This window comes from Canis lupus, chromosome 7, assembly GCF_003254725.2.
Source record: "Canis lupus dingo isolate Sandy chromosome 7, ASM325472v2, whole genome shotgun sequence".
Lineage (NCBI taxonomy): Eukaryota > Metazoa > Chordata > Mammalia > Carnivora > Canidae > Canis > Canis lupus.
Genome location: NC_064249.1, coordinates 59,590,693 through 59,734,871, shown reverse-complemented (window position 1 = coordinate 59,734,871; position 144,179 = coordinate 59,590,693). Strand labels below are relative to the sequence as shown.

The following is a 144,179-nucleotide window of genomic DNA, read 5'->3' as shown; positions in this document are numbered from 1 at the left end:
TCACTCACTTACAAAACAACTTCTGTTTTGGTGGGATTTTTTGTTTTTGTTTCTTTTTAAATTGGGCTTGGCAAGGCAAAATGATTCTCCATGAATCGATTTTCCCTAAGTAAAGTACTAATGTTATCTATTTTTCTTCACATTTTCTGTCTTCCTCCTTGCTTTTCAACTATCACTTGCAGGCAACTAATTTCCTCAGGCTCATCAGGTCACTGTCTAAAAAATTTGTCAATAGAGGTCCTCTCTGTCCTATTTCCATGCTCTGTATCAGATATTAACCTCTCCTCTTTATGTGTTACTACATTTTTCCTCTGGTGGCTACCCTTCCCCCTTCGGATTTAGCTTTGATATACTGAAACTTTCACAAAACTGCATTGTAATAGCTAGCCTGAGAAATATTACTCATTCATCCTCACTCGTGGTATTCTTACTTTTGTGTAATTTCCTTCTAGATTGTACCAGAGTTTATGTGATCAATAGAATATGGCAGAAGAAATGGGTATATCATTGCCAAGTTTTAGTTCTAAAGACTACTTCTTCTATCTTAATTCTGTGCATGTGTGTGTGTGTGTGTGGTTATTTGTTCTCAGGGAGGCAAGCTGTCATGTCATAAGAACATTCACACAGCCTGTGGAAAGGACCATGTGATGAAGGATGGTGGCCTTTGGTCAATAACCAGCAATTAATGGAAGCTTACCAACAGGAACTTGAGTGAACCTCAAAGCTGATTCTTCAGGCTTGGTTGAATCTTGAAATGACGGAAGTCTTGGTCTACAGTTCAACATAATCTTGTGAGAAGTCTTGAGTCAGAACTATCCACCTAGGCTGTTCCAGAATTCCTGACACAGAAATTATATGAGATAATAAATATTTGTTATAAGTTGCTATGTTTGGGGATAATTTGTTACATAATAATAGATAACCAATACAAGACTAATGTATACAGAGTCTCATCACTTTGCCTTCCCTTCTTTTGAGAAATGGAAGTTAACACATCTTGAATTCAATACTCTAGAGTTGACATTTAGGTTTTTGTAAAACTACTGAGTTATAACATTTTCTACCTTTCATGTTGGTCCAGAATTTAGGGCTAAACTTTAGCTTTCATCTTTACCTCAGAGGAAAGAAAGCTGAATTATCTGGTACTAGACTATCCTTAAAAACTGAGTCTTATATTTAACCACCACCTTGATAGAGAGTTGGGTATTTGTGGAGAGGAGTGTACAGATGTATAACCAATTTTTAGACTGCTTCGTTTGGGTCAGAATCTATTTTTCTTGTCCTTCTTTTTTTTTTTTAAGACTTTATTTATTTATTTGAGAGTGAGAGAGAGTGAGCACAAGCAGGAGAAGGGACAGAGGGAGATGGAGAAGCAGACTCCCCACTGAGCTGGAACTTAATGCAGGACTCAATCACATGACCTGAGCCAAAGGCAGGTACTTAACTGACTGAGCCACCCAGGGACCCCTTGCCCCCTCTTATCATAGCAAACACTAACACTCCCCAGATAGAGTCAATTCTCATTTATGTTATAAAAGTCAACACAAACGCTGAGTTAGCAAATACTGAACCATTGCTCCTAGGGGAGATAAAGTGTAAGGTTCCTGCAAGATTCCAGTCACATTTTCTCAACTGATCAATATATAACCTTGTTTTATGTGTATTTCTGAGTATAGGAGCTTTATTCAATATATAAAGGCATATCTTATTTTATTGTGTTTCCCTTTATTGTGCTTCACAATATTACACTTTTTTATAAATTGAAGGTTGGTGGCAACTCTAGGTCAAGCAAGTCTATTGGCACCATTTTCCAGCAGCATTTACTCTCTTCATGTCTCTCTGTCACATTTTGATAATGCTTGTGTATTTCAAACTTCTTTCATTATTATTATATTTGTTATGGTGATCTGTGATCAGTGATCAGTGATTTGGACTCAGTAAATGCTCAAATGATGGTTAGAATAGTGTAGCTAAAAGGTGTTTTTTAATTAAAAGTATGTATATTGTTTTTAAGGCATAATACTATTGTACACTAGACTATGATATGATATAGTGCACTTTTATATGCCCTGGGCAGACAATAAAAATTTAGCGTGGCTTTATTATGATATTTGCTTTATTGCAGTGGTCTGGATATTTGCAATATCTCCAAGGTATGCCTATACTGTTGATTAATTTTGAACTCACAACTAACATCACTGTAATTCATGCCTGGACAAAACTTCTCTAATATATATTTTCTTTGCAGGGCACATCACAGCTTTCTTGCTCTCATCAACACTATATAACACTTGAGCATTACACTCAAGGGCTATTTTGAACAGTAAAATGACCAAGTAAAAAAGCACAAATATGCCAAAAAAATGGCACTAAATAAATTATGAAAAGGGCACTGTTTATAATATGAGAGCTGAAACCAGAGAGCAGAGTACCACCTTGTCAGCCTCAGCTGGGAATGGGCATGCTGGACAGCCCACAGTTTCACCGTTCTGGACGTGTCCAGAATGACTGCAAAAGTTCCTTAATACTGGTTTTAAGGTTGTAAATAAACTTTACCATTTAGGGAAATTTGCAAATATGATATCCACAAATAATTAGGGTCAACTGTATTTTGTTCCTCAGATACTCTTAGTGGTAAATGTGACAGTCTTTGTCATAAAAGTACTTGCTATTTGTGGATATGAAAAATTATAAGAAGAAATGTATGCTTTATTGCACTGGTCCCCGAAAACTTTATATAACATGATAACATGAATACCTACTGTTATTCAGTATCAAACTAATTTGGATGGTAGGGAATCAACCATTTTGAAGCTAGAACAGATGGATCCCTTTACCTAGTGAGACTGGACAGTCTGGTTGTACTATTAGACTTTGCACCTGGATCAGATTACTGATAACTATCTTTATCTGTTCAGGAGTTTGTATAATTTTCACACGTTCCCAAAACTCTATATCCATTGTCAATTATCTTGGGGGACATACAACAAAATATATCTTTACCAAACAGATTTGTTCTTTCCTTACTCCTTCAAAACCTTCTCTGCCACCCATCTCCACATCACCTTGGAAAGTTATAAACAAATCTAATCAGAGTTGCCTAATTATAAAATCACCTAAAGATCATATTGAAAAAACCCAACATTTTCTTCCAAAATATATATCAGAGTTTCCAGTGAAAAGTCTTGAAATTCTATATTTTTTATCAAGTGTCCTAAAATATATTTATGATTAGGTAAGTTCTCACCCTTAATATTTTTCCAAAAACTTTGAAAACTCAGGAAACAATAAATAGATGAAAATAAGATACCTGACTCAAAATTTCTTTTAGGTCCACTTGAACCCAGGTTTTTAAAAAAATGAGCTATCAGAAAGGCTCAGACTTAAATAATTTTCACATAAGTAATAGTTAAAAGCATACTAATGGAATTGCAATGGATAAATTAGTTAGAAGCATATTTTATGGTCTTGGCTTGCCTATAAAGAGGTGGCAATAGTTAAGATATTTAATGTATTAAGATATTTAATGTATTTGATTTGAAACTCACTGTTCCTAGTGCTTTCTTGATTCTACCAGAAGGCATCAACAGAAAATCTTAGCAAGTACATCAAAACTCCTACCTGCCTGATAGCAATTGTAAGACTCAGGACACAATTAGTGTTAGATGAATTTCCATTGTAGATATACTAACATGTAAAACAAACAAAATAACAAAGACATCAAAAATGTGGCAAATAATTGATGAATTTGGATTATGTTATTATATTGTTATGTTACACTAAATTTATTTCATAATAATTATAATGGCATGAATCATGTTAAAGACTATTTTCCCAACTAGAAAGAATATTCTATGGCACTTCTTAAAAACAGCTGCTACCACAGTATCTTAGCTTCTGAGTGAGATCCTGAATGCAGGGAGTGCAGGGTATGTCATGAGAGTCTAGAGTGACTTCTGGCACTCTTAGACTTATTCACATTCATAAAAAAGGCATCTTCACACTTTCTGCTGTCCCTGGCTGCACTGACTTTAATTTTAGCTTCTTAATAGACTCAACACTGCCAGTCCAAATTTCTACTCCTAATAGCTAAAGGTTTACATTGCCATTAATTCATAGAGTTTATTTGCTTCATATTGATAACCATTAAGTCAAACTGAATTTTCAGCTAAGAAACTTAACTTATATAATCTAGTAAAAGAATATGTGTGAATTAGTTAATATGATATCACTTATAGGTTGGAAAGATGTATTTTATTTTTTTTCTGAGAAAATACCTTAAAGAAAATATTACATTAATAAAATTAATTTCATGTTGTGAGCTAGAGTGTTGAAGTGATTCTTTTATCTTGATTAGAGTCTTTGGAGCCTTCTAATCAGATCCAGAAATTGGTCTCCAATTTGCCTCTGTGCATTATCTATTAACGCTTTTAAATCTCTAATCTATTTTCACTTTTAGAAACCACATCCTTTAAGAAGCCTACTTCAATTGTTTGGTATTTTATCATAATCCTCCTTCTCTCAGGGTAATTTAATCTTTTCCTTTTTTTAATAATACCAAACACTGCAATAATCAAAATGTTATGTATGAATGAAAGTGGTTTGTAGCCTTTTGTTCCATTATAAGAATAGTTAAAGAAAACTGAATGCAAGAAATATATTTACATGTTCTAAAAAATTGCATAGTATAGATTGAGTGCCGAATATGATTTGCCATTAAAACAGATCAATAATGAAACCCTTTAAACATTGAAGCAATCAAACAGTTGAATAACATTAATTGGAAATCATGATACATTTTATAAATAAAAGATGGCAAATCAATAACAAGGTTGAAGGTGCACCTGTGGTGATCATTCTTGGTTGCATTCTCCTGGCAAGTGACCACATAATATTGATTGGGAAGAAGCTTATTATTGAATAGATGGCATAAACTGCTGTCTGGGCCATTTACTGCTTACAGCCACAAAGAAGAATGGGACTTAATGAATTGGTCCCCTTATGTGTACATAATTACATAAGCAAACAAAAATTACTCATGTAAGAGTAGTGGTATTGTTAATTAAATGGTTAGTATATGTGGATTATATGAAGTTGAAAATAGGAACCTGGGATCCCTGGGTGGCGCAGCCATTTAGCACCTGCCTTTGGCCCAGGGCGCGATCCTGGAGACCCGGGATCGAATCCCATGTCGGGCTCCCGGTGCATGGAGCCTGTTTCTCCCTCTGCCTGTGTCTCTGCCTCTCTCTCTCTCTGTCTCTGTGTGACTATCATAAATAAATAAAAATTAAAAAAAATAGGAACCTGTATCATTAATCATAGAATCTTGGAAAGGTACTCTAGAGACCCTAATTCAACACTACCATGTAATAGTGCAGGGAAAAAAAAAAAAACAGACAAAGCAGATAAAATGATTTGATTAAGCCAAAATAAAAATATCTAGATCTAGAACCCAAGACAATGTTCTTTCTGTTTCTGATGTATGTTTGCAATATCTAAAAACTAAACACATCTAATTAAGTAATATTTCTATTGCAAAATATATTTTATGAGTTGGTTTACTGAAATTTGGATTCTGTTTTACCAGAAATAGAATTTTACATAACAAAAACTAGATCTCCAGAAAAATCCACAAAAGTTTTCAAGCTAAAACCTGTCTTTCCTTCTGCAATTGGATAGAGAATCAGCAACAATTTTTTATTTATGTAACTTTAAGAATAAAACATTAAAATCTAAAAAAAAAACATTAAAATCTAAAATGCCTTATTATACATTTAAATAGTCACAGTGAATAGCATTTCTAGTATTTTCTAGGTTGACATTCTACAGTGTGTGTCTACACTTTTTACTACTGCAAAATTTCAAATTTAGTAAGTGTAAGATAGAGATTGGAATTATGCTTTAAGGAACTCCAGTTAACCTAACTCTGTATTGCTTTTATGAACCACTGGCCCCCAAAATATATATTTTAAGATCCTTTGCATAGTGCATAGATTCTTCATTTTCTTAAAAAGGGATAGCCTTTATCTGTTATAATGCCAATTAAGTATTTCCCTTGACTTTCAAAACAAATATAATGATTCACTGTCATCTTCCAATGCATATTATAAGTTATTATGGAGGATTTTATGCTTCCAGTGTTTCCATTCACAAACTGTAATTAGATTTTGATCACCCAACCCTAATTCTCACTAACTCTATTTATCAGTTACCTATTGCTTTATAATAAACCATCTCAAAACCCAGCAGCTTGAAACAACCATTTATTTAGCTCATGTTCTTTGTGTTAACAATTTGGGGTGGACTCAGGTGGGTTATTCTGTTGGTCTCAACCAAGATCACTTATGTAAATACAGTCACCTGCCAGTAGTTGGAAGGCTCTGCTGCTTGGATTGGCTGGTTATAGTTGGTGGTGATAGAAATAACTGGACCACATGTTGCCTGTCAAACAGGAGGCAGCAAGGACTTTGTCACATGGTGATGTGGCAAGGATTCAAAGAGCATAAGTAGAGGGAAAACATCACTGTCCAACAAATTTTTATTTTTTAAAGATTTATTCATTTATTCATGAGACTCAAAGAGAGAGAGGCAGAGACATATGCAGAGGGAGAATCAGGCTCCCTGTGAGGAGCCCTATGTGGGACTTGATCCCAGGACTCCAGGATCAGGACACAAACCAAAGGCAGACGTCAACCTCCCAGGTGCTCCGTGCAACAATTTTTTAGTCTTTGATTGCATCATACTGCTAATTTTCTGTTGGCCAATAAAAATTGGCATAGCCAACCGAGAATCAAAGAATGAGTTAACAAGCTCCATTTCTTAAAAGGAAGATCCACAAAATCAACACTGGAGCACAGATGCAGGGATGAAAAGAATTTGTTATCATTTTTGCAATCTATCATACATTGATCCTGCTTATGACTATTAGGTTGCCTGAATAGAATATCAGAAAAATTGACTAGATCAAAGTGCCACACCTACTCAGTTTTAGAGAAATATTCAAGCAAGATATATTTGTCTCCAAAGGTATCAAACTCATCTTATGAGAGATCTTAAACATATCTCCTACCTCTTCTTTCTTTCATTTTCACTGTAGGTCAAGCCTTCATCTCTGACCTTTTTATAATCTCCTTCCAACCAATCTTCCTGTTTCCAACTCCTCTATCTGCAATACATTTTCCATAAAGTAATCTGAATTATGTTTTTAAATGTAATTGAACTTATGCAATTCACCTAATTTAAACATTCCAGTAGTTGTCATCCTCCTACTTAGAAAATAAAAATCCAAAGTTCATATCTTGTTTATAAAAACCTACAAGATCCTCACTCGTGCTTTGTTCTCCATACATACATTACTATGTCCTGCTCAGGGTTCATTATGCTTGAGCCACACTGGCCTATTTATTGTTTCTCTAATACACTGAGTACATTCCCCTTAAAAGCATTTGTTTTTGCTGTCCCTGGAGACATAGCTTTTGAAAGGAAAACTCTTCTCTCTTGGACTACTTGGCTGGCTTTCTCTCATTATGCAGGCTCATTGACAATGCCAACTTCACAGAAAGGACTTTTTCTTAACTGTTTTCTGTAAAGTAAATCATGCTTTTCCCTGGGTCCTTCATAAAGGCATTTATTACATTATAGTAGGATGGAGCACCAGGAAATAATGTCAATATAATATTCATTAGTAATTATCTTGCACATTTGTTTATTTTTATAACATCTATTTTCTTGCTACAAAATAATAGTAGAGACCTTGTCTATCATAATCACTGATGCATTCTAAATGAAGGACTAGTGCTTAACACGATATTTGTTGAATTAAGAAATGACATGCTTCAGATCTTGGAAAAAGCCATGAACAATAACAGGACTCTTCCCACTACTTTGGCAGCTTTCAGTAATGAGCTGAAGGCCAACTGTTCTAAAGCTCATTCTCTTAAGTTTTTTCTTTAATAAGAGTCTTTACACTATTTTGGAACATGATTCCAAAAGGATTAAAGCTGTCACCTATAGGGCATTTAGGCTGGGTATGACTTCAGGTATGTTTACATAACCAAATGGGGAAACAATGGTCTTTGAAATTAATTTTCTCTAACATTTAAATGATATTATATCCCTACCAGGTATAACAAAGGAGGAATGATAAAAGTTGAAGAATATTGAAGCGTGAATAATAGAAGGAAGTAAATACTGAGAGGAGAAACATGAAAGAATTGTAGATTTAGTGACACAGAAGACAAACTACATTGACTTGCTTTGATTAACCCTATTTTCCTTTAACTTGGTAAAGATAAAAATATAAGCTACATCTGGAGTATTTTTGTCATTCCTGACTGAAAATACAGACAGCTGTGTTTTAGATGATTTATGAATATTTTTAACACAGATTGTGTAAAGGATTTCAGTCTCAGTGGAATAAAGTATGCTTGACAGCAGAGTTATAACTAGAAGGGCTGTTAAGAATAGAGTTATGGAGATTAAGGAATGTGTCCTAGATTTATAAGAGTATACACCAAATAGTTCAGTTTTATAATTACCTTAGAAAATTGGTAAAGAGAAGAAAATAAATTTTTAAACTGCAAAGTATACTATTTTCTATCTTAATGTAGCATTTTGGGGTATTTTTAAAAAATGTTGTGTGAGCCTGGTAACAAAATGGCATTCTTAAGATTGTTTATGTTGGAATATTGACATTTCCAGGAGATTTGTGATATATCAAAATGTCTAAAACAGTCTATTTTAGACACTGACTAGAAGGAGTATATATCTTGCTTAGTTGAATTCTCAGTTGGGTAATGCAATGCACTTTATGTATTTACTATGTACTATACATAGATGAGTGTATATTATATATGTGTACGTATTTATTTTTGAACATTTTGCTTTTATCAGAATGGAAATATCCTGCTACTAGACCTGCTACTAGATGAGTGAAAATACAAGATAAGAAGACAAATTTCTCTTTAAAAAGTAAATTATTTTTTAGTAAAAATAACACACATTCACAAATCAGTAAGGCATAAGATAGAAAGTGGTATGTGCAATTAAATTGCACCATTTTGGTAAATTTTATAGTATATAGATTTATATCTCAAGAAAGCTTTTACAAACACTACACACAAAATGATATTTACAGAAACATGACTTATCAAGGTCGATTCTTCGAAAGCTGATATCAGCTGGTAGGTATGGGCACACTGGGTGTTTTTTACTGCTGACAATTATTCTTTTGGGGTGTCCTTTGTTCTGATTGATTATTATAGAGGCTTCATTAGTTATTAAGGATTTGATCATCACCATTCTAGATAGAGGGTTTGAAGTTTAAAAATTAATATGTTAAATATTCTAACAAAAAAAAGAGAACAGCATGAAATAATAGCCTCCTTAAGTGGAAAAAAGGAACCTATAAAAAAAGAATCATATAGAAGAGTGAGAAATAACACAATAACAAATGTCAAGACTATCATTGATGGGCTCATCAGTAGACTCATCACAGATAAATACACAATTAGTGAACTTGAAGATAGAAACATGAAATAGAAACCATGAAGAGAAATAAACGCACACACATACACACACACACCACAGAGAATCCAAGAGCTGTGGATTAATAATAAATGGTCTAATATATACAGTTGGCAACCCAGAAAGAGGAATTAAAGAGAGTACAAAGCAGAAGAAATATTTGAAGAAAATATTAGACAAGAATTTTCTATACTTGATGAAATATATCAAACCTTTGTACAAGAAGCTAAGGAAGCATCAAACAAGATAAACACCAAAAAATACAAACAAACAAACAAAAAAGACTGAACAAATCTTGAAAGTAGCCAGAGGAAAAAAGAAAAATTACATACAGATGAATAAACATAAGAGTTACTACAGATGTGTGACTAACTGATGTCTTTAAAGCCAAAAAAAGTCAACTCATTTTTATACCCAGTGAAAGAACCTTAGAGAGCAAAGCAAAATAAAGTATCCACAGAGAAAAACCTAGGGAACTTGTTGTGAGTAAATCAATTTTATGAGAGATGTTTAAAGTCCTTCAACAGAAAGAATATGATATCATACAAAAACTTTAATATTCACAAGCAAATGTAGTACATTGGAACTATAATAAATGATAAAATAAACTTTTTTCATATTTTTAATTGCTTTGAAATATAACTGACTATATAAAGCATAAATAATAGTAATATATCATATGCTTACAACATATTAAAAGTACATCTTATAACAACATTAACACAAAAGATACAATAAGAATTTTAGAATATATATTCAATTCTATAGCCATATATTAAACACTTAGATAAAAGGGACCAAGGCCTTGAAAGGCAAAAAACTACCAAAATTCCCAGAAAAAATAAATAGTGTAGATGATACTATGTATAGTAAAGAAATTGTAATCACAGTAAAATATCTTTTAAAGAATATTAGTTTAACTGGAACATTTTATTAAACATGTAAAAAAAGAAAACATTCCAATGAAAAAGAACTCTTTCAACTCATATCAGGATGGATTTATCATAATATCAAAGTCAGATAATAATAATACAAGAAAACTACAGATCCATATCCCTCATAAACACAGATAGTAAAATCATCAAAAATTAGCATATTGTATTCGATAATATATCACAATCAAGTAGGTTTATCCCAGAAATTTAAAACTGGTTTAATATTTAAAATCAATTAATATAATTCACTAAATAGTCTAGAACAGAAAAAAATATGATCATCTTAGATGAAGAAAATGCTATAATAAATTTAAACGGCCCTTTATGATTTTTTAAAATACTATATTTTAGTAATATAATATTCATAGGACACAGCCATTTTACACCTGAACTGAATCAGGGCTCTCCTGAGGCCAAGATTTACTGTACAAATTTTGATTAATCTGGAGACAAGGGTGTCTTATATGAGTAAGAAGGACACATTGGAACTGCATTTTGATGTCTCTCAAGCCCCTGACATTTGTCTGCACTATCACTTACTGTAACAGATACTTTGATTTTACCAAAAGCTACATGAGTATAGGTATAGTGTAGTCAGAGTATAGCATAGCCTCGGTCTAGTATGGTATAGTTAAGAACAGGTAAAATATACCTGTTCTATAACATCTTGTGAGTTATCTAAAATACTATGTAAAGGTAACAAACTGAATTCCCTTCAGATTCAGAGCAACATATGAATGTGCTCTCATCAATACCATCCAACATTCTACTGGAAGTCTCAGTGCAAGGAGGCAAGGAATAAATAAACACATACACAGTGGAAAGTAAGAAATACAACCATCTCTTTTGGCACACAACATGATGGACTGACTATGTCAAAAATCCCAAAGTACAAAAAGGCCCAAGAAATAATTTTTTTTTGAGTTTAGCAAGGTCATGAGACATGAGGTTATAGGATACAAAATCAACATACTGAAATCAATTTTGAAAAATAGCATTTTGGTTAGATATGGTATGGATAAAAACATAAAGAGCTATCATATGTAAATACCATGTTTCCTAGTTAGTAAACTTTGTTAGCAATTCTGAAATTACTTTACATATGTATATGAGGATTGAAGAAATAGGTAAATATATTGTTGGTATTGAGAACCAAGTTTTTCATTGCCAGAGAAAGAAGTTGCAAATAAGGAAAATTTGAAGACTAGAACAAAAAAATCACCAAGTTTAAACTAGTTGCATTGGAATGAATTCACTTTTAAGACATACACATATAGAATACATCTATATACAGTTAAATATAAATGTGTGTATGTGTGCAGTTGCATACATACATATATTTTGTAGCCCTGTATAGTAAGAAAACTAATTAGCCATGACATATTAGTAGCAATGAAATAGTTCCCAAGTCTTAATTTCTAAATATTATTTTCCAACAGGTCTCCTTAGAGAAGTCATTATTTCTAGAGGTCAGGTAGGGAAAATAAAAGAGGATCCTGGAGCACCTCATATTCCAAGAAAGTAAGGAGTGCTCTTAAAAGATGAGGCTATAGTAGAAGGCATATGGACAAGCTTGAAAGTCACTGACAATGGCCAAATCTCTGAATATATGAACACCAAACAAAATAACAATATTATTGATTTTAACCTGCAGAATAAAATTAATATCAATGAGTAAATATTAATATAAATAAATAAATAATTTATTTATTTATTTTTAAAAATTTTTACTTATTTATGATAGTCACACACAGAGAGAGAGAGAGAGAGAGAGAGGCAGAGACTTAGGCAGAGGGAGAAGCAGGCTCCATGCACTGGGAGCCTGACGTGGGATTCAATCCCGGGTCTCCAGGATCGCGCCCTGGGCCAAAGGCAGGCGCCAAACCGCTGCGCCACCCAGGGATCCCCAAATAAATAATTTAATAAATTAATTGAGAGGAGAGATTTTTTTTCTTTAAAAAAAGATTTTATTTATATATTTGGGAGAGACAGAGTACACACAAACAGGGGGAGGGGCAGGGAGAGAGGGAGGGAGAAACAGACTCCCTGCTGACCAGGGAGACTGATGCAAGGCTCTATCTCAGGACCCTGAGACCATTACCTGAGCCAAATGAAGATGCTTAACTGACTAAGCCACCTACACACCCCAAGATAGCTCTTTCTTACAAAAGGGCACTAATTGAAAAATTTTAAAGGAATGAGAAAAATGGAAAATCACCATCAGAGCATCATAGTAATAATTGCTGCAGACCCAATATTTTGATGGTTGCTAAAATTTATGGATGAAGATTTCATTAGAAATGAGATATTTGCATAGTTTGAAATTACTTTCTTCCAAATAATTATTCATTTTAAAGGTAAAAATATTAACTTTATAGTGGAGAAACCTGGCATACATCATCTTAATCAAGTGATCAAGGTTAACCTCAACATTGATAATACATAACTACATCATGTAGCCCTTGATATGATGCATTGGGAAGGGGATATCACTTCTTTGGCAGTCTTGTCTATGTACAGTCTCAACATAATCATAACAAGATGTTAAACAAACCCTAAGTGAGGGACATTCTATTTAAAAAATTGACTAAAGGGGATCCCTGGGTGGCTCAGCGGTTTAGCACCTGCCTTTGGTCCAGGGCATGATCCTGGAGTTCCGGGATTGAGTCCGGCATCAGGCTCCCAGCATGGAGCCTGCTTCTCCCTCTGCCTGTGTCTCTGGCTCATTCTCTATCTATCTATCTATTATCTATCTATCTATCTATCTATCTATCTATCTATCTATCTATCTCTATATATCTATAGATATATCTATAGATATATAGAGAAATAATGAATAAATAAATAAAATCTTTAAAAAAATTGACTATTAATCTTCAAAAGTGTCAAAGTCATGAAAGTCAAGGGAAGTCTGAGAAACTGTCACAGATTGGAGGAAACTAAGGAGATCTGAAACCAAATGCAATGCAAACTAAATGGATAGGAAACTGGGGGAAAAGATACTACTGGAAAAATTGGCAAAATGAAAATAAGTCTGTAGTCTTGTTAATAGTATTGTACCAAAGTTATTTCCTTGGTTTGGTCCTCTAATTATGCAGTGAAGCTATGTGAAACATATGTAAAAATTCTCTGTAACATTTTTCAGCTTTTCTTTAAGTTTAAAATTATTTCAAAATAAAATGTAAAGAAAGAAATTGAACATCCCTGAAAGCAGATATTATATATAAAAGTGGCAATTAAGTGGTAATTATTATTTTGCACATAAAAGCATAAAACAATGTAATAAAAAATATTTAAAAAGCCACAGGTTGAGAAGGTTGTTTCTGCTTCTACACGTTCTTACCAGTGTGAGAGTGTGTATATATGTGTGTACGACAGTCTAGCTGGTGTATGTTTTCTGTATATTGACTCTTTTGTGGTTGCTAAGGACTCAGTTTAGAACTGAAACAAACAGGAAGTCAGTTTTTGCAAGTGGAATAAGAGATTTGCACACGAATGGGTTGTGCTTCTCTCTCTTATCTCTGATTCTCCTTGGAAAATGTCAAGATTTTCACAAATCAGTCAACATCACATCTCTCAGCAAAGATGGCCTCTGATAGAATTTGACTCACACCACCTTAGAATCATGTGATTAAAGTGAGACAGAAGAAATTCCCAAAAGAAAATTGCATTTTCCAAAAAAAAAAAAAAAAAATTGCATTTTCCAGAAGGATAGCATATGATGTAGAGAAAATTATTAATTGTTCATACTTAAATGAAATATATTTTAATAGAATACTCAACAAAAGGAAAAGGGAAAAATAGCAACAGGGAAACAGCACATTGAAATTTGAAATATTTTTTGTGACAGTTTAATAATGGCATTTTCTAAGTAATAAAACAAAAAGAAATATTAATGAATCACACCAAGTACTATCTGAAAGGGATAGTCTTTTTTTCTTTCAAGATTATGTTAACTAACTTGAATTTCAAAGAGATATTCTTTGAAAAAAATTAAAATAATGCTTCAAAACTTTCATGGATGATTTATAGTTGTACTATTTATTTAAGTAACTATTTGTCTATGATAACAGACTCTTTGCTCCACTGCAAAGATAAAGTACTCTGGAACTAACAAGTTAACATAGCAATGTTGCAAGATATGAGGTTAATATATAATAATCAATTATTTTTTATTTATCTGCAATGAAGAAACAGAATCTGAGATTAAAAACATAATACACTTGATGTTACCACTCCAAAAAATGAAATGAACAGTTGTAAATCTAACAAAATATGAGTAAGATCTATACAAGAGAAACTACAAAACTCTGATAAAATCAAAGCAGAACTAAACAAGTAGAAGGGCATTCCATGTTCACAGATAGAAAGACACAATATTATCAAGATACAGTTCTTCCCAACTTTATCGGTAGATTTAATACAAGTCCAATAAAAACCTCAGCAAGTTAATTATGAATATTGATAAACAGTGTAAAATTTATGTGGAGAAGCAAAAGATCCAGAATCACCAATACAGTGTTGAAGGAGAAGAACAAAAGTTGGAGGACTGACACTACCTAACTTTAAGTTGGAGGACTGACACTACCTAACTATAATACCTCACTAATCAGAACAATGTGGGACTGTGAAAGAATAGACAACTAGATCAATGAAACAGAATGGATTTCCCCTCAAAATAGACTCACATAAATATAGTCAACTGATCTTTGACAAGGAGTAAAGACAATACAATGGAACAAAACCAGTCTTTTCAGCAAATGGTTCTGGAAAAACTAAACATGCACATGCAAAGAAAAAAAATCAGACACAAACCTTACATGCTTCACAAAAACTAACTTAAAATGTATCATAGATCTAAATGTAAAGTGCAAAACTATAAAACTCCTAGAAGATAACATAAGAGAAAATCTAGACAACATTGAGTACAGCCATAACTTTTAAGATAAAACACCAAAATATGATCCATGAAAAAAATAGCAGATAAGCTAGATATTAAAATTAAAAATTTCTCTAGGAAAGGCAATGCCGAAAGAATGAGAAGACAAGCCTTAGACTGGGAGGAAATACTTGTAAAAGGCACATCTGGTAAAAGACCAGTATCTAAAAGAGATAAAGAATTCTTAAAACTTCACAAAAAGAAAAAAAAACTTAAGAAAAAGAAAACAAACATAATTAACAAATGAGTCAAAGACCTTAATAGATGTCTCACCAAAGAAGATATACTGAATGCAAATAACATATAAAAATATGGTCCACATCGGACAAATGAAAAATAAAACAACAATAAGATGTCATTACATACCTATTAGATTGGTCAAATACAAAGCAATGACAAAACCAAATGCTCACGAGGATGCTGAGCAATAGGAACCCTGATTCATTCATGGTGGAAATGTAAAATGCACTTTGGGGGACAGTTTGGCAGCTTTTTTTTTTTTTTTTTTTTTTTTACAAAACTAAACAGAGTCTTACTGTAAAATCCAGCAATTTCACTCCTTGGTATTTACCCAAAGGAGTTGAAAACATGTCCACACAAAGACCTGCACATGGATGTCTATAACAACTTTATTCATAATTGTCAAACCTTGTAAGCAATGAAGCTGTTCTTCAGTAGGTGAACGGATGCACTATGATACATCCAGGCAATGAGATAATATTCAGAAAAAAAAAAGAATTATCAAGCCATGAATATATGTGGAAGATTCTTAAATATATATTTACTTAATGGAAGAAGCCAATCTGAAAAGGTTACATAATGTATGATTCCAATTGATTCCATAATGTATAATTCCAATTATAAGACATTTTGAAAGGACAACTATGGACACAATAAGATCAGTGTCTGAGTGGAAGGAGAAATAGGCAGAGTATAGATTTATAAGGAAATGAAAATATGCTAGTATAATGATGGATACGTGTCTTTATACATTTGTCCTAGCTCACGGAATGTACAACACCAAGAGTGAACCTGAAAGGCAAACTATGGACTGTGAATTATGATGATGTGTCAATGTATGTTTGTCCGTTGTAACAAATATACCACTCTGGTGGAGGGAGTTGACAAACAGGGCAGCTTTGAATGCATAGGGGCAGGGGGAAATCTCTGTACCTTCCTCTTAATTTTCTGTTAATCTAAGTCTGTTAAAAACAATAGTCTTTTAACAAGTTAAAGCAACAACAAAACACCTACTTGCTAAAATGCCACACAAACATAATATATTTCTTTATTTGAAAGCAATAATTTGTCCCTGAAGTTATTTATTCTTAGCCCAAGAATGTAATACTGTATCTTATGTTATTTTCAGCTCTTAGATTGATTTGAACAAGGACGTGCTTCTATTTTTATATCAGAAATTATTGTTAACCTCTCCCTCATTTTTTTCTACTTTCAGAAACTCTGGATTTCTCTTTTGAACTTATTTTCTAAATTGTTAAAGGCTTGTTGTGATACCTAAACATTACCCTGATGTGAATGAAGCAAAATATGACAACCATGAGAAAGGAAAAAGAAAAGAAATAATTTGTGCTTCTACCAATTATAAGTGTGATCCTGAACACATTGATAGTTGACCTTCAATTTTCTCATATTTTAATTGGTAATTAGAAGGCCTGCTCTACTAATTTATTTTCATTCTTGTTAGTATCAAATGAGGCGAAAAATATGAAAAGGGCAAATACAGCATAAAGAAAGAAAAAACAGATTAATGCCCTGAGCCAGGCAGTAAGCAAAACCCTTTTAACCTCTTCAGCTGCAGCGAGAGGCATTTGGAGGTAAAAGAGGAAAACTATCCCTGAAGAAAAGGATTTCTGAGTAGAACCAGACAATCTTCCATGTGAACTTTGTCCTGGAAAACCACCTCTACCTTCACTTCCCATATATGGGAAGTTACATGTTTCAGCTAGTGCAATCCATCAGGATAGCTGCAGAAAGTAATTTACAGAAATGTTGCAGCAGTCATTTATCTACTGGTTTTTTGGAAAGCATTAGCAGAGACCATTCAAATATTTAGTAACTCAAATATATCGGCTGTAGCCCAGGCCTCCTATACCAACTCTGTTTAACCTTGCGCCAACTTGTGTGGAGACCTGGTCTCTCCTGCCTTTCGGTGGTATTTGTGGATCGAGGTGAATATTTGTAGGGGAAACTGTTGTTGGGGAGGTTACTATGTGGATGGAGATAGTATTGGTGGTAATATTGTACATCTGCCACAAGATAATACCTCATGTTACATGTACACACATGCACTTGCTCACACATGCACACATTTTTCTATCTCTCTTTAGAGTTCTCCTTAGGCCATCCATCTAGCCAAAACATGGTGCTTTCTTCTATTATTCTTCTCTCTATTAACTGTTTAACCATGCTCCCATATTCTGTAGCCACTTCGCATTTTCCCTCTTGAAATATCAAATTTCTGTCCCATATAACATGAAGATTAGCTTAGCTTTTCCTTGGGAAAATGTGGTACCCATTTCAATGCTTGCCCCTTGATTCTCAAATTTATCTTGCAGAAGTATCATTCCCCCAAACAGAGGTTTTCTCCTGTTAAGAGAATTATTTTACCAGGTGCTAAGGATATAATTTTCCCCCAAAATGATTACACTAACTATTAAATATTGGATTTCAACTGTCCCTACCATCCCCAGCCTTCTCTTGGATGTTTCTATGGATTGTCTGTACTTCTGAATAGCTAATGAAATCTATTAGAACACGGTATCTGTAGCTTTCTTTCTAGTTAAAATGGGGTTTAGTTTTTATTGTATATGGGTAACTGTCTGCTTTGGAATTTCAGCAATATTTTAGAAAGCAACTCCATAAACGCATGCCATAGAACAGGCAATGTGTGGGGCATACTTCTTTCTGATTGGAGCTGTTGATTAAATGGGTTTTCTACTTTGGCATAGTTGGTAACCAGCAGAGCATTTTATTTCTACATGCGTATCACTAATAGGATAAGCTGTGTTTCTCTAGATTCAGACTCATTTTGGTTAGATCTGCCCAAACATGATCTTATTGATATGTGACATTTCTATCTCCCCTTATCTCTTTTGAAACCTATGACCCATTCTCACTTTATTTCATCTTGATAGGATTTGTTATTGTCTGGCTGTTTCCCCAAAATTTATCTGCAGTACAATTCACTTTTTTTCAGGCATACAGTTCTGTGAGGTTTCACATGTAAACAGATTCTTGTTAACAACCCACACAAACAGAATACAGACTAACTCCATCATCCCAAGGCTTCATGTTGCCCCTTTATATATAGAGTCTGTCCCACACCATGCCCTGGTAACCATGGATCTGTTTTCTGCTCCTGTACGTTGGCATTTTCCAGAATTAATGGAATCATACTGTGTGGAACCTTTTAAAACTGGATTCTTCCACTTAGTAAAACGTGTTCGAGATTCACTCATAAGTGAGTGGGGTGAATCAATAGTCCTTTTATTTTTATTGCCAAATAATATTCCATTTTGTGGATGTGCTAAGGTATACCTAGACACACATTGAAGGACATTTGGATTGCTTCCAGATTTTGTAAGAGTAAAGCTTCTATAAACTTTTGCACACAAGTCTTTCTGTAATATATTTTTCTTTCTCTTGGATAAATATCTAACAGTGAAATTGATCATATAGAAAGTTTACCCTTAATTTTAATTAAAAAAAACAGCCAAACTGTTTTCCAAAGTAGTTGTACAGCTGCTCTTTCTTCTAAAATTTATTTTTCTTATTTAATAATCACATGATTTTCTTCTATCTTAGTGGGAAAAGAGCATTGCTCTATCTTCTAAATTTGTCTTTAGGTGATTAGTATAGTCTAACGGAAGACTTCACTTGAGGTCTAACATGGCTGGATTTACTTACTATACGTTGCAGAATTCTGGAAAAATGATGCAGATATCCTTTCTTAGCTAACTCTTCTTTTTTTTAAACATTTTATGTATTTATTTTCATTTATGAGAGAGAGAGAGAGAGGGAGAGAGAGAGAGAGAGGCAGAGACACAGGCAGAGGGAGAAGCAGGAAACCTGGCATGGGACTAGATCCTGGGTCTTCAGGATCACACCCTGGACTGAAGGCGGCACTAAACCGCTGAGCCACCTGGGCTGCCATTAGTTAACTCTTAAGATTTCTTATCTACTTTTCACTAATGTGTAGAAATAACATAAACTTGATTTTCACAACCTATCATCAACATTGCAGGTAACCTAGTCAGATTTATTTGACTCTGATGCTGTACAGCAAGATCTTGAAATTGTGTCACTTTTGCATTCTGGTCATGGACTTGTAGTATAGATTATAAATTAGAAGCTTATTTAGGAATAAAGCTAGAAAAATTTGAAGGCCACAGTTCTGACAGAACAGATATCATTCTTTTTCTCTAGAACATTCCTGAGTTTCAGTGGTCACTGCACTTGGCACTTTGCTCTGGTGATGTATAATTGAATCAGGTCATGGAAAAAGAAAGAGTATCCAGGAATATGTATTTTTTACCTTACAGATAGTGTATACTGCCAATCAATGATGCAGCTAGTATATGAAGAACAGGTCACAGCTAGAGTTGGAAATAATTTAAGAACTATGTTGGTTTGAAAACAGCTATGCTTGTGTTTAGCAACTTAATTCAATTATCTCTAATCTTTAGATAGGTTCTGCAATCATTTTTTGTTAACTTTTTCTCGCAGACTCCAAGACCTTATATTGCACACAGCAGTAGCAGATTTCTCATTGCTGAGAAGGTTCTTTTTACTGGCGTATTAATGAAACCAGCAGGAATAAGTTTCCTAATATTTTCCCCTACAAATAGCTCAAAAATAATCCTGGTAAAGGCAATCTCCTAATAGGCACCTCCTATCTGGTTTGTCTATCCTAGACATTAAGATACTCACCCCCAACTCTCAGGCAGGATCCACCCTGTTTGGGTATTAGCCTGTAACAATGTCTGAAAGATCAATCATCCGGGGCTATGGAAAGATACAGAAAGATTTTGGGGTGACCAACTGAACTGACACTGTGAAAATGAAGAGTGTGAACTAATTATGAGCAATCCATCTGATTACAATCATACTTGCAGACCCATGTTTTATCCTCACTAGAAATACAGTAAATGGTTACGATATGGAGTCAGGAAATGCTTTTTTCTTGTTCTTAAATCTACCCTTAAATTTATCTTGTTCTTGAATCTAGTTCTTTGCCCCACATTATTCTTGTCCCTGCCAGTATACTCTGAATAGCCAGTTATCTAATCTGGGGATTCTTAATACTAACTGTTCTTGTGTCTATTCTATAATTGCTCAGAGTTTTACTATAGAGAGTTTTCATAGTTCTTCATCATTGCAGTTTTGCTTTCTTTAATGTAATCACTGAATATGATGCACTAATTATTTAATTTTTAAAGTTTTATAATATTATTAAACTAACAGAGGCATGTGGCTAAACCAATAGTATTGTTCCAAATTTCCCAGCTCCAATCCTGTCCCCAGAAGTAAGATTGTTAGCTTCTTAATTTTTTTCCTTCTGATACCTCAATATCCCTAAGTATTGTTTCCATAATATTTCTGAGTGTATTGCCTTAGATATTACATCCTAATTTCTTGCCTTAATAGGCAAGGATTTAGCTACTTTCCACCAGCCTTCAACCTTCCTCTCTCATTTGATGATAGAAGATTTGATATAAAACTACATAATGCCCAATTCAATTGGAATTTCCTATAAGCAAAAAAATGTCTTCAAAAAAGCGTGTCCCAAATATTACATGAGCTATAGACTGAAGGAGCTTTCCCAAATTTGTATATTGAACCTAATTCCCAATGTAAGACTATTTGGAGGTGGGGTCTGTGGGAGGTGATAGTGCCATAAAGGTGGACTGAGCCCTCAAAAAAGGAATTAGAGCCTTTATAAAGGAGGTGTGAGATTGCTCTACCTCTTCTGCCATGTGAGAACATGGTGAGAAAGCAGGCTTTCTCCAGTCTGTCAGCACCTGGTCTTCAGAATTTCTAGCCTCCAGAAGTGTGAGAAACAAATTTCTGTTGCTTATAACCCACCCAGTCTGTTCCAACAGCCTGGACAGACTAAGGCAACGGGGGGCATGCTTATACTAATACAATTTTTTGCTTATCTAAAAACCCAATTTAATTGAGCATCTATATTTCATTTGGCAACCAGATCACAACAGTCATCTTGCTTTCTTTTTTTCTTCACTGGTTATCTTGTATAAAAATCTATTTTTTAATTCTTGTTTCATCAAAAGTATTTTTTATCCCCCACTTTATAAGATGCATACATTTGTACTGCTTCCCCTTTTCCTTAATTATATTCCTGGACTTATTTTAATATAAGTTCTTCATAGGCAACATTCATAACAATAGTATTTGTATAATTTGAATTACATAAAAATATTAACTGCAGAGCTAAGTCATTAATGATGACTACATTGGTGTTCACAACATTTTTGTGGTTCCTCACTCTGAATATTTTCTAATGCCATTTTTTCCTCTTGTTCCACTCTCCTGTTTTCATATATTCTCAAACTTCACAAAAACTGACTTCTTGGGACCCCTCTGAACTGCAGTCTGACTGCGAATTGATTCCATTTAATGCTTTCCTGGATTCAATCCATTTTTTTTGGTCTGGATCTTCATTCTTAGTTTGTTTTGCTAGAGCGAAAGAGCTGCATTTCAAGTAACTATCTAGAGTTTGTTGAAGGTGGTTTTTTTTTTTTTTTTTTTTTTTTGAGATCTTGCATGTTTGAAAGTAGCTGAATCCTTTCTTCATACATGATTGATAGTTTGGGTATGAACAGAATTCTAAGGTAAAAATAATTTCCCTGGGGATGTTGGAGGGGATTGCTCTCCTGGCTTCTGGCATTCAGTGTCGCCATTGAGAATCATGCTGTTCTGAGCTCATTCCTGTCTCTGCATTTCCCCACCCATTTTTCCCTTCCCGTTGTTGTATGCAATCTCTCTGCACTTACAATTCTGAGACCGTACTATGTTTTCCCCACTCATTGTCTTGGATGAACTCTTTCATTCAAGGGACACATAACTTAATTTGAAGAAAAATCTTTATGTGTATCTTTGATTCTTTGCTTGAGTTTCTCTGGATTTTCTGGAACAGCTTTTAGTTGTATATTTGGGCTTCTGAATTGTTTTGTTATATTTTTTCTTTTTTTTCACCTCATTTTAGTTTCTTTTCCTTTTTTTCAACTTTTGGGGAGATTATAAAAACTTTATTCTCTAATATTTCTATTGATTTTTCTCAATATTTTATTACAAATATTTCCCAACATCAAGCAGATGAAAGAATTCATAGTAAAATCTTAATATCTACTACCTAGATTCTATTTATTGAACTTTAAAATTTTTGTGTTTATTATATATATTTAAGTTTCAAAAAAGCCCAAGTCTTTGCTTTTTCTTTTTCAGTGTCTCTTATTTTAAGGATGCACCTTTTTTACACATGTTTCTTTCTTCTGGAGTAATTTTATGTTCATCTCTGTCACTTTTACTTGGAAGAATTCTCCAAATATCTCATGTGTCTTATCTTATTAATTCATATTTATAATTAAGTAAATACATATTAGTTTAGCAACTGCTTACATAGTGGACCTTATGAACAGGCGGGCTTTGTTTTTGAAGTTTTGAGTAGGAGTGATCTTCACTTGGGAAGACCTAAATACCAGATTGAGTGACCTGATAACATTCCAGATGGGAGGACTATTTTGTTTCTTTCCTGGTTTAACAGGAGAGACTTCTGCAGTGTTCTATGTAAGAGTGCATATAAGTGTGTGAATGTGTCTGTGGAAGAGTGAGTGTATATGGTTCTGGGTGGACTAATGATCTATCACAGTGTAATCTGACCCTTCTTTTTTCCTACCCACTGGATTTATAAAACTAGAGACTTTAGGGTTCTACCAAGGAGAGCTGCATCCTTATCACTCTTGGCTAGGTCTTATTAGATTCTTTTTTTAAGACTTCATTTATTTGACAGAGAGAGAGAGAGCACAAGTAGGCAGTGGCAGGCAGAAGGAGAGGGAGAAGTAAGCTCTAAGCAAAGGGCCTAATGCTGGGCTCGATCCCAGGACTCTGGGCTCATGACCTGAGCTGAATGAAGGTGGATGCTTCACTGACTGAGCCACCCAGGCAACCCAGTTTTATTAGATTTTATATTTCTTCAGCAGACTTCTTCAGTTTTGCCTTCTTTTGTTCCCTCTGTTTCTCTCCCCTGGCCTATCAAGTTTAGTGGGATTTTACTAGGGAAAGCAGGTACGTGTAGGTGAATAATTATTATTTCCAGAAACAATTTTCCTCTCCCAATCTTCTTAGTAAGTCAGGTGTGGCCTATCTGTCTCTGAGCATTCAGGTCTGCTCTTGATCCTTGCAGTGAGCTGTATTTTAGTATCTGTTTAGGATTTCTGTAATAAATAAATGCATAAAAATAAGGTAAAAGTGAGCAAAAAAAAAATTTACAAGTTAAATTTGTTTTGACAAAATATTTCTAGAGGGGCAAAGTACCTGTGTTGCAAAGCCAAGCTTTTTGCCTGGGACTAGTCACCTTGAACATCAGACCTATTGTCATACCCTTGCAGAAGTCTTAAATATTCATTTCCAGAAGACATGTCAGGGACATGAAGGCCAGAATTTTCTGGGTTCATATCTTGACAGTGCTATCAGTTGCCTGAGTGACTTGGAGAATTTATTTAATTTCTATGAAGACCAGTTCCTACCCTTAATATTTGGAGAGTTACTTAAAATAGGAATTTGTACCTCACAGGTGATATAAATAACTGTGAGAACTTTCCCAAACACATGATCCTATACATGAAATTTTGTAGACTAACTACTCACTTTGAATCTAAACACTTCAGAATTGCTACATACCAAATCATACTAATTATAGTATAACTAAGCCCAGCCAATGTATTGTTGATATGACCAAGTGTAGAAACCGGTACTCCTACGTGAAGATAATAGTCTCTGTTTCATAGGGTTGTTGTTGGAATTAAATATGTTAATACATATAAAGTGCTTAGAAATGTGTCTAACATAGGGACTCCCTCATTGTTTCATATTATTATTATTTGATTTCTGTATGCCACGAACTTTTCTAAGACTTTTGCATGTATCATCTCTTACCTCATCTTATCCCTGCATCTCTTTGAAAGGGTACTATTGTCATTCTCATCTTATAAATGAAGATAAGAGGCAAAGGAAGTTATGTAGTTTGCTCAAGGTGGTGCAGTTAAGAGGTGGAGTAGCAAGATTTGAGTCTAGGCCGTCTTTTCACATAACTAATCAATCATCAAACCAAACCATCCATTTAAACAATCAGAGTATGAAAATGAGATATCAAAAATTGTTGTAGGTTGAGTTAGTATGGAAAAAGCCTTTTTAATATTTTTCAGGCATCTTCCCTGTAGCCCCTACATAGGATTCAGATTGACATAGAAAGGACAGAAAAGAGGGCTTTCAGGCAGGGTGAGTGCACAAAACTGGCTGTGTTGTGTTATAGGAGTGATAAATGCACCTGCTTAGAGATACCAGCTTGAATTTTTTTTTTTTTTAGAGTTAGAGTTAAGTGTTAATTTTTGCCAAAAAGGACTTTAAATATTAGTAACATGAATACCTTGAAAGTGAATTAAAGCTAAATGATGCATGTTAAATGTTATTTTCCTTCTTTTAGAGTTTTTAGGAATTGTGAAAAAAGAACTACAAATACGCTTAAAACCTAAATTTTGTGAAAATAGCAATCTCTCAAAGTGTTGCATATATATTTGTGTATATACATACATAGATATACTGCAATCATTCCATAATAGCCTTCATTTCCTGTCTTATGAGTGTTTTAGTTTTGTTTGCAAAGCACTCATTTTCCCTCTTTCCCCCTCCATATTGATTGGCTTATTTAGATATTTAATCTTAAAATCCATATGTTGTCCATTTTCTGGGTATATTTTAAATTCATCACAATCCTCTGGTTTGATTTAAGAGAGCAAATTTAATTCTGCACTGTAAACAAAGATACTTTGAATATGTAATAGGAATGCCACTTCACTTTCCCCAATCCTCATTCTAGACATTTAAGTTATTCACAGCCGCTATTCCCATAACACTTAAAGTGATTATATCTATTGCCAACTTCTATAAATTATTAACGTCAAAGCTAGCAATTCCTTGGAACACAATTTCAGCCTTTCACAGAAAGAGGAAAATTTAGGGAGATTTAAGTAGATTAAGGAAATTCAATTGGTAACATGGTCACTAGAAATTTAATCTTTGTTTACAAATGCTTTCCCTTCCTTTTCTTACTGATTCTTGTGAGTAAGACTGTTAGAGAAAGCAAAGAGTCTATGGAGATTCTGAAAGTTCAGAGAACTGGGTAGAGTTTATTCCACCCCATCTTCTTCCTACAGTTTTAGGTAATGAGCCCGCACAGCCAGTCATTTCTCACTAACAATATCTTGCAGTTATTAGAGTTTATTCAGCAAGGGCTTACACACTGGATTCATAAAACAAGAATTTATTGAGTTCAAGGAAAGGAATGATGAAGATAAATTGAGAAATGTCTAAATGAAATTTAAAAAAATTACTACTTCTCAGAATTCAAAGAGTGGCTGGCTATAAGATGAAATATCCAGTTAACAACGTTGAGAATTAAAGATATGTAACTGATAAAGATGGATGTCTTACTTTTATGGATACAACTTGGGCAGTTTAAAATAAATACTGTAATAATTGATTTTTCTGAATGATGTGCAAGTGCTAAATAATGCTTGATATACGGTATCAACTTCCTGTCTTTGGCATTGATAGATGGTCCTTACATTTCTCCTAATAAAAAGATGGGCAAGCCTTCAATTATACATATTGCAATGCTGTGGATGAAGCTCAGTGGAAGTGGGTGGGAGACACTCTTACCACCATTTTAATATTATCCTAAACGGAAACCATTTCTTCCATGCAGACTGACAATAGGAAGATGTCACTGCAGATTAATGAGGCTCAAATTACACTGCCAGAGTAGAGGAAAGGGGAAAGGGAGATCTTGCTGCTGCTGCTTCTTCTTCTTCTTCTTCTTCTTCTTCTTCTTCTTCTTTAACAGCAGCTGCCTCGTTACCTCACTAAGTAAGAAGCTGCTTTGGAAAGATTATTAACAGCTTTATTGACATTCTGATTGAAAGTAATTTTTCAGCAGGCTTGGGTATAATTCAGTAGAGATTTTATTGGCTCTCGACCAGCAATTTCAAAGAAATACTTCAATTAGTAATGTAATAGTATGTCTGCAGTCAAGGTATGTTTATGAAAATTATGCCTCAGCTCAGCTTTAAATTGTCTCCCAGATAGGAGTTTGCCTGTTTGCTTGGAACAAGGTCATTACAACTCTTTAGACTCCAAGGGTAAAAAACAACATTAGTTGCTTAAATAAATCAGAGTATATTGGCAGAAAATTCTCTTATTGGTGCCCAGAGCTGCTACAAACTTTTAATATTCTAGATCATCTTTAAAACACAGCATCATAGTGGGTTTTTATCTTCTGTTCGAAATTCAAAAAATACATTACTTTGACGCTCTGCCCTTTTAAAATTTTGCATTAATAAATATTTATTTGTTCCTATGATGAAAGAGTGAGTGATAGATTGATAAATCTCACAGATAGGTATTTCATTAGGAAAACAATCCAAAGTCTTGGATACAGAAAGTCAAACTGAGATCCTAGAGGAGATACAATCCTTCATTTCATTGTTTACTTCAAACCAAAGCTGCCATCTGATAATTAATTTAAACTGCTGCTTATTAATGTGACTTTTGTATCCTCTGCACTCCACCTTATAAATAACAGTTTCCCTAATGTGAGAAAGTGTTACATGAATTTTTAAGTTCAACACACTTTGGGATAAAGGGACATGGGTTGAATGGAGACGGGTAAGCAGGAAGGGAAGCTCTTTCTTTTCTGTAGCACATACATGTGCATGTTTTGCCATGTATGTGTGTCGATGTTTTTAACAACTTTACATTGAAATGTAATAGATACGTTTTAGATGCACACACACACACACACATACACACAAACACCATTATAAATATGGCATAGATATTTATAAAGGAAACACACCTAATGTAAACATTACCCAGATTAAGAAACTGAATGTTACCCAAGCCCCCAAACTCCCTGTGTTCCCTCTTAGTTACTACTCTTCTATTATTCTGATTTCATATGATAAACGTGAGTTTTGCCTTTTTTTGTTTTAACAAATATAAGTAGAATCATATAGTAAGTACTCTACTGTGGCTGCTTCTGTTTAACATTGTGAGAATCATTCATATTGTTGCACATGGTTGTACATCACTCAGCTCTTGCTATGGAGGAATAATTTTATTTATTTATTTATTTATTTATTTATTTATTTAGTGTTTGGTAGGGCATTTGGAAAATTTCAAGCTTGGGGTTGTTATTGATTGTGCTGCTTTGAACATTCTAGCATATGCTTTTATGGTAAACATATGCACATGTTTCTGATGGGCATATTATCAGATGTAGAGGTTGTGTGGTTCCTATGTACTCAGCTTTAGCAAATGCTATCAAAAAGTTCCCCAAAGTGGCTGTGCTAGTATAAGCACATACTAGCAATGTCCGAGAACTCTGGTCATTCTATACTTTCACCAACAACTGATATTTCTTATCTTTTTAGTTTTAGCCATCCTAGTAAATGTATAATCATATTTCTATTGTTTTAGTTTGTATTTCTCTGTGACTTATTACCTTTCATAGATTTATTGGCCATTGGATATATTTTTTGGTAGTGTCTTCTTTTTCCTATTGTGTTGTCTTTTTTTTATTGCTTCATACTTCTTCAAGATATTCTGAATATATAGTTTTAATGGATATATATTTTTTGCATATTTACTTTCTGTTGGTGGTTTGCCTAGTTTCTGTCTTATGTCTTTTGATGTACAAAAGTCCTCAAATTTAATATAGAGCAAATGGATAGGAAATAATTAATAGCAGATCTATAACTCATTCCCTTCTACTGCAGCAGACTAGAAGAACAATGGTTGCAATCAGATTTCCTTGAGAACAACTTAATGGCCATATACCAGAACCTCTATGCTAGTGACAATCACTAGCATAAAGATAAGGGATAGAGAGCCCTATCCACAAAATGACATTTTGATAGAACACACCTGGTTTCTTTGCATATTGAAAATAAAACTAGAAATTATGAACTTACGGAGAACTGCTGGATGGATATTGGGGACAGCTGTACACTGTGTAGCTAACACTAGATAACATGAAGATAATCTAAAACCAACATGAATCTCATTGTGTTAGTAAAGTTTTCATGTATGTTGCAGAAGGATAAGGATGTTTTGGGAACTGTCTTAGACATCTCTAAGAAAGTAAATTAATTTAAAAATATTGATTTTTCTTTCAAAATTTTATACCAATGATTGCTTTCTATATATTTTAGAATGTCCTTACTTTTTATGAATCTCATGTTACTGTAGGGACCCTGGGTCAATGTTTAATTGAGATACTATGACATGGAATTCTTGCTCCCTGTAACAGACTTACTGAATAAACAGCAAAGGTTTTAAAAACATAATTTGAGAATATCAGTTTAATCTAATGTATTAAGGACTTTAAATGCAATAAGCATCTAGGAAACACAGTGAGCAATGGGATTAAAAAACTGGAAAAAGTTGAAAGAAAAGAATGGATTTTATTCATTGTTTATTTTGGGACCTGAAGCTGATTAGGTGGTGGTATGGGTAGAATATGAAGGATTTAAAAATGAGGCAGGGAATTGACCTTTGTGAAACATAATCCACTTCGGTTATGAATTACCCAAAATCATAACAGAAAGACATTAACTGTGTTTTCTTTCTTCTTTCTGTGTTTCTTTTTTTTTTTTTAAAGAAGATAAAAGATTTGGAAATCCTATTTACTATTAATAAAACAACATATACTAACTCTTACATTGTCTGAAACATGACTTAAATTTTTTTTAAAATATATATTTGTTTATTCATGAGAGACAGAGAGAGAGAGAGACAGAGACAGAGACACAAGAAGAGGGGGGATGCAGGCTCCATGCAGGAAGCCTGATGTGGAGCTAGATCCCGGATCCCGGGATCACGCTCTGGGCTGAAGGCAGACGCTCAACCACTGAACCCCCCAGAGGCCCCATTAAAATTTTAAACCTTTAATATTAGCTTTCTTCCTAATGTTTGTCTTAATTTAGGACAATTACCCTTGAAAATAGTACACTATGTAGGTACTATTTGAGCCTCAATTCTTCGCTTACCAGTACCATCAACCACAAAGCATGATTCTATGATTCTAGGAAGTTCTTTTTATCACAAGACACATGCAAAAATACTACCCATGCATTTTGTCAGAAATCTGGTATAATAAGAACTTATTGTAGAGAAAATTCAGAAATAAATGTTTACTTTGTCATATTTTATACTACCTTCTACCTTCAATATTATTAAACACACTAGAATTTTTGGATGAGAAATAGACTACTGCTAGATGTCTAAGCTAGAGAACTTCTGTGTAATTTTTAAAAAAGGAAAGCATGCTTTACATAAAAACCATGCAGTTATCAAATTTATCATTTCATTATATAATTAAAAAAACAAAAACAAAAACAAAAAACTACTTTCAAGTCCAGATAGACCACCCCATTTCATACGGAGGTTAAAGGGAAGAATACCTACAGGCATAGTCAGTAGCTTTGCAAAATGTACTCTGTGATACATATTTATTTTTCAGAAAAGTACTTTGATGAAGGCCTAGAATTCTGTATCACAAACATAGAAGACATTACTTTAACCTGGGAGATATTTTAGGTGGAAGTAGCTAACTGCCTGCCTCTATCATAAAGAAACCTTAATATGGTTCCTGAAGAACACTTTGGTGTAAAACTGCAACTCAATGAGTCCACCAGGATGAGTTAGCCACAAAAGGCACCCTTGGATAATTAAATCTTTGAGTAGAATTGCTTACTATCGTCATCTGGATGCAAGAAAATGTATACCAAAGGTGCTGATTTTTCATTTCAGTTTACTGATTATGAGTTATGCTTTCTGGTATTAAATAAAAAGTTTAGCTGAGTCTTTAAAACTATTTGCCAAATTATAAAATATTATTAGTTATATATAAATCATATTAATACTGGATAAGGAAAAATATTGAAGCAAATGCAGATATAATTCTCTCTTTTTTCTCCAAATTTGGACTTAATTCACAAGATAGTGACCTCTAAATATTTTACTGTTTTGGGATTTCTTTATTTAGTGGACCCCATTGCAATGGCAAAAATAACATATCCTTATATTTATCTGCTGAGGAATTCACTCGACATATATTATCTTCCTGCTTCCTTTGCTACCACCACCTGATTTTGAGAGTACATAATTTTAACCCCATTCTTTGTTACTTTTATAACTTTAGATGATATGCTTGAATCTGTATTTCTCAACTCATTGCTATGAGTCTGTATTATGCATCATGAGTAAATCAGCAGGCACACACTCACCTTGACCTCTTATATCTCCTTTTTTGTCAGTCCTGCAATTGCATTTATAAGATTGCCATATTAAACATTAGCAGTCTAATCCTTAAATCAGGCATTCTATGTTTTGTCAATGGGATGAATCCAAGAAGTAAAAACCAATAAGAAACACTTTAAAATTTATGGTTATACTATCACCATTCACCACAGATTTATTTTATCATTAGAATATACTATTGCTTTCAGTATCTTTTAATTTACATTCACAATGTCAATCCCTTACCTTACTCTATGGGGACTTCTTATAACAGTAGGAATAAAATAAACCCCTTAATGTTCAAGGGCTAAAATTCAGTTAAGACATAGTTTTGTTCATACTGAACTTAAATGAAATTTACTGTGGAGATTGAATTCTAAATTTATATAATGAAGGAAAGCTGGAACAGTGTCTTTCAAAAGATGTGTTAGCTGTTAGCAAGGAACAACGTGTTGGGTTAAGGTTTGTATTTACCCTTCCTGGAAATGATAGAACAGATGGTTTCACAATGCTGTCATCTGCAGAGATGGTAACCTGAATAGGGTACAGAAAGGGCTGGTGTCTGTGTGTGTCTCTGTCTGTGTGTGGAGGGGAGTGGTGTTTGTGTGCATATTTAAAGACGAGGTGGCCAGGGATTAACCTCTTTGTCAATGAGTAGAAGGTAGGGACATAAGAGTTATTGAGCGATGAGAAGTGTATCTATTGTTATCTAAGAGATACTCTGTCTGTGAAAATAAGATTGGGTTCCACACACTGCATGTGGGGAATTAGGTACACTGGAGAGTGGGAATGAAGATGGTGATGGAAACAAGTTTACAGCAACTGTATTTTCATTGTGAGGCAGAAATATAGACTCACATTATTGAAAGTTTCAGCATTATGCAGCTTGAATGTGTACTCAGTTATTGCTTACTTGCCATGTAAACTTGGACAGTTTACCTATATCTCTGGGCCTCCACAGCTTCTGTCTAGAAAATGGGGAGGGTACTGACCACATCTGTGAAAAAATTAGATTAGAACATTAAGTGGCACGTTGTAAATGTACAATAATTGTAAATTAGTTGCGTTTTTATTTTTATCTGAAAAAAATGTTCACTGGTAAGAATGACTCTGACTTCATACTGTCAGAGATTAACTAAACTCTTATAATCATGACTTTGTGGCAATTTAACATTCCCTCAAGAATTCTGATCTAGGGGCGTCTGGGTGGCTCAGCAGTTGAGCCTCTGCCTTTGGCTCAGGGTGTGATCCTCGAGTCCCGGGATCGAATCCCAGGATGGAGTCCCACATTCGGCTCCCTGCTTGGAGCCTGCTTCTCCCTCTGCCTATGTTTCTGCCTCTCTCTGTGTGTCTCTCATGAATAAATAAATAAAATCTTTTTTTTTAAAGAATTCTGATCTAGAAATCTCGATCAATTTATTGGAATTAAACTTTGGATACTGTGTTGTATTTTCTTATTATTAAAGAGAATTACAATTTTTTTCCCCTAACAAGCTCTATTTTTTTCTCCCTCTTTTCAATGTTCATGTTCTTCTCCTGACAGGGTATTTGTGTCAAAACCATTCAGGAATAGTAAAGCTGGTAATCAATAGTTTAGGCTTTGGGGCACCTGGGTGGCTCAGTGGTTGAGGTCTGCCTTTGGCTCAGGTCATGATCCCGGGGTCCTGGGATGGAGTCCTGCATCAGACTCCCCACAGGGAGCCTGCTTCTTCCTTTGCCTATGTCTCTACCTTTCTCTGTGAGTCTTTCGTGAATAATAATAAAAAAATCTTTAAAAATAGTTTAGGCTTTAAGGGAGTACTGATTTTGATTAGAATGTTGTACTCTGCTTACTAGCCAGGCAACCTAAGTTATTAACTTTTCTGTAACTCAAATTCTTCATATATAGGTTAGAATAGTATGTAACTACATTATAGATTAGTTATGAGGAATAAATGAAATAATGTATATAAATAAACATGAAACTTAACATTTTTACCTTATACATATTAAACAATAATAAATTATGGTTTTAAAATTGTTCACAAGAACCAGATCCACTATAACATCTAAATTACTATAAAATAACTTGAGCAGATTAGAAGTTTTTTTGGGGGGGTGTTCCAATCAGATGGGGAGGACACCAAATGTCAAGTGTTCTGCTAGGGTGGAGGCTGGCAGTACAGGTGGTGAAAGAATTCACCCTAAGCAGAACAAGAGATAGAAGTTTGCTGAATATACTGCTATGGAGCAGGGGGCAGGAAGCAGCAAGGGAAGACTACCTGGGATAAGGCAGTGGTGAGGAGCCACAGTTATAGAGCAGAGTGAGGGAGTATGGGGAATGTATGGAATTTCCTTCCTCCCCTTTTTTTAAATTTAGGAACTGTACCTGGTTGTAATTGGCCAATGATGGCTTATGGTTATTTCAAGGTGGATTGTTTAATGAGCCTGTTTGCATTCAGCTCGGTGGTCCCTATGGACCCTTTTGACTTGATGGAGTTTCCATTGCTGAAGCCTGTTGCCTAAAAGCAGCTTCTACAAAATGTAAATACGCATGAACTGCTTTAGGGTGCTATGAGAGTTTTAGTCGAACAGGAGGATATGACTCTTGCCTGGATGATAAAGGTATTAAAAGTTTATGGGTTTATAGTATGTAACTCTCTCCACTGAAATGACTCGTATTCTCCAGGCCAACATATGCCATCTCTAATAACTCATATAAAGATTCCATTGAATAAATCAAAGGGAAGACTGTATGGAGTAGATTTCAGACTTTGATCCACTTGTGATGTTTGCAGTAGTGATATTCTAACATGTCACATAAATTGAAGGAGATGTGAAAGCGTAGGCACTGAACAAATACGTTATCAGAGCTTTATCAATTCACATCTAAACTAAGTAAACTAAACAAGTAAAATAAAGCATTCCTATGTGGTTTGCCTGTCAGTACTTTGACATTATAGTACTTATTTGGTTTTATGTGTGCTTAGGATGTGTGTGTGTGAGAGAGAATGTGTGTGTGTACTTTTAAAAAAGAATGATATTATTCTTTTTTTTATTTTATTCTATTAAACATAAAAGACAGGATTGCTAAATATAGGAACAAATGGTATTAAAATATTTATATATTTAGAAGATATACCGTAGATACAGTATAGATACAAACATGCAAGGTGAATATTTGCTTTGTATTCACCTACAATTAGATATCTTATAATGAATTATATGCCTCAATGAGAGTTTGTATTATATTAAAGAAAACCAATCTAATTAATAAGTTGAGTTTATCTAAAATGTGCAAATAGATAATAGAAATCACATTTGTTTATTTACTTAGTTATTTTCTTTTTTATGTCCAAATCCCTCTGGAAGGAATTAAGCTGTTTAAAGGTATATTTAATTGAAATATATATTAGAAATAAATTTCACACATTCATCAGGGAATATTTGCAATAATATCAATTGAAAATTTTCTTATGCTTCATATTGTAAAATTCAAAGTAAGGATTTTATAACCCACTGTTGGACATGAAGTTTTTAGAGGTAAAACCCAGGCAATCACAGTCAAAACGACTGTTAAGTAGAATCATATTGGAATGTAGTAGAATCTAGTTGTAAATATCCTGGATTCAATGCATATTGCTTACTCCCAGAAGAATGAGTTCCATGACCCCAGAGGATGTTCAGAATATGGGACATCAGACAGCGACCTAACACTAAGAGTTGACAAGTCTGCAGTCAGTTGTATCTCTGACTCCACTTCCTGACTTTACTTTTGCACCTCAATCCAGTTTGTTCTGGATTTCATCACCAAGACTACAATAAAATATCTGTTAGGGATCTCTATTTTGCCAAAGTCAGTGATGAGTCATCTATTGACCTCAGCCGCCACCTTGAACCCCTACTTCTCTAGGCTAGCGTGACATCACCGTCATCGGCTTTTCAACACCAATGAGTCACTAACACTGGTTCCTGGTCGACTGGTCCTCTAACTGCTGCACTGTCCCAGCCACCTTCCCATCTTCTGCTCTCTTTCTACTTTCTCTTTAGATTATCTCATTTAAATACTGTGGTTTTAGATAACATTCTCTATGCTAACGAATCATGCAAATCTTTGCCCATTGTCTGTCATCTACGTAGAAACTATGATCATCTCTAAACTGAAACTTGTCAAAGTGTCTCCTAACTGGTCTCCTGTCTCTTCTTTTTTCCCTCTATACTCTATTCTCCACAAGCCAACCAGATTTATATTTGTAAAGTTTAAAATAAATTATTGCTTCCCTTATTAAAACTCTTGTTATTCCTATGAGAGTAACAATGAGAAGAGAATTTGTCTCTTTCATATCAAACATCTCCTTCAGAAAGACATACACCATTCCCCCACCTGTATATACACATACCCACATAGAGGGATAAATTAGTAGGTGCAAACACTTTCTAAACTGTTAATAAACTTTATGAGATTGGCAATGGTGATGATACTAATGATAATAAAAATAATGATGAACCAATGTTTTGATTGACCTTTTGACCTGGGGACACTACCTAGTCAACCAAACTAAAAAATGTCATGCAAGAATTGCTGCTTCTTCTTCTTTTAATTTTTAAAAATATTTTATTTATTTATGCATAAGAGACACAAGGAGAGAGGCAGAGACATAGCAGAGAAAGAAACATGTTCCCACAGGAAGATCGATGCAGGACTCGATCCCTGAACCCTAGGATTATGACCTGAGCTGAAGGCAGACACTCAACCACTGAGCCACCAGGCATCTCATGCAAAAGCTTCTTTACCAGAAGTAAATGACACCCTATTCTTCCCACACTGGGCGTATGCCTATCACAGATGATGCACTTAAAAATTTGAGCTTATTAAACACTGCATAGCAGATTTATAAATGTCAAACGTAAATGGATTTCTCACCAATATATCAGGTGATTTTGGAAACATGTCTTAAATTTGCAAAAAAAAGAAAAGATATTCATTTCTTCTTTTTTTTATTTTTATTTATTTTTATTTTATTTATTTATTTATTTATTTATTTATTTATTTATTTATTTATTTATTTATTTATTTTTTTGATATTCATTTCTTCTTTGCCTTCTACCAGTCACCTTTGTCTGGCATCAGATTCAGGCTCATTGCCAGAGGGAAACTCCCCCTGTCCAGGGGAGTTCCCATCTTCCTTGCCATTCAGAGTCCTTTCCCTTAGATATTTTTTTTCTTCAGATGATAGCAAAATAATCTAAAAAGTTAATTGCTGTAGATTTAATAGAAGTTAAGACTAAAATCAAATTAAAATTTAAGCTCCATCCACCTACATGTTATGCACCTCATCTAACTCACTGTAATGTTTCAAGTAATAAGACATGGCTTTGGTCTCTTCCTACTGTATCTGGTAACATAGCTCCTAGGATAGCCCACATTGACTGCAATAACCCCATTTAACATGGAAACATAATATAGACAGATACAACTGGCAACATAACATATAGAATCAGATATAACATAACATAGAATCAAGTACAACTGGTTTTGAGTTCTGGCTCTGACATTTCACTGTTGGAAAAAAAAGCTTAATGTGATATATTTAATTTGATATCACAGTTTCCTTCCATTCAACTGTATTCCATTCTGTTTTTCTATCACTAGAATAGTTAATTTTGCTGTTTTCCTAAATTTTACTTGTCATCATAATTCTGCATCCTCATACATTCTTAGAAATGCATCATGAATATACATATATACATGTGGAATACCTATACACACATACAGACATACATATACATGTAGCTATAGATGCAGATATAGATACTAATAATTTTCCCTTTGGAACTTATGTGAAAAAAATAATTAAGAAAAACAGAAGAAAAAAAAACAAAAAATCTATAGCATATTGTATCAAAGCTTGAATTTGGATAACACAGATTTTTTTTAAAATGCTGAAGTAAATGAAATTGATGTTGAGCTTTCCTTATCTCTACCTTGTTTCACTTATCCACCTAAAGATCTCAATAGCTTTAGTCACAATAGATCTTAAATTTTGGCAAAGGCCAACCTCTATTGCAATTCTGGATTGCACACTCAGGCTCCAGGAGAAAGAAGCCCTCAAAAGGATACTTGCCATATTCATAGACATTTAACATCAATATTTTCCTGATTAGAAGATTACCATCTTTTCTCATTTTTACTGAATAGACTTCTGTGTACATAGTTTGGCAGAATTTGATGATCATATAAGTTTATTTCTGTGAAAAAAATTTAGACCCATAAAGTTTGAATGAATAATCCCTGTACACTTGCCTATCACCTATTTAAGGAAAAAAAAATTCAATTCCATTACTACATACTCACCAGGCTTGATTTCGTGTGCTGATATTTTGGCAAGTATTACATTTTATATTCTATATATTTTATCTATATATGTATTATATTTTTATGTTATTAATGTCTCTTCAAATGATACATTGTCTATATTGTTTTTGCAAACTGCTTATTTTTGTTCAATGTATTTTTTAGAATAATTCACCTTGGAACATATAACTAATGTACATCCATCTCAAAGCTAAAAGTAAATACAATGTATGTATCTGAATTTCACTTTATGGAAATTTAGGGTGTTGCTAACCTTTCTTTGTAAACATTTCTCTGTACATATCTCCTTGGGTACTTGTATGTGATTGCATCCCTAGAGAAAAACTGCTGAGTCTTAAGAGTATGTACATCTTCAATTTTTCTATATCTTGTCAAATTACCCTTCAAATTGGTTGTACCCATTTAAATTCCCACTAGTGGGTTATAAAAAAATATATTTGCTCCACATCCTTGTCAAAACATGTTATTTTCAGACTAAATGTTGCCAATCCTGAGTGTGAAACTGCTTTTTATTGTAGTTTTAACTTGCATTTCTCTTATTATTACTGAGGTTAAACATCTTTAAATACCAATAGCATGTACCCTCCTTTGATTTGGGGAGGGGATCCATTTTATTGGATCCATTTTATAGTATTTCTTTGTTTTATGCCTTGTCAGCATTTCTCTCAGTGTCTGGACAGCCTTTTTCTGTGAGGGTGTGCATGTGTAACTGGATACAAATAGGTACTCTTACAATACATATTTTATAGTTTGTACTTTTGTACCTTTTTAAAGAACTCCGCTGTAATCATGAGGTCATAAATATGCTCTATATTTATATCAAAATGTAAAACTTTTGATTTTAATGTTAAAGCCTTTGTCGTAAGACTTGATTTTTTTCCTGTATGAGTGACAATTTTTTCAGTACCTTTAATTAAATATGCCATTGTTCATCCCTCATCAGCAATGCCACATATTTAAAATAATAAGTTTCCATACATTGGTGGATGCTTTACTAAATCCTATCTTATCCTACCCTATCCTATCCTTTCTTATCCTCATCTAGCCTAACATGTTTCTGGATTCTATCTACATCCTAGTCTGCTATAGACTATCCCATGCATCCTACCTAGTTCATCTCTTTGTGACTGGCCAATATAGTAGTACTATCTGAATTATTTCTCAATTATTATATCTTTATAATTATTAAAATCTTGCCTGTTATTTTCATCTATCAAAATCATCTTTGCTATTCTTTTTTTTAAATTATTTTATTTTATTTTATTTATTTATGATAAGCACACAGTGAGACAGAGAGAGGCAGAGACATAGGTAGAGGGAGAAGCAGGCTCCATGCACCGGGAGCCCGACGTGGGATTCGATCCCGGGTCTCCAGGATCGCGCCCTGGGCCAAAGGCAGGCGCCAAACCGCTGCGCCACCCAGGGATCCCCCATCTTTGCTATTCTTGATGTCTTTTTTCCATATGTCCATTTTTAACCATCTTACTTACAACATTGTGTTCCTTAAAACACTATTATTTTGCAATTAATTTAAGCATTAATTTGGAGAAAAATGAGATATTTTGAGCCTTAACTGTCCATAAACTCTTCATTCATATCTTTTCAGTTAATCAAATCTTGATTAAAGTCTTTCAATACAAACTTTATATATTTTTTATAGTTTTACCTACATTTGTTAGGTATAATTCTATGTATCTTTTATATTGGGCTACAATTAAAATTATCTTTAAAAATTACATTTCTAACAAAAGACTTATAAAAACATTCAGAAACCTTATTGTAAATCTCAATCTTATTAATTCCCATAATTTGTTTTTAGAGTCTTAGAGATGTTCTATATAATTTTACTATTGAACATTCTTTATTTTCAATTTTTTATTTTGTTTTGTTTTGTTTTTTTAGTTAGTTGGATTTTCCTTCCAGTGTACACATTGGATGTAAGCCACGATAATTATCATTTTTGCTTACTTTCAGATTTTAAAGTATGGATTATAATTTTTATCATGAAGTGGTAAATACCATATTTGGTTCCTCTGTGTTTTTTGCTGTTTTGTTTTATTTAGGAATCCTATATAGATTACCTATATGTTAAGGAAAGTCCCTGGTTTTCTTATTTCTTTTTCCTCATTGTTTCTTATGCAGTGGTGTTGAGTTTTGTAAAATTCCTGGTTATAAACCTGAGTTTGGCTTTTTTGTTTTAGTTCCCTATTACGTTTAGTTTGAAAATATTTTGGTTTGGACACTCACCTCAACATTTAAAACTGTGGTCTAATGTTTTTCTTTCTATCTTTGTCCTGTTTTGGTTTTTAGATTAGTGCTACTCGAAGTATGAGGTTTGAGCTGGTGCTAGTTTTATGGTGCTAGTTTTTTCTTTTTTTAAAAGACTTTATTTATTCATGAGAGATGTAGAGAGAGAGGCAGAGATAGAGGGAGAGCAGGCTCCCTGCAGGGAGTCCAGTATGGGACTCTATCCCAGAACCATAGGATCACAACCTGGGCCAAAAGCAGACACTCAACCACTGAGCCACCCAGGTGCCCCTGTGGTGCTAGTTTTGAATGGTTTACTATTGGCTCACAATGAAATATGGACTTTGAGCTAGAATATAAATCAACTACATCACTAAGCATGACCATTTTAGTTTAGCTGACGAGTTTTGAACCAAGATCTTCTCAGTGAAGGAAGGAGCACACCGATTTACATTTAGTTTAAATTCCTTCCTCACTACTAGTCAGTAACAAAGAGCTGACTGGCTACTTTTGTAGCACAAGTCTAGTGTGTACTAGCTATGAAGTGTGGTGGGTAACAACTTGCTTCTAGTTCTTGTAAGAGATTTTTTTAGGAGTCCCTGACTGGCTCAGTTGGTGGAGTGTCCAGTATTTGATCTTGAGCTTGTGTATTCAAGCCCCATGTTGGGTGTAGAGATTACTTTTAAAAAAATGAAAAATGATTATTTTTTTAGAGTAATTATCAGTTTCTTGAATGTTTTAACACCTAACCCTTAAAATCTTTTTTTTTTTTTTTTTTCTGGTTGTTTTATAAGTGTGTGCATTTGTTGGGGATAGACTTTAAACTTCTGATAAAATATCTTAATAGTCATTACTAAATTAAAAACTTCTTCTTATGAGTTAATGTTGTTAAATTACCCTTTCTTGGAAATTTTCCAAGTCATTTAAATTTTATATCCATTTGCATAAAGATATGCAAACTATCTACTTTCAAATAATTTTAATTTCTTCTGAAACTATAGAAGTGCCTCCTCTTTCTGACCAAATAATGTTCAATATCAACATTTTTTTTCTTTTATTCATCAATCTAGATAGAGGTATACCTGTATTATTAGGTTTTATCCAGAATCTATTTTGAGTTTATTTTTTTTTCTATTTAATTATCTTCTGTGCTTATCTTCATTTTCTGATTTATTTCAGCTTATCCTGTTTTTTCATTTCTTACATAGGTTGCTCAAGTATTTAATTTTAAAAGATTTTCTTTCAATGTCTATTAAAATATAACTTTTGGATCTCTTTTATGTTTACTTCTAAAGTAACTATTATTGTTATTTTTAAGTCAATATGTTTATTTAGAAGTTTATTAATTTCCTTGATGATTATTCTTCCTTGTATCTCTTTTTTTATCCTGAATTCAATTTCCTTTCCATTGAAGGATATCATTGAGATTTATCTGAGATTTGAATTTTATCTCTTTGAAAAGGCCTCTATTCTCCTTTTTTTCTATAATAACATCTTAGCTATGTATAAAATTATAGGTTGTCATTTGTTACAATTATAGGTTGTCATTTATTATTTTCTTCTAGTTTGAAAGGTACTATTTCACTCTCTTCTGAAAAATGCCTGTTCAGAAGCCTGTTATTAGTCCTGGTAATCTTTCTTTCCTCTCTGATTATGTTTAAGATGTCCTTGTTATCTTTTGTGTTTTAGAGCTTTAGTACCATGTATTGAGCAGTAGGCAGGTTTTTCTCTTTATTTGTCATCCTTTGGCATCTTTGTGGTTCCTCCCCAAATAGAACTACTTAAAGTACTTACAATCTCAGTTTTATGTTTAAAATATGTTTATTCTATGCTTTTAACTTATTTTGGCTTTTATTGAGAACGTTTTCAGGATACCTAATCTGTCTTATTGCCAGAAACTAAAGTTCCAACCGAAATTTCTTAAATGTAAGGATTTTTTAAAAAATGTATTAAAGTCTTCTTTAAAGAAAAAAAGGACATTAAAGTCTTCTTAAATCCTAAATCTAAATTTAATGGGAAAATTTTTTCTGTTTAAAAAACATATACAAAACTATAATGTCACAATAGCAAGTACAGTCATGCTCTAAAAGCTAATGGGAAAATTTTTTCTGTTTAAAAAACATATACAAAACTATAATGTCACAATAGCAAGTACAGTCATGCTCTAAAAGCTAAAACTGAAAGGAAACAATGAATATGACCAGAACCATCTACCTTCTTTAAGAAGGTAGTACCTGCAGTTAGATATTAAACACTTCAGAATGAGAATTTAGTAATGCCATTACATCTTCATTTTGTGAGGAATAAAGAGAAACATATTTGTCTCTATCTTTTACAGCAAAAGGAAAATGAGTGAATGAAATAAGGATATATAGCATAATACTTGTTACTTAAAGGTCTGCCCTTAAACCAAAAGAGAAAACAGAATACCTCTGTACAAATAAGGTTCTGTGAAGCTTCTCCAAGGCAGCAAACAAGGAAATTGGACTAGGAAACAAAACCCCTCCCTGTGGCATGCCTGCACTATCTCCAAAGATATTTTGAAGCCTTTTATCTATTATTAATTACTTTAAAAGTCGGAGGATAAATATTTAAGCACATTTCAAACATTTCTCTTCCTAACAAAAACATTTTTTTTTTCTTCCTTAACTCAACAATTACCTCTCTGACACTTAGTGAATATTATGTAACTATGGATTCTGTATTAGGGAGTCCTTGCTATTTGTGGAGCTGGAGAAAAGGTATCATACCAGGATATGTCTGGGATTTGAGGAGATGATATTCCTAACAAAGTATACCAAGGAATTTTTTTCAGTATAATATCACTTTTATTGTTTTTTTGTTTTTTTTCCTGTATGACTCTTCTGAAAAATATATGTGAAACACCTTTACTGAAGAGCTGAAGCCTGTGGCTGAAAGGGAACAGTTTGGATTGAATAGATACATTTCATCAGTACATTTTGAAAAATCGTTTAGAATAATTTTAAGGATATATGAAAACTCTGAAGTTTAAACTGTCATAGCCACAAAAATAATTTACTAGCATGTTGAATTGTCAAAAGGGAGTTTGGAAAAGAGTTTTATCAGTTGAGGATTTCTATCTTGGAGCTCCACTCAATGCATAAGACTAAGCTTTTGTAAAGGTGGGGCTTTCGATAAAGAATTAGGCAGGAATTTGTTTGTCAAGCTATCCTTTTCCTTTTTTTCAATTTTAACCTGAATAAAGATTTGTGGTTCTCCTCCACCCTGTTGGGTAAGAAAGGAAAGCAATTATTTCTGTGTATATGATATATAAACAGCTATGAGTCATTTTCAGAAGGGTTCCTATAGGGACATACCTTACCCAGTTTTATCTATTCTGGATATCAGAAACTTTACCGAAATAAATTGGTAAGTTTCATTCAATCTAGCTAACTATATAGAAAAAAAAAAACTTTTAAACTTAGAACCTCTCCATATAAATATGCATTATATATATTTACATAGATGTAATTTATTGTAAAATTATACTTACATATATTATGTATTTAAGTATATGTAGGTATAAACTTATACAAATATATGTATATCTATTTATTTATTTTTTTAGATTTTATTTATTTATTCATTAGAGACAGAGAGAAACAGAGAGAGAAAGAGAGGCAGAGACACAAGCAGAGAGAGAAGCAGACTCCATGCAGGGAGCCCGATGTGGGACTCAATCCTGAGATTCCAGGATCATACCCTGGGCTGAAGGCAAGCACTCAACGACTGAGCTATTCAAGCATCCCTTGTATATCTATTTATTTTTATATTTTACTTCATAGTGAGTTAAGCAGAAATGTAGAATTTCTATAAGTCAACACAATATGCTTCCAAATTGAAAATCCATTTTATTTCTTTTTCTTTATGATTTTTCTCTGGGTGTTCCAGTGATATTCTTGTCCCATATAGTTTGGGGCCTAAATTATCACTTTTAGATAATGTTGCAAACTATTTTTTATACCTTGAGACTATATGCATTTTTTTGGACTTTAAACTAAGTTTAAAGGTTAAAACTAGGTGAGTATGATGATTTTCCAGTTAATAATTGTTGTATATCACACTACCCCCAAATTAATTGACTTAAAACAACAATAGTTTTACTATATAGTTCATCATCAAGAATTAGAGTAGAGGTCAGCTGGGTAATTGTTCTGTTTCTCTTGGTAGCAGGTCCAACATGTCTAGTCACTGGTAGAGATAGCTAGAAGGGTGAACTCTGCTCACACTGTAGACCTACATGTGGCCTTTCTATCATGGTGGTATCAGAGTAATTAGACTTTTTCATGGTTATTGGTTTCACCCACAGCATGCATTATAGGAGGTCTAGTTGGAAGCTAAAAGGCTTCTTGCCTTTGGAAGTTATACAACATCACTTTTGCCACGTTCCATTTGCCAAGCAAGTTAATAAGTCCAGTCTTAATTCAAAGGGAGGGGAATTTCCCTCTGCCTCTCAGAGAAGTAGCAAAGAATTTGCAGACATCTTTAAGCTCCTAAAATAATACTGTAAAATTGTTTTTCATGTAACTATTTTACAGAGGGATCCTATTCAGTGTGCATCTAAAAAGTCATAAAAGCCATGGGAATAACCAGTGCTTCCAACCTTTTGAATCTTAAAATATAAAAATCAAACAGACCAGCTACTCTTTCCTACCTCCCCATCTCTTTAAAGCTTTTCAATTTGTATCCCTGTTAAACTCATGTGCTTATTAAACTTGAAAATGTAAGGCTGTGAATGTGTATCTCACACTCTATTTTTATTCTGACATTCTAAACATTTTCTTACAGAAAGTTTAAGAATTGATCTTAAAAAAACATTTTAAAAATAAGAAATCTGAAAGAAGCATCTATGAAAGATGTTAAATAACTAAAATGTTTCCACTGATCCTCGTAAGACTTTTGTCCCAAGCTGATCCACTACTCCATCTGGTAAGCCCAGAATGACCAAGAAACAGCTCTACCGGAGACCCAGGCTTGCCTCCCTGCATGCCACCCTATGGCAAACATCTTCTTTCTCATGCTTTCTGAGCATTTTCATGGTGAATAGATAGATACTTTTCCATACATAATATAATATAATCTTTACAATTCTTATTTTCTCTTCTGACATCAAAACAAGATGTGAATTTAGTAATAGAATAATGTGAAAAAGACAAAATTTAGATCTGGAAACAATAGTAGAGAAATTCTTTTTAGTGTTCTCATTAGTTCTCATTAGTGCCCTAGAAATGAAGGAATATGGAATAAGGAACATAGGATCATAATAGCACTTAACCATTTTATATAATGGTTTTATATTATTATTATTGCCCTAAAGCAAAAATTATTTATAGTAATCATTAGGCTAGTTATCTATTGCTACACAAGGAATCATTCACGATTCACTTATTTTTATTTTTTAAAGATTTAATTTATTTATTCATGAGAGACACAGAGAGAGAGGCAGAGACATTGGAAGAGGGAAAAGCAGGCTCCCTGCAGGGAGCCCAATGCAAGACTCAATCCCAGGATCCTGGGAACACCACCTGAGCCAAAGGCAGATGCTCAATCACTGAGCCACCAGATGTCCCTAAATCATCCACAATTTAGCAGCTTACAGCATCACACATGCAGTATTTTCATAGGTTCTGTGGGTAATAAATCTGGGTGAGTTTCTATGGGTTCTTGGGTTCAGGGTCTCCTACAAAGCTGCAAATCAGGATTTCAGCCTGCCAGGGTCATTCAAGCTTCAACATGGGTAGGATTCACTTTCAGGCTCTCCAAGTGCTTGTTGATAGGATTTGTATCTCACAGGTTATGGGGCTTTAGTTTGTTGCTGGCTGTTGCTCAGTTCCTTAGGAAGGGAGGTGGTCTCCCTTCCTTATCATTGGGCCTTTCCCTAGGACAGCCCAGAATGCTGCAGCGGCTTCGTTGGAATGGGCAAGAGAGTCCTCCCAAAGACAGAAGTCATTCTTTCATAATCTAGTATCAAAAGTGGCATCACACCACTGTTGTAGTACTTCATTCATTGAAGCAAATCTCTAGGTTCAGCCCACACACAAGGAGAAATGACCCAAGGTATGAACATCCTGGGGTGGGGATCATGGGAGTAATTTTAAAAGTTGTCTACCATATTTTGTATATATTAACATTTTTAAATTTATTTATATTTCTCTATGGAAAATATATTGTCAATTTTTGCAGGCTTTGGCTCATTTCTTGTTAGCCGTTTGACATATTTGAATTATAATCTACCTTAAATATTTTAATGGGTAAATATAAGAGGGTGTGTGTGTATGTGTATTTGGTGTTATTGTCATTCTTTAAGGGCACCAAAGCTAACTGAAAAGAATAAAGCTTCTGCATTATGATCAGCTTATAAAAATTGCAAAACCACCTCGAAAATATTTTTAAATTCATTTGAAATCAGATACAAGGGAAGTCTTACGTTGCATTCTAAATTTGCTTGCATACATGTCTCAGAATACACAGCAGCTCTTTAGATTTATCAAGTGTTATTTAGAGCGTGAACGAAAAATGTACAAATACGTTTCCAGAGCAGGATACAAATATAAAGACTTAACTAAGTTGAAGCATATGAAAGCAAATCCTATAATATGATTGTTCCATTTAATAAAATTAGCATTAGCAAGTGTTAAAATATAATTTGAAATTTTTAGCTATTATACAAAACAAAGAAATTTCTGCTTCTGTTAATATCATTTTATTAATTCGATAAGATACACTGACAATAATAGGATATTGCACAAATTGAAAATTCTTTGGTTCAAATAAGTATAGGTAATGGTTTTTGCAAAACAGAATTGACATGGTTGGCTGTCTTAGTGGTATTTTAAATGATGTTTCATTTATTATGTTTCTATCACTCTCCTTTTACTTTTCAAGAAGAAATTCTATCGTCTTCTTTAATGACCATGTTGAAGATATTAGAGTGTATTAAACCTGATAGAAAATTTTAAAATTTAAATATTATGCAATATATTTGTGTATATTTAATACTTTAAATATTTATGTAAATTTACATATATAGATTTCATGTAGTCTATAAAAAAGCTGAGGATTTTATAAAGAGTATGACATTCTTTTTCACTGTCTTGGTTATTTCATTCTTGGCTTTCAAAGGATTTGCCACCTTTTCTGAAAGGTAATCCTCCTACATTTCCATATATTCCAACAAAAGAGAACTGCTCTTCAGAGGATACAATTGCTGATGAAATTGTTTGTGGTGATTGGGAATGGAAAGATTATGTGAAGGAAAAGAAAAATGACAAGTCTGCATATAAATTCATTAGCAAATAAGAACATTAGCATAAATCTTCTAAACATTACATTCTTTATTGGATCAATCTATTTTATTTCATACCGCATTGAAAAGATAAACACTGGGGAAAAGTTGTCTGTGTTAAATAATAAGCAGGGTCTTTCCTTGTTTTGAAGCCTTTTTTTTTTTTATTATACTTTTGTTAAGATGAATGCTGATATGTTTTATTCATTGACTGCCCCATACCTAGTTAGAACCTGTTTCTAGCTTTGATTTAAAAAGAACTCAATGCCAGTCAAAATATTTGATTATTGCTCAAAGGATTTTATGTGTATCTACGTATGCCAAATGAACTTATTTGTATCAATATTAGTCTAATTTCACTCTTATAAATTTGTAGTATTTTAGTTTTTGTTTTCTTTTCACCAATATGTTGATACTGTGACCTGTACCACGAGTCTGCCATACAAATATGGTATTGCAACTTTGATTTCTCCAATTAATTGATGTTGGCACTACCTCTCTGAATGACCAGGAAATCCTCTTTGATACATTAACTTTGCCCCCATTGTGTACTGAATGGTTATGTGTACCCCCCCCTTCTTCAGTTGAAGCCCCAACATACAGTATATTTGGAAATAGGACATTTACAGAGGTAATTAAGGTTAAATGAAGCCATAAAGGTAGGGCTTTGATCCAAAAGAATTAGTGTTTATGTAAGATGGGGGTCTAGGGAATTTGCTGTGTCTCTCTGCCATGTGAGGACACAGCAAGAAGATGACCATCCACAAGCCAGAAAGAGAGACTTTTCTGTTGATTAAGGCACCTGGTCTATGGTATGTTGTTATGGCAGCTCAAGCGAACTAAAATAGCAACTATCATCTCACTTAGTCCACAGGGATGCCCTCAAATTCCATCACAGGGAGCAGGAAGTAGACAGATCAGTTATGTCTGCCTTTATTTCTTTGTTGCCATCTGAATTCCCTAGTGGAGCTTGTCCTTCAGAGTAGGATAATTGCTTGTTCACACTTGTTAGGATGACTTGTTTGGCACTGTCCCAAATATTGCAGTAGTGCTGACCCATATTTGAATCCTAAGAAATAGCTCTTAAATTTTAGAGCCACGTATCTTATGTTTCTTAATCTATAAGTGCCATCCTAGGTATCAGAGACTAGAGAGAGAAAGAGAGAGAGAAGTTAGAATATATACAAATTTTTAGAACACCTACTCATCATAGAATGGCTGGATAGTTTTGCAGGCATGAGAAAATATTATGACACTGATTTAAATGTATCTATTTCATAAGCAGACTTTTTATTGCAGTGGAGGGATTTTAAAGATGCAGGTCTACCAAATTACTTAGGGGGATGTACTTCAGAGAAGCATCAGTGAAACTCTCAGGATGCTGAAATATACTAAAAGAAATGCCACAATAATTATTTCTTGAATAAAGTTTAATTTGACTTGTACTATTCTGGGAATATCATCACTACCAACTGGAATAATACTTAGTGTGTTTGAAGAACTAGGATTTCTTAATTTCTAATTCTGGTCTCTCTGGCCTAGACTAAAACATAAATGTCAATCACAAAATGAAGTGAGGAAATGATGTGGAAATACATATGTCAAATGACATCAGTGAGCACAGAACTACCACTGTGAGGAATTTGAATAACTGAGCCAGACATCTGAAGATTGAGTGACCCTAGAAATTATATTCATACAAAAAGGAAATATTTCATTGCATTAACGTTTGATTTTAGAGGTTGAGTGAATTTTTACATAGACTGTCTGCAACACAGCTCTGCTTGCAGACTTTGGAGTCTTACAGACCTTTATAAAGATCCAGCTTCTACCATTGTTAATTGTATAATTTGGGCCAAAATTTAGACTTTTCTGATTATATCTCAGAATTATGTTGAGAGTGGTATGAGATAACATATGTAAAATATACACACCTTAGCAGATTCCTGAAAAATAACAGAAACCCACTCCTCGATTGTCCAAAGCACTAATTCATTGCTTGTGGTATTTGTTTCTGAAAGGAATGGCATACTAATATTACATATCAGCATGTGTCTATACTCTCAACCCTGAAGCATCCCTTAGGTCTGAACTTTCATGTTACAAGTTTTACAGAGCCAGGCTGCCACTTGAGCTATGTTGCCTGGTTGAGTTGCTAAGTGTAATTTGGGGGTTTACTATTAGAGAGTTTATTTTTGCATTACATTAAGCATTCTCCTTCAGTTAAGAGTGCCAAAAATTAAGCCGATGCTTTAATTTTCATCTGCTTATTGTCTTCGTTTATCTTTTAATCACTTCCATACTGAATTTCTTAGAAATACGTTATTATTAGGCCTTTCAAACACCAATGTTAATATTACTACTCAATGGTATTCTCTCCTCTTGTGTAGATTAAAAAGCAGAGGCTTATAATGAATACCTATACACACACATATATATGTTTCTGTATATGCGTATGTGTGGGGTGTGTGTGCATATTTATATTAGTATTATATACTAATATCAGAGTACAGTGAGAATCAACTATATTTTTACATACTTGATATATATAGTGTGTTAATATGTATATGTACATACGTACAAGTTTGGTGAGTTGCTCTGAGAACCTTTTTCTACAATCATCAGGCCTGGGTTTTCCTTTCATTCACAAATGAAGTTCAGTAAAGGTATGAAAATTGTCATAACTCTTGACAGTGAGAAAATGTGCCTGACAATGGTTTTAGCAGAATGACTCTAAAATGGATTTTATACAGCCATGTGTTTAGAGTTCATGATCACTTATCAACTTGGACAGAAATAAATTCTTTATTTGGTAGAATAAGAATTCTTTATTTGAGATGTTTTATAATTTATAAAGGAGAGCCCTTTATTGGTCAAATCTGATAATTTGTAAAACATCCCAGGGGTCTCTGGGTGGCTCAGTCAGTTAAGCATCTGCCTTCGACTTAGATCATGATGTCAGAGTCCTGGGATCCAGCCCCATGTCCGGCTCCCAGCTCAGCGGGGAGTCTGCTTCTCCCTCTCCCTCTGCCTGCCACTCCACCTTCTTGTGCTCTCTCTCTTTCTCTCTCTCAAATAAAGAAATAAAATATTTTTAAAATTTTAAAAAGAAATAAAACATACCAGATGGGGAAAAAAAGATCTTTAGAAATTAATAGAGATTTTTCTATTGGTTGTACAAAATTGCTAAGTGAACAAACTAGAATGGCTAGTTAGACAAGGAAGATGCTAAGAGTTTACTTAACATGCCAAAAGACAGAAGAAAACATCTTAGGAAGAACGTTGAGCCTTTGTCTTCCATTGAAGAGCTAGCTTCCTCTGTCTGGTGAACTAAAACTGGCTTCCATGACTAAATGAAACTTTCATGAAATACATTTACATAAAAAGAAAATGATATATTTTTTCTTAACTAATGCACAAATACATTTTATTTGAGCCATGAAAACCCTGATTTTGTTTTGTTATTATTTAAAAACAAACACATGGAATTTCAGTTTAAATAGTGAAATTAAGCACCCATGCATTGCTAATGGGAATGAAATAATCTAAAACAATATTATACTTGCACTTGTCTTTTGGTCTAGTGTTCCTATTTCTGGAAGCTTATCCTATAGGTATATCTGGCCAAATAAGTCCTTTTATCATCACTCAAATATATGTTGTAATATTGTTTGTTACAGAGAACAATTTAAAAACAAAAACCTCTTAGTGCCCACTATAAAGAATTGGTTAAATAAACATCTTGAAATATTATGCAGCTGTAAAAAGGAATACTAAAGCATTATTTTTATAGGATTTATTTGTATTAAAAAATTCAAGGGTAAATATAGCATATTTGCATTTGAAATCAGTCTATGCTGCCTTTTGTTTTAGAAAATAGGAGGAATATGCATTCATCATTGTTTTATATAAAGAATTACATGAAAATATATCTAAGAAATTAATAAATGGCTTATTTACACACATATATATTTTTTAAGATTTTATTTATTTATTCATGAGAGACACAGAGAGAGAGAGAGATGCAGAAACACAGGCAGAGGAAGAAGCAGGCTCCATGCAGGGAGCCCAACATGAGACTCAATCCTGGAACTCCAGAATCATGCCCTGGGCCAAAGGCACAGGCTCAACCGCTGAGCCACCCAGGTGTCCCTACAAAGATATATTTTAAGGAACTTCCCAATGTCTTATAGCTGTGTTTTTGTTGTCAAACATGTAAATTCAAAAATGAAATTTAAAAAAGCTCCCCAGAGGGAGCTTATAAATTAACTAGACCTAGTTTGGTCACTTATAAATAAAGAAAAACAGAACCAAAATAGATAACCTACCAAGTGTGCATATCCTATGCCCCAATTTGAATGCTGGGCCCTTCAGAGCAAGAATTATATCACTGCATCATTATAGTGGTTCTTAGTGCTTTTACTCAATAAACAGTCATTGATTGGTTGTCATTCAAACATATGCTGACAACTTATTTCAGTTGTTCATATCTTAAAATACTCTAACACATTAAACATCCCTTGTGATGATTGGCAAGCTTTCTTAATCAATACAGTTTATAATGGACTTATTAAGATCAGGCATGGTTGGGTTCCATTTTGACACATTTGAGTAATACCTTTTTTATCCACTCTACTGATTTTTAAGCCTTGGCATCCTTAATGGCTTGTCTGATTCACCTTTTCTGTAGCTTAATGCAATATCAAATAGAAGACATAATGAGTGAAATGTATTTGAGGGTAAAAATTAGTCCCTAAATTATTATTCCATTCTATGCATTGGTTAGTTAAAATCCATTTCAATTAAGCTCTTTTCAGATAGTAATTTGTGTTGAAAAGGTGGTGAATATTCAAAAATAGTTATATGTTCAGAGGCTGTATTCTAATAAAAATGTGTGTGTTTTAAAATCTAAAACAGATTTTAGAATATATCTGCTGGAAGCATAAGATGTATTGTAAGATTTGTTAGTAACATTAAATATAAAATAAAGTATTTGCACTTTAAAAACTGTTGCTAAATTATACACTAAACAAGATCCTCAACTTTTGACAGACAGGTAATACTTTCATAGACATAAACATGGGTATGATTAAGAGATTTAGGAGAACTTCAAATATTTTCAAAGCTTAAAATTTTTTAAGATTTATTTATTTATGGGGGAGGGTAGAGGAAGAGGGAAAGAGAAACTCAAACAGACTCCATGCTAAGCATGGAGCCCCATAAAGGACTTGATCTCAAGACCCTGAGATCATGACCTAAGCTGAAACCAAGAGTCAGACACTTAACCAAACTGTTCCACCCAGGTGCCCCTCAAAATTGAAAATTTTTAAATATACATTTAATTTCTTGCTTTAAAATTTGTTGCATATGTATTAGGTGTAGCTATTTAGTCAGAATGGGGAGTTTTACTTAGTGGAAATATTACTAAATAAGATAAAATTAAGATTGTTTTGTTTTAGAAAACTGCTTAGAGCTACAGTTCCCAAAGCAAGTTCCATGAAGTATTGAGTTCATGAAATTTCTAATATATTCAATCAATATATATTCTCAATGTCTATAATGTGCCTGACAGGCAACAAAACAAAGCACTTGCCCTTGTGGAGCTGATGTTCTATCAAGGGACTCAGGATCTCACAGAAGGAACACTCATATATGCTATATGTCAAATTCTGATCAGTTCTAAGATCTAGGCAGCCTAAGAGGGTGGAGTACACGGTGTGAGAGCCTGCCATTTTTATGGGATATTCAGGGAAGGCCTCTCAGATAAAAGGCTATTTGAGAAGAGACATAATGTAGAGTGAGAAAGGCATAAGATATGAAGGATGCAGTGTTGGGGAGGGAAAACAAAAAAGAACACTCAAAACCCAGGACGTATTTAATGTCCTTGGAAAAATGTAGGACAGTCAAGGGGGCTGATGTGGCTAGAGAGGAAAATAAGGGAATGGAAGATGAAGCCAAAGGCATTTGGAATGTGAAGGCTTGGAGATATGGTAGGGACTTGAGATTTTATTCCGAATGAGGAAGGTTGACACTGAGGATTGTAAACTCAGCAAGAAAAGACCATTCAATAATCACCAATCAAAATTATGTCTGTATTAAAAATGTTACTTTTACATTAAATATGTTTTAAAATATATTATTGGATGTATTTAATATTTATTGTAGTTAAATATATACCAAATTTTAAATATTTCTCTTACTGATTAATTCCTTTGCTCTAATTTTGTTAATTTAAATACCCCTTATGTTCCTTACTAACATTTTGTAAATACTTTGTACATTTTAAGGTATTTCAAGGTAAATATTTATGAAACTCAAGTCTAAAGAAATACATTGTTTCTATGCTTTCATTAAGCTAGCTAGCTTACAATGTGCTAAGTAGAAGCTTGCTCCTAAAAGAGTAAAAGCACACAGTCTTTATGTTCAATTTGCTTAGTTTAATTGATACAGATAGGTTTTTTGAATTGTGAAAATTTGTGACACAATTTTGAAGAAAAAGAAATTAAGCACACGCAAGTTATAAAGACAGCTATGAATGGATTCACAAAGTATTGGGATAGAGAATATTTCATGGCTACATTCCTAGAAATTCAATACCTGGATTAAGTTTTGAAAAGTAAATGAGAACTTTAGGGGTAGATAAATTGGGTGAGTGCCCTAAAGTAGTAGGTCTAGCCTCTACAGTGACATTGGCTTATAAGTCTGGAAACTTCTAAGTAGTTATATTCGAACACTCGATTGTCTTTTTCACCTATTAAGTATAGATTGGCTGGTAAGAAGACAATAGGGAGGGCAGCCCAGGTGGCTCAGCAGTTTATCGTTGACTTCAGCCCAGGGCCTGATCCTGGAGACCCAGGATTGAGTCCCATATCGGGCTCCCTGCATGGTGCCTGCTTCTCCCTCTGCCTGTGTGTCTCTGCCGCTCTCATTCTCTCTCTCTCTGTGTCTCTCTCTCTCTCTCTCTTTCTCTCTCTCTTTCTCTCCCTGTGTCGCTCATGAATAAATAAAATCTTAAAAAAGAAAAAAGAAGAAGACAATAGGGAGTGGTGGGGTCTATGGTGAACTAGAAAATTCATATCCATTGTAAGTATAAATATATATGTTTGAATCTGTATACAAACACGTTTACATATATACTTTGCAATAATAAAAAAATACATTTTTAGGTCAGATTTATTAGATTTGCTTATTTGTATCATCAGCTCTGGTGTAAAGTTTGAGGAAAGTGTGGCTAATGATAGATCGGTAAGCAATGATTATGTAAGATTTAGAACTTAGGAAATCATCAACAAGAAGCTAATTTAGAGGACAACATTTTAATGATTAAGTAAAGGATAAACTAGAAGGAAGAATAAAGAGAGCTGTTAGGTTGCTCTATTGGGATTACCCAGTGAAAGATGACAAATTTGCAAATGTGGTAATCAAAGAATATTAAATAACTTGTGTCACACTGTGGAGGTCTAATTGGCAGGATTTAATGACTGATTACATGTAGGAGATGATGAATACAAACAAATACATGATTGGTGAATTTTCTGATCTGGGAGCTTAGGTAGGTGGTAACAATGGGAACAAAAGAGTCATAAAAGGAAAATCAAGAGTTAGGGAGAATGAATGTGACTCTGGCTGTCTTCTGCCTGCTTTTACAATGCACAACTCTTTTTCTGGATCTTCAAATATTAAATTTGGTTTTATGAAATAAAACTGTATTTATATAATATCACATATAAAGTGATATTATAAATCTCACTATTCAATATTTAGAGTATCATGGTGGTATTGATTATAAAAAGGATTACAACTAGATTATAGATCACGACTTTCCAAATTCTATAATTGAATAAGTTTCAACTTATGATTTTATACAATGTTACTTAAGAAAGTTTTATGATAGTTGAGATAATCAAAAGCTTTTAGTATAAGAAATCTAGACATGTCCTTGGAAATCATCTCAGCCCATAAACTTGTTTTACAGCTGAGAAAGCAAAAGCACAAAGAAATTCAGTTGACTTGACCAATATCGGACAATTAATTAGTAGCAGAATTATGTCATTTAACCTCTGAGGAAAAATTCTAAGCTAACAAAAGAAATTTATTAATATTTTATTAATATGGATTTAATAAGAAAGTAGAGGCTTATGAGACAAAAAAAATGGGCAGAAATTTTCCTTGGGGCATAGTTTTTGATAAAATTGTCACTTTGCTTGTTCATTCACATCTTTGGTGTTATCTGATTAATTAATTAATTAGAGAACACAGCACTGCATGCCCAAGACTAAATTATAGAGGACTTGATGTTGACAACAATGAAAACTTCCTTTCTGGTGGATATTACAGAGATAAGATATAAATTGGCTAGACAATTTTTTTAAGTTGTGAAACAAAATGTTTATTACAAACATCCTGTGTTAGTATTTATTGTTAGTGCATTCTGCTTGACATTTGCTGAAATGAAATGACTTTGCATCTGATCATAGTAGAATACACTCTTCTATTTCTGTTGTCCGTATGATGAATCTACTTCTACAATAGTCTTTTTTTTTTTATGATGGACAGTTAATTCACATTCTGTAAGTTTATGAAGACTATTCCACAGGCAGTCATCTGGATTAACTTCTGTTAATTACCACTGAAATGTTGGGTTTTCTGCATAAACTGTGAAATGATTCTTTAGAGAATAGACTGAAAATGACTTTGGAGCCTTTGCTGCTGCCAAACCCTTTGGTTCTGTGGTGCAACATTTAGCCTCTTTGTAATTTAATTTCCTACTTTGAAATGTCACTTGCCAAATACCAATTCAGCTCCCCTTACTCTACATCCAAAAATCCTATCATAAATGTCACATCTGATAAGAAATGGATTACTTGGATTTGCAAGTGGGACTGGTGAAATTCTCAGAGACACAATATTATTTTCACTTCATGAAAATGTTCACATGATTTGCACTATGATTCTATTTCCATAATGTGCATCTAAACTCAGGGATCTCCATATTATTTCAATGTAGTTATACGTGATTAGCTAGCACATAAGCTGAGAATCCTATACTAAAGTCCGTTTCAGTTGAAATTTGATTTAAATCATGTACCATTTTTTACTATGGGCACAAACTATTGGACAAATTAATGTGGGTTTTTTTTTTCTATAAAATTTGATTGACTTTCTAAATCCTTCCAGTGCTCTGATTTCTTTTGGAAATAAAGAACACTGTAAAATAAGACCTATTCGGGGTCAATTGCTATTCCTCAAAGAGTGACTTTAAGTTATCTAAACCTCCAGGGATTCTGAAATAGATTGTGGTATAAAATATTTCAGGGGTGTGATTTTCCATCAATAAAAGGATATACTCATACTAAGTCAAACAAGCCAAAAGAAAAAAAAAAGAAAGAAAGAAAAAGAAAGAAAAAATGGAGGGGAGAAGCTTAGCAGATTGCTGAGTTTGTAAAGTATTTCAGTCATATTGCTGAATACACGTCATTCCAAAAAAAGACTCCCTGATCTAGTTTTCTACAGTTTTCATATGGTTTGATTTGATCTCCTCTTTTAAAGATTAGGTAGCAGTATAAAGAATGATTTGTATGTATGAAACATTTTGGGAATCTCAACTTGCTACTACTGCACTTGAATTATAATTCTAAGTCTTGCTTTTAAAAAGTAAATATTTAGTTAGATAAAATATCTTTAATTTATAGCAATCTCTTTACTTTTTTCCTGATTAGTCCTTAAAGTCTGTATATTGGTAAGTTTTTATACCTACAATATCTTACATTGTTCTTTTGGTTATGTGTGTGTGTCTGTGTGTGTGTGTGTGTGTGTGTGTGTGTGTGTGTGATCATCTTTTGAGCTCAAATGTTACTCAAAAAAAGTTACCTTTTTTTGGTTGGTTCTACATCTCCAATAAATACCAAGTATGCACATGTCAGGATATAAATCTATCCAGTGGATTTTCTGTTTCAAAGAGACCTCAAGGGTAAAGATATTTATCTCACTCATTGAGCCTTACCTGGGACTTCAGGACTAGCATATCCCTGGAAAAAGTTTTTATATCTGCTTTTCAAAGTCAATGAACAATGAATCCAGTTGATACAATATGACATCAGAAAGAGTGAGTAGAATGGGTTTGCCAAAAATCTCATTTCCTCTCACCTTTTGTTATCTTGACTACTACCTCTGTCTTAAGAGTCATCACTTAAAATACAAATTCCAAGGAAAGTTTCTGGATTAGGAATCTGATTTTGAATAAGGAATAATTGCTCCTGCGAGCCATTGTAAGCGAAGAGAAATATTTTGTTCATTTTCCTTACTTGTGAAATGGTAATAACACATGCTTTGATTCCTTCACTTTGTTCTATTTTGGATCAAATAAATGAGTATATTTGAGAGTATTTTCAAAACTGTCAAATACTATATAAATACAAGCCCTTGTTATCATTATTTTTTTAAAAAAGCTTTCACCACCAAAATACTGAGCAAATCATGAAAAAACATTATGATATTTGCTTCTTTTTAGGATATTATGAGGCTTTACTGGATGTTGACTTATTTGGCTTAGGATGAATATTCTTTTCTAACTTCCCCTAATGGAAAATCTGTGGCTTAGTACCTCTTGTGTATGCATCAAAGGCTTTGGATCAGGATGCAAAGCTTAACAGGTGAATTTGAGTAATAGGACTCAAGGAAATCACTGCCAGAGGAGGAAAAATGATGGTGTGGGGATGGTAATGGACTGCTGCATGAGTGGAAGGAGAGGGGTCTGACATTGTGTGCATAAGGTCCTAGAGGACATAAATAAAAAGGGCTTCCAAGACTCTAAGGGTTTTTGGTCCTTTTCAGCATTTTTGATTTGGGCTGGTGCTTGCTTTCAGTGAAGAGATATGATGAGTCCCATCTAATTTCTGTTGTTTACTTTTAAGTAGAAGGATGGAGTGGGTGTTAATACTGGAGTTTGGGTGTTAACACTGGAATTGATGGGGATGAGGAAGCTGAACTCCAGAAAGAAACATTTGGTTTTATTACCATATATGTTGAGGGGAATATGTGAGTATGTCTTATATAATTCATATATTATCTCATTTATCCTTTTTGCAGTCTAGTAGCCTAGAGAAAGATACATTTTCTGGGGTGCTGCAGTTGGTTAAGGGTCTGCCTTCAGCTCAAGTCATGATCCAAGGGTCCTGGGATCAAGTCCCACCTGGGGCTCACTGCTCTGTGGGGAGCTTACATCTCCCTCTCCCTCTACATGCCACTCCCCTTCCTCATGCTCTCTGTCTCTCTGTCTCTCTCTCTGTCAAATAAACAAAATCTTTTAAAAAATATATCTTTCTGTATTATTACTTCATAATTTATTCTTGTAATTTTATCAGTTTAAATTTTACATATATATTTGAATATATATTGAATTTTACATATATATTTGAATATATATATATATATTCCCTCCTCTATCCCATGTGCCTTCTCCTTCTTTTTTCTCCCCTCCTTTCCTCTATACTGATACTGCCTGTGGAGAAAATAAAATGTCAATGTGCAAGCATATGGGGCAAGAATGCAATTTCAACCATTAGGATTTTATCCAACCTTCTAACTGACCCTAAACCATGAATAAGAATAATGTTTTTTTGTTTTGTTTTGTTTTGTTTTTAATATTTCCTGGGTCAATCTAGTCTTTATTCCAGTGTCTCCTCAGTTTTTAGATGCCTAAAATTTACCTGCAATGTTTTAAAATCAATGCTTTCCTAGATTCAACTATTTAAGATTCTTACTCAGTAGGTCTGAGACTGGACCTAAAAACCTGCATTTCTAATAAACACCCAGAATGATTTGATGCAAAAATCCCATGGACTACATTTTTTTAAAAATATGAACTTCAACTCCAAAGACTTTTATAATTTTTATTCATTCAGTAAAAAACAAATATTGAAAAGAGGGAAAAGAGTCTACAAGATAGCTTACTGATGTGCACAGAACTCTTTATGACCCCTTCTAATATATGCACTTCCTTTAATTTGCCCATACATTCTTTTTAATTATAAAAATAACTTTTTTCAGGCATTTTGTCCCATCAGATATTATTAGTTTTGTTTTGTTTTGTTTTGTTTTGTTTTCTCTCAGTACTGAAAGTACTAAGATTTGCTTACAATGTCCCTTTGCATCTCTGGCCACTTGCAACTATGGGTGGCTATGAGATCTCTACCTGGAACTCCCATCGCAGGTTCCCAGGCCTCCTACCTAGAACAGAATCACTGCATGCCATTTGAGTAATTTTTACAAAATACAGTTAAAATGGTTTGTATTGCTGTATTTCTATCATTTCACTCTCTTAGGATTGCAGGGTTTCACACAGTTTTTAAATACCAAATTTTTTAGGTTCAAATGTGGAAAGGAGTTTGTTCTTTACAGGATTGTGGCTTATATTTTACTGAAGTATAAGAGCCTGCACAATAGTAAATATTAAATCCAAGGGTGAGAATGACCTAATTAAGAGAACTAAAAAATCAAAGGTAGCATGGTTTTTGGATGAAAATGGAGGTAATTTGTTCTACTACACATACAGTCAGGTAGGAAATATTATTTTTAATTCATTTATTTTTTTGGAGGGAGAGATAGGGTAGGGGGAGGGCCGAGAGAGACAGTGAGAGAATCTTAGGCAGGCTCCACAGCCAGTGTGGAGACCAACATGGGGCTCAATCTCAGGATCCTGAGATCATGTCTGAGCTGAAGTTGGACACTTAACTGACTGAGCCACTCAGGTGACCCAAGAAATGTTGTTTTTAATATACTATGTATGTAGCATTTTAATCTCCAAAGTGTGAGTTTTATCAAACACTGTAAGTTAACATGTAGAATTTGAAAACATTCAAGAATTAATCAGTTAATGTTTGTTTTTACAGCATGTTTTTGTTAGGAATTTTTACTAGCCATTTAAAATATTGTTTTCCACGTATATGTCAGATGTTAATATTCCACATTCTCAAATTATACATCATGCTTTTCAATATTGTGAATCAAAAGTCATGAACAATGAAACTAAAACCTGAAATATCTCTTAGTAACTAAGTTATTCTCTGCTGTAATTGCATGTTTGTTGTTTATATGACTTGTTGTTACATTCAGTAGCTAAATAACCTTAGACAAGTTATTTGAACTCTCTGCCTCAGTTTCCTAACCTTTAAAATATGATATTAGATATTAGATATGATATTAGAACTTAATTCATAGGGCATTTTAAGGATGATAATACATTTGTTTTTACATCAATTAGAAAAGAGCCTTGGCATGTGATTAACACTATATAAGTGTAGATATTAATATTAAGATCAGTTGAAATGGGGGATTTCAAGTAGTATTTGTGGAGGAGGTGGTGAAAAATATCCTATCTCAGAGAATGATAAATATTACTAAGGGTTACTGCTTAACATTCCAGAAACAAAATATGCTCTGATTTTTTTGTTTTAGTTTCCCAAAAGAAAGATTATATCATATCACATGTTTTTTTTTTTTTTTTCTCACTAGTAGCTTAGAGAAATTACTCTAATAACAAGACAGATCAATTACTTAGCCACATGCTTTAGTTCAGGTTAAGTACCATAGGCAGGCTTATGAACAACATAAATAAATAAATAAACAGACATTTATTTCTCACAGTTCCAGAGTCTGCAAATCCAAAATCAGAGTGCCAGCCTGGTCAGGTTCAGGTGAGAGCCTTTTGGGTTTTAGACTGCCATGTTCTCCCATATCTTTACATGCCAGAATGGACAAAAGAGAACTCTCTGGGGACTCTTTTATAAGGCTACTAACTCTACCCATGAGGGCCCTGTCCTCATGACCCAGTTACCTCCCAAAGCCATCCTAATACACTTCCTAATACCATAATGTTGTAGGGTTAGGGTTTCAGCATATAAGATTTCAAGTGGGAGGCCAGAAACAGTTGGTCCATAACATTAACTCATTATTTTTTTTTCTTGTCTATTATTTATTTTCATCTGCCAATTGAAGCTGTAGATGAAATGCATATTAATAACCTCATTATTAGCTAAATTCTGGAATAAAATAATTTTTAGTGAGACATATCTAAATTAAGTTGTAAATTTACAGTGATATTTAAAAGAATATTACAAATTTTCTTTGAAATAACTATTTATTAACTAAATTTCAAGGACTGGCATACTTTTGGCAAAAACAATATCTATTGATATTTCTCTCATTGCTTGAAAGGAGCTATAAAAAGGCTCGATAATTTCACATATTGCTGAGTTGATTTTGTTTTGTTGGAAGAGAGTTTGCAAGAAATGTCAGCAACAAGTATACATACAAACATAAATCCACTTGGGTGTGAGTGAACTTCCCATGTAGTTTGCACTTTGCCCACTGGAAAGACTGCAGTGGGAAAAAAAAAAAAAAAAAAAAAAAAAACTTGTGAGATTGCCAGAGTCCAAGACAAAAGCCATAGAAGTGACTGAGCAGCAAAAACGTAATAATAACTAAATGTGCTGTACGTGATTCGTGATAATCCTGGTACCAGTTTTTGCTTGTCCTATACTATACTTATCTTTTCTTAAGAATAAGAAATATGACTACTTCCCTTAAACAGCAAATATATCAAGCATTTTTCATAATGCTTACATTTGTTGACTAACAAAAAAATCTCCAAGTGAAAAATGTATAAACCAGTAGTACATAGACATACAATTGTGTTGATCATTTTAAATACTTATCTAATAAAATAGACCTACTCATATTTTCACATAGACTGAACAATGCCAGCTACCTAAATCATGCTGCTCCACAGTTCCTCCAAAAACAATGTTCTTCTTGAAAAACTAAAAGACCAAAAAAAATTACACAAAAATAACGTGGCCAAAAGAGAGAAAACACCAAAATTACAAATTACCTTCTAAAAAAAAAAAAAAAAAAAAAAAAAAAAGCTAAACAAAAATAACCAGTCCCAGCAGGTGATCACATTCCAGCCATAGCCTGAGCCATAAGCTTGAGCGTTCTTAGGAAAATGGATCCAGTGGCAGGTTTAGACTTGCTCTAAAACCATTCTCAGGAAGAAAAAGTCTACATTGAGTGAAAATATTGGAAAGTAGTTTGAGGTGGCTGACTTCAAAAGGCATAGCTTCTGGGGAAAAAGAGGGAAAAGAGAAATGAGAAGTGTCCTTTGGCAGTTGCCTGAAAAAGTAACAAAGGGAAAGAGGCAAATTTAGAGTCATCTAAGAGAACAGAGAACCACAAAAATGAGGTTCACAATCCTCTTCATCATACATACATACATCCATTTAAGAAATCGAACTTTTTCTCTACTTGTCACTGAGCTAGGAATCCCATAAAGCAGTCCAAATATGCAAAATGAGTAAAATAAAAGGAAATAAATCTATAGAAAGTTACTAACAAACAGTATTTTTATTTATTTTTTTTAAAGATTTTATTTATTTATTCATGAGAGACACAGAGAGAGCGAGAGGCAGAGACACAGGCAGAGGTAGAAGCAAGCTCCATGCAGAGAGCCCGACATGGGACTCGATCTCGGGACTCCAGAATCACACCATGGGCTGAAGGCAGGCGCCAAACCGCTGAACCACCCAGGGATCCCCCAAACAATATAAAATGAAAATTAAAATATTTCAGTTGAAAAATCACCTCAGAAAGGAGCAAAAGAAAGGCAGAAGAAAATTGTAAGCAGAACTCCAAAAGGATTAAATATATGGAAACAAGCAAAAGACACATTAAAAATTGATTAGGAAATTTAAAAATCTAAGGACACTTGGGTGGCTCAGTCAGATAAGCTTCCAACTCTTGATTTTGCCTCAGATCACCATCGCAGGGTCATGAGAGCTAGTCCCATGTGGGCTCCACTCTCAGCACAGAATCTGAGATTCTCTCTTTCCTTCTGCTCCTCTTCCTACTCTCTCTCTAAAATAAATAAATAAAATCCTTAAAAAAAAGAAATTTAAAAATCTAAAGCACTCTTACCTATAGAGAACAAACTAAGGGTTGCTGGAAGGGAGGTGGGCAGGGGGATGGGTTAAATGAGTGATAGGTATTGAGGAGGGCACTTGTAATGAGCACTGAGTGTTATATGTAAGCAATGAATCACTAAATTCTATTACAGAAACTAATATTACACTATATGTTAACTAACTAGAATTTAAACAAAAACTTGAAACAAACAAGAAAAAGTAGAAAAAAAAAATAACACATTGATTGAACTAAGGAATGAAATGCCAAAAAAGAGAAAAGACTCTGCTAGTAGGCCTGTTTGTACATGGCACGGATGAACAATTCTGAGATGACTTGAGGAAATATATAATGTGTGCAGAAGAAGAGCCAGATTTCCAAATGCTGGAGAAACAAATGACAAATACAGATAGGGTGAAGACTAAGATGAATATTATGCGGCTAGATTGCAAGTTGAGTATCAGTATAAATCTATGGATTTTAATATGTGGACAGATAGATACAGAAATATACAATATGTTCATATGCATATTTCCTAGCTCTGAGAGATCTTGAAAACAATGACTACTGGCCCCCCACTCTGTGCCAATGAGCAAATCTTACACCCAGATTTTTGTTTCTAAAGACCATTCTCTAGTAAGGGTTACATAGGACTCCTTGTATATATAGCCACTTCCAAGACTAAAATATGAAACTTAAAACATCTTATAGTGCTAGGAGGTGAAGATGTACTCAAAAACTGATGGGGATATGTCAAATGGATACAGGATCATTTTCCCAAGAAAAATACTGATAACAACAAATTATAATCTGTAAAATAAAAATAGGAATTCAAACATTACATACTTATATGATGACAATAAGGCTCATATGGAAAGAATGGAGAACTCTTAAGTAAAATTCCAAATAATACATGTGGAAAGAATCATGAAATGAGAAACATTACCATTTGTTTGAAACTACAGCAATAATAGCCTCAGGCAAGAAGCTAAAATCAGTGGGTAAAAGTATGATGAGAACAGGATATTTACAGAGTCTTCTGTGTATCTCTTCACAAATGCTTATTATTTACAAAAGGAAAAATAGTATTTTTATAATGAAGAAACATGGCCGACTCAACCTTAACCCTATTTGGAAATGTACATCATCGGGGCACCTGGTGGCTCAGTTGGTTAAGTGTCTCTCTGTAGCTCAGGTCATGATCCCAGACTCCTGGGATTAAGCCCCACATTGGACTCTGCTTAGTAAGGGGTCTGCTCCTCTCTCTCCCTCTCCCCCTCCCTCTGCTCATGCTCTCTCCCTCTTCCTCAAATAAATAAAATCTTAAAAAAAATAAAAGGAAATGTACATTATCAGTGATGGGACTAAATCAATACCAGGTGCCTCCTTATATGATGTACTGAGAAGGACACAATATCATATCTGCTGTGTTCTTGAAAAAATTATATAACCTGCATCTAATCATAGGTAGCCACTAGTTCAATTCAAAAGGAGAGACATTCTAGAAGATAATTGGCCTGAACTCTTTAATAATATAATCTAAGAGACATGAAAACTAAAGGTAATGTGTCATCCTAGATTAGATTCTGAAATGGGAAAGGATATTAGTGGTACAGTTGACAAAATCTGAATGAGATATGTGGATTAGATAATCACTGTATTTCGATATTATTTTCATCCCTTTGACAATTGTATTTGCCTCTGTAGAGGAATGTCCTGGTTTTACACTGAATTCATAAAAACACTTACGTATTTAGGGGTAAAAGGGCATGAGATGTAAAATTTGAAATTTGTAAAAATGTAAAAATATAAACAGAGAAATTAGATAATAAATCGAGGGATAATAACAAAGAGTCAGGGTCTGAAAGAGAATGAGGAAGCAAGGGTGAAAAAAATGTTAACATTTAACGGAATGTAGGCGAAAGTTGTATGAGAATTCTTTGTCCTGTTTTTGTGCTCCTTTGTACTTTATACCATACTGATCTGAAGTTATTTCAAAACAAAAGTTAAAAATAGATAACCCTATACTCTTGTCTGTTCAGCCTTAACCGGAAGCACACTGACTGATCAGGGTTGCAATACGAGAGCTCTACAGCACATTTCCTATTCGATTGCTTCTCATACCATCACTTTGTGATTTGAAGTTTCATGGTCTCATTGCATGATAACTAGATAATCGTTATTTTTTAAAAATTGACCAAGCTAGAAGTACAAACCAGAACTAATCTGAAACTTGTCATAACTAACAAACACTACATAGCTTAGAATAAAGGAAAGTGTGATCTCCAGCAATATTGAATCATCAGAGGAAAAATATGCTTCAATGGATTCCACAATTTTGGAGAAAAGCTTGAGGACTAGGACGGCAGGACAAGAGAGAAGAGAAGGGCAGCGAGGAGGTGGCTTCAAGTCCAGTGAGGGGAGGCGCCATCTTTACCGATTACAGACATTGCTGGAAAACAATGGCTGCATTTACTGGGCTGCTGTGTGCACGCTTACAGTGCTTGTAATTGAGGATGATTATGGTTAATGACTCCAGTAATGTGCACTTTCAAACCAGCAGGACAATGTAATTTGTATCAAACCTATTCAGTATCTCTTCAGGCATTCTGAATGGTTTAATCTTAGCCCAGCACTGGCTGCAGAGGGAGTCTCTGGAGGCTTCACAGCTGGCTCAAATTAAAATTTTCATGGTCTCCCCCACTCCCAAATCCCCCCAGTACATTCAGAAGTAAATAAAGCTGTTTGAGTCTTCAGATCATCTGGATAGCTCAGGGACTGTCATAGTTTAATGTGACAGGACCAAGAACTTTAGTCCTAAAAACACTAGGTTCCAGTGTGCAGAAAGGAAGCAAAACATCTGTGAAATTCACTGATGAGGTGTTAACCAACAACAGCTACACTTCTTGGTGAAGAAAAGCTGTTTTACATTTCAATATACTGTGAAACACAACATTCTGTGGTTTTTCAGAAGATAAAAATAATCACTTAATACAAAATACGCCCAGTTTCCATTGCTCCAACTATCAAGAAGAAATCCCTTATCAGCAAAACGGTTTGTGAAATCAATTCAGGAATAGATCCTATTTAGAAGCTAGACTATTAATCCAGTGCCAGATAAATCTTTAGAAAATTAATTAATTAATTAATTTTGAACTATGAGAAGAAGCATAAACATGGTTTCATGCCTTTTTTTTTTTCTCTTTGGTTTACTTTCATTTTACGGAGGGGCAAAGGATAGTTTCATACAGTTACTCTGTAATTTTTAGAGACTCTGGTTACAAATCCTGAAGCATGACAGAGTGTGCATACAAATGAGATGGAAAAATATGTACTGTAGAGGGGCCTAAGGCTCAAGATAATTACAATTTTGAAAAAAAAAAATTGCTATTATGTTCCACTCCTCAGGTTTGTAAGTAAAGTTTTTCTTTCTATGCAATTGAATGCAAATCACTGCATTTCAACAGTTCCAGAAGCAAAAAATTTAAATCTGAACAATGACATCTGTCAATGGTAACAATAGAATGAAGTTGGAAAACAAGGTGAAAGTGCACGTGTATCCTGGTCTTCATGCAAGGTAAATGGCCCAGAGAATGATTGATATGTGAAAAGAACAGCAACATTCCAGTGGCAAAATGGTTATAAGCAGCAGGAAAATGTGCATAACTCAACTGATTATGCTACCATGAGATTTTTCATACACAAGTATTTCACATTTTATTTTATTTCTAGAATGCTTATAAATCAAACTGTTTTGCTCTCAAATGTTTACCCATATGTCATGAAGTTTAAAGTTTATGACATATACCTTGCCTCATATTGTAGATTATGTTATTCAGTTTGTAACAAATAGCTTTGAATGTGAAAGTGCAGTTGTTTGATTGTAAATGGCGTGAGCTAAATTGACTATAAATGACCTCATGTTGTCTAGCATGGAAATACTGTCATTTCTTGTGTGAAAAGTAATAAAAAAAAAAAAGCATTTGCTATAAAGACTCATTGGTAGGTTTCAGGATTTAGCAACTCTACCAACTGACTAAAAGAAATCTGCAACACAAGGAAATAAAAATTAGGATAGGTGTTTTTCAGTTTTCTATCTGTATCACATTCTTAAGAAAACTCTTTAAAAGAGTAAAAGGACATTACAATGATATGATAACGCAGGGTACAATACATATTTGCTGAACTAAGAGTAATACAGTTTATGTGTTCTGTAAGAAAGAATTCTAACAAATTCTTGGAAACATTCTGGAAAGTTTGGCTACAATTCTCCTAGTGCCTCTTCTAGCAACTCCCTAATCTCCTTCCAGCATTTGATGGCTCTGTTCCATTTTGACTCATCTTTAGGGTGTTGGTGGCCAATACTCTGGATATGCTTACTCACAAAATGGAATGATAAAGATTACATATCTGAGGCTTCCTTGAGGCTAGGGCCCTGTATGTTTTTAGGAATTTTCAGGTCGATGCGTCCATTATAGGATTTGGAAGGGAAATATTTTTCTGAGAAACATGGCCATAAAGGCATTTCCTTTTTCTTTACATTATCGGCTATGGTATAGATTCTGGATTTGTAGGCTTGACTATAAGCAGTAGCAGTAGGACTTCTGCTGAAGCAGCCTGAGTTATAAGGTTGGCATTTCTCTGGCTTTCTCACTTCTAAACCAAAATGTCCTTTAATACACCAATTTCTGCTTCAACTAGGTAGATTGGACCCTGTAGTCTGAACATAAGAAATCCGGTTAATAAAAGATGAAACTGAAAAAAAGTTTACTTCCATATGCTTGAATTCTGTTATTCATCTGGGTACATTTCATAGTTAAGTAATATTAATGCCACCACTTCTCTCAGTGGTGAAAGGGGGTGAACCTCCTGTGTCCTTCTAGGTGTTTTCTTAAGTTATTTATTTTTTCTCTTCAGGAATTTTACCTATGACTGCCCTGGTTAATGATTCATTTGTTTTTTCAAGTATCCCTGGTCACGAGAGTTTTTTGTGCCAGAAATATCTACTATGATATAATCATTTGGAGTGAGACAATTTTACATACATATGGCTGAATGACAGTAGCAACTATGTCTCATCAAATTATCTGCTCTTCTGAGCAGTGGTCAGCTGGAGAAATATTCAAATCAAAAGCATATGCATTTTTATCATCATTAATTGGGAGCTGGGTTTCTGTAGAATTATCCTGCATTTCAAAAACTCTGCTTTGGCAACGTTAATGCACACTCCCTTAAGTCACCATATTGTATTCTAGAAGAAGGAGAGAGGATATTCTATGTTCCTGTTCTACTTTTTGCAGGATCATACTTTGTTCATCAACTCACTTGTTCCAGTATTTCCCAATATTTCTCAAACTTCTCTTTTCTCTGATATTCCCTAACAGCTATCTTTTTCATTAAAGATTCATTGTACAATACACATGTATAATTTTTTCCTCTGACCTCTTTAAATTTTACAAAATTTTCTAGACTTGCAAATAGCCCAACTACTGACTGCTGCTAGATAAACATTATAATACATCATTTAAAAATATTCTGTGTAAACCATACAATGTTCAATATCAATTGGCATGCATGTATGTCCTGTTGCTATTTAATGTTCTGCTGAAGCAGGGGGCAAAAACACATAGTTCTGGCCTTTTATTATTGATTTTATGGGAAGTCGTCATGAGATTCCAGATATGGAGCCTCTTACAGATTAGGCTGGCTCTTCTCAAATACTCTTACCATTAGGAATAACAGATGCTTAAACTCTTCAACAATTTTCAGGATCAAAAATAATTGTAATAGGTCAGAGAAGAGGCAGCCACCCCTTGATCTTTTCATGATGTATGGCATTCTTGGCCCTTGAAATAAGTGAATTGAAATGTTAAACTATATTAATAACATCATAAGAGTGGACTTTGGTGATGTATGGGATTGAAGAGGCCAACCTACATCTGTCGGGCTTCCAAGTGATACTAATATGAGATGAATGACTAGGCTGGCTAGCTGAAACTTCTGTTTCCCAAATATTTGGTACTGGCACTGTTTTCTCCACCTTTTACAGCATGTCATTTTATACGATGTTGTGGTGACACACAGTGATAGTAAGACACCAGATACTTGCAGTAAGACTTACTTGAAAATTTCTAATCTGCTATCAGGAAGACAAGAAAAATATTATTTTGCTTTTTTTTTTTTTCTTTCTCAGTTGTTTCTACTCTAAAGAGGACAAAAAATGATTTTAGTCACCAATAATTCCTTGGCTATTTGCTTGCTATTACTTCTTCACATAGCACTCCATTAAAATAATCTCGTCAAAGATAGAATAAGAGTAAATTGCAACAACATTTTTCTCTTAGAAAATTATTATATTTCCCTAATGGTAGCTAGGTAATGTTTCACTGCTTGACACTTTGTACAGGGCATTCTGAAAAAGACACTTCTTAATGAACACTTTGAGGGCTACATTCAGCTTATTGTTTGAATGGTCAGGGAAGAGGAGAAAACTATTCTTTTAAAAATAAGTTCTTTTGTGGGAAAGAGTTGACTTGATTTCAGATTTAATTATCCATATATTATTGATACTTTGAAATATATACCCTTTTTCAGTTGTGTGTTCATATCAAATGCATAGAGTGAAAGTTTCTATAGAGAGATAACATAGCTACATATCTACATATATAGATACATCTTTTTAGGTAATAGAGTTTGTTTTTGTTTTTTTTTTCTCTTAACCTAAATCAGACTCAGTAACATATAGTGCAAAGACAGTGTTGTGGTAGTTAGTTTTTTCAACATTAAGGGATTTTGTCAACTTTGTAATCGGAGTATACATTGGAGTATCTGAATTAAGAAACAGATTTTAAGCTCTACTTATAAGTGTGGTAGAAAACATTACCTTTTTAAAAAATATTTACAAGAAAAAATAATTAGAATTTTTAAATCATCTTGGGTAGCCATAAGCATGTCAGAAACATACAGATTTTCTTTTCATTTATAGAAGAAAGTCTGGTAGCTTAGTGTCTGAAATGGTTGATAAAACTTTTTTTTCAGTGTCAAGGCTGACGTAAGTAAATTGACAAAAACTCTGGAATACGAAAATAATTACTGATGGAGTATATCAATCAGAGAAACAGAACCAAAAGTAAGTAGGCTGTGTGTGTATATGTATACTAATAGGGTGGAGGGAGACTAAAGAATTGGCCCTTATAATTATGATTGTGGGACCTGGCAAGTCCAAATCTGCAAGGCAACCTGGTAGGTTGAAGAGCCAGGGGAAAAGTTAGTGTTGCAGCTCCAGTCCAAAAGCAGTCTGGCTACAAAATTGCCTCTGTCTTGGGAGACCTTACTTTTTTTTCTTCTAAAGGCTTTCAACTGATTGGATCATGCCCATCTACTTTATGAAGAGTACCGTGCTTTACTCAGTCTACTGGTTTAAATCTTAATCTAATTTAAAAATGACCTTGACACTAACAACTAAACTGCTTTTTCTTCCCCTCTCCTCCCCTTCCAACTAGACTGTTTCTTAACCAAATATTTGGGCATTGTGGTCTAGCCAAGAAATTAACCATACGAAATTAACCACATGAAATTAACCATACGAAATTAACCATAATATGTGGCATTAGTATTCTGGGTTCACCAAGAATTAGAATTATTTCACCAATATCTTTAAAGTGAGCATCACTATCTATCAGCTCTGGAGTAATATGAATACACTTGAACTCTTTTTCCTCCGTTGTCTTAAAAACTATGTCACTTTAATTTCCATTGAGTTTCGCTTTATCCTTCCTCATGTCTTTTTCATTCTTCTCAGCTCTTGCACTCACACCATACCAATTCATGCTAATTTTCTTGATTTAATTGCTTTTCACGAGAGGGGAAGAAAGGAAAAAAAAAAAAATCCCATGACCTATTCAAAGATTTTGAATCTCTTCTTCCATTTGATTTCTACTCCACAGCAAGAGCCCTAATCCCTGCTCCTAGCCTCTTTGAAGTAAATTTTATGTTAATTTGTATGTGTGCATGTGCGCGCACGCGTGCGTGTTCTCTCTAAATAAAACATACATCTTTTTCCAGGGTAAAGTAAAAGACAAATTTTTAGAGCTCAAGGAATGTAAAGTAATAATTGCATATGTGAGTCTCAAAGCTTTGCTGAGCTAATTATTAGCCTTCCAAGCAGAGACAAAGGTGGGCTGAGGTAAAAACTTAGGGAACTAGGATACAGGGCTCAAAATAAGTACATGTTATAGTCATACAAAGGATAGATTCTCTGTAGGGTAGGATAGATGCCACAGTCCTTGCTCTTTATATCACTAATGTGCATCACCTGTCTGAAACAAGACACTGTGTTGGAAAGGACCTGTAGAGCTTATCCAGTCAATCCTAATACCTCCATTCTGTACTATATCTACTGATGATGTGTCCCTTAAAGCAGATATTTAGGAACACATTAACTTTTATGTTTTAAGACAGTACATTCTATTGCTTATTGAATCTCAGAAAATGTTTTATAATGTCTGAGTAGAATTATCCAGATGTAGAAAATAATAATCCTCTGCCTAAAGTATTCCATATGGAAACCAATAGTGGCTGATCTTTTATTAATCATGTTACATTTTTTAGACTACTGTTTCAAGTGTTTTTACAAGGCCACTAAAGCCTCAGAGCAAAATGAAAATGTGGTTGTCAAGGTACATTCCTGGGCAAGTGGCCAGAGGGGCAACTAGGTAACCCCAGCTAGACATTTTGTGATGATATGTGACATCATCTAAACCATTCATCTTCCCTTTCTTTGCGCTTTGCTCATTTTCTAGTCATTGCCTGACATTTATTACATTTTTCTCCCTCACTTATCTATATTTAGCCCAAAGCCCTTTTGAACAAGTCTTCCAGGCTCTAGTAAAAATAATTTTTCCTATCCTTATGAGATGAACTCCACTCCTGGCTATGAGCTCATATTTTTGACATGTAATTCCATTATCCAGGAATCAAGATCCTGTTTATTGATACCATCTGCACAGTCCATTGTTCACATCTTAGATCTTTCCTTCTCAGGTGCTAACTCTTGGGAAGACAGTATGATGACAGCACCATCTGTGCTCCCAAGTCTTTCATCTTCTGACCCAAGAAGGTATAGTTCTTAAAGTGTTTTTCATCTAGACATGGGTCAGCAGGTGTGCTAGGTGGATAACAACTTGAACGTGTCCTTTAACAAGATGACACAAAACTTCATGGGCCATAGTCCACATTTGGTCATTTCAGTGACTCTTAAGTGTGATATCACTAAATATTTCTAGTGTCCTCCTTCAAGGCTCAAATTGTTTTGAGATGTTTGGTTCCTTGAAGTTCTTTGAGTAAGTTTTTTGCAGAGAATTATGACCTGGTTCTTCTAGGATCTGGAGTCCAGTCTTTTAAAGCATAGGTGTACGTAAGCCAATATCTTTCAGATTGCATCCTGCTTCCTCATTTATCCCTGTACATGGACATATGTCTGACAAACCATGTACTGTTAAAAATAGTAGATTGAACTAGATGCAGGTGCTTTGACTTCTAGTTTTAACACTGGAGATAACTTTGTAATATTGGATACACATTAAAACTATCATTAGGACTCTATTCCCTCACCTGAAAAATTAGTGTAATGGAGTGATAACTGTAGAGCCTCAGAGTGTCAGTTGACTTTTAGGTAGGGATTTATCTTTTCTCTTCGTTGTAAGATATAAAGTGGCCTTTTGAAAAATGTTCCCTGAGTTTTTGAGTTTTAAAAAGAAACCACAGTTTCCGGTGTGCTTTGTCTTTAAAAAAAGACAGCACTTCAACGATGATGTTAAACTAAATTGTATGTTCTCTATAAACACTCTAGAAGTTATAATAATGTTATCCATTTAAAACCCTTCAAAAGCTACCATGTGGGTGATATTTAAAGATTATTGTTCTGAAGCAATAACATAGAATGAGCTACTGAGCTATCAACAGCCTGCATTGGTGACAAACATAATTGTATAAATGTTATATATGATGCACAGCCATGAGTATTTGATGAGTACATGCCATTAAATCCAAATTTATTTATCACTGCTTTTCCATGCAAGGATTTCATGTAAATTAAGTATTTCCTTTAAATGAGCTTTCCATTGTGAATATATTTCACTTATAAAAAAGTCTTATTAATTTAAAAAGTCCATGGTTTTACTATTTTCCTTATTAAGGAAATTTACCATTTCCTCATTATTATAACATGTTAACTCAGAAACTTTTATTAGGAGAATTTGGAATGATGACATGTTTCCCTGGGATATTTTGCTTTACATGGTCTAGCTTTGCTCTCTGGAACAATTATGCAGTAGAAATGCAACACCTAAAATTTCAAATACTACACTTTGCCTAGGATAGAATCTACCTTATTTTCCTTTACCACATACTTTTCAAACACATAATACGTTCCAGGCATTGTGATAGGCAAGAGAAATACAAAGTAAAAGGAGCCAACCACTGCACTTCAGGGACTTACTGTTGAGTCTGGGAGATAGTTTTGTCAGGGCAAGATGGTGGACAGACCATTTGCACCTATCTCTTCCTTTTCGGGTCACAGCATGCAATTAAAATGAAAGTAAAGAAACAAAACTCACAGCTAAGAGCTTGGGGCGGGGGGACATCAGTGATGGATAGATTTCAACACATTTCTGGTAGATAAAAAGAGATGGATAGGTGAGTGATTAATCAAAGAACAGAAAGACTCACTCTAGACCACTTACAGAGGTAACTACGACTGATGAAAAACAGACTTCTCCTATAGAAACTCCAAAGAGGCTGCAGACTAAGAGATGGCAGGTGCTTTAATGGGTGGGAGGAAGAAATAGATCTAAGAACAAGATGATTAATGGAGAACAGATATAGCAGAAGTAAACCACCCACACCTCTTCCTGGGACTCTTTATGCTGGATGCTTTACTCCAGGCACAGACACAAATGTAACAAAGCTGTCTGAAGAAAACAAGGGTAATTAGTTTAATGGACACTCATAGTGAAATCTTTCTTATTTGATGCAGGAGTCACCCCCATGATTTCTCACTCTAAGGCATTTCCTACCAGACACAAAATCTCCCAGTCAGTATTCTTAGTTTGGTATTATTAAGCATGAATTGGCTACCATGACTCACCAGAACTTTATCAAAATACTGCAACATGAGAAAGAATGATGCAGATAGGCCAAGTAAAAACTAACAGAGATGAAATAGGAGTAATTTAAAGAACCAAAATAAATTTTAAAGATCTCATGAGTATCTCTGGGTGTATTTGAGAATGTTCTGCATAAACTCACAGATTTCTGAAAAGGAGGAAAAACAAAGAAAAAATAATGAGAAGGAAGAAAAGAATTAGAAATGAGAAGTCATGACTGGAATAATATGTTCAAAGGGAAGGTAGGAAATTAACGTGAAGTAGTTGCTCATTCGGTATAACTATAATAAAAACAAAAGAATATGTAAGAAAAGATGAGATCAGCTTAGGATGTCCAACTCTGAGTAATAGGAGGTCTTGGTAAAGAGGATAAAGAGAACAGTGGTGAAATGATCAAAAATGAAGTGCCACAAAGTCCTACTAAGCTAAAGAAAGAAACAAATTTAATTAAAAAGTCTTTCCAAGCACTGTACCCTAAAATATCTAGATACATTATTGTAAAAATATAAGAAAAACAAAGATCAAAGATCCTAAAATCATCTCTAAGTGACAGGAAATCAGACCATCATTAACTTAGAATCACAGATGAAAATGGAGAAATGCTTTCAAAGTTCTTAGGGGAAATGGTATTCAATGTAGATTTACATACTTCGGCAAACTTTCACTAAAATGTGAGGAAGGAATAAAATATTTTAAAACCTGTAAGAGGGCAGCCCGGGTGGCTCAGCAGTTTAGCGCTGGCCTTCAGCCCAGGGCCTGGTCCTGGGGACCCAGGATTGAGTCCCATGTTGGGCTCCCTGCATGGAGCCTGCTTCTCCCTCTGCCTGTGTTTCTGCCTTTCTCTCTTTCTCTCTCTCTCTCACTCTCTGTGTGTATCTCTCATGAATAAATAAATAAATAAAATCTTAAAAAAATAAAACCTGTAAGAATTCAGAAAGTAAACACAGTAAAAAAAAAAAAAAGAAATCTTTTCTAGGAAATCAATTAAGGATATATGATATATTTCAGCAAATTAAAAAAATAAGCCAAGAGAGAGGAAGATGTGAGATTCAGGAAATAATAAATAACAGAGAACACGATAGGGAAGTTCCAATATTATAACTTTGTAAGCCTAAAGTCTAGTTTAGAGCAGAAGGAAATATATATAAGAAATATTCATATATGTGTATATGTATTACATATTATATGTATATTATGTGTATTCACTTCATATAACCCAGTGACCATTTTGGCAGATCATAAAGGAGAACATATAATTAATCAGTATTCGGTCCTGTTCTGAGCTCTAATTTACATTTGTATTATACTTTTCTAATTAACCTATGGACAAATTATGAAAGACTTAATTTTGCCATAAGAGAAAAATATAAAAGCAAAGACACAATGAGTAAATAAAGATGAGCTGGAGAGAAGAGGGCACCTATGTCCTCATCTTACAAAGTAGGTGTCTTGACACAATAATTAAGGTTGATACACATAATTATTTGTTTGCATATGGGACAGGTGGAGGAAGAAATTGAGAATTATAAGATAACTATTTGCGGAGGTAAAATTTTTGGTCTTTTAGATTGAGATAACAATAAATGATGCATAAATATGAAAAATCAGACCAAAATTTTAACTCTTCTTTTTTTTTTAACTGTTTAAGTTCTGGGGCTATTCATTTGATCAATTGAATCGAGTAATATGCGCAGCCTGGGTGGCTCAGTGGTTTAGCGCCGCCTTCAGCCCAGGGCATGATTCTGGAGTCCCGGGACGGAGTCCCACATCAGGCTCCCTGCATGGACCCTGCTTCTCCCTCTGCCTGTGTCTCTGCCTCTCTCTCTGTGTGTCTCTCAGGAATAAATAAATAAAATCTTTAAAAATAAATACATAAATAAATAAATAATAAATAAATAAAACATTACTCGATTGATTTGTATTTATTTATTTATTTATTTATTTATTTATTTATTTATTTATTTTTAGGAGATTTATTTTTTGGAGAGAGAGAGAACACATGCACACAACAGTAGGAAGAGAGGAGAAGAATAGAAAGAGAGGGAGAGCATCTCAAGCAGACTCACTGCCAAGCACAGAGCCCCTACAGGGGACTCAATCTTACAACCCTAAGATCATAACCTGAGCTGAAACCAAGGTTGGGCCAACTGACTGAGCAACCCAGGCACCCCTCTAGGAATGTCTTAATTGCTTCTAAGTAGGGGTCCTGGGTATGAGGGATATTGAGGCAACGTTAATGTTTATTGCATACTTTTTTGTTAAAATCTGGCTTTTCAAAGCACATTATTATGATAAAATAAGTTAAAAGAAATAATTGCAATATGAAAAGTGCTAGAATATTGATATCTATATAAGGGTCTATATGAGCACATGAAGAGAGTGATGGTTAATTCCAATTATTCTCTATTTCCATTTTAACAAACCATTTAAAATGCAAGGTCATGGATTTGGGTTTTTAAGTTGGGAAGGGCTAATGTTCTTGCTCAAATGCATTACATCTAGGTATACATTTACACCTTGATCAATGAAAGTTAACAAGGCTCAATGTTCATTTACTTCTCTGTGGGGATATCTCTATTTATTCTACTATTGATTAGCTATTAATTACCATTGATTAACACTTGTGTAATTTTAATTTCTGGCTGGCTTTCATTTCCCTCCTAGTAATAATTTTCTTCCATTTGATTACTCTCAACAATTTTAACAGAAAGATAACATTATTTTCCTAGTTAAAATTAAGGAAAGATTCAGATTTTAATACAAAGTTCTCAACCTGTATGCCATTTTAAATGTGCTGGTCGATGCTCTGCTCCTAGGATAATGTTCTATTATTTTATTGCTACATGTACTAATGCACTGATGTTTAGTAATTAAAGAATTACTGCAGGAGAACTGTATACACACATCTGGAGTTTATAGACAAGATTTCCAAGTATTGTTTCCTTAATCACTAAATGTAGCAATGCTTAGCCATACCTCAGCAACTCACCTTTTAAGCACTTTGTCTACAAGTATAATATTTACCTTCTACTGATGTTCTAAGCACTAACAAAAATGTTTAGGAATCATGTATTTTATAACCGGTGAAGTTGAGAATCATACATGCAAGCACTAGCTCCGGGGCTTGGTAAGACACTTGAGATTAATGATAAAGGAGAGGTCCTCATAGAATAATTGCATACAGTCAATTCTTCTAGTGCTTGGCCTGAGTCCGGTATCTAAAAAAAATTACTTTGCTATGTCCTACCTTAAATGATCATCCATTATATTATCTAATTCAATGTATTTTAAATTTAGGGAACTTGTTTTTCAAAATTCATTATAAGCTGGTAAAACCCTGCAAAAGAGATCTAATTTGAAATAGAACTTATTTTTAGATTCGAGTGCATGAGAATAAAGATGTTTTAAGATAGTTGGCAGATTTGGCAACCTCACTGGTAAAATGTGTTTTTATTTCTATATAATTACAAAAATATGTAATTTATCCTTTCAAGCAGAGACTATAGCTGGAGATTGGAGTGTAGCCAAAGTGTTGAACATCTTGCAGAAGGGAGTTAAGGGTAATCCAAAAATTATACACTGGCAACTCTCACCTCTGCACCTGGAAAGCTAGTTTAAAAGATCTTGGAAGGTGGAACACAAATCATCTGGGTGAGCAAAATTTGTTAGGAATAAATCAGCCCGGCTTTGCAAATGTAAATCATTCCCTCTCTGCCTTGAAAGGATACTTTATGATGCTTAACAAAGAGTAAATAAAGGAGGGTTGCCAGATGTACTCAATTTAGATTTTCAATGCCTCTTAAAAGAGATATTTTTATCCTTAGTATCACCTGACAGTGAAAATCTGTGCCTGCATTTAAAGAACACACAAGGAGCTTTCTTGCCATCTGGCTGTCTAAGGTCCAGCTTTCCCAGAGTCCACAGGGCTAGGGGCCACCCCTGGACAAATCCATAACCTTGTTGCAGGTCTATTCCCCAGCACCTATAAATCCTTGGCAACAGAGGGAAAAAAGGAAAATTCTGTCAGTGATTAAAAACTTGGGTAGATGACAAGAAGCCAGGATTCTGAATAATGTCTTGCTGCTATAAGGAAAGATATGTCTGCTTATTGAAAAAGGGTCATTATTTGGAGAAAGAAGAGGCAAATAGATTATGTTGCATTGCTGAGAACAAACACTTAGAGGAAATGAAGATTCCTGAGAAAAGTAATGGGGAAAAAAAGTAGACACATGAACACATACACACACATTCTTGTCTGTCAGAAATATTTAAAAAAATGAGAATTTTGTTCTTTCTTTAACCAATTTATGATCTAATTAAGAAGATGGCTATACATAAATTGGTAATTAGCCTTAAATTCAAAGACTGAAGGCAAATGATTGACAGAGAGAGGAAGCGTGAACAGATTTCAAAGCAAAGAGCAAACACTCTTGATTAAAGTGGCTGGCGAAGGTGTCACGGAGCAGATGTGATTTGGTCCTAAAAAGAGGTACAAGTTAATGATAAGGAAAGACATTTGGCCGAGGTGGAAAATGAGCAAAAAGACATAAAATTTTGAAGTGTTTTTGTGCAGCATGTTATACCACATTTCGCTGGTTTAGGAGTAGTGTGATAAGCCAAATGTCTCACTGTTGGCTGCTTAACAGGGGAACATCCATGATCAAAGAACTCTTTTGAACATATTTGCTATACATGATATAATGTATGAAGAATGGGTCACATCTGTGGGTCAAAGAGGCAATGGATTTGGAGTTGGCTGAATTTCAACAGTGACTCGATTGCGTAGTCAATTTTTTCTTAATTTATGTGGATATTAAATATGAATCAAATGTAAATACAATGAGGTCTTTTTTTTCTGAGAAGGAGAGGGTACGGGGCCAATTAATCTATGCTCCTATGGAAAAAAATAAACAAGAAATAGTAGCCAATAAAATTTTTAAAAAGCACTGAAGAAAAATTAGTGATTTAATGTTAATATCTTGCAATAATTTAAACAGTGTGCTACTGGAACATAAGGAAAAAAGGGAGTCCAATGGGACAGAAAGGAAAATCTAGGAATAGACCCAATTTATAAATGAATGGGGGTGGGTTAGGCAATAAATGATGGAGGAACAAGAAAATAATTAACAGAAAGAAAAGTAAAATTCATATATCATGTCACATGCCAAAATACATTGCAATTAGCTACAGCATTCAAATCTATAAAATAAAAGCATAAATGTTTCTGAAGGAAGTATAGAATTATTTTATCATCAATAGCAAGAAATGTCTTCTCTATTTCAAATGTTAGTAGGGATAATATTTTTTAAAAATGTTAAATTTAGGGCATCTGGGTTGCACAGTTAGTTGAGCATCTAACTATTGGTTTCATGTCAGGTCCTGATAGGGTCTCTCAGGGTCTTGAGATGGAGCCCTACACTGGGCTCTTGCAGAGTCTGCTTAAGTCTCTCACTCTCCCTTTAAAATAAATAAATAAATAAATCTTTAAAAACTATAATAAAAGATGAAAATATGAAATTCAATTCCACAAAAATAACACAACAACAAAATAACTTTCTATATAGCAAAGTCACAATCATAGTACTCCAGGGAAATAGCCACTACTCATATGATAGACACATGGTTGATATTTCTAATACATAAAGAACTCCTAAAAATAGAAAAGATAAGCCTTATACCTTAATAGAGAAATGGGCAAAATAAAAGGAAGAAGAGGGAAAGGGGGAGGAGGAGAGAGAGGGAGAAGGAGAAGAACACACAAATAGAAAAGAAATGGTCCTTAAACATTAACAAAATATTTAATTTCACTCATAATTAGAAAAACAGAAATTAAGACTTGACTGATGTACATTCTTTTACCATCCTGTTTGACAAAAATTTAACTTGCCTATCTTGAATTGCAGAAGTGTGGGTGGGGATATAATAAGATCCCATCCCTATGCATGGAATTTAGCAACACATTACAATTATAAATGCTTATAGTCTTCAATCCAGTGATTCTACTTATGGGGTTTTATTCAATAGACATACTCTCCCTATTGAAATGCTGTAGGTATAAGAGTATTCAAGCAGCATTTATAATAGCAAAATAAAAGTAACTCTCATGTTACTCTCATCCATAAATGACACACTTCAAACTACATTCTAATTTTTAAAAAAACTTTCAAATACAGGGATGACAGACTAAATTCTTCCATGAGCCACTGAAGAACTTTATCAAATATTTTAACCAATTCATTCACCAAATAAAATTCAATGTTTTTATTTTCCCATGAGCTAAAAATAAGAAACAGAGAAAAAACATAAGTGGATATGCAGAATTGTTCAGGAAATAGAGATCCCTTCAAGGTTAATATGCGTTGTTAAAATTTTATGATTTTAGTAAATGCTACAGTAACAATAAGAACAACAATAACTAACACCCTGTTATAGTCTAAAATGTATCGTTCTTTCGATGAACACTTATTTCAGTGTTATTAGGCCCAAGATGTGTAGTTGTCAGGCAAATAATAACAGTAACAAAAGAAACCTCTTCATTGTGAATCAAAAAGAATGCTTTATACAGAAAGCATTTTCCCACTCTTGAGAATGGTTTTCAATTTTAAGTAAGTGTGTGACTTTTCTTTTAAAAATCAAATTTGACTCTACATTTCAATTAATTGAAATGATAATTGATATCTGTGCAGCAACTATTCTCAGTGACTTGATCTTCATTAACAAGCAGCAGCTCTTGAAAAAAATATGGCTAAAAATGAGAATTGTTATAGGATAAGGGCAGGAAACCTCAATGCTACAAATATTCAGCTCCCACACAGAGATCCTCACCTCAGCCTCCATTCAGAAACACTATACCCAATGGTGGATAGAAGAGAATATAAAAAGCAATGACCTTCAAAGCTGGAGTCCTTGGTGACTAAAGAAACTTACCATCTCTGCTTTCCATCTTGGGAGTCACAGTCGCAGCAGATATTATTGGAGGTTTGGTAGATGCCCAATTGCCAATATATCTTTCCCGTCAGATACCCTTTCTTATTTATGAATAGTCATCCACTCTTCTATCATTATACACTCATCTTTCAACATCCAGGATTTTGTTTTTGTATTCTTCCTTAACCATGTGCCCCAAGAACCACAGAATGGTCTCCCATAAACTTCCAAAAATAAGTTGTTTACTGTTAGTTTCAGAACTGTGTATCAGTCATCCAGGTGATATCTTAATCTTTCCCCCTCCGTGCTCTGAAGTAATTGAGAAATGAGCACAGGAGTCAGATGGAGAATCCAAAAAAATCATTTTTTCTAAAACTGTTAACAACTGGATCAGGAAAATGAGGTGTAACCCCAAACTGACACGTTTCCACTCCTTTCTCATCCCTCATTTCCAATATCCTCATGCATACAGGATTTCAGGGCTGACTCTTGCAGTGTAGAGTATGCCTATAGGGTGACTTTACAATGGGATGATAAATGGATTAGGGCCCAGAAAGAGAAGAGGCACCAGGGCACACAATTTAACTTGCCAGAAAAGTTCATCTTTCCTCTGGGAAAGAATGATCAGAGAAGCCAGGGTGGGAGAGAAGGATCCTAGATCTCATGTTTTCTCTCTGAATGCCTCAAGCCAGCAACAGAAGACTATCAAAATGCAAATATGTGCTTTCTGAAGAGTAAGAAGGCAATCATTTTTTTATTCATCAGCACTTTCTCTTAGGTAACAGCAGATAACTTAGCTGATACAAAGAACTGTCAAAATTATAATACTCAAGTTGAAATTTTCAGATGGAAGAGTTGAATTATACAGAGTATGGTGAGACAATGGGGGAAACATTCAAGTGAGGGACATGGTTCAGGCTTCTGCATGCCCAGGCTGCTACCTGATGACTGGATTTGAGCACAAATTTCAGTCACAACTTTGCTTTTAGCTGGCCAATTTTCTAAGATAAAGGTAGCAACATCTAACATCTACATTATGCTATTATCTAGAATTAGCAAGGACAGATGGTTTCTCTTCCAATTTTATTTTCTTTGGCACTCACTTAACTGAGTTGCTACTAAGTAGCAAACTGAACAGAATATCTTGAAATTTACCCTTAGTGGCATTATGAGCAACTTCACCTGCAGTAGCAATTAACAGTCATGAAAATGAACATTTACTAAATACTTCTAATTATACTAGAAATCTTGCCTTAGCCATTTGTATGCATTATTCCATTTAACATTCATAACTTTAACAGATATTATTAAACAATTTTACAATTGGATTGTATTTCTATCTCAGAGCAAAGTATTTTCTCTAGGGTGTAATCCTTTAAACAGCTATGGACCACCCAGGAAACTAGATAAATAAACTTATGCAAAGATTCTTATTATTGAATATCATATTTATCAAAAATGAACCCTATGGGGCACCTGGGTGGCTCAGTAGTTGAGCATCTCCCTTTGGCTCAAGCCATGATCCCAGAGTTCTGGGATTAAGTCCCACATCAGGCTTCCTGCAGGGGGCCTGCTTCTCCCTCTCTCTCTGCCTATGTCTCTGCCTCTCTGTCTCTCATGAACAAATAAATGAAAAACCTTTTAAAAATAAAGTGACCGCTACCTTTTTTTTTCCCAATCAACTGGTATCCTTTTATTAATTCAGCAGTCACTTACGTATGCAACACTGGTACTCATTTCAGAAGAATGACAATGAACAAGGCAGCCACTCAACTTCCTGTTGAACCATCATCTAGGTGGTAATTGGTTAATTAGACACAGCTGATGTTCTATTTTTTTTTTTTTTTTTTTTTCCTCAGAAGGCTAATGGGCCTATCAAGAAATCATGGAGTTTTGGGAATCTAAGAAGTTGTGTTAATAGAGCAAGTGGTCTTCTCTAGGAAAGGATTATTTACTCCCATTGATATTACCCTAAAATGACAGAAAAGAACCCTAGGGAAGATTGCTATGGATTAGTACATAATCTGCTAAACATTCTCTTCGAATGAATTTCATTCCTGAGAGAATCACCATGGGCCCTTATTAAATAGTTTGAATTCCAAGGCTACATTTTATATATTCCAAAAACAGTGGAATACTGGCAGATTAATAAATCATTAGTTAGAATATGAGAAACTATCATGAACTAAAAGAAAGGGCTGTAAATTTTGTGTAAGGCCCCAACATTGTGGAATTAGCCTTTTTGATAATATATATTATATATATTATATTATAATATAATTATATATATTATATTATAGCCTTTGTTATATATATATTAGCCTTTGTTTTTGATAATATATATTATATATATATTATAATATAATTTTATATATTATAATATATATAATATATATTATGATAGGTGGAATTGCTGTGGTCCTTTCAAGGTCCTTATCTTGACCTCCTCTAGTTAGTTTAGTGGATCATTTGGTCAACAATGTACAATAAGACAATTCTAAACTAAAAGCATAAAAGTACCAAACCCGATAATGGATGATGATTGGGAAGATATTTTACACTAACTTGGAAATTATTTTACTGGAATAACACGTATTGGTTAAGGCAAAAGTGTGAACCTGGCTTGGTTCAGCTCCTTGTTTCATTTAAGATGGTGAAAGTGGAAAAACTTGCTTTGTTTCTCTTCTATCATTTGAACTCTCATTAATGGGTTTGCCTTCTCAGTTCTCTGACAGGGCATGGAAAAGTTAAGGATGCAAGAAGAGCAGTATCAGCTCCCTTTATCCTTGAAATTCAGGCCATCTGTGCTCTTAAAAATCAGTGCTTTTAAAGAAAATTGTTTACCTCTTACATTGAGCCTGTTAGAAGTCACTGCTGTGTCCTCCCTGCCTCCTTACTGTCAATGAACCACAGTATGGACTAAATACATAATATTGGAAAATTAGGTCAAAATTGAAGGACACACTTGGATCAAGCATTGTAGAAATAAATATAAAAGCCATATACTCAATATGATCATTTAAGATATTTCTAGGCTACCGTAAATCCTAGTAGATATTTTGATTTACTACGTTGTATTCAGACAGATGCCAAATTATAAATTTTTCAAGGGACGGGCCTTTCACAACGTGGGGATGAGATAGTGAAAGGACAGGATGTTTCAGTCAGCAGAGGTCCCTACTAGGTACCAAAGGCAGAAAGATGAAGTAGAGAAAGCAAGCAGTTGGTAGAGGATGCCATGATGTTACAAATTTAACATGTTTACTTTTTAAAAAAATAAAGATTTATTTATTCATTCCAGAAAGAGGGGGAGTGAACGCGAGTGTGGTGGGGAGGGGCAGGGGAAGAAAATCCCCAAGCAGACTCCTTGCTGAGCCCAAAATCCACTCAGGGCTCCATCCCCACCCCCCACCCATGAGATCAAGACCTGAGCCTAAACCAAGAGTCCATGCTTAATCCACTGAGCCACTCAGGCAACTCTAACTTGTTTTCTTTAGTGAATACTACAGTTCTTGTGTGAAATGCTGGAATCCTGATAATGTAATTTATCTATCATAATTTAGTAAGATTTTTTTGGTTATAATTTTCATAGTGATGAGGTTCAAATCCTATATTTAACCATTTATCACTGTATAATGAACTTAAACATTAGTCTTATTAAGCTTAGAACAAATGATAATGCAGGTCATTACTTTTTGTTAAAGTCTGGTCTAGTATAACATATTCACATGTAAGTGGTTTTAAATACTTCAATCGCACAAGGAAATAGTGCAATACCATCTGCAAAATATGTTTAAATAAATTTCCATTTCATCAACATTCTGGGACACACCAAAACTGAAACAAATTTTCTGTCTCAAAGAAAGTATTACATAAGGTCTCTACTATTATGGACCCAAATCATTTGTCAGAAAGCTTTCAATATGCTTTATGATACTGCCATATTTTCTTTAAGTTACCGAAGAAAATGTCTTTTTGTATTAGTAGGAGAAGTAATGTTTCTTGACTGATGTGACGTAAAAATTCTAATATATCAGACTTTGCTAAATTAGAATAGCTAAACAAAGTGTTTTCAGCTATAAGCAAGAGTGTTGCAGGCAAAAATTTGTATTTAGAATGCAACTGGATTTATGTTTCTATGTTAGATACCATAAGTGACTCATTTTCACATGAAAGGTTATTATCTGCAAACAGAATATAGTTATCCTCAGATTTCCATTGTTTTTCCATTTATGATTAAATATTTGTATTCCATCTTTATCTCGCAGTTTTCATTTTTACTGCTCCATCTGGTGATCAATCATATCTTGTGTTTTTAAATAGTAGTTTATAGAGGGTTTAAAACACGTCCATTTTTTACAGTGTCAGTAATAAAAAAAGTATTGCTTATAATGTCTCCTGGGGTGCATATTCATGTCATGCACAGAGGAGTCATTGAAAGATTTCTGAAAAGGGAAAGGTTAAAGGGCAGACATTTTTAATGCCAGAAGTCTGATCAATATAATAAGGAATTGCATTGCTAGGCCTATTTATTTTTCCTGCTTCACAGAAAAAGAAAAAAGAGGAATGCAATTTCACAGGATGGAAATAACCTGTGGTGAATTGCTGCCATCCAGATCAACCTTAAGTCCAAATGGTTCATTCATCTTAGACTAGATCCTGGTGCAGCCCAGTGAACTGATGTTCTGGAAATCAGGCTCAGAGATTCTGAAGTAATGTATCACATTTGCATCTATGATTTGCTTAAAATATTCCATTTAGCCTTTCCTCCCAGGAAACAAAGCCAGTAGTACTTGATTATTGAATAGTCCTTTTTTGGATACTTAGTTTGAGGAGATTTTATTAAGATTATGGGAAACTTGAATTTTACAGAATGAATCATGGGTTTTGCTTCAGTTTTGATTTGTCTCCAAGGGATGAAAGAGGATAGGAGATGAGGATACATTATATATTAGCTCTATTTTAGCATGCTCTTATTGCAATCTCAGGCAGTCAAAATGCTTTGGAGAAAAAGATTAAATTGTTAGAGTGAGAGTTACAAGAAAGGACAAATCCACATGGGCAAAAATAGGCTGCAATATTTTCTATGTAGGTATGTATATTTTAATTGTATATTTCCATGGTAACATTCACAATAATCAATTTAAACAATGGTTTGAGGGAAATATCTAATCATTCTCTTCAGGAAGAGGACCCTAGCTAACTCCTTTATGTATAAAATAAAGTTTGGGGCATGCACACACACACACACATACACACACAGACACCTCTAGTAAACTAACATTTAGGGATTGCCTATTTATGCAGAAAAGCATGGCTACAAAGCACACAAAGAGATAAGAATAGATTCTTTTCTTCCCCCCAAAAGAGTAGGAAGCAATGAAATAAACTCTTTTATTAGATTCTGAGAGGTATGAATTGCCTGGGTATAATCTTCAGAATCACTCCAGCATTTCAACATTTCTACAAGCCATTCTGTCCATTTCTACATGCCATCTGTTTTTAGGATGTTGAGGACACATCACCTCCCACTCAGCCCTACACAAGGCCTGACCCCAATCTGAGCCTCATGTCCTCTGTTCTGTGAGACTTCTGTCTTCTCTGAGTCAACCAGAGTACCCAGGGCAAGTTAATTTCTTGCAAAGGCTTAAGCAGACCTGATTTTCAATGTTCAAATGTAAGAACAAATATTATTTTGGCAGAGGACAGCTTTTGTTCATATTCATTTCTCAGAGAGGCTTTACCTGACTACTTTATCTAAAGCAGTATTTACTTTCTCTATCCCCTCTCTAAACTACTTTGGTTCATTTTTTTGTCATAGTATTTTTATCGTGATTTTAACACAAGTCGTATCATAAACCTATTCCTTCGTTTATTTTCTCACTCTTCTCAATAAAATATAAGGTGCCTAGAGAAGGCTTTTGTTTCTCTATGCCTAATGAACAAGGACAGGGCTGGCAGTTAGGAGGTTTCAATAAGTATTTGTTGAATTAATGAAAAAAATTGTTGGGTTTCTTAAGTTGGCTTCTCCCAGAAGCAGATCCTAAACCCAGAATTGAAATGCAGTGATTTATTAAGGACATGCCCTAGGAGATATCAGTAAAGGATAGGAAGTGTTGAATAAGACAGGAAGGGAAAGGAGCCAAGGGAGGGTGTGATGTCAGGTATAGTCCAGACACAGATAATTCCCTCACAGAGCTCTGGAATGTACATTTCAACTCGAAGTTTCTTGGCCTGGAAGCAAAGGAGCTGGGTTTTCTGTGGTGATCCATTGGCTACTGATAGCCACCCCAGGTAGGGGTAGGAACACTCCACCCCTAGCTTGTTGTCATAGATCCTAATTATCTGTCTTGAATAGTCTTCTCTTTTACATGGTAACAACGAAATTGAACAACTAGTTGTGCAGCAAAAGAAAGCTAGAGGGCCTTCTACTTTCCCATAAGACAAAATATATTTTTTAAAGTGGTCTAATTTGTATGCAATGTCATTAGGTTTGTAAAGCCTATCAATATGTAGTATTGCTATCATTTGATCCACAAAGCAACCCTTTAAGCTAGAAGTAAAGATACTGTCTCTCTCTCTCTCTCTCCCTCTCAATTTCTTTCTCTCTTTTCACATTTTGAAAAAAAAAAAAATGAGGTACAGATAGATTAAGTTTTAGGAGTTGAGCCAAGATCCAAAAAGGGGCTTGATTGCAGAAATTATTTATGTTCTTACTGCTCTATCAAGCTGTCACATAAAGAGATTAATCTGCCTTTATTTTCTTAATCACTAAGAATCTAAAAATAAAAATTTCAGAATAAGTAAGTAGGGGAGAAAGAGTCAAAACAGATTAAGGAGGGAAATGTTAACAACAAAAAGAACTTAGAAGGTGTTGAATCACTTTGAACAGGGCTGCCTCTTCCATCTGTACTGGAGGATAGTGTGACTCTCTATTGCCCTATACCCCTTCCCTTCTGTTGAGCCCCTTCTATTTGCCATTATAGTTGTCTTTATTCAACTGAAGCCCTGTCTAAACTCTGCACTGTAAGATGTTCAAGATTTCACTGATGGAAAACAATTTAAGAAATAACATTTGAAGAATGATAGTGGGCTTTAATGGTTAGTGATGAGTGAAAAAAGGTATTTGGGAGGGGGGATCCAAACCCAGGAAACTGATGACCTATACCATCAGGAATGACTTTGCCTTCAGGTTATAAAAACACTTTGTGTCTGTGTATCCATTTCACTACTGTGGAAATAAAACACTTCTATGCAATCAAAATCTGAACTGGAAAAAAAAAAGTTTTTTTAACACCTAATTGAATTGGCACTTCACAATTGTAATACTGGTATCTTTCTGAACTTTTCTTCCATATTCAAATATTAGAGGCCACTGTAAAATTTTAATCCATTCCTTACAAATAAACCAAGCATGCAGACTGTGATATTTAACTCACTTGTACATTTAAATGGTTTGTACAAATCTCACAAAATAAAAGAAATATTGATTTGATTAGATAGTTAGAAAAGGAATATGGTTTTAAACTATTTCTTCAACAAAGGATATTATAAATTATACAATTATATTGTTTGTAATTTATAATCCTCTAATCTGTTTTGTACCCCTGATCTCATTTTACTCTATTGAATATTCTTTTTTTTTCAATTTGTATTAAAAAAATTGTAATTTATTAGAATTGTAGAATTTAGAGTTGGAGGGAAAGAATTTAATCTCATTTTAAACAGAGTAAAATGTGGTGCAGAGTGGCTTCTAATGTCACAGGACTTTCAAGTAACCCGATAGATGTAAGAGCCATTTAACAGAGATGGTGGTGTAAACTGAAGCCCTTCCAGGCTTTTCCTCATTCATATTATAACATCTGAAGCAACTTTTAATCCTTGATTAAAAGGTCCATGATAATTTTCTTTGGCCCCTGCCTGGAGCTCTTGGGGAACATAGATATGGATTTCCTGGCTCCACACCGGATGTGGCAAGTCTCCTCCTCCTCCTCTGTTTTCTTTCCTTATTGACTGCATTGTGGTCTAGCTGAAGCTCTGGATCTTGTTTCTGTCAAGTTCCATTTGTTAAGACTCCAGTGCTACACTCACAGGAGCGCAGGCCCTGGGAACAGAGGTACTGCATAATGAATTTATCCAGGTAGAAATGTTACTTTTTAGAGTTAAGCAGATATTCATGCATCAATGTTATATTCGAGGTAATAAAGTCGGATAAAAAATGCTTATATAAAAATAATACAAGAGCTGCATAATGTTATTATGTGTCATTTATACATTATACATTGTTGTACATTTTTCACTATAGTCCATTAATCTACTTGGAAATGAGTTAAAATAGTTAAATTTTCAAGGTAGAATCCAAAGTGATCTTGCTTTCCTCTGATTTCATAGGCATTGATTATGTACTTCTTCGTGATACTTGATATATAGTATTTTCTTTTCCCCTTTTGCTATTTAACCTGCTTCTATTATATTTCTGCACTGGATTCTTAGCCACACAGGTGAGGGGGCATTGATATAAGTCTCTGTTAATTCCTTTAGCTTCAATTGTAGCAGGTAGTACATCTGGGTTGCAGAATCCTCAACACACCTTAGCTGACTGATTTGGTGAAGGGGCAGATGTAATCTCTGAATGCTGGAAAATGCAATCCTCTTCATCATCTGGAGGTTGTGAGAACAGAGCTGGGGTCACAAAGATTTAAATATCGTATAGTGTCAGAGGTCACAAAGATTTTCCCTGGAAACAGAGCAGAACATACAGTCTAAGGAGCAAATGTGCATAAAGCTGCTCATAGGAGACCATCTTGACTGATATTATCCTGTTTCTTTCTGGAAGACTGCACCTCCATCTCTCTAATCCTGATCTTTCTCTGACCCAAACCCATCAAGCCTACCCAATTTCACTTTTTAGAACCACTCTTCTTTCCTTCATCTAGACTCTGTTAGCTTTTTAACCCTGGTTAGTGCTCTACACCCTTTTTCAGAGTTAAAATGTATATCTGCTTCCATATGAATGTTGGCTAGCACTGACCCATTTTCACCCATTCATTTTTACCATGAAACTGCATCCTTGAAAGCATTTTCTCTGAAAATGCTGAAACTACCTAAGAATGGAGTAGATCCTTACTTGGATCTAGCTTTTTCAGCATGGCTCAACCCTTGCTAGCAATGTTCCTAAAATAGGCAGCTGTAGTTTAGCATACAGCTTCCCCAGCAAGTCCTAAACATAACCCCTACTCTGCCTTCAGCTGGCACTAGGTATATTTTATATGATATTATGACAACACAAATAATTTGACATCACCTCTTAAGATAAAGAAGAATAATGTAGAATCAGAAGCTGCATGTTTATGTGTATTTGTTACAATGTGTCTACCCATGAATGTTCCATTTCTCTCAACCTCTCTTCTGCTTCCAGCATGTTATTTAGACAGCATAAAAAAGGAACTGGCCTCAGAAAGTACACCTCTATAAAGAGAGCCCCCAAATGAATAAAGTGAGGGCTGGGTTGATGTATAAAATTATAATTCCAGTTCTCCATTAGGCTAAATTGCTTCTAAGTCAAAGTGATTACACTTTTTTTTCCAAAAAACTTTCTGGAATAGGCAAGCATTGAAATAATAAAGTATTTTCAAGCTTTCGAAGTTTTCTTGTATATATTTGATTTTTGTGTGTGTGCCTATGTGTATGGCACACATAGGCCTTAAGCTTCTTAAGCCAACATAATGATCTTTCATGATTTGCCCTTTTTTTTTAATTTTTAAGATTTATTTTTTTATTTATTCAGAGAGAGAGAGAGAGAGAGGCAGAGACACAAGCAGAGGGAGAAGCAGGCTCCATGCAGGGAGCCCGACATGGGACTCGATCCCGGGTCTCCAGGATCACACCCCGGCTGCAGGTGGTGTAAACCGCTGCACCACAGGGGCTGCCCATGATTTGCCATTTTTTTTAAAAAAAATTATTTATTTGTTCACAAGAGACAGCGTGAGAGAGAGGCAGAGGGAAAAGCAGGCTCCATGCAGGGAGGCTGATGCGGAACTGGATCCCGAGACTCCAGGATCATGCCCTGGGTGGAAGGCAGGCGCTAAACCCCTGAGCCACTCAGGGATCCCCACTCTTCTTACTTCCTGTTTTATCTTCCATACTTTGCCCTTCATTTTTTCCAGTAAACATAAAATTCCTTATTGTTCTTTGAATACATTCTGTTGTCTTTCTGCTTAATATTTTATTTTATTTTTTTATTTTATTTTTTTTAAATTTTATTTATTTATTCATAGAGACACACAGAGAGAGGCAGAGGGAGAAGCAGGCTCCACGCAGGGAGCCCAATGTGGGACTCGATCCCAGGTCTCCAGGATCACGCCCTGGGCTGCAGGCGGCGCTAAACCGCTGCGCCACGGGGGCTGCCCATCTGCTTAATATTTTAAATACATATTTTACTTTCTTCTCCATAGTTCCTACAAATCTAGCAAAGCTCAGAATAATCATTTCTTCTTTATTAGTGTTTGTTGAGCCTTTAAACTGAGTTCTCTTCTATGCACCCACTGCCCTATGAGTATCAGTACCATGCTTATTTTGCTATAAATTAATTATCTCTATTTTATGTGAATGTTTATCCTACAAACAATGTTCCATGAAAGGAGTTATATTTTATTTATCTTTGAATTTGCAGTGTTCTGAGTAGTGCATGGCATGCAATACATGTCTGATACACGGAATTTGAGATTTTGAAAGAGATGCCATTATTATTCAGTTTTTAGTCATTGGAAGTTGCTGAGATTTACTCAGGCAGTGAGTGATGGAGAATTTGAATCCAGAACTTTCCCTAAACCTATTAGAATTTCAGTAGACCATAATGCCCTTAGGACACAGTTTTGAAGTCTCCTAGGTCTTATAAACTTATGCATAGACACAAATAAATATTTTCCTATATATACCACTTACTTAGCTGATTACCAGAAGGAGTCTACTCTATTCACATTTTATTCCAAGCCTAAAGATAAGGAAAACTTACTTAGTTGATCAGATTCAAGGCTACTCTTTGGATTTTATTTTGTAGGTGATATAAATAAGTCTGTTTAGTCTAAATGTATAGCAATCTCTTTCTGGGCTTGAGAGTTGTGGCCCCATTAAAGGGGAAAATTCAAAGACCAGGATATGGCTTTAGGGATCAGAAAACAGATCTTATACTTCTTTGGTTATAAATAGCATGCTAACATATCTATCTTTAAAATAAAGTAGCCTTTCATATGTTTTAGTTTAGTTTCTTGGAATTCCACTTCAGGGTTTATGGCCAAAGCAAAACATAAAATGCTTCTTTGTTACATTTTGCTTGTATGCACACATCCCATGGGAATCTTGTCGAAAAGAATCATAGAGTGTAGATAAAAATTGGATATTCAACAGTTTCCTGGGCTATGTACTATTATCATACCATGCCTTAATAAAATCCCATCATTTTTATTATCCAAACAGTGTGGTTCTTCTAGGTGATCCAGAGATTCATCTATCTACTGAGGAGGAAGGATGTACCCCTGCTGAATGAATGACCTTCCCATGGTACCTTCATTCAGAGTCACTGAGAAAAAAGGGTAAAGCTTCCTTCATCTCTTATCAGGACTCCATGGTTCTGGCAAAAGAAAAGAACAAGAGCAGTATATATGCATAGGTCTGACTGCATAGATTCCACAGCTTAAAGAAAATAGAGAAGCTTTGGCCAAAATTGGCTTTCACTAAAAAAACATGCAGGGGTTCTTTTTCACTTTTGTGGACATTCAGAAAATTGCACATTGCTTAACCCACATTCATATAGCTACTAATACTGCCTAGTGAAAAATAAACAATTTTAAGTTGAGCTGTTTATCATAAAACATGCAGTTTATGTTGGCAATGCCTTACTCCAAATAGTTTTTAGTCACTATGAATTAGGAGTTGGCTAGCCATTTCAAGTATTAAGTCATTGCCTTGCCTGAACACCCATTTATCTGCAGACAACTCAGTTTGTTTCAAAGTCAACTAACACTAGGAAATGACTCTGAAACAGGATTTGATGTATTAGCCTCCGGCACACAATGAAAAGAATTCTGAGATCATCATAGTCCCTGGCTTAGCACTAATTCTCTGAAAACCTTTTTTGCAAGGTATTTGAGTGGGAATCTATTTTTGAAATTTGTCAGAAATCTAGTTAAAAAGTGAAAAATAAATCAAGGGTTTTTTTTTCCAGGAAAAAAGAAAAAAAAAACTTACTCATTTTTTCTTATATATTTCAGATTCAAGTCTCTCAAGAAAAAGACAGAAAAAGAGAAAGGGAGAAAGAAAAAGAAAAGAAAGAAAGAAAGAAAGAAAGAAAGAAAGAAGAAGGAAGGAAGGAAGGAAAGAAAGAGAGAGAGAGGGAGAAAGAAAGAAAGAAAATGAAAAAGAAAGATCTTTTTCATTATGTATAAAACTTACAATTCTCCTTCTCCTAGGCTTATGTGGTAGGATAAGACTTATGTCATTGAGTTAAAAGACATTTCAGATTTTGTTTAGTTACTTTTTTAAACAACTACCATTGTATAATTTCAGGTACACTAAAAAAATAACTTTTTTATTTGGGAGTAATGTTAAAGTCACAAATGTGCAAAAGTAAGAATGGCACAAATAGTACCAGATTCAACTGTTGTTAATATTTTACCCCATTTGTTCCTAATTTGTTCTTCCTCTCTTTGTATACACATCCACACACACAAACATACACATTATATTTTTGTGAATCATTAAAGAGGACATTACACACTTCATTACACACTTCTTTTTTCATCATTTCTTTTTTAAACAAATTTCTTTTACATGACTTAAGTATAATTATAAAATTCAATAAATTTTAAATTGAACAAGTGCTTTTAGCTAATCTCCTATTCATATTCTGGTTTTGCCAGTTGACTCAGTAGCACTCTGATTAGCATCTCCCCATCCACTTCCACCTGGTACAGGATCCTGCATAGGATCAAATGTGCCTGTCAGGGTTAGTCTCTCAAGTCTCCATTTATTTGGAACATTTCTACAGTCTTTCTTTGAGATTGAGATTTTGAAGAATGCTTTTTAAAATATGAAAATCCTTATTTTGGGTTTGTCTGAAGTGTATTCATATTTCGCTCAAATTATGCATTCCCAGCCAAAATACTATGTGCTATTGTGTCATTCTTAGATTATCACATCTGGAGACTGTAGATATACAGCTGTCCCTCACTGATGATTTTCATTTGAATCATTAAATCAAATAGTTGTGGATTTCTCCACTGATAGTTGCAGTTTTATTTTTTCCATACAATTAATAGTCTGGTATTGACACCTTAAAGCAATACAAATCTCCTCCTCCTCATCAAATGTATTAATTGATTCTTGCTTGAATCAGTTTATTATGATGGTTACAAAATGTTGGTTTTCTACTTCTAAAACTCTCACCATTTTCATTATTTGGTGCTCTATTTTGGTGAAACCCTTCTAATATCCTCCATTTATTTTCCTATTTATTTTCAGTATAGACATGTGGAATTTCCCCACCAATGGTCAACGCTTCGTCATTATACTTAATTATTTTGGTATTCAGAGTGTCATAGAAGCTGGCTCCTGAATATCTGGGACATGCTCAATTAGTTTGGGGAACACTATTTTGCTTTCTGGCATAGCAAGATGTTCTTGTGCTTACTCGTTCTTAGCCTTGGAAACAACTAGTTATTTATCTTACTGGTACTGGTTCCATTTAGTGGGGAGTGTGTTTACTTATTTTTTTTCCCCAAGCCCTTTCAACAGACAGAGCAGACATATACATATGCACCTACTTAAGCATATATATTTGACCAGATACATATACATACACACATACACATTTTAGAAAACATGATTTTATACTAATACATCAGTTGCAACACATCTCAATGCATAGTTTTTGCCTTCCACCTTTCCACATATTTCAGTCTCTCCATGTGAAAATCTCAGCTCCTAGCATTTGCCAATGCTATAAAACATCACAGATATATTCATAATTGGTTTGCCCACATTTCCTCTTCAAAAAATAAATCTGCTAAGAGGTCTCCCTCATAGCCAAAGACTGAGAATGTATTTCCAATTGTATGTTCATAAATTACTTGGATTATTGCTTCATTTCTTTTTCTTCTCCTCCAGTTTAATTATAATTTTAACTTGAAATACAATTGTCTATATTTGCTTCAGGTTGCATTCGATTTTAATTTTACTTCTGCTCTTCACATTGTCATTAGTTTAATATTTTAATTACATAGAATATCTCCATTCTTCCATTATGAAAGCTGTACAAAAAGATATTGTCAGAGAGGTGTCACTTTTTCCTTAATCCCTTCAACCTCATTCTCTTATATGTCATGCAGGTAACTATCAGCATATTTGATCAGAGGAGCAGAACAATTATATTTTGGGGATTTGACCTTATGCAATTGAGAGAATCAGTTAAACGGTTATGACCCACTGTCATAATGGTGCCACGGAGTGCACTTCACAGGACAGGCTGAGAAAGACATGATGGATATGAGGTGAAAGAAGCAAGGAAAAGCTAAAAACTGTGAGGCTGAAGTGGAATTTGCATGGGCAGAATGGAATCTACATTGTTTTCTCATCACCTCCAAGTCCACAAGTTCGATGACGCGAATGTCCTGCATTGGCGCACATAATTACAGAGCTAAGCTCCATGAGTTGGTAAAGCTATAGCAGCTCTTATGGAGTGGAGGAGTTGCCCTAGTTATTGCTCCCACATCAGTCAGGAGCAGCAGATAAATGAAAACATGCATGATGTACAACAGAGATCCCCTAAGTATAAAAAGAATATAGCCAGTCCTTTCTTTCTGCCTTTCCAATCTGTTGGGAAAAGTCTCTTATGACCTAGTTAACCTAGACCTAATCATGGAAGGGAATTCTGAGAAAAAGAGTTCCAGCTGAGTTAAGTTGACACAATTTAAACTACCAGCGGGATCCCTGGGTGGCGCAGTGGTTTAGCGCCTGCCTTTGGCCCAGGGCGCGATCCTGGAGACCCGGGATTGAATCCCACGTCGGGCTCCCGGTGCATGGAGCCTGCTTCTCCCTCTGCCTGTGTCTCTGCCTCTCTCTCTCTCTCTGTGACTATCATAAAATAAATAAAAATTAAAAAAAAAAAACAAACTACCAGCATCCATCTTTTCTCAATCTGGCATCCATATTCCATATTTACCTCTTTTAACCAAATAAGACTATAGTAAAAAAAAAAAAAAAAAAAGGCAAAAAGCAAGCTTCTGCCTAAGTTAATGTTATTACTCCTTGAATAGCAAAAATATTCTAATCCTCTTCACAAAATAGAGTGTCTCCATGTTTGAGTTATTTTCACCTCTCTTCTAGGTAAGACACATTCTCTTTTGATATACTGGGATTTTAATAATGAGTTATAAAGTGAACTGCTCTTAATGAATAATATGTTAGATGATAGGGGAATAAGAAAGGTGAAAAGAAGTGAATATATATCCAAACATGTTATACCAAAGTATGGGATAAAAATCTATAATTATTACAGTCCTTGTCTATACTAGTCAGATGGTAGTATTTATAAATATCTTTTCCCACAACCCATTCCCTAATCTCTGTTCTCAGCAAGGTACTTTGCACATCATAGTTTTTGATTTGTGGGGTTAGCCAAATCTCATTCCTAAAACATCTGGAGTATTAGCAGTTCTAATGGTATTGGGTTATTTGACTTTTCTACTGACTTTAATCACAGGATCCAAGAATGACTAAATGACTAGAGGGTCACTTTGTTTATATATATATATGTATATATATATACACATACACATACATACACACATGCATACACACACACATATATATACTTTATCCACACTGTATTAAATCAATTAAATTCCCCTTTAACCTGCAGCTTAACTACTCTAGTTAGAATGACTAACTCCTTTCCCTGGTGTTTCTCTAGCTTATGGATCCTGAAGATGTCCATGTGCAGTTTCAGATTTCAGCTTCATGGCACAGCTGTTGAGTTTCCTAAGAAAACATTCTGTAGGAAACAGTATTTCCAGATTAGTAGAACCAGTGAGAAGCTCCACTTGCTATAATTGATACTCATAGTGAGAAAAGACACACTCATTTTTATCCCTTGATCCCTAGACCCTTGGCTATGGAAGAAACAGCACATTATATAGGTTGCTGATTTAGAGATTTCTAGAGGACATAATAAGGCCCTGAATTGACCTCACAAGTATAAAAGTATGTTATGGAGAGGTGTTGCCACTTAGACAGACAGATAAGTATTATTGAAAGGTGTTGTCAGTACTATAAATGAATCTTAAAAAGACTATAATTCTTTTTTTTTTTTGAGTAGGTACAATGGTGACAAACACAATACAAAAGTCAACACAATACAAGAAGTTATACTCAAAGACACACCCTTCCCTCCCACATTCTTTCTACCATATCATGCATCTTCCATCTGTTGAAGTAACATATTTTATTGTTTATTAATACTTTCTGCATTTCTTTTTGCAAAGGTAAGTAGCTGTATGCATTTTTTTTCTTCTTACGTATAAAGTAAAACATTATATATTTTCTTTGCAGTATGCTCCTGGCACTTAATACCTCCTAGAAATCACTCCACTATAAATTCATAGACATTCTCCTTTTCTTTTTCCTTGTTTCATTTTTTAACAGCAGCATAGTATGACACTGTGTATGGTACCATTGTTTACTTAACCAATTTCCTACACTTAGGTAGCTTCCAATATTTTCAATTATTAAAAAATGCTACAGTGAATAACCTTCATGCATATGAATTTTAATGTTGTTGGAGGTGTATTTTCAGGGTCAGTTCTTAGCAGTGAGATTGCTGGGTTGAAGGGCAAATATACATGTAACTTCCTTAGATATTGACAAATTCCCTTCCACTGAGGTTGAATCATTTTGCATTTTCTGAATTCTCACAAGCAATATATGTATAAGAGCTGCTTTCTTCCCACCCCCTTGCTTAAATATGTATTGTTAAGCTTTTTAATTTTTGCCAATACTATAGGTGACAAATTATAACTCTGTGTTAATTTATTTTGCATTTTTCTCACTATGAAGGTGAACATCATTTTATGTTTAAACTTTTATGTCTAAAGGTTTATGTTAAGTAATATGTGTGTCTAAGTTGTTTATATATTTCATTCATTTTTTTCTATAATATTCTTGGGATTTTCCCCTTAATTGTTAAAAGGTCTTTGTATATAAGAGATAGTAGCTCTTTACCTATGATACATGTGACACATATTTTCCCCCACTTTGTCATCTGTCACGTGACTTTACTTATGGCATTTTATTATTATTGTAGTAAAAAATGGAATTTTTTGGCCATGACTTTTTAAAAAAATCTTGTCAAATGTGTCAATCTTTTGTTACATCTAGATTTATAGTCATAGTTAAGAAACTTTCACAGATATGCAGCTTAAGTAGGAATTCATTCTTATTTTCTTATAATACTTAGATTTTTAAAAATATTTAGATATCTGAGCTATTTAGAGTTGTCTATGTTGTTGTGTGTAGCTGATCTAATTTTATCTTTTCCAAAGAGCCAAACAGTTGAACCAACACATTACTTATTTAAAACAAACTCCCCCAAACAAAAAACAAACCAAAAAGCAAACTTTACTCCATTAATCCTTGATTCAACGTTTCTCGTAAACTAGATTTCTGAGTAGTTTTGTCTATTTCTGAACTTTCTAATCAGTTTCATTATTGCTCTGTCTTTTCATGTGCCAGTACACACTCTTTTAATTATAGCAGATTTATAATTTTTTTCTCATTTTTTATACAGTTGATTCTCACCTCTTCCCTATAGCTTTTCTTTGCCAGCGTTTTCTTGGCTATTATGGTGTTTCAACAGTTCTATCTCCATAACAAAGGTCCTTGGTATTTATATGGTTTCACATTTTTATTTTTTTTATTTTATTTTTTTATTTTTTTATTTTTTTGGTTTCACATTTTTAAATTCACTTGAGGAGAGTTAACATCTTGATGATATGTCTAACCAAACACTAAGGCTGTCTTCCCATTTGCTTAAATCTACTTTTCTGTCTTTTGGTAGTGTTTTAAGTTTTTCCTCATACAAAGTTTGCTCATTTTTGTTAAATTTATTTTGGAGTACTTATCTTTTTTATTGCTATTTCAACCTTTTAATTGAATAAATGATAGTAATCTATCAGTAAGTTATGAAGAGATTAGATATATTATCTTTTTTTTTCTTTTTAATCCCAATTACATCTCCTTGTGCATAGAAAAATATCAGTACCAAATTAATTTCAGCATGGAAAAAAAAGAAGGAATAGTTCTATTGTTTGAATACAATTTTCCTCAAAAACTTATAATGCTTAGAGTGTCTGGTAATACAGACCATGATTGATGATACCATCTGTATCTATCATGGGACTGAGAACTTTCTAAATCTCACTGTCCGCATATGTAAGGTGGATATATTTCTAGGATATTTTAAGTGTTAGAGTTACTCTAAGTAAATGACTAAATTATGAGAAGCATTTGGTAAATGTTTGCAATTTAGATTATTCAGGTATATGTGTTTGATAGGAGGGAGAAAATTGCTTTCTAGCAAATATCTATTTTACCTATGCATCAGCAACACCATACTGTGTTTAGGAAAAAGATTATCTGTAGAGATATCAGAAGATGTATATCTTTTGCTTTTTCTCCTGGCATCTGTACTTTATTGGGGAAAATAATGAAGCAAAGCAAAGAAACTGACAATGTAGGTTGTTAGCTCATATACCTCTTCTTTTGGAAGGGCTTCCCACATTAAAAGCCATAATCCTGAGTGACCAAACAGTCTTAAAATTCCCCTCAGCTTCACTACATTTTAGACAGGTTTCTTTCCTTCTTTCTTTTTCTTTCTTTCTTTCTTTTTTTTTTTTTTTTGACAGTTTTCTTTCTGACCACAGGCCCCTGACTTTCCTTCCCTTAGAGCACTTACTTCAGAAAATTTGCAATTGTAAATTCTTTCTCTGCCCTTTTGAGATGTAAATCTCCTCCCAACCTCCTGCCAGATTTAATACCCAGGAATGTCTTTCTCAAGGACCTAGGAGCCATCCCTTTTGAAATGTAATCATTAAGAAAGATAGCATGCTATATATGCCAGTCTTTGTGGGAGGATAGGAGCCTAACTTTGATAAGTGCCAATTAGCAAACACAGATGGCCTAATATCATTGACCAACTCCTCCCTTAATGCCCTCCATAAATTTTCCACCAGCTCACTTCAAGCTTAGAAAATCTTTTGCCTTTGTTTCACGGGAGTTGAGTTTAGTCTCTCTCCCTTATTGCAATAGTCCTAATAATAAATTCCTCCTTGCCTATTTAATCTGACCAGTGCAATTTTTCTTTGACAGAGGTCTTTCAAAATCATCTTACAATGCATATTTACAATTTAACTTTATTGATATAAGTTAAGATATATTATCCTCTCTGAGAATAATTAGGTGTTTATGAATGGCCCTTGGGGTAGCTTAAATATTGTGGGTATGCAAAAGCATCTGTGTTAAATTGATATATAATAACTGATTTGGTATGCATGCTCATAAACTATATACTTATATTTGGATATAAATATTCTTTTATTTTCTCAGACAAAAGAGAAGAGCTTGACAAAAATATTAAATTTATTTAGTAGGACTCTATCTTTCATTTATAGCTTCATTTCTTCAGAATTTACTGTAATTTGCTTCTTGATTGTCATCCTCAGTTTCAATAGCTTTTTTGTTATCTCTACCTAAGAAACAGCTCTTGGACTTAACTCCAGCATCAATTTCCCTTTTCTTTTCATCTTGGAATTTCTTCTTTTGTTTATCTATTTAATTTAGCCAATTTTAATATTTACTATGAATGATTTTACTTTTCTTGGCAATGCCTACTGTTTCACATGCTAATCTATTTCATTTATTTGTCAAGTATTAGAGATATACAGAGGATTAAGAAACAATTTCTGTCCTGAAATGTCATAAAGCCTGGTGGGGAGAGAGGTGAGGAGACAGACAATAATAGTGATATATAGTAGACTTATAAGAGTTATTTTGTACTAACTATAGAAAAGCATGTAATGGACAAGTAATCCAATCCACCCTGATATTGATAATGACAGTAGTGGATACAAGTGGGTTTCTGGGAAGAAACATGTCTCAAATGAGTTTCATATAACAGGAGTGTGAATAGTGAGGATAGTGTAAGAAGGTATGCGAGAGAGAGAAAGAAAACTAGAAAGGTAAGCAAGAGGTATCATGTTAGGGAGTTTGAACTTTATTTTGGATATGAGAGAGCTGTTGAGACATTTTACATTTGGAAATCACCAACATGATCCTATTTGGGATTTATTTTATTTTATTTTTTTTATATATATATTTTTTATTTATTTATGATAGTCATACAGAGAGAGAGAGAGGCAGAGACACAGGCAGAGGGAGAAGCAGGCTCCATGCACCGGGAGCCCGACGTGGGGTTCGATCCCGGGTCTCCAGGATCGCGCCCTGGGCCAAAGGCAGGCGCCAAACTGCTGCGCCACCCAGGGATCCCCCTATTTGGGATTTAGAAAAAAAAGTTTGATTTTAATATGGCGAATAGTTTGAAGGTTATTCAAAATTATATTTGAATTATATTCAAATAGTATTCTCAAATACTTCCTTAATACTAATAAAATAACTTAACTTAATTATTGAGCAAATTTATTATTGTGACTGCATAACACTAACATAACATAACCTCCAGAAAAGAAAAGAAGAAAAAAATGTTTGATCAAACTAATAATAAATTAATAATTATATTGTTGTCTTGTAATTGTTATGTTTATATTATTATATTATTATATTGTTATTTTTAGGTAAAATTCTCAAAAAATTATAAAGATCTTCTAGCCAGCTCATTTTATAGATGAAGTCATTAAGAGATAAATGTTAGTAACATGCCCAATGTTACATTTATAATAACAATGCACTATATTTGCATTGGTAAGCTGAATTTAACCCTCACATTGAAAGCCAAGCCTATTTGACTCACGAATCTCTTTCGAAGTGGGATTTTATTTTTTAAGAAAATTGAGAGAAGTATTTTGTTTCACATTGGAATGCAGAAAAAAATGAATGTTGGTCAATGAGACAATTCATAACTCATGTCTAGAGCTTGGGCTAGGGATCCCTGGGTGGCGCAGCGGTTTGGCGCCTGGCTTTGGCCCAGGGCGCGATCCTGGAGACCCGGGATCAAATCCCACGTCGGGCTCCCGGTGCATGGAGCCTGCTTCTCCCTCTGCCTGTGTCTCTGCCTCTCTCTCTCTCTCACTGTGTGCCTATCATAAATAAATAAAAAATTAAAAAAAAAAAATTGTTTAGAGCTTGGGCTAAGAGGGGTTGTGCACATAAGCACATAACCTTTGTATATTTTCAGGAACTTTGGGGAGAGCTTTGTACTTTTAACAGTTTAGAAAAAGCATTAAACTATATCGTTTCTAATCTTAAGCATCCCTACCCCAAACTGACATCTATCTTATAGTACTGACTAGTTTTATACCTTTCAAATAGTGAAATGTTGACCCTTACAACAGTCCTGTTATAAAGTTGGGGCAATATTTTTGTTGCTTTATAAAATAAATCTTTAATACATGCAAACAAAAAAGAGATTTTATTGAGCTGTGGCTCTGAATTCAAAATTTATATATTATTTTTCAGCCTAGTACTTTAAGCTATTGTTACACTGTATTTATTGCCTCTCCCTTAAAAAAAGAAAAAAGTTCCAGTTGAGTGTACACAAAATTTAGATGCAATAACATCTCTATCTTTATTGCATTGAAAGTGCATTTATCCACACAGAAGATTATGGCTAGAAAGAGGCTTATAATTCATTTGAGTGCTAGATATTTCATTTGTCTGCTTAGATCTACCCTTCACTCTTTGCACTGTCCTCTGTAGTCTGTGAAGCTGATCCACATGGCTTGCTTAATGGTGCTCTTGTTCTCAGGCTTTCTGTTGGTTGGGAGATCAGAGGACAGGAGGAGAGTGGAGTCCGGATATATATATATTCTCCTGAAACCGTTTTTATTGAGTAGCCAAGAGTTTAGCTGCAGACCTCTGGGGGACTTCTAGGTTCTGGAAACTGCTCTGGACACTAGAGAGAGTTGGGCTTCCTGATGTTGCTATTCTAAGTGTCTTATATTTTTCCTTCTTCATTTTCTCAAACTCTGTACTTTATTTAAGTTCTTTCAGCTGATCCAGTTTAATGTGCCTGTTTAGAATTGTCATTTTATTAAACATAAAAAATTGTATTAGTGTTAAGACTGTTATTAGAAGGCAGCATGGGTAATGAGTCAGAGGACCACCTCTAGAATCAGTGGCCTCATTTCCCACTTGGCTCTCCTCTTTCCACTATATGTGAGGTTGAGCACATTTATTAACTCATTGTGTTCTTCAGTTATTTCTTATTTGTAAATTTCATCTATACATATGGACACACACACATACATTATGACAACTCTAATATGCTGAGAACCGTAACTGTGAGCCACATGTGATTTATTATTTTGCAGTGGTAACTTTAAAATGAATGAAAGAAATAGACACAAATAATTTTAAAAATATGTTCACTTAATTCTATATATTCAAAGTACTATTATTTCAACATGTAATAAGTAAAAAAATTAATGAGGCATTTTAGATTTTTCAGTGCAAAAGTGTACCTCAAACGCTAGGATATTGTTTGCATTCCCAGTGAATTTCAGTTTGGACTAGCAGCATTTCAAAAGCTCAAGGGCTACACAAGGCTGGAGACTCCCTTGAGAAACAGTACAACTTTAGTAGTTCTTCTAACCTATACGTGTTTAAACAACTTTCTTCATAAATCACTCTATTTTTTTGTGTGTGTGTGGTTAACTAAAATGTGCTTATACTGAATGTCCAGCACTCACAGGCAATGTTCTTAAACATTCATGAACATCTGCTTCTACCAGATGAATCATATGTTTATGAAGAATCAATTGTATTCTCTTCTTCCTTTTGCAAACCTGTTTATGTATGTTATATTTTTTGTTATAATAATTTAATATATTTAATTATTTATAAATCCATGAAATATCAATGTAAAACTAGAGTTGTTTTTATGAAAATTAGTTCAAGTGCAGTAGAGACAATTGAAAGAATAAAGAAAAATTATCAAAAGCCGGAGGAATTTTTCATTCTGAATAAATATTTCATGGGGTTTTTATAAAGGCCATTTTGAGTGCATTGTGAAGTCCCTGCTCTACTTAAAGAAAATGAATCTGGGCATCATAAATAATTTTATGATTGTGCTTAATGAAAAAATATAAAGCTCTAATACATGGATGTATAGTAAGAGAAAAGATCTGAATATTGTTTGCACAATTATTAAAATGTTTTATGTGTACAAAGGATAAAACAAAATACTTACAGTTTGTGTTTATAATGATTCTTCATGACAACCAATATTTTTGATTAACTGGCCATATTTCTTCTACTGCAAGCCCCATGAGGGTAGGTGTCATGTTTGTTTTGTTTGCCACTATATTCTCACTGCTAGAATGTGGGTTGACTCAAAGTAGATGCTCAACAAATGTCTGTTGACAGATTGACTGACTCATTCTTTCCATATGGTACCTCCTACCATGCAAGCCTGTTGTTTTTTCAGTTTATAGTTTGCTGTCATATTTTTAAAAACATGATTTTTAAAAATTTATTTACAACAGATATAATTCTCTGGCCTTTTTTTTTCCCCTAAGTGAAACATTTTTTCTAGTCACCTAGCAGAAGAAAACTCATACAAAATTTAACTCAGTAAATTTAGACTTGATGTTCTATTAGAACAATGCTTTGTTGTGGAAAATAGAAGAGAGTAAATAAAATCAAGTCTATCTTATTCTGAGAAGGTCAAAAATTTTGGTTTTCATATGTTTCTGGGGAGCCATGAGTAAATATCCAATGAGCCTCATCTGGACTCACAATCTGGTCATCAAAACACCTAAATTTATCTTCTTTCATAAGCATCCTTATTAGCAAACAGTGACTATGATTATATATCTAAATCAATTTGGAAATACCCTGAAATTAGACATTCAAATGGTATGGCAACAGTTGGTGTTGCTGAGATTATCCTCCCAACTCCACACTGATGGTAAAGATTTGGTCATAGTGTAACTAAAGAGGTAGAAAATAATTTATTTTTTATTTTTCTTTCTTTTTTTTTTTTTTTTAGAAAATAATTTAGAAATAGGATCCTGCCTATGGAACTTAAGTGTATAGCCTGACGAATTTTCACAAATTTAAAACATTGTAAAATAGCACCCAGATCAAAATACAGAATATTATCAGTAGCCCAGAAACCCCAGGTGTTTTCCTCCAGTTACCACTTCCTGAAGAGTAGTTAATATCCTGATTAGTGATAACTGTAGATTACTTTTATTTATATGTCAACCTTATATAGATGGAATAAATCTGTATGTATTCTATTGAGTTTGTCTCCTTTCATTCAATAAATTGTTTTCTGTTGGTACAAACTTCCAGTTATAAAATTAATGTCATGAAAATATAATGTACAACTTGGTGACTATAGTTAGTTAGTAATACTATATTGTATATTTGAAAGTAGCTACTCATGGGTCCTGAAAATTCTTATAACAAAATGAAAAAAAGTTTGTGACTATGTGTGGCAATGAATGTTAAGTGGAGTGATTACAGTAATCATTTTGCAATATATACAAATGTCAAATCATTGCATTGTACATTTGAAACTAATATAATGTTTTGTCAGTTATACCTAAAATTCAAAAACAAAAAAAGAGGGGTGCCTGGGTGGCTCAGTGGTTGAACATCTGTCTGCCTTGGGCTCTGGGTATGATCCCAGGGTCTGGGGATCATGTTCCCACTGAGATCTCCACATGAAGCCTGCTTCTCTCTCTCTGCCTCTGTCTCTGCCTCTGTTTCAGTGTCTCTCATGAATAGATAAAATCTTAAAAAAAAAAAAAAAGAAAGAGTTAAAAAACTTCATTAGTGGGCAGCCCGGGTGGCTCAGCAATTTAGCGCCACCTTCAGCCCAGGGCCTGATCCTGGAGACCTGGGATCAAGTCCCACATCGGGCTTCCTGCATGGAGCCTGTTTCTCCCTCTGCCTCTCTCTCTGAGTCTCTCATGAATAAATAAATAAACTCTTAAAAACAAAAAACAAAAAACAACAACTTCATTAGCTTCATAGTGGCAACCTAACCCTTCCCAGTCAACAAGATTATTCAAAATCTAGCTCTCTAAAGACAGATATATGTCATATTCTGAGTAAAAAATTATATATATATATATTAAAGATTTATTCATTCATTTATGATAGACAGAGAGAGAGAGAGAGAGGCAGAGGGAGAAGCAGGCTCCATGCAGGGTGCCCCATGCGGGACTGGATCCCAGGTCTCCAGGATCACACCCTGGGCCAAAGGCAGGCACCAAACCTCTGAGCCACCCAGGCATCCCCATAAAAAATAATATTAAATATAAATAAATTAATGTTTTTCGAATTCATTCATATATATTGTTGTAGTTTGTTTATATTAATTGATTTATGGTATTCCATTGTACAAATATGCCACAACTTTTAATCCATTCTACCACTGATGGACATTTGGATTATTTTCAGGTTTTGGCTATTATGAATAGTGCTGCTCCAAACATCCTTATACAAGTGTTGTTTTTTTTTTGTTTGTTTGTTTGTTTTTTTGTAACATAAAAAACGCATGTTTATTGAAAATAAACCTAGGAGTTTGCAGATGTTAAGCTGTAATAGATATAGCAAAATGCCTTTTGTAGAATTAATTATTTTATAAAAAAAAAGGAAAAGGAGATTTTTGGTATTAGAAATCTCAACCGATTAGTTATATTAGTAATATATATATATATATATATATATATATATATATAGACACACACAAATACATATATGTATATGTTATTGTATATATGTGTATATATATTACATATGTATATGTAATCTCTAAGTAGTTTCCTTTGAATATTTCTCTTGAAATGGGAAAAATCTGTTAACTAATAATTATCCTATTATGTCACTTTTTGTTTTTGTGGTTTTAATGTTATAAATTATCCACAATTGTAGTGACATATTTACTAATAAAAATTCTAGGCAGTAGTGGGAATTTATTATAGTCATAAATATTATTTATTTTCTAAGTATATCAGAACTTACCATATCTGTGGAAATGAATTAGAAAGGATGTTTTTCTGTTCGCATATATGAAGTAAAATACACCATTTTGTAAAATTTATATTACACTGTTTATAAGTGGAATTTCTCACTTTAGAAGACTCCATGAAATTCAGCTTTGTTTCTTTGTATATATAGAAATTTACCCTCAATAATATTTTAAAAATTACATAAATTGTTGTATAAATAAAGGAGGAGAAAATATTTCAAAACTCATTTTATTAGGTCAACATTACCTTGATACCAAAACCAGACAAGGACACCCTAAAAATATGCAAATTACAGAACAGTATCTCTGGTTAATATAGATGCAAAAATCCTCAACAGAAATGTTAAGAAACCAAATTCAATAATACATTAAATGAAGCATAAACCATAATCAAGTGGGGTTTGTTCCAGGGATTCAAGGATGGTTCAACATCTACAATCTACAAATCAAATGTGATTCACCATACTAAAAAAATGAAGGATACGATATTAAAAAATGAAGGATAAAAATAGATCACTTCAGTAGATTCAGGAAGAAACATTTAACAACATTCAGCTTCCATTCATGATAAAAAAAAATCTCTCAATGAAGTATAATAGAGGGATCATACTTCAACATAATAAAAACCACATATGACAAGCTCACATCTAAGATCATATTCAATGTTGAAAAGCTGAGAGCTTTTTCTCTAAGATTAAGAACAACCCAAGGATGCCTACTTGTGCCACTTTTCTTCAACATAATACTGGAAGTCCTAGCCATAGCACTTAGGCAAGAAAAAGAAATAAAGTTACCCAAATTAGAAAGGAAGAAATAATACATCATCATGTCATCTAATGACATATTATATATAGAAAAACCCTAAAGGCTCCACCAAAAAATTATTGGAACTAATAAATGCATTTGCAGACTTGCAGGATACAAAATCAATATATAAAAATCTCTTGCATATCTATAAACTAAAGACTTTCAAAAGAAAAATTAGAAGGCAAATCTGTTTAAAATTGCATCAAAAAGAATAAAATACCTAGGAATAAATTTAACAAAGGAAGTGAAGGATCTATACATGGAGAACTATAGGCAACAGACTGAAGTAAATTGAAAAAACACAAATAAGGAGTAAAATATTCTATGGTCATTGATTAGAAAAATTAGTATTAGCAAAATGTCCATACTATTCAATATATAGATTCAATGCAATTTCTATCAAATTTCCAATAGCATTTTTCATAGAAATAAAACAAACAATTCTAAAATTTGTGTCCCTAATAACAAAGACAAAAGACCCCAAATGACCAAAGTTGTTTTGAGAAAAAGAACACAGCAGGAGATACCACACTTCCTGACTTCAAATTATATTACAAAGCTATAGTAATCAAAACAGCATAATATTGGTGTAAAAACAGACACATAGATTGATGAACAGAATAGAAAGCCTACAAATACATACACACACACACACACACACATATATAACAATTAACTAATTTATGATTAAAGGGAAAAAATAGAATGAGGAAAAGACAGTCTCCTTAATAAATGATGTTGGGAAAACTGGGTAGCCACATGAAAAAGAATAAAACTGGACCTCTATCTTACTCCATTCACAAAAATTAACTCAAAATGAATTAAAGACTTAAATGTAAGACCTGAAACCCTAAAACTTCTACAAGAAATCATAAGCAGTAAGCTTCTACACATCAATCATGGCAATTATGTTTTGGATTTGACATGAAAAGCAGAAGCCACAAAAGCATAAATAAACTAGCAAAACTATGTCAAATTAAAAAGGTCTACACAGCAAAGAAAACTAACAACAAAATAAAAAGGCAACCTACTCAATGAAAGAAAATATTTTCAAGTCATATATCTAATAAAGGGTTACTATCCAAATTATACAGAGTTCATACAACTCAATAGCAAAAAAAAGCCAAAGAAACCCATACAAAAAATCCAATTAAAAATTGTCAGAGGAACTGAATAGATATTTTTCAAGCAGGGCAACTAAATAGCCGAAAGGTACATGAAAAAAAGAAAAAAAATTTCAACATCATTAATCATCAGAGAAAAGCAAATTTAAACCACAATGAGATATCATCTCATATTAATTAAAATGGTTGTCATAAAAAAAAAGATGAAAGAAAGAAAGAAGAAAGAAAGAAAATAAGTGTTGGCTAGGATACGAAGAAAAGAGAACTTTATGCACTGTTGGTGGGAATATAAATTGGTACAGTTGCAAAAGAAAAAGGATAGAGGTTCTTCAAAAATTTGAAGGTAGAACTGCCATACAGTCCAGCAATCCCACTTTTGGGTATATATCCACAGGAAATTAAAACAGAATATTAAAGAGATATAAGCACTCCTGTGTTCATCACAACATTATTCACAACAGCTAAGATGTGGAAACAACCTTAGTGTTCATCAATGGATGTACAATAAAGAAGATGTGGTATAGATATACAATGGAATGTTATTTAGCAATAAGAAAGAAATAATTTCTGCCACTTACGACAACATGGATGAATTTCAAAGGTATTATACTAAGTGAAATAAACCAGACAAAGAAAGATCAATACTTCAAGGTATCACTTATATGAGGAATCTAAAAAAACAGAAAGCCAAACTCAAAAACAGAGAAGAATGGTTGCCAGGGCTCAAGAGTGGGAGAAATAGGGAAAGGTTAAATAAAGGTACAAACTTTCAGCTATAAGATGAGCAAGTTCTAAGAATCTAAATGTAAAACATGGTGGTGGCTATAATTGACAACACTGTATTATATAATTTAAAATATACAATAAAACAAAAATATTATGCATATTGTAGTTTCCTTGTATATATGTGAATTACTAATTCTCAAGAATATTGAAAGGCATTGTGTAGATAATTTTGTCTTAGTACAAACTCTTAAGCAGATTATAAAATTTATTTGAGACAGGTTTTATTTTATAAATTAAATCAGAAACAATCATTCTAAATTTATAATATCTCCCAGGGTATAGGTTATGTTGAAGCTTCCAAATTACAACCTATCATTCAAAGGAGAAAGCATCAGATTACTACTCCAAATTGCTTTTCCTGCATTTTCCCCCCATACTTTCTACATAGTCCAGGTTTGCTCACATGTAAATGCCTCCAAGCCACATGACTAAAATGAATTAATTTTTTTTCTTCTTTCTAAGCTTAGTCATCAAAATTATCTACTTGTCAAATCCAGTCAACTGGTATCTTTGACTTTGCTGACAACTCTTCTTTCCTTGAAACTAATTTCTTACAGCATTTTTCACTGTTCTATTTCTTCTATTTCTTGCATTAATTATATACTTGTGTCTAAAATTGTATATTGCATCAGTCTGTCACCACATTCCCTTTATTCAAATATTTTCTGGTAATTTGTTCTTAGCCTTCTCACTCTTAATGTTTTGTTTGTGGCATCAATTATTATTTCTCAAAACCATATAAATGTAACTCCGTCCTTTTTTCTGAGAAATGCATTTAGATCCATTTTTTCCAATTGCCTACATATATAATTACCTGCATATCCCACCTCTGCTGCAAATTCAATTTAGTGCCATTTTTTTTGTTGTTGCATACTAAATTTTCCTATTGTTGGAACCCATGTTGCCTGTGTTAGAAAATTGTAAATTGTCTTAAATATTTATTAATGCATTCACCCTGCTTTATCTATATTTAATCAAACACTAAAAGAATCATAAACTATATACCCTTCTCTTATCCTCCTTTTTATTGCTAATATATTTCATGCACACAGCATTTTTTCCCATGTACTATTGTAATTATCTTTTTACTGCTCTGTGATTCCAACTTCTAGTTCCTCAAATCTACCCTCTGCAAGTCGTGCTTCCCAAATAAGCAAGTAGGACTGTGTACTTAACAAACATGGATCATGCACATACATATTATTCTGTTTAATTAGTGTATGAAAGTGATTCAAACATGCTGTCTGTGTCCTCAAGAAACCCACACTTACAGGAGAGACACAGTTGTAAATAATGCTTAGACTATTATGAGCTGATACAAGTACTATGGGGAATTAAAAAGAGTATTCATTTTCTCAATCAACTATTGAGGAAGTCTTCAGGGTATTGTTATAAGCACTTGGATAGAGAACTGAACCGGAGAGATTTCCGTGCTCACGTTTTATCTTCAATGACAGAGGATGGAGGGGTCAAGGAAGGCTTCATGGGAAGATGACATAAGAAGTGAGATTTAAAGTCACCATTTCTGATGATGGGCTTAAATACTCTTATTTTGATAAAAGGTGCAAAGATGAGTTTGATGTATTTGGTTAGAAATTACTGACACGGTTTCCTGTTCCTTAGATAAACATCCAGCAAATCAAAGCGCTTACACATCCATAAGTGGGCGTATACTGACCCCAATGGATATAATGAGATTTCCCATTCCAAAGTCGACTCAAATACTTTGAATTCTAAAATAACAAAACAAAACAAAACAAAACAACAACAACAACAAAACCCCTTTGAATTCTCCATTCTATGACATAGACCAGAAAATAGTCTGCTTTTAGGAAGCGATATTTTAGGTAGAATTTTAAGGATGAGTAGTTTTATTTGAGTGAAGGGAAGGGGGAGTGGGATGAATATCAAATGCTGTTCATTGAGGTAGGTGGTGGCTTTAGGGAGATGGTATATTTAAGGAATTGAAGCAAGGCTAGTAGAACTGGAGTGCAAAGAATAGTTTGTCTCCTCAACAGATTTAATTTTCTTAAGTGCAGATTCCAGAGACAAAACTATTTTCATTTACATGGTTTCAGAACATGCCAAAAATGCCTGATATAGAGTATGATTTTTTTTTAAAGATTTTATTCATTTATTTGAGAAGGAGAGAGAGAGAGGGAGAGAGAGCACAAGCAGAGAGGAGAGGGAGAGGGAGAAGCAAACTCCCAGCCCTGTGGAGCAGGGAGTCCAACCAGGGACTTGATCCCAGGACCCTGATCCCAAGATCCCGAAAGCATGACCTGAGCCCAAGGCAGATGTTTAACTGACTGAGCCACCTAGGTGCCCCTAGAGTAGGATCTTAGTGTATAGTTGTTAACTAAATTTATATATATATAAATAAAATAACAAATCAAAATCTATCCTTCAGTAATAGTAGCTTGAACTATGATTTAATATATCAAATCATAGTGTTTCTCAAAAATATTTTATCAAATTTTTATTTTCAGAGCCACTATTAAGAAGTGCTGGACAATGTTTAGTTTAGAAAACTGTACCGTTCTCATTGAACACCTATCTCCAGGAAACAATGGAAATAGATGGAACTGCCCCCTGGGTCTTTCCTCAGCTATTCCCTTAGGCTACCTAGATTTCTAAAGCACTCAGTGCCTGAAGAATTATTGTGATGAGTATTTCATCTGAAAATATTTGCACTGTGTCTGAGGCCTTCAATTCTAGATACACATGCATACAGTAGGAATTTCAGAATATGTTTGATCCAGCAGAAGAATATTTTGTATCTCCTAAGTGACTCTTTTCTTGATCCCCCACAATAAAGTCAACCATGCAAAGCCTAGTAGGTTTTGTTCATATTTTGGGTTCTAGTGAGGTAGAACAAAGTAATGTGAGGTAAAAGGAATGTCTCAAACAGGTTGGCTTTCAACTTTTTACTCCAGCACTTAACGTGAACTGACCTCTAGCAATTTGCTTAATCTTTGTGGTTCTCATTTTGCAGGCATGAAAATATAGCTAAAATACTAAGCACTTATGGGAAATAGATCATGTACCTAAAATAAGCACAGTTCTTTGCACAGAGAGAATTCTTTGCATTCAGAGTCATTTTCAATTCTCCACTCTGATTCTCCTGTTGCACTTATTTTGGGACTGGCATGGTTGAGACTCTAGGAATTAGAGGCAAACTAATATCGCTAAAATTCAAATCTTGCTAATTTTATTTCATAAAAAAAGTCCTTATTCAAGTACTCCAAAGGGTCATGAGAAAAATAACGTTTCACTTGTTGAGAAACTTCATTTTATTGTCTCCTCACTGTCAGTTAAGACCTCTGTTCTCAACTGTTCATTTTAACCATAAATTGAGGGTTATGGTGAAAATTCACCTGGTTTGTACTTATTTTCTCTCAGGGAAAATAAGGGACTCTAAAAATAATATTCACACAAAGTGATGAAGCAATAGACCAGAATTTTCTTTTCTGCAAATTATAGTGTCAGTTATATTCCATTATATTTCTATTTTGATAGCAATATTTCCGAACTCTGCCTGTATTTCCCACTTTGCCCTCCATGTCTTTACTATCCATCTCTTGCGACATTATTCCCTATGGAGCTTTTTGTAGAAATTGCTTAGATTCCCTTTTGTTAGCTCCCATAGGACCCTTTGCTACTTGACTGTCATACTGAAAATATAACTAGCTCTATTTCTTCAAAGTAACAATTAAATAATTATCTTGTCTTCTTAGACCCTGCCCCTTGCTAAATATATGGATTTTTTCAATTTGTGAACAGTTGTTTTGTTTGACTATACTTTTCCTGCATTATTTTAAAAAAATTTAATCCTTTGGAGTTCTTAAATCCACAGCCTATTAATCACTCTGCCAAATATATTGTTTGGAATTTATTAATCATATTTTTTCAGATGGCCCCTATTTTGCTTCTTTTTTTTTCTATTTTCCTTCTTAAAGGAGGTAAAAATACCCTGTTGTTTCATACTAAGATAAACACATTCTAGGATCCATAGTTTGATATCAATTCTGAAATATTTCACTACCAATACAGTTGTATCACATGCCTTTTCCTACTTTTTAAAAAAAATATTTAGAATATTTCTTTGGGCAGAAGTAATACTCATTTTTGCTTATCTTTTAAAGCTTTTAATGCATCTACCTAGGTATCAGTATTCCTGCAAGATTCTGTAAAAGAAAGATCTTTCCTTGTTCTCTAACAGAAACAAGTTTGAACTTACTTCCTAACCAGTTCAAGATATACATATCAAATGCAAATTCAAGTAAGATCTCACTTTTTTTTAAAGTTTAAGTGATTTAATTTATAACTTCATCAGTATGAATATCTATTCTATGGATACCAACAGCCCATTCTACCATTGCTTTAATTATCTTATATTAATAATTGGTTGCAAGCTATTTAAAGCATTGTTGGCTCAATCAAATTGGTGTTGAATGTTCATGTATTTCTAGAGTGGGAAAAATGAATCACCTCTCCTGAACTGTGACAAAACTGCATCTATCAGAAATTTGCATTATTCTGAAATAAATTAATGGGAAAGTAATTTTTTTTTACTGTATAGATTATATTTTATTATTGTAACGTCTCCCCTTTTTCAAAAAAAGTAACACACAAAATATAAAAACAAAAGGCATAAACCATAACTAGAGAGCTCAATGGTGTAATTATAAAATGAAAATCCAAGTAACCACCACCAGGCTCAGGAAGAGAACATTACCGCCCCTCAAAAGCCAGGTTCATGCCCCTCACATCATTACTCACTTCCTTTCTTAAGGTGACCACTATCTTTGATACCATCATGTGATTTGTGTGTCTTTGTTTTTTCTGGATGGAATAACTCTCTAACTACATTTCTATGTCTGATATTTTTTGCTCAGCATTTTTGCATATACATTATTCCATATAGCAGCAATTAATTTTCATTTCCTTATAGAGTTTTATTATATAAATACACCATAATTTATTTATCTAATCTATGACTGATGGGCATTTTGATTGTTTCTAGTTTTAGCAATTACAGATGAAGCTTCCATAAACATTCTTGTGCATCTCTGGAAAGTCGCATTTATGACTAGTGATGATATTATCAGTACATATCTATAATTTTTATGGATGACTCCAATGAATTTTCTAGAATACTTACTCGTTTAGACCAAGAAGGTAAGAGAGTTCTAGGTGCCTTACATTATTCCCAACAAAGTAAGCCCTATAAATCCATCTGTGAATTGCTTTTTGGACTCTCATTTCATCAACAGAAATCTGATTTTTCACGTAAATACAATTTATTGATCTTTTCCTTCTTGAATATGTCCTACTTAAGAAATAATATAGGTATTTTTTTTTAAAAAAAGGTATTCTTGGGATCCCTGGGTGGCTCAGTGATTTAGTGCCTGCCTTGGGCCCAGGGCATGATCCTGGAGTCCTGGGATTGAGTCCCATATCAGGCTCCCTGTGTGGAGCCTGCTTCTCCCTCTGCTTGTGTCTCTGCCTCTCTCTATGTCTCTCATTAATAAATAAATAAAATCTTAAAAAAATAAAAATAGAAGTATTCTTTTATATTATCTTTTAGATATCCAAAATCTTCAAAAGAGAAGGTAAATGGAAAGAGGTATACCCTGCTTATATACAAATACATATATATACACACAAAGAAGTAGCAGAAGTTAGAATTTGCACTTCAAATTCAGCTTTAATTCTCATTTATTCAGTCACTTGACCTTGATCCATTTCCTAAACAATAAATGCCTTCAAAATGTACCAGTTTACTGGGAGTAGCCTGGGTAGTTGGTAGGGAATGCTTCCATCTGAGAGGTTAATGATTATTCTATGCTGAAAATTTTCTATGGATTGTAGTTTATGAGACAAAATAAAAGAGGATCCAGTCTCAAGAAACAGGAATACCACAAACTAGGTGACAGTACTGGGCTGGATGCCAGTTTCAGTAGGCAATAGACTGGTTGAAAAATTAATTGAGAAAATTCTTAAAATTACCCTTGTGAAACCTCCACAGTGAAGTAAAAAGACACACTTCCATCTCTACTATCAATATAGTCTTGAAATACTAATAAGGAAAGTTCATTTTCCTCTTGGCTGTGTGTGTCTTTTTGTGTGTGTGTGTGAAAAAAGTGAAAGGTGACTCTATTGTCATTATTAAAATCTGATATGTCCTTCCCATGGTCATATTTAGTCTCACATTGTTCTTGGCTAAAAGCTCTAAAGCTATATAATGTTCATAGTTTTTTATTTGAGAGTTTCAACATTATTGCTTAAATATGCCTTTCTGTCATATATCTGTGAAAATTTCAACCATTGTCTTAATTATTATTGTGGTGTAGTAGGATATAATGTCTAATCAATTTTCACCATTAATCCTACCTAAACAATCCTCCCTTATATACAAAAAGGAGGAAATAATAGACTCAATTTGCATAATGCTTTAATGTAGTCATGCTGAGCAACATGATTCACAGATAATCAACTTTGTTAAAGATAATGGTGTACCAATTTATAATACAGTGCTATGTTACATTGTTTGAAGGCTGAGGAGAAAGGAAAGAAAAGCAGATGTTTCCAGAGAATTTAGAGTGGTTTAAACAACAAAACAAAAAGAAAAAATAATTATTAAAGCAGTGTTCAAAAACAATTTTAAGAGGAAATATTTTTTTCAGACTAAATATAACAAAAAGATCTAATACACAAAGTCAGTAAAGTATCCCGGACATGCTTCTTTACCCTCTGTATCTTGCCCATTTTCAGTGGCCTCTGAAGAACTTATAATTGGCTCCTAACAATGTAGTTTGATAACCACTGAATTACTTATAAAAATGATGTCATTGTGGAATAAGACCATAAGTAGCTATAGCCTCCACTTAAAAAAGAACTCTCTAAGACTATCAGAGAGAAATAGAATATGTGAATGGGATATGAAAAAAATGGAAACATCCTAGTCTCTTTAGATAATTATTACATGAAATCGGACGAGTATAGAAGCCAGGTGAACCTCAGTTTTCAATAGGTACAATTAAGAGTATAACATATACCTCAAAGTCATCCCTCAAAAAGATGACAGAAACTGAGCAATGTATGTCAAAAATGTTTTGTTTAAAAAAAGTCCAAAAACTTAACAGATGTAAGGCAGTAGTTTACTAAGTATTGAAAACTATTTACAAGGCCACTGATTAAATGTCCTTTTTCCACCAAGGACAGTATAGCAAATATTTTAGGTTTTGATGGCCATATAATCTCTATTAGCCACAGGTACTCAACTCATGTTATAATACAGAAACAGCCATACCAAATATATAAACAGGTAGGTATGACGCTGTTGCAGTAACACATTATTTACGAAAACAAACAGTTGGCTGAATCTGCCCAGTGAACTACAGTTTGCCCACCTCTGCCCTAGACCCTTTCAACTCAGAGTGTGGTCCATAGACCAGCAGTGGCAGCATTCTGTGGGAACAGGACAGGCTACATAGATTGTGAGTCAAGGGCAAAATTAAAATGCAGGGCCTTTTGTTCATAAATTACTAAGAATATTAGTATGCTGACAGCAGAGTATTAAATCAAGTGTATGGCCTTTGTGCAATTCCACAGGCCCCACACCTGTGAATCCAGGATGGCCTTAACATTTTTTAAAAATGCAGAACCTCAGAACCTACCCTTGACCTAGATTGAATCACAATCTGCACATCAATAAGGTCTTCAGATTATTCTTACTTACTTAGGTTTTGAGAAGCAGTGATAGATTAAAGTGATTTTAGGCCTATATTTCCTGCTAGGAACCATCTAATGAAGTCTGTCATTACTTTCCTCAATGAGAAATGTACTTTGAAACTGGTAGAAAACTGTTTACAAAATAAATGAAAAATTAACATAGTCAACAAAGATGTTCTTGTACTCTCTAACTAATCTCCCAATTAAATGATTTGCAACTTATCCTCAGTTTTTTTCTGCCACTCTCGGTGTATCTAACTGGTTGCTGAGTGCTGATCATTTCCTCAGGGAATTTTCTCATTCTGCAATGCCTCTCAGCAGAGTATAGTGGTTAAGAATGTTGATTCTGGAGCTGAACTTCCTGGGTCTGTATGCTGGCCACACCTCTTACCAACTGTTTGATCTTGGACAGGTTTCTTAGTTTGTCTATCTGTTTCAGTTCCCTTGTCTTTTAAGTAGAGAAGATAGTAACTCATAGCATTATTGTGAGTAGTAAATGACTTTTTATATATAAACGACTAGTGTCCAACACACAGTAGACATTTATAAACATTAGATAATATTATCTTCCAATTACCATCACCTTTCGTTATTTTGGCCCTCATAATCAGTATCCTGAGCTCCTGCCATATTACCTTTTCTCAGTGTCACATAGTAATTAGGATTAGCTGCACAGAAATTTGGGAGCAAAATTAGTCATACTGCTATAGTACAAGAATAACTAGAAGGATTTTTGTGAGAATAATATAATGGGAGCCAGGTAATTGTCCTAAGGATAAAATCAACACATAGAAATCAATTCCATGAAATCAAGTGTAATAAATTCAGTTGAGTCTCAAGCAGGCTTTGAAATTCAAGAAGGTCTAGATCAGGAATAAAAAATTATAGCCTCTTGCTAAATCTAGCCTACTTCTTGTTTTTATAAATAAAGTTTTAATGGAACAGAGTCAGGCTCAATTCTTTTTCTTATTGTCAGTGTCTGCTTTTACACCGGAGAGTTGAGTAGTTATGATAGAGACCATGTAACCCACAAAACTTAAAATGTTTAATATCTGGCCCTTTATGGAAATAAACACAAATGTACTGGCTCTTGAGTATTATAGATGCAAGACAGAATTGGTGGGATTTTTTAGGCAGAACTTGATCATTGAAAGAACCTTCTAAAATAGGCCTGAGAATAAAGTCTGAAAGAAATCCAAGTCATATGGCTGAGAATCAGGCCCTGGAGTGGGAGAGGGAACTAAGCCAGGATATTCAGGGGGTTGACTGCTTATCTTCATTGCTGAATCATTTGGGGACTCAACCCTCTTTAAAGAAAGAGGGAAAACTACTTCTAAAACACAATTTCTTGTGAAGTGAGTTCTATGATCGGTCTGAGTGAATTCCCTTGATTCTGGGGACAAATCAGGAAGTTGGCAGAAGGCTTTGTGATTAATACAATGTTTAGGGTACAACAATTATCATCTAAATCTAATCATGTAACTCTGTTTTGACATCATCATATTATAAGGTAAAAATTCTTTGATGTGGCATCTAAATTCTTCTTTTGAAGGTCTTATACACTAATAATTCCAGAGACACCATTGCATACTTGGCTTTGAATATGAAAAATATCTAGTTTTGAATCCAGCTTTTGCAGATATTTTTGTCTATAACCTAAAATATCCTTCCCTTGCCCTTCACCATAAAGCAGGTTGCAATTCATCCTATAAATAGCCAGCTCAAATACCATCTGTTCTGGAAATCCTTTCACTAGTCTTACAGGCATAATTAGTTATTCCTTTCACTATAAATGGAGAAGATCATGTTATAACCCAGGAAATCAGTGGACACATAAAGCAGAAATCCAACATAGCAGCAGGATTCCATCTAGGAGTGATGTCTTCCACATGTAGCAAGCCAAAGTAACAGACTCCTCCCAGCATTGGTAGGAACAAAAAGCAGAAACCCACTACTCCTGGGCTTCATCCCAAGAGTAACACCATAATAGGATAAACTCATATAGTAGCTGTTCTTCCCCAAGCGGAAATGTTCAACAAGCAGGTAGTTTCCAGAATGTGATAATAGATAAAACCACCTGGCAGTCTTTGCAGTGGTATTGTAGGTTAGTAGATACTGCCCTCTCAGAATAGTATGGAGAAATGCCATTCTGAGAAATAGAGTGTGCAAGAAAGAGGAAAATATTTAAATTTGAAGGAGTTTTCCCATCACAATAAAATATATAGGAGACATTCATTCAGACATTCAGACATTCATTCAAATATATAGTCAGACATTCAGACATTCAGTTTCTGTCCTCCATGATAACAAGTGAGGACATTTCACTCTTGAGAATGGGATTTCTCAGTTAGATCTAGGTTAAACCACTGGACAACGGCCCTGGACAATCTAATAAAACATTGCTGGAAAATAAAAACTACAGATTAACCTTAATTCTTTCTCTTATACTTGACATGCAATCCATCAGGTAGTCATATTGGCTCTACCTTCAAAATATATTCCAAATAATCAAACCATTTATATCTTACCACTTAAACCACTATCATTCTGCTCTGAGTCACCATCTTCTCTTGCCTGAACTCTGCAGTAGCCTCTACCTGGTTTCTCTGGTGGCAGTTTTGACTTCCCACCCCAGAAGATGCTCTCCATAAGGCAACTAGAAAAATTTTGTCAAAATATAAATCTAAGCATATCATTTTTATGATCAAAGTAATTCAACTACTTCCCTATAAACTTAAAGTAAAATTCAAGAATCACTATGGTTTGTAAGATCTGAGTTCCTGCTGCTTCTTTTCATAATCCCTATCGGATCTCCTTAACCATTGGGTTCCTCCAGCCATTTGATCCTTGATGCTTCTTGAGCATGTCAAGCAACTGCCTCAAGACTTTACTTTGCATTTACTTTCCCAACTGCCTGGGACTCTCTTCCTTCAAATAGCCAAATAACTTTACTTCTCACTGCTTTCTACTTTCTCCTCAAACATTATCACTCCAACAAAAAAAAAGCATCTCTGACCAACCTTTTGAAAATATAGAAAAATTCATCATTTTCTATCACTTTATTCTACTTCATTTCTTCATAATGCTTATATTAAATTATATATTTATTAACTAATTATCTGTATCCTCCTACAAAAGAATAAATTCTATCAGAGCAGGGTTTTTGTTTGTTTGTTTTGCCCTTGTATCCAGTGTCTACTAGAGGCCATGAGAATATAAGAGGAGCTCAAGAAATACTTTTGAATTAAATAGTGGATAAAATTAATAATCTCCAGGAAATGTGAATGTGAAAAGCGATAATAATGGTTTTACCCATATGATTGCATTTTATTTAGTCATAAAATAAGTGTTAAGAGCATAGAAAACTTGTTTTCCCTAGTTTGATTCTATCCTGCTTGGCTGTTCTCCGGCATAATAGCAGTTTATCTCTGTCTGCCTTCTTTTTTTTTTTTAAGATTTTATTTATTTATTCATGATAGAGAGAGACAGAGAGAGAGGTAGAGACACAGGCAGAGGGAGAAGCAGGGTAGATGCAGGGAGCCCAACATGATCCCGGGACTCCAGGATCACACCCTGGGCCAAAGGCAGGTGCTGAACCGCGGATCCACTCAGGGATCCCCTCGTCTGCCTTTAACCTCCTATGTGTGTGCCACCACCCCATGGATGATTTGATGGACATGTATATGAGCCCTTTGAGACCCCAGATCTATCTTGTCAGTTGTGAACTAAAGGCTGACAAAGATGACCATTTAAAGATGGATAATGATGAAAACGAGCACCAGTTATCTTTAATAACAGTCAGTTTATGGATTGGTGCAAAGGATGAATTGCACATTGTTGAAGCAAAGGCAATGAAGTACAAAGGCAGTCCAATGGAAGTCACACTGGAAACTTTGAAAATGTCTGCACAGCCAACATTTCCCTTGGGGGCTTTGAAATAACACCACTTGTGGTCTTAAAATAGACATGTTGTTCAGGGCCTGTGCATAATGGTGGATAGCACTTAGTAGCTTTGGGGGAAGATGCAGAGTAAAGTAAAGAGGAAGAAGATGTGAAACTCCTTAGCATATCTGGAAAGCAGTCTAACCTTGGAAGTGGTAGCACATTTCCACAGGGGGAAAAAATTGGCGTTAGTGAAAATGATGATGAAGATGATGATGATGATGATGATGAAGAAGATGATGATGATGATGAAGATGATGATGAACATGATAAGGAGGGAGAAGCAGAAGAAAAAGGTCCAGTAAAGAGTCTATATGAGGTACTCCAGCCAAGAATGCAAACCAGAATGAAAGACTCAAAACCATCAACACCGAGATCAAAAGGTCCCCAACCTTTCAAAAAACAGGAAAAATACTACGAGAAAACCCAAAAGACCTAGTCCTATAAAGGACATTAAAGTCAAATTACGATTGCATGTAGAAAAAGGTAGTTCTTTCTCCAGAGTGGAAGCCAAGTTCATCAATTATGTAAAGAGTTTCTTTCAGATGACTGACCAGGAGGTTATTCAAGATCTCTGGCAGTGGAGGAAGTCTATTAAAATAGTTTAAGTGGCACCTGGGTGGCTCAGTGGTTGAGTGTCTGCCTTTGGCTTAGGTCACGATCTTAGGGTCCTGCGATCAAGACCTCCCCATAGGGAGCCTACTTCTCCCTCTGCCTCTCTCTCAGTCTCTCATGAATAAATAAATAAAAATCTTAAAAAATAGTTTAAATAATTTATGTTAAAATTTCCCATCATTTCATTTCTGTAACAGTAAATATCGGGACATCCTTTTTATAACACAGAGTGACAACTTTCCCTACCATATCTGATAAATATTGCTCAAGTTCCATTGCCAAGAACATATTGTCCAAAATGCATTAAATTTAGCTTTTAAAGATGGAACTTCATCCTTTGCTTGGTTTTAAGTCTGTATGGAATGTTATGATAGAATAGAGTAGTAGTGATAGTCAGACAAATAGAAATGGTGGGGAGACAAAATATACATATGAAATAAACTCAGTATTTTAATAAATTAACAAAAAAGCACATAGAGTGCTTAATATGTGAATTTAATATAAAATTTAATCTACAAGTTTGCACACAGAATTTTGGGACAACACTGCAAATTACACATGCATAGAAAAAAGTAGAAGGAAATCAACTATAAATCTCTATTAAAAATTTCTTAGAGTGGTAGAAGTATTTGTTGCCTTATCATTTACATTTTCTTTCATCTTTAAATTTTTAAAAATATTTTTATTTATTTGACAGAGAGAGAGATAACAGGTAGTCAGAGCAGCAAGCAGACAGAGAGGGAGAAGCAGTCTCCCCACTGAGCAGGGAGCCTAATACAGGATATGATCCCAGGACCCTGGAATCATGACCTGAACCAAAGCCAGATCCTTAACTGACTGATCCACTCAGGTGCCCCTCATCTTTAAATTTTCAGTGTATTTTTTAAGGAAAACTAGAAAATTAGAATAGTGTATTAGAAAAAGATATGTTTTCAGAATTGAGCACCTACTGTGTGCTCATTGTAGCACATTGCTACTATGTGCAACCCACTGACTGGGACTGGTGGATATCATGCTAAATAGGTGTTCTAATTTTAACCGGGATAATATATGAATAAACCAATAATTGTAATTTCAGTCAAATGTGACAAAGATCACATGAGAAATATGTGTGCTCCTTAATTTCTTAAAGCCTTAGTTTCCTCACTTGTAAAATAGAAATATTAATACATCTTCTTCATTTTTCTGTGCTAATATTACATGAGCTAACGTGAGTAAAAGACTTAACAGAACTCCTCACTAATAGTAAACTCAATTAGTCATTTTTATTGTTATTCTTATCAGTGTAATATAGAAGATGGGATGATTATTTTCTGAACTACATCAGGGAAGACATCATGAAGTATTGGGCATTGGATTGAGCTTAAGAAGTAATAGTATTTGACAAATAGCACATAGTATGGGCTAAGATATGCTATGGTAACAAGAATTCCCCCAAATCTCAGTGGCTCAGGATAACAAAACTTGACTTACACAACAATGGGGAAGGACTGTCACCATAATCCCTCAGAGGAACCCAGAGGAACAAGCCATTATCGTGACCTATGCTTAACCTGTGGAGCAGTAGGAGTGGTGTGCATTTAGTTACTCGCCATCTCTGAAATTTTCTGGCAAAAGTGACACATTTCACTTTCACACACATTTCAATAGCTAAACAAAGCTACATGGCTAAATCTAACTTCAAGCTGATGGCAAGCAGTCCTAACCCTGTGCATGAAAGTTAAAAAGCTGGAAATATTGGGTGAAAGCATTAATGATCACCACAAATATATTGACAAGGAAAGTTGGTAGATTTGTTTCACCATTGGGATAATTTGGACCATGATACACTGTTATGCCCTGGATTTTTCCTCTATCTCTGGACAAAAGCAACATGAGAGTGTATCATCTCCAGCAGTTTGGCAGAATGGAAACCCCAAAATCATCATATTCTGAAAATGCCAGAAAAAGTTGAATAATTTTTAAAAGAATAAAGTGCATGTCTGAGCTGGCAATAAAGTCAGAGTAATCCTTAGAGGCAGAAAGCAAACAGAAAGCATAAATCCACAGTAATAAGTGAAATAAAGTCCATGGCTTCCCTGAGAAAAGTTGTACATTCCTTAATATAGAGCTTTGATTTTAATAACCTATGTGTGCTGAGAGCCCACACAAAGTGAAAGATCAAATCAGAGATCATACATAAACCTGGGATTCAAGTGTAACAATTTCAGGGAAAGAATAAAACTGGAAACATAAATAAAACAGGAAAGTAATCATTTACAAAGATAGAATGTTCGAAAGCTTGTCTATTCTAGCCTTGGGTTTCAGAATTCTTTTTTTTTTTTTTTGGTTTCAGAATTCTTAACCACAAGCTGGCGCTCATGTGGTATTGTGGTCGAAGCTCACCCTGACAACCCAGGAAAAGAATAATGTTGAAAGCATCTGATGAAGTGATCAAGCGGTATGACTGTTCCAGGGACTAAGAATGCAAACCCTAAGAAACACATGCAAATATTCACTGAAGGAACAAAACTTCAGTCTAGATCACAAGGATTCCCCACAAATACAATTGTTTTCAAACATGAATGCTTGATAAAAATAATGATAAAGCAAACAGGCAGTATGGCAACATAAATGATATGAGCAACCAGATCAAATAAAAAAAATTTTAGACACTGGAATTATCAACTACAGAGTGGAAATAAATGATCATCTATAGAATGAAAAATATATGGAATATATTAAAAAATAGATAATCTAAATATGGACAGGAAAGAAGTGTAAATTGTTATACACAATTTTTAAAAGTTCAAATACAAATTTTAGAAATAAAATAATAGTATCAGAATTTAAAGATATGAGATGATTTCAAAATTGTAGTAAAATGAACATAACATAAAACTTACCATTTTAACCAATTCCATGATTTACAGTGTTGTGCCACCATCATCACTAACCAGCTCCAGATATTTAATTTGTTCAACATCCCAAAAAGAAACCTCGTACCCATGAAGCTCAGAAGAGTTCTTTCCTCTTTTGTTTTTATTTTTCACAAGACTTTGAGAAGGATTGCTGTTAATTTTTCTTTAGATATTTAGTAGAATTGATTAGTGAGTCATCTGGTCATGGATTTTCCTTTATTAAAGGTGTTTGATAACTGATTCAGTGTCTTGTTATAGTTCTATTCAGATTTTTTATTTCATCATAAGTCAATTTGTGAATTTGTGTACTTCAAAAAATTGTGCATTTTATCTGTTATAGTATTCTCTTACAATCCTTGATATTTTGTAAGATTTGTAATAATGTCTCAACTTTTAACTAAATTAAACTTTTAATTTAATTAAAATTAAATAATTTTAATTTTCTCTCTTTTTTTCCTTCATCAGTCTGGAAAAAGATCTGTCAATTTTGGTCACCTTGTATAAGAACAAATTTTTGTTTTCATTGATTTTTTTTGTTATTTTTCTAATCTCTACTTCATTTTTCATCATGTCAATCTTTATTTCCTTCCTTTTTCCAGTTTTGCATTTTGCTTACATTCCTTTTTCATTTGCCTCAAATTATTTGCTAATTTTGCTTAAGGTTTATTTTTGACCTGTTGACTGTTTAAAGTATGTTATTTAATCTCCACATATTTGTGGATTTTCTCATTTTCCTCTGCTTTGATTTCTAGTTTCATTTCACCGTCATCGGAAAAAATATTTTGTATGATTTCAGCCTTTCTAGCTTGATTGAGACTTATTTTATGGTCTTAACATATGGCCTATCTTGGAGAATGTTCCATGTTTACTTGAGAAAAATGGGTATTCAGCTATTATTGGTGAAATATTATGTATATACCTCTTAGACTCAATTGATCTAGAGTGCTGTTCAAGTCCTTGTTTCCTTATTGATTTTCTTTCTGCTTGTTTTATCTATTATTGGAAATAGGGAATGGAAGTCTTTTATTAGCATTGTGCTATTGGTTATTTCTCCCATCAATTCTGTAAATATTTGCTTCATATATTTGGGAACTCTGATGATGGATTTCTCTTATTATAGTTTTGTGCTGAATTGATGTTACTATCATTATATAATGTCTTTCTTTCTTTGGTTCTTATGATGATTTTTTGTCTTAAAATCTACATTTTGTTTTGTTTTTTCTAATGTAAGTATGGATGTCCTTGCTTTCTTTCAGATGCTATATCCATGCAATGTCTTTCGCCTTTCTTTCACTTTCAACCGTGGTGTGTCTTTGGATCTAAGGTGAGCATGTTATAAATAGTATGCAGTTGAATCATTAAAAAAATGCATCCTGCTAATATTTGCCCTTCAAATGAAGTAACTAATTTAACCTCAAAATAATTACTGGTAGAAAACTTACTTCTGTCATTCTACTGCATTTGCTCTATATCTTATCTCTCTTTTGGTACCTAATTCTCCCATTAGAGCTTTATTATTTATTTAATTGATTTTTTGTCATGTATCACTCTGATTTCCCTCTCATTTCCTTTTATGGTTTTTTTTTAAGGTATTTTATGAGTGCTTATTCTGGGGATTCCATTTAATCCCTTAGGTTCATATAAATAGTTTTAATTAGCACCAATGAAATTTGAATAGTATACAAAAACTATTCCCCATCCAGGTTTTTCTTTACCCCCTTTATGTTTTTGTTGTTGTTGTTGTTGTTATATGCTATATAGCCATTAATGTAGACTTATAGTTTCATGCATTTGTTTTCTAAGACAGGGGAAGAAGAGGATACAACCCCAAGTACAAAGATATCAGCTTTTATACTTAACTATATAGTCAATTTTACTAGAATTTTTATTTCATCTGATATCTTCAGATTACTGTCTGATTATCTTTTATTTCAACCTGAAGAAATCCCTTTAACATTTGTTGTAGGGTGGGTTTACTAGTGACAGAACCTCTTAGCTTTTGTTTATCTGGGAATATCTTAATTTCTCCTTACTTTTGTGGATGGTTTTCCCGAATATAAAATTCTTGGTTGACAGCTTCTGTTTTTTCCAGCATTTTAAATGTGTCATCTCACTTCCTTCTGGTACCCATGGTTTCTAAAAACAAATCAGTTTTGAGATGTGCAATATGTTGATTTAATATTTTTATATATTATGATACGATTGCCCTGGTATCATTAGTTAACACCTCTATCATGTCATGTAATTATTATTTCTTTATTGTGTTGGGAATATTTAAGATTTAGTCTCTTAGCAAGTTTGATGTATATAATAAAATATCGTTTCTTATAGTCGTTGTGTCTTCCATTAGATCTCCAGGACTTATTTACCTACTAGTTGCAAGTTTGTACCCTTAAACAACCACTGTCTTATTCTGCTATTTTTAATTTTTTGAGAGAGAACTGCATACTGTTCCATAGTAGCTGAACCAATCTATATTCTCACCAAAGGCATAGAAGGGTTCCCCTTCTCCACATCCTTACCAACACTTTCTATCTGCTATATTCTTGATTATAGCTATTCTAGTAGGTGTGAGGTAATATCTTATTGTGCTTTTGATATGCATTTCCCTGATGATTAATGATTTTGAACATTCTCTCATGTACCTGTTGGCCATTTGGGTGATGTGATCTTACGGGGAGAAAAATCTAAAAATGTCACCAAAAAAAAAAAAAAAACTGTTAGAAGTAATAAATTCAATAAAGTTGCAGGATATAAAACAACAGACAAAAATCACTTGCAGTTCTATACACTAACCATGAACAATCCAGAAAATAATATGAGAACAACTTTATTATAATACCATCAAAAAGAATAAAATACTTACAGATAAAATTAACTAAGGAGGTGATCTATACACTAAAAACTACAAAATATTGTTAAAAGAAATTAAAGAAGTCACAAATAAAATGGAAAGATAGGGATCCCTGGGTGGCGCAGTGGTTTAGCACCTGCCTTTGGCCCAGGGCGCGATCCTGGAGACCCGGGATCGAATCCCACGTCGGGCTCCCGGTGCATGGAGCCTGCTTCTCCCTCTGCCTGTGTCTCTGCCTCTCTGTCTCTCTCTGTGTGACTATCATAAATAAATAAAAAATAATAAAAAATAAAATGGAAAGATAACTCATATTCATGGATTGGAAGATTTGATTTATTTATTTATTTATTATTTGTTTATTTATTTATTTAAATTTTAGGTAGTTAACATCGAGTACAATATTCGTTTCTGGAGTAGAATTCAGTGATTTATCACTTACATACAACAACCAGTGCTCATCATAACAAGTGCTCTCTTTAATATCCATCACCCACCCAGCCCATCTCCCACCACCTCCCTCCATCAATCCTCAGTTTGTTCTCTACCATTAAGAGTCTCTTATTGCTTGGTTTCCTCTCTTCTTTTTTTCTTTTAACCCTTCCTATATGTTCATCTGCTTTCTTTCTTAGATTCCACATGAGTGAGATAATATGTTATTTATCTTTCTCTGACTGATTTATTTCACTTAGCTCCATCCATGTCACTACAAATGGTAATATTTCATTTTTTGATGGCTAACATTCCATTGTATATGTATATCACATCTTCTTTATTCATTTTTCAGTTGTTGGACATTTGGGTTCTCTCCATAGTTTTGGCTATTATTGATAATGTTGCTGTAAACATCAGGGTGCAAGTATCCCTTGTAATCTGTATTTTTGTGTACTTTAGGTCAATACCTAGTAGTGCAATTCCCAGATCATAGGGTAGCACTATTTTTAACATTTTGAGGAACCTACATACTGTTCTCCAGAATGACTATATCAGTTTGCATTCCCACCAAAACTGCAAGAGGGTTCCTCTTTTTCTGCATCCTCACCAACAGTTATTGTTTCTTGTATCCTTGTAATTTTAGGCTTCCTGACAGATGTGAGGTGGTATCTCATCATGGTTTAGATTTGTATTTCCCTGATGGTGAGTGATGCTAAGCATCTTTTCATGTATCTGTTAGCCATCTGGAAGTCTTCTTCTTCTTTTTTTTTTTTTTAAGATTGATTTATTTATTTATTTATTTATTTATTTATTTATTTATTTATTTATTTATGATAGACATAGAGAGAGAGGCAGAGACACAGGAGGAGGGAGAAGCAGGCTCCATGCCGGGAGCCCTATGTGGGACTCGATCCTGGGACTCCAGGATCGCTCCCTGAGCCAAAGGCAGGTGCTAAACTGCTGAGCCACCCAGGGATCCCCTGGAAGTCTTTTTTGAAAAGTGTCTATTCATGTCTTTTGCCCATTTCTTAACTGGACTATTTGTCTTTTGGGTGTCGTGTTTGATAAGTTCTTTTCAGGTTTTGGATACTAACCCTTCATCAGAATGTCATTTGCATATTTCCTCTCCCATTCTGTAGGCTGCTTTTTAGTTTTGTTGGTGGTTTTCTTCGCCATGCAGAAGGTTTTTATCTTAATAAAGTCCCCAATGAAGAAAAACTGAGAGCCTCTCCCCTACAGTCAGGAACAAGACAATGATGTCCATTCTCACTATTATTATTTAACATAGTACTGGGAGTCAGTCTCAGCAATCAGACAACAAAGGAAGTAAAAGTCATCCAAATTGGCAAGGAAGAAGTCAAATGTTCACTGTAGTTGACGTTACTTTATGTAGAAAATCCAAAATATTCCAGTAAGAATTGCTAAAGCTCATATATCAATTTAGCAAAGTTGCAGGATATAAAATCAATGTGCAGTAATTGGTTTCATTTCTATACACCAATAATGAGACAGCAGAAAAAGAAATCAAGGAATTGATCCTATTTGCAATTGCACCAAAAGCATAGGATACCTAGGAATAAACCTAAGTAAAGATGTAAAGGATCTATATTTTGAAAACTATAGGACACTTATGAAAGAAATTAAAGAGGGCACAAAGAAATGGAAAAACATTTCATTCTCATGCATTGGAAGAACAAACATTGTTAAAATGTCTACACCATCGAAAGCAATCTATACATTTAATGCAATCCCTATCAAAATACCACCAGCATTTTTCACAAAGCTAGAACAAACCATCTTAAATTTGTATAGAACCATAAGACCCTGAATAATCAAAGTAATTCTGAAAAGGAAAACAAAACTGGAGGCATCACAGGTATAGACTTCAAGTTATATTACGAAGCTATAGTCATCAAGACAATATGGTACCAACACGAAAACAGACACATAGATCAGTGGAACAGAATAGAGAACCCAGGAATGGACTCACAACTTTATGGTTAACTAATCTCTGACAAAGAAAGAAAAAAATCCAGGGGATAGAAAGTCTCTTCAACAAGTGGTGTTGGAAAAATTGGACAGCAATATGCAGAAGAATGAAATTGGAACACTTTCTTATACTATACACAAAAATAAATTCAAAACGGATGGAAAACCTTAATGTGAGACAGGAAACCTTGAAAACTCTAGAGAAGAACACAGGCAGAAACCTCTTTGACTTCAGCCATAGTAACCTCTTAGAAGACTCTATATTTTTAAGATATCAATACCACTATGCAATCTACAGATTTGATGCAATCCCTATAAAAATCCTAATGGCATTTTTTTTTCCAGAAATGGAAAGATTCATCCTAAAATTCATGTAGAATCTCCAGGGACCTCTAAGTAGCCAAAAGAATATTAAAAAAGTAAAACAAAGTTAAAGAACTCATATTTCCTGATTTTATAACACTTCAGAAAAGTACAGTAATCAAAATAGTGTGGGAATGGCATAAAGACATATAGACTAATGGAATAAAATAACCTAGAAATAAACTCTCCATAGGGTTCAACAAGAGTGTTGATATTACTTAATGGAGAAAAGACTGCCCCTTCAACAAATAATTTTGGGAAAACTGGAATGAAAAGAAAAAGGAAATGAAATTGCACCATTTTACCCAATACAAAAATTAACTCAAAATGAATTGGAGAACTAAATGTTAGACCTAAAATTAAAAACTCCTAGAAGAAAGCACAAGGGAGATATTTATGACACTGGATTTAGCAATGAGATTTTGGATGATACAAAAGCATAGGCAAGAAAAGCAAAAATAGGCAATGGAACACCAAAATTTCAAACTTCTGTGCATCAAAGAATAAAGTCAACAGATTATAACCTATGGAATGGGTGAAAATATCTGAGTATAACAAATGGGATAAGTGGTTAATGTCCAGAATATGTAAAGAACTTTTACAACTCAACAATAAATCAATAACATAATTTAAAAATGGGCAAAGAACCTAAATAATGGTTTCTCCTAAGATACTATATAAACAGCCCATAACTATATAAAAAGATGATCATATAATTAATTGTCTAAGAAATGCAAATCAAAGCCACAATGAAATATGACTTCACATCCATTAGGATGATTATCATCAAAACAAAAGAAAACAAAACCAGAAATTAATTGAGTGTCCGTGAGAATGTGGAGCAATTTCAACTCCTCTGCATTATTGGTGAGAACATAGAAGGGTACAACTGTAATGGAAAATATTATGCTATTTCCTCAAATAATTACAAATAAGATTATCATATGATTGAATAATTCTACTTCTAGGTATATCTCCAAAAGCATTGAAGGAGGACATCTCAAAGAGCTATTTACACAATCATGTTCATAGCAGTGTTATTCACAATATGCAAGAGGTAGAATTAACCAAATATCATCAATAGATAAACAAAATGGAATATACATACAATGGAATATTACTGAGCCTCAAATAAAAAGAAAGTTCTGACATATGCTACAACTTGGATGAACTTTGAGGACTTTTTGTTAAGTGAAATAAGCTAATCCAAAAAGACAAATACCATACAATTTCACTTATATGAGGTACTAAAGTAGTTAATTTCATAGAAATAGAATGCAAATGGTGGCTATTAGAGGCTGGGAGAAAGAGAATGCTGAGCAATGTTTAATGGGTATCAGGTTTCAGTTCTGTAAGATGAGTAGAATTCTGGAGACTTGTTATACAACAATGTGAATGCATTTAACAATATTGAACTGTACACTTAAAATTGGTAAAGATTGTTTAAAAAATCAAGTAGAGATAAATCCAGAGGCTTTGTCATCTTTTCTGAGCATGTGTCCTGACTTGGGCATGAATGTAAATCTATATCCCCCAGCATCCCCTATTCCCTAAATTACCATATTCCCCAACTTTTCTTCCTAGACTTTTGATGTGTGCATTGTTTGACTCATATGTTACCTTTTGCCCTGGATGGCAATTGCTCATTCAGTTGCCTTTCAATGTTTTCATGAATTGCTGATTCTCCAAGGTGATAGAGTCCAGAGTTACTAAAAATAAAAGCAGGCTCTTTGAGTTAGTCCTTCAGGGAATCTCAGACCAGTTAAAAACAAAACAAAACAAAACAAAACAAAACAAAACAAAACAAAACAAAAAAACCCCTACAATTCCTTATGAACAAAATCTGTTCTGTGACTCTGGAACCAGAAACCCACATAAGACCACCAATATACTGGGTAGGGTTGGCGAGACAAGGTAAGTCAAAATGTCCCACAATTCTCCTATTGTGTTTCTGTCATCTTTTTATTTATTTATTTTTTAAGATTTATTTATTTATTTATTTGAGAGAGAGAGAGAGAGCACAAGTGTGATTGGAAAGGAGGGGCAGAAAGAAAAGGAGAGAGAGAATCCTAAGTTGACTCCCAGCTGAGTGCAAAGCCTAACACAGGGTTCAATCCCACAACCCTAAGATCATGAGCTGTGTGGAAATCAAGAGCCTGACCAAACCACCCAGGCACCCCACCTTTGTAATGATTAAGAATTCGTTTGGTTGCTGTTAATCTTTAAATTTTGATAAAACTGATTCTGATAATTATTGTCAGTTTTTCTTGTTTCCCTGAAAGACTAGACCCTTAAGAGTGACATACTTTGCCATTTCTCAGAAATCTATGGGTGACTTTATTATTATTTTTTTAATTAAAGATTTTACTTATTTATTCATGAGACACAGAGAGAGACGCAGAGACACAGGCAGAGGGAGAAGCAGGCTCCATGCAGGGAGCCTGACGTGGGACTTGATGCTGGGTCTCCAGGATCAAGCCCTGGGCTGAAGGTGGCGCTAAATCGCTGGGCCACCCGGGCTACCCTCTATGGGTGACTTTAAAAGAGATTTGATGGCAGCCCTGGCAGCTCAGAGGTTTAGCGCCGCCTTCAGCCCAAGGCGTGATCCTGGAGTCACGGGATGGAGTCCCACGTCGGGCTCCCTGCATGGAGCCTGCTTCTCCCTCTGCCTGTGTCTCTGCCTCTCTCTCTCTCTCTCTCTGTGTGTCTCTCGTGAATAAATAAATAAAATCTTTTAAAAAATTCTTAAAAAAATAAAAACTAAAAGAGATTTGAAAATAACTGAAAGAAAAATATAGGAGATGGAAAGCAGATACAAGGAAATTTCAGTATAGGGGAATAAAAAAATGGAAAATACAAAAGAAAGATAAGAGTCATGGGGGATGGAATAAGAACATCTGTCAAGCTGAGTTCAAGAAAGAAAGAAAGTTCCAAAAAGTAATAGTTATAGATGCAGTGGCTGGTATTTTACTTAGTATTTATGAGACATATAAAGCTTCAGAATCAAAAACCCCAATTAATCATAAATAAATTCACACCTGAAAAATGGAGGTAAACCTACGAACCTAAAATATAATTAAAAAGATATTTTAAAATTAATTTTTTTATTTCAGAACATTAAGTATACATATATTGGAGATCTCTTGACTGTCTTCCATGTGTATTTTTCTTATCTATTTTTCAGATTTGTTAATGTCTGATGATTTCCCCATATTTTTCTTTTGTTGTCAATTTTTCTTATTGTGCTTTTGATCATATATAATCTCCTTTGTATATCTCATAATTAATTCTTCATTTATTAAAGATTTTTGTCATTTTTTTTTCCAACTTACTTTCCACTTTTTCATTACATATCTTCCTGTTGTTTTATGATACTTTCTGAGTTTTTGAGTTTCTTTTTCATGGTGCTTGTATCCGTTATTTATTGCAACAATAATACAGTATAACAAATCACACCAAAATTTAGTGGTTTAAAACAGATCTAGGAGTCAGCAGCTTAGTTCTGCTATTTGGGCCAGATTGAGATCATCTTAATTGAGCTCACTTTTGTGTTTTTGTTGAGCTGACAGGTAGACTGGAGGCTAGCAGGTCTATCATAACTCATCTGAGATGTCTTAATATCTGTCCATGCAGTCTCTTATTGTTCAGTAGGCTATCGAAAACTTGTTCTCAGAAAATAGGTGAAAGAATAACAGGACAACCAGAAATGCATGCAAGAGTTTTATCAAACCTCTGTGGATATCATTTTAACATCTCAACTGGTTAAGGCAAGTCATATGGCAAGAATAAGTGCTAGGATGGGATACGACTACAAAGTTATAGGGCAAAGGTCATAGAAAAGAGAGGGACTATTGTTTAGGGCTGTTAAGGCAATAAAAATACTCCATACTGAATAACACTGCTTTGTTATATTCCTTCTGCCTCGAGTTACTATTTTTCTGGAGTTATTTTTTCTGCCATATATTTCATTTCTCATTTTCCTTTTTTAAAAAAGATTTTATTTATTTATTCATGAGAGACATACAGAGAGAGATGCAGAGACATAGGCAGAGGGAGAAGCAGGCTCCACGTAGGGATGGATCCCAGAACCCCTGGATCATGATGTGAGCCAAAGGCAGATGCTCAACCACTGAGCCACCCAGGTGTCCCCTTCATAGGGTTTTAGAATGTAATTTAACAGTCTGATGGGCTGCTTTTCACTTTCTGTTTTTAAGTTTTTTTCCTTATTATGTTTAAAAAGCTGTAGTTTTATTTCTCTTGTTCATATCTGAATATTCTAAATTTTTCCTAACCAGCTACTACATAAAAATCCTATGGGGGTTATCATTTAGGTGGCTTTTCAGTTTCTTAATTTCTTATATTATTGATATGATGAACAAAAAACCATTTTTTAAAATATAAACCCCACATATGTAGAATATAAAAAATGGCTACCATTTTCCTTACCAAATGTGAATAGAACAGCTTTGAAAAATATTTTGCGGTATTCAATAAAAGTGAAGATGTAAGACATCTTCTATGACATTGTAATTATATTCTCATGCATATAGCCTACATGAATTCATGCTTATTTATATCAGGGCACATTTTCAAGAATGTCCAGAGCAGCAATGTTGAAAATGGCCAAAATATGAACATATCCCAAAAGTTTATTATAATATAATAGATAAATGGATCATCGGATAATCTTGTGATGAAATACATTCAACAATGAATTTAAAAAAATGAAAAGCAACAGCACAAAAATTTTTAAAAGATTTATTTATTTATTTTAGAGAGAGAGAACATGCAAGCAGGGGTTGGGGGAATAGAAGGAGAGATAAACAATCTCAAGACTCCCAGTTGAGGGCAGAGCCCAACGCAGGTCTTGATCTCAGGACCCTGCGAACATGACCTGAGCCAAAATCAAGAGTTGGACACTTAACAGATTGACAGAGCCACCCAAGCACCCACATGAAAAAAATCTTAAAGATACAATCTTGAACAAAAGAAGCAAGACACAGCTGAATACATCATGTATAATTTCAATTATATACAATTTAATTGTATTTCAATGGTAATTTTAGATTGTATTGTTTAGATATTAATAATTTACAAAGCAAAAGTATGAATGCTTTTAAAGTCAGGATATTAGTATTCGGCAAGGAAGAGGGTATGCATGCTGGGCTGGACCTGTTGGAGGTCTGGCATGTTTGTTGTGTTCTATGTTATCATCCTGGTTTGGGATTATATGAGAGTTCATTTTATAAGACTGTTGTGTTTGGGAGGTCTGTTATATATCAAAGTAGAAATATTGAAAATACATTTGGACATATGAGTCTGGAATTTAGAGAAGTCTAGCCTGGCATATAAATTTAAGGACTCTTTGGTGTGCAGACATAATATAAAGCATAAATCTAGATGAGATATATAACAATGTGTTTAGGAAGTGGTTTCTCTTGGATTGAATTATGTCCCCTCAAAACTTATATGTTGAAGTGCTAATTCCTAGCACCTGAGAATGTGATCTTATTTGGAAATAGAGTCAGTGCAGGTATAATTAATTAAAATGAGGTCATACTAGAGTAGAATGGGCCTTTAATCCAATGTGGCCTGTTCTTATAAAAATGGGACATTTGGACATGGGCAGGACAGAGGAAGAATGCAATGTGAATATGAGGGCAGAGATGAGGTGATGTGTCTACAAGCCAAGGAACACCAGATTCCCAGCAAACCACCAGAAGCTAGGACAGAGGCATGTGACAGATTCTCCTTCATAGCCCTCAGAAGGAGCCAACCCTACCAACAACTTGATCTTGGACTTCTAGCTTTCAGAACTGTTAGAAAATAAATGGAGGTGGGGATACCTGGGTGGCGCAGCCAGTTAAGTGTCTGCTTTTGGCTCAGGTCATGATCTCAGTATCCTCGGATGAAGCCCTGCATCAGTCTCCCTGCTTAGCATGGAGTCTGCTTCTCCCTCTCCCTCTGCCCTCCCACTCATGTGCATGCTCTCTTTCAAGTAAAAAAATATATATATAATATTTTTTAAGGAAATTTTGGTTATTTAAGTCACTCAGTTTCTGGCACTTTGTTATAGGCATCCTAGTAAATGAGTACATGTTTCAAGGCTAAGGCCCAATATTGAGAGGTTGAAAACAATGAGAAGGAATCAAAAAAGGAGGCCAATGTAATAGGATGAAAACTTTTAGAAGATGAGGACCTGGAATCCAAGTGATGAGTTGCGGCAGGATGAACTGGTCAAGAGTGTCAAAGTTGTATGGGAACTAATAATTAATCCTTGGGTTTCATAAAATTAAGGAATGAGTGGCATGACGGAATAACTTTTGATGGAAAGGCTGAAGGCAAATACCACTGAAGGATGTTTCCTTCAGTGAGGAATAAGCAGAGAGGACTTGAAGATATCTAGCATTGTCACAGTTCTCAGGTGGAACTTATAAAGCACCAGAGTAATGGTGCAGTAATTGCAGATTTAATTGGGATTGGAAATGTTTTAACATGGAAGGAAAAAAAAAAAACATGTCTATCCTCATGTGAATGATTTAAGAGGGAAGGATAAATTTATCATTTAGAGAGTTACTGGGCTGCATCATCAAATAGGCTAAAGGAGGTAGTATTTGGTAAAGAAACTGGGGAGGCTGCCCTTAGAAATATGATCAATTAGAGCGTCTTGGGTGGCTCAGTCAATGAAGCATATGACTCTTGATTTGGCTCAGGTCATGATCTCAGGGTTGTGAGATTGAGCCATGCATCAGGCTCAGTGCTGGGCATGGAGCCTGCTTAAAATTCTCTCTCTCTTCTCTGCTCCTCATCCCCTCCCTCTCTAAAAAGAAAGAAGGAAAGAAAAGAAAGAAAGAAAGAAAGAAAGAAAGAAAGAAAGAAAGAAAGAAAGAAAGAAAGAAAGAAAGAAAAAGAAGAAAGAAAGAAAGAAAGAAAGAAAGAAAGAAAGAAAGGAAGAAGGAAAGAAAGAAAGAAAGAAAGAAAGAAAGAAAGAAAGAAAGAAAAAGAAAGAACAATTCATTCATAAATTCATTCATAAAAGGAAAAGAGAGTGGGAAAGTAATAATTCAGAGCATGTAGACATGTATATGCAGGGGGAGCTGGTGAAAATTCTCTTCAGATTAAAAAAAAAACTATGTTAAATAGTATCTAAGCTTTCTAGAATAAATAAGGTGGTATGAAAATTTCAAGAAAATGGAAAAGGTTTGTAAAGTCCAATGAAGAGAGTAGATTTGAAAAATGTAAAATAAAAGCTTAGCAACAGCAAGGGCCTGTTTGAGATTAGTGGTCATGAATGTGTTGTGAGGACATTTAATATAATTATTAGTTTTCTCACCAGCCATATTCAGCTGGTTTATTCAGCTGGCCTTTCCTTGAGGGCCAGGTGGAGAGAATAAGAGATGGAGCAGCAGTTACTGGCATCTTGCAGTCGCTGTGGTGAGATGGAAACAGCTGGGAAGCCAATTTAGAATACATTTTCATAAACCTCTTATTTGCCAACAGTAGTATTAGTAGAATTCCTTTAATAAGAGTCTTCCCAGAAAGAATGCTAAATAAATCTTCATTTTTCTTTTAATTATGGCAGATTTATCGTGAAGAAATAGCCACATAATAAGGCACATCTGTTTAAATAATGATTAAAATGTTAGAAAGATATTATAAATCCACATTATAGTAGTAGCAAAAACAGTAACTATCAATCGTACTGCAAAGTACTGTTAACATTGTGATTTATATATTCTTTTATTTATGTTTTATACCTTCACTATGAGGTATTATCTTCATGTTACTTAGAAGGAAACTGAGTTTCAGAAAGGTTATTTTGAGTGATTTGTGACAATCACTGCATATCTCTTAATTGCTGCCTAACCATTAAAATTTTAGAGTTTATAGCAGATGCTCAAAAATAGTGTTTCTTGCTTGATTACTTGCTGTAGTAGCATTTCATTTAATCCTAGAAAAATGTGGAGTTCGCAAATTACATAGATCCAAAAAAGAGGAAAAAGTTATTTGGAGACATTTCCCATAAGGGGATGATCATGAATGATAAAAAAATAAAAAATGTAAGTACATAATACCCTTGGGAGGATACACAAATGAGGTCACAACTAAATATCACAATTTCTAGGTCAAACTTATTTTGTTCCTTCTTGGTTAAAATTAGAGTTCATTTTTTTTTCTTCTATATTGCTATATGTTATATAAGTCAAAGTTTAGTCAGGAATCTAGGTGTTTTGGCGGACAAGATTTAGTACGATGAATTAGAGTCTTACAAAACCATTAGAAAGGCTGGGTGAGTGAAGGTCAGAAAGAACCACCACCAGCTTTGGGGAAATCAGAAAGTGCAAACTATGAACTTAGCTGTCTACTTAACTGAGAAAAGTGATTTGAAGATTGCCAGGGTGCCTCTGAAAGTACTTTTACTGCCTGGTTACATATATATCAGCTACTACTGGTAGAGAAAAATGACTTCTGCTTTCTACCTACCTAATTTCATACAAGTGCCTAAAATGAAACTCTGAATGGAATTTTGCTGTCAAGAACTTGTGGAAAGCATCATTTTTTTTGGTTCTAAAGCCTGTGTTACAAAAGAGGGCTTAAAAAAAAAAGAGGGCTTAGAACAATGGAGATACTAATAAATATCAATAAACAATATCTGATTCAGTCCTCCTTCTTGGATTCCTGGTATCTAGGAAATACTTCTATTTACATTTAAACTCTTAAAATTAATTAAAAGCGACAGTATCTATCCATCTAACATGATGATAGATAGATTGTTACATTCTTTCTTCTCTGGTCAGAATATAAGAAAGACACAGAGAGACAGAGAGAAAATTCTGCAGATTACTGCACTCATCTCTGTGTAACAATTGTACCTCCTGTTCAGTCACAAATGACTTTACATTCTCCAACTTAAAAGAAAAAAATAGCAAAATACTATATGGATATAAAATATGTGGGAAGGATAAAATGTACATTTAGTTTACATGTACACATATGATTGCAATCTAGGAGTTGGTTCTTAAAATAAAAATAGTTATTTGTGCAAGAGGTCATTGCTTTGCTTCATATGAATAGAGACTGCATATTGCATCCTGATTGGTGATAGACACTGAGCATCTTGGCATCTGCTTCACAACTGGCTGAGTGTCTTGCACTCAGATCCCTACTACCTGCAGAGCATTTGCTCACTCTTATCCTCGCTCAAAAATGTGGCTTCCGGCTACTTGCTAAATGGTTGGGAGCAGCATTCTCACATATTGTACCTGCTTGCAGAATCTCAAGAACTTGTCCTTTTTTTAGTGATATGGGAGTAAAGTGTAGTAATTTTTCTTTTATTTTAAATGGACACTTTGACAAGCCTTAGATGTCTAAAAACTTCATCAAGATGGTGCACAACTAAAAAAACAAACAAACAAAAAAAGATGGCGCGCATCTGAATTCTGAATTTTAATGAAGACAGGCACTTTTCTTGCCAAGCCAATTAGGATATTTGCTACTTCTTCCCCGGATCTAAATAATATGATAAACTTTAACAGGGTGGACCAGAGACAGGTCCTGTTTATCGACATCCCTGCCTTTTATTATATTTCTCCTTCTCTGGCATACAATCTCAAAATACATTCTCGTATATATCTCCAATTTCCTTTTCATATAAATTGACAAAATGATTACAATTAGTTTGGCTTATATGGTCTCTCATTCCAGGGTAAGATGAAGGGAAACTTATTTCTTTAGAATCAATTGGAATTTGACTTTTGGGGATGGGTCTTGAGGAGAAACAAAAACCCTTTGCAAGAAGTGAATTGCCTTATTATAGAGTCTTCTAATAAGAGGATACTCATTTCAGACAGATGAGAAGGAGCTGATACTGTTGGTAGAGAAGACACAGTGAAATTTTGAGGTCTATTGTATTCATAATTGCCAGAATTCACCAAATATCACTATTCCAAATTTATGCATCTTATTTTCTTCACATTCAGTGCTTTGAGTTTCACATACAATCCCTACAGAATCTGTGATTGATTCCATGAATATCAATTAACTGTGATTTGGACTGTGAATGGTTAACTTTGATTTTATTTTTAACATGGGCCCTGAAGTTTCAGTCTGCTTCTTCCTCTGCCTATGTTTCTGCCTCTCTCTGTGTCTTTTATGAATAAATAAATAAAATCCTTTAAAAAAAAAGCAGTAATAGAATATTGCTGGGTTTTGTGTCTTTCCTGGAGCCAAAATTTTAAAGCCCTGAATTTGTAATTTTTTTGTAAGCTAACCGTACAGTTAGTACCAGCTATCTCATAGTATTTATAGGTTTTATTTCCACTATTAAGTTCTTTTTTTTAAGATTTTATTTATTTATTTATTCATGAGAGACACAGAGAGAAAGGCAGAGACACAGGCAGAGGGAGAGGGTGAAGCAGGCTCCCCACGGTGAGCCTGATGCAGAACTATATCCCAGGACCCGGGATCACACCGTGAGCCAAAGGCAAATGCTCAACCACTGAGTCGCCCAGGTGTCCCTCCCAGTATTAAGTTCTATTGCAACAATCATTGTGGTCTTCTAAAGCCATATATTGAAGAAACATTTCTTTCCAGGCAACGATAGGCATGCCAGAGTCTACTAGCATTTCATTTATCTTAGCGATGATGTCACCACTTTCACATAAAACTGGGTCAGATAATCAATTACAGTTTCCCACCTCTGAGCCATTTATGTTCAAAAAATTCTGCATCAGTCAAAAGTTTTGTTAGAAAAAAGATGCAATCGCTCTAGGTATTTCAGAGGGAACAGATTTAATACAGGGAATTCAATGCTTACATCTGAAGAGGTAGCTAAACATAGGCTAAGGAGAAGCCCTGCTGGATTTAAGGTGACCAGGAAACATTGCAAGAAATCACTGATAATGATCTCAGAACCCTGGAGCATGAAAGCTCGAGAATCAAAGTAGTTTTCCAAGAAACTGGTGAGAGCTGTCTGTTCACTCACTTGCTTGAAGTCACCAAAGGAAGTAAAATATATATTCTCGTCTGATTATTGAATCTCAAAACAGTATTTTACTGTTGCAATATAAAGTAGGACCCTGCTGGCAGTGGATTCTGGGAAATACCATTTTCCAGACTCTGGAACACAGGGAGATAGCTTAAGTGGCTGAAAATGGCAATGCATATATAAAACCTATACAACTATTTTTAACAAAACTTTACATCAGTGTCATTTACATCAGTAGTTTTCATATATCGTCTGACAACTACTTAGTGAATTTGACATGACAATCTTGTCAAGTAATCATCCTGAAGTATCTCTCATATTGACCCACTTTTCTCCATCCCACTCAGTGATTCTAAATCTGTCCATCACAATCTTTCCATTCATTGGCTACGATATAGCCTCCTAATTGTTTTCCCTGTCTCAAGTATCATTTGCCCTCAATCTATTCTCAATGAACTCAGAACAATATTTCAAATCACATATCTGATTATGCCATTTTGTTGCTCACAATGTTAAAATTTTCCCCAATGTTCTTATGTTAAAGGAAAACCTAGAAACATAGTCCAGTAAATGTAATTATTTGGACTTTGCTACCTTTTCCAAACTCTACCATTGCCATAAGTCATATGTCATAACTTGCCATTCATAGCTACAAAAGTAAAATTCAGACTCTTTGATCAACTTTCTTCTTCTCTTATATCATCCTTAGTTTGCTTTCCATTTCCTCCCCCATTGATCACTTTTCCATGTCTGACCAATTCCCTTAACTACATGCTTAATCATTCAACGATTTTTTTCCAGCATTTGGACTCAGTTACAATCTGACTCTCCTCTGTGTCTGCCAGTTTCTCCTGCAGAGGATATCCTTCATTCATTCCCACTCCATTTACCATGTTGTCATTGATGGAATCTCCACTTCCTTAATTCTCAACCATTGCTGTTTAGCTCAAGTAAAAACTTTTCTATCTCTGAAGTTTTCCCTCTATTTATCATCCTTTGATACTGTCATCTGCCAAGGCCCTTTGGGCACATGGATCACAGTATTTCTTTTATTTCAAATCCCAATAGCCTCCAAAATGACTTCAAGGAATATATGGCTAGCCTATTGGGCACCTTATTTTCATAGATATTTGATTTTCTGAATTCCAGTTCTCTCAACTTCTACCCTACTTTCGACAACCATTGTCATGGTCCCAGCTGGATTTTATCATCACTTATTATTTCATTACTTCCAATATAATAAACTCCAACATGCTAATCTCTAATCACAGCCTCCATGCATTTCAGCTTCTCACTTCATTACTTTCACTATAGAGCATTTTATCTTTATCATGTCTTTGGATTTTTAATTCCTCCTTTTATCTCCCATTCCCATTGCTTCATTTATTTCTTATGTGCCAGCCTCAGTGGTGGGTCATTTCAATATTTTATTTGTGGACTGTTTGATTTGGTGGTTTGGACTGTTTTACTGGCTTGTTGGTATAATTTTTGGTATAAGCTTAATAAAAATTCTTAAAATTAGCTCAATCAAGCCATCTACCTCTTAGGATTTGAGAGTTGCTGGAAAATATCACATATCTTTGCAGATGGATGCTTCTATACTTCTTTATACTCACTGGGCCTCAGTTCTATTAGCAATCAGTTTACTTATTCTTGTGATCTACATTCTGTGGTTACAAACATACATATTTCAGTATATATCTATAGTCATTTACTGTGTGAATACACATGCACCACACCTCTGTGAAGATTATATGCTAAGGTCAGATATTAAGGTTCTGTATGGCACCCTGCTTCCTGGCATTCCAGCCTGGAGTACAGTGACTCTGTAGAAGCAAGCAAGTCCCATAGGCTTGAGTCTGGGAAGGCCCAGGGAGCATTGTTTGAAGAGCTCAAACCTCATCATATTCCTGGACTGAGATCTTTGTATAGGAACAGCAGCCTGTCTGGAGGGGCTCTGCTTCCTTCTGGCCCCCAATTAGCCCTTAGTCCCTGCATTCTGTGCCTACTTTTGGGTAGCCTAAAAGTTCTCTGCAGAAAAGGAGGCAAGATATATTGATAATTGAGAAATGGGAAGAGATTAGGGAAGATGTTTGAGTATGATAATGACTATTTGGAAAAGGTATTATGAGAAATGACAAGAAGGCTTAGTCAATAATATTGTATTACAAATTTGAAAGTTGCTAAGAAAGTAAATGTAGCAGTTTTCATCACAAAACATTTTTAATTTTGGAAAAGATGGCTATCAGACTTACTACGATTATCATTTCACAATGTATACAAATGTCAAATCATTATGTTGTATACCTGAAACTGTATGCCAATTCTACTTCAATTTAAAAAAAAAAGATAAACAAGAATAAGGTTACCCTACATTCTGTGTCCACAAACATACATGTT

General features: G+C 34.2%; 1 pseudogene; it reads left to right on the top strand.

Annotated features, from left to right (window-relative positions):
- The first annotated feature begins 121,356 nt into the window (after positions 1-121,356).
- LOC112648185 (nucleophosmin-like) lies at positions 121,357-122,422 on the top strand (annotated as a pseudogene).
- The last annotated feature ends 21,757 nt before the right edge of the window (positions 122,423-144,179 follow it).